We start from the raw sequence: 131,486 nt of genomic DNA, 5'->3' as shown, positions 1-131,486 counted from the left end.
CTGCTGCAATTGTGTCTGTCGGATCGCTCGTGAGAATAGAAGAGAAGACAAAGCTTTCATTTTTCTTTTCTGTGCGATGAAAGGATAAAGGCCGTCTTCTTCTTGAAGTGGACACGTACCCTGCATAACATTTAAATAACCAAAAAGAAAGAAAACATGTGATCTTAAATTAGTAATGCTAGGGAGTTAAAATTGTTAATGTGTCACCAATGGAAATAAGCACCTCAATCAACGCTTAACTAATAAATCAACCATCAACTTTCATGTCTTTTAATTTTCAAAATTTAGTCTCCAAATATAGTCTCCATAGCATTACTCGATCTTAAATATGCCAAAAGCACACACACTCAATTTATTTAGGCAAAATATTGAGAAAGAATTATACTTGACTCATTTAACTCAATAAAAACTAATGAGATCCAATAAAATTACCATCTCATTAATCAAGCTTGAGAATACAAAATCATGTAATTCCTTTCATTTAAATCAAATATATCATAAGAAAATGTAGCTTTCGGAGGAAAATAAATAGTAAAATAGGTGCTCGAACACAACTAAGTGCTGCTGAAAAAAATAGACAAAAAAATTCCATCGCCGGTGATTCCGAACCAAGTCTTTCAAGGAATGAGAGAGCAAGGTTTTAAAAGACGTTAGGCGCTAGTTGCGCGGTAGGCTGGGGTCTAGCACCTAGGCGGCTAGGCGGGGTTTAGGCGGGCGCCTAGGCGGCTTTAATTAAATCTATTATATTTCGTGTAAATAAGTGTCTATTTATACTTAAAATATAGATGATTTCATCATAAACTACAAAATAGAATAACAAATACATTATGAGCTATTGGAGCATAATGAAAACATGGAGAACAAGTATATAATGTGTGTTCTTGTAAGTATTCAACAAGTCTCTTACAATTTATTGAAAAAATAAAATGCAAAATGAGAGTTATCTATTTTCTGTTTAAGTGAGTCGCAACCTAGGCGGATCTGGGCGGGCTAGGCGGGTACCTAAGCGGTCTAGGTGAGCACCTCAGTAGGTCTAAGCTTCCTTTCTTAATTTTCAAACGTCCAGACATTAATCGGGATGGTGGTCAACCGTCTAGTGCCTGGGCGGGGCCTAGACAGGGATTTTTAGAACAGTGGGAGAGAGCAACATTCAGAAGTTGTAAAACCTCAGTGCCATATCTCTCTACTTTTTTTTTTTTTCTTCTTTTCTCCTGGTAAGCATTCACAAAACAACACCACCTCTACCCAATAACCCTCCCTACGTTATCAAACAACAAAAAAGAAAGAACAGTCGCATCAGGACCGTCCGCGCCACCAAGTCACCGACTGGTTCGTCCTCCTCAACGGTCCGGGAAGAACCGCGCACGCGTCCGTTGGACTGCAGCTCCAACACTCTGAAATCAGACCTTCTGTCTCTCTATGGCGGCAAAATAGCTAAAACTCGCAGGGCAGCACCTAACTACGAATTCGATTTCATCGTGACAAATGAAAAATCAAAATGCACTGTTCTAAATGTTAGTCCGACTCCAGACTATATAAAAATAGAATGTGTTCGACTCCAGAACTATACAATTCAAATATCCCTCAAATGTTACAAATCACACAGATCCAATTCCAAATTCTTTATGAATTACGCTGGTTTGATTTCATCAAGGGTACGTAAGCAATGTAAATGCAACCAGGCAAATACAAAATCAATAGACACAGCAATCCTCAAAATACATATTTTTCATGTTAGGATCAAAGAATATTCCCTTCTTAAACGAATGATTGTAATTAATAGACGCATAGCCTATAATGGATCTGGTCCTCAACACCCAAGTATATCTCGTCAATTAGTAAATAATATTTGGTTAGTTGAATTACACAAATAGAGCATAGTTGGATATTACATTATTAGGGAAAATGATCCGGCAGGGATCCTAGGGATCCTGTGATCATGACCGTTTATCGTACATCATGCGGTCAGTTTTCGTTAGGTATTATTTATATTTAATTTTAAATTTTAAATTTTAAAATAATTTCTGAATGCACGATGTACGATGCACGGTCACGATCACAGAATCCCTAGGATTCCTAGGAAAAGAATCCGACAAGGATCATTTTCCCATTATTAGATACTGGAAACTTCTTTAGAATTCTTTTTAGGGTAAATTACATTTTACCCCTTCAGGTTTCGGTACAATTATAACCTTATACAACATCTTTAAAACATTTCAATCTCACACATTTAGTATTTTTTTTTTCAATTTCATACAACCGTTAAAAAATTTGTTAAGTTAATCGTTAAGTGATGACATGGTAAATATAGGGTCCCCATTTGCGCTGACATGGCTGTTATATTTGTGCCACATGGCTAAATACTTAATAAAAATTTTAAAATATTAAAATAATTAACTAAAGAAAAGTTAAAAAATAATAATAAAAAAAAAGAAGATAAAAAACCCAAAATCCCCTTTGTCTTCATCACCCCCTTCTCCCATCCCCCATCACCCATTAATTCTACACCTCCATCTAACCCAAAATTTCAAATTCCCTTACCCAAGCCACCTCTCCATCTACCCCATCCCTTTCTCCCCACCGCCTTCTCCCGACCTGAGCCCACCCCAAAAAATCCCCTTTGTGCTTGAACAACCCGAACCACTCGACCTACCTGAAGAATTGGAGGGCGTGCTCCTAGTTCCGAATGTTGTGCAAGACGTTCCACACTAGGTTGTAGTTGAATTCGGGTTCCAAGTTCCGGATCAAGTTCTGTAACCGAGTCGTCCAAGCCCGATTCACCATCATTATGCAGATTATGTCCTCTGTCTTCTCTGGGTTTCAAGGACGGTGCTACTTAGATTTTGGGACATGGGTTTGAGTTGGAGGTGCGTATAGGCCTGAGGATTGGAGGGTCGAGGGGGTGGATGTGGATCAGCTTGTGATTAGAGAAAGGTGCATAAGTGATAGGGGAACGGGTTGGAGCTGTGAAGGGGATGAAGGGGTGGCTCGGGTAGGGAAGATGAAGGTGTAGATGGAGGGGTGGCTCGAGTAGGGGAATGGGACAAGGGGGTGGGTGATGGGGGGATGGGAGAAGGGGGTGGGGAAGAGGAAGGGGATTTTTGGGCTTATATATATATATATATATTACTTTTCTTTAATTAATTATTTTAATATTTTAATATTTTTATTAAGTGTTTAGCCACGTGGCACAAAGTGGTGGCCACGTCAACACAAATGGGGACCCTAAATTTGCCACGTCATCATTTAACGGTTAACTTAACATATTTTTTAACGGTTGTATGAAATTGAAGAAAAAAATAATACTAAATATATAAGGTTGAAATGTTTTAAAGATATTATATGAGGTTGTAATTGCACCGAAATTTGAGAGGGTAAAATGTAATTTACCCTTCTTTTTACACCTTTCTTCCCTTTTTCTTTTCCTTATTTTCCGCATCTATATTATAGCCTATGTACTGTAGGTGCATGTGTTTGGCCTCATAGACCATTTTCAAGAGGGATGTCAAATTATAATAATCAAATTATAATTGATGGATGATGTGATAATTTGAAGTCTTATGTCAAATTTTGTACTTCTTCAACCGAATTGTCAAATATTATTAATTTTTATTTAAATGGATCTTTAAATGGTTTAAATATTACAAAAAAGCTGAAACAAAATTTTTATTAGTTGAAATGTTAGTGGAATAAGGGATAAACTATTAAAAATAAATTTGACATATTACAAAGCTTTCAAATCCAGTTAGCAAACAACACTTCAATTGAATAAACTTTTGACGTCAAATATAGGGGTGGGTTCGAAAAATCGAAAACCGAAAAAAACCGAACCGAACACCTAAAAAAATCGAGTCTCGAGTCTTGACCCACAAATTTCCTCTTTTGCGAGGTTAGTCTCTCACCCCCCCCCCCCCCCCCCCCAAGATGCGTTTTGCAAATTTTTTATTTTTTCCAATTTCGTTGGTTCTGTTGAATCTAATATGTAGCTTTTCAATTTCATGGTTTTGCAATTTGTTTTGGGTTTGCTGGATTTGGTTGGGTAACTTCATTTCTGAACACTATTAGACTATTAGTTGAGGTTTGATTAATTTGTGAGAGTACATAGGGTTTGATTAATTTGCTTTGGGTATGCTGCTGGATTTGGTTCTGCCGTTTTCACTCTAGGGTTTTCTCGGGATAATGTGAGTCTTTCCGAGTCCATGGAGAGAGTGGGGAGTGTCGATGTGGGTTATTGGAGACATGGGGGGTGTTGTTGGGGAAATTAGGGTTATTGAATTGAGTAAATTGGGCGGCAGAAGGGGGAGGAGAATTAATTAGTTGCAGATTAGGATTAATGCTTTATGACTTATGACTTATAAGTTATGAGTTGCAGATTAGGATTAATTAGTTGCATATTAGGATTAATGCTTTATGACTTATGAGTTGCAGATTACTTTCCAAATGTCAAATGAATTAGTATTTTGAGTAATACTAAATTTCAAGGAGAACCAAAATATGTTTGATTTTGACTTTTAATTATTTGTCACTCAACAGCAGAAAGATTAAAGTTTGTTGTGTCTAAGAATGTAAATAACTAAATCCATCTTATATGTTTTGTATCTTTTGAGGATTATAGTCAGACCTTGCTTTTATATAGAAGGATTATAGTCATGGACCTTGCTTATTATGTGCATCCGTAGCTTTTCCATGTGCATCCTACCTTTACTTATTATATGTTTTGTATCTTAATTAGATGAAGTCAAGTGCATCAAAGGCCTCGAGCTCAAGCTCAAACTCAATGAGATCATCAAATAGCTCCCGTGAAAAAATAAACTAATCTACGTCTACTCCATTTCAAGTGAGTTGTCATCTCTATACTTTCTCCATGGTTCTTATGTCTCAGTTTATTTAATAATTAATTGTAATGATTCTTTCTATTATTTTTGAAGGACATTGTTGGTGAATCAACTCCACCTCAACTCCCCATGGTGGCAACTCAATAAACTCCTCTTACTCATGATGGATCCAAACAATCCTCTGATGCAACTCCAAAAGAAGGTTTCTCAAGTGATCAAGTAAGTAAAGAAGACACTCTCTTGGATTCACTAAAAAGTCATGAAAGGTCTACAATTTGGGAGCACTTTGATAGGGCAATTGAGGGAGGTAGAGTTAAAGGGATGTGCAAGTATTGCAGCAAATTGTATATTGCCGACACGGATAAAAATGGCACAACTAGTATAAGAAATCACTTAGCTAGATGTAGGAGCTACGGTCCTAATAAGGAAATATTTGCTGCAAATAGGCAAAAGATCTTAACCTTTGCCAGCACAAAAGATAACTTGGAAGCTATAAGTTTTTCTCAAGTGGAAGTTACTAAGGCTTGCGTTGAAATGATAATTACAGACAAGTTACCTTTTTCCTTTGTCGAGGGAGTGTTTTCATCATTTTTGCATGCATGCGTGTCCTTTGTGGTGAGTATCTAGTCGTAAGACAATAGCTAAATATGTACTTGGCTTGTTTTACTCCGAAAATGAGAAATTGAAAAGTCAGTTGAAGACATTTAGGGTGTGTCTAACAACAGATACATGGACTTCTATTCAACACACAAATTACATAGTTCTCACCACTCATTTTATTGATGATGATTGGATGTTACATAAAAAGATTTTGAATTTTTGTGTCATTCCAAATCATAAAGGAGAATCCATTGCTCAACTTTTGAAGGAGTGTTTGGTGGAGTGGGGCATAGAGAAGATGTTAACTATTACGGTTGACAATACTTCAGCAAATGATTCCGGCTTAAGGGATTTGGTGCACCGAATAAGTGGGTGGGGGATTCCTAATGCACTTTTGCATGATGTAAAATATTTGTACATGAGGTGTGTTGCTCATATTCTTAATTTGGTGGTGAATGATGGGATAAAGATGTTGAATACCGCCATACAAAGCATTCGTAATGCGGTTAGGTATGTAAGATCTTCCCCTCAAAGGTTGGAGAGCTTTAAAAAGTGTGTTGAGAAAGTGAGAATAGAAAGCAAAGGGCTTGTGATTTTAGATGTCTTTACTAGGTGGAATTCTACATTTTTAATGTTGGAATTGGCTTTGAAGTTCAAGATGGCTTTTGATAGGTTGAAAGTAGATGATGGTCATTACCTTCCTTATTTTACTAAAGAAAATCATGATAATATAAGGGAAGGGCCACCTTTTACTCATGATTGGAGTGAGGCGGGAATATTTGCATCCTTTTTGAGACATTTCTATGAAGTCACTTTAAAGTGTGTTGTTCTAATACTTAAACAATTCATACTACTTTTGGTGATTTGTTTAAGATCAAAAGTCTCCTCCTTGGAAACAAAGATAATGAATTCTTGTCTATGCCCTCCATGTTGATGCAAGAAAAATATGACAAATATTGGGGTTCAATTGAAGATATGAATCAATATGTTTTTGTTGCACTTGTGCTTGATCCTCACCATAAATTGGAGAAAGTTGTTGATTATTATGAGATACTATATGGCGAGGACGAGTAAAAAGTTGAAATTGCAACCAATGTGGTGAAAGATTTGTTGTTTGATCTTTACAAGATTCATGAAGAGTTGTCTTTTGAAACACAACAAAGCACAAGTAGTGGTGGTAGTTCTCAATCGGCAACTACAAGTGGAGATCCTTTATCAAGCATGACAAGGATTGAAAGAAAGTTGAAAGAGAAAAGTGAAATGAGAAAAGCAAAGAGAGCCTGTATTGTGCACAATGATTTGGATAAGTATCTTTTGGATCCTTGAAGGGAAAGAAGAGGCAAACTTTGATATCTTGAATTGGTGGAGGGTGAATGGGTTTTCTAAGTATCCTATTTGGGCACGAGTTGCAAAAGATATTTTAGCTATTCCCGTATCAACCATCGCTTCGGAATCCTCCTTTAGCACAAGTGGACGAATAATTGATCCATATCGTAGTTCTTTGAGTCCAAAAATGTTGGAGGCTTTGATATGTACACAAAATTGGCTTAGGTCAATTCATGTAGCATTACATCATGAGCTAACCATCGAGGAGATTGAGTTTTGTGAAGAAGTTGAGAAAGAAAATTTTACTTATTGCATTTGGTTTTGTTAGACTATTTTAATTAGATGCTATGTTGCATGCTTGCTTTACATCATGTTCTTTCTTTTTTTATTTGTATGTAGAAATGACAAGTGGAAGCTCAAAGAAAGGTGCTATGTTGCCTCCTAGGCCGCCTAACTGTTGAGCTTAAGCTTGAGGACTTGAAAGATTTTATTTGTGCAAGACATGAAGTCATACCTTGAAGGTGTATTAACTTTATTTGACTTGTGTGATGTTTAAATTTGGACTTTTTGAAGACTTAAACTTTGATGTTTATCTTAAGTTTGGGCTTTGGAAGACTTTATATTCTAGTTGGACTTCAAATGTTTATTTTCATTGTCTTTGATTCTACTTGGAATTCTTATGTTATGATTGTTGGAGATGTTAAAATTTCATATTTCACAATTTTTCATTTTTTGAGACTTTTATGAGACTTTATGTTTTTAGATTAATTAGTAACTTCCCCCGTGAGCCCATCCCTGGAGAGAAGGAAACATCACCGGTAACTTCCCTTATGATTGTTGGAATCTTGGAGATGTTAAAACTTTTTCATATTTCAAAATTTTTCATTTTTTGGAGGGAGAGAGATAAAAAAAAAAAAAAAAAACCGAAACCAGACCAAAACCGAACTAAAAAAACCGAAAAAAATTGAACCGAACCGAACCGAACCTAGTCCTAGTCAAATATGCATAGCATTTCACCTAAGATTTAGAAATATCCAAAGCTCTTATTGAGACGTCATAGCTTGCGGAACTCAACTTCTTCTGCCCTTGCGTGCCGAATGAGATATATGTAAGTGCTTTCATTTTCTCAACCTACAAAACTACTTTAAAATTATTTAATGAAAATATCCCGGATTTACACCGTAATTAGACACAATTACTAGAAAATTAAGTCGTATTTTGGCAACGGTGCTGTGCTGATTATGGTTTTTTCAGTTTCTATTTTTGATATTTTTATTCGTAAAAAGTAAATTAAAATAACTTTAAAGAATTATTAGAAAGAAATGAAAATAAAAAAGGGTATTTTGGTTCTGATCATCCTTTTCATGTTCTTGAGTCTTGACCCAAATGTTGTGTTTGTTATTCCGCAGACATATGACCAGCACCAGATAAGCCCTGCATGTCGTTGGCCCCTCGTGCAGAGAAGCTTTTCAAAGTGCGCGGTATTCAAGCAGTCGTTTTGTGTGTTATGGATAACTGAAGGAACATGAAAAAATATATCAATTTTCCATTTATATTATACTATATGAAGGGCTGCTTGAATAGCGTACAAATAGATAGACCGGATCATCCTTTTTATGTTGAACTTAACTTAAAAATATAAGTAGTTGAGCAAACATTTGTACGAATTTATTATGATTGATTTATTATGTGGTTTAGTGCATATCAAAATAAAGTCTTAGTATTTTATTAACAGTATTTGATAATTCAGTCTCTGCGAAAGAATAAGCAAAAGGTTCTCGTTGGGTTCTAACATAAAATTTTGTGACTAAATATTGAATAATTGATATATTTTTATTTTATTTTAAAAAGGACCGAATTCTTTTGAAAACCAAAAAAATTTATCGAGGCATTTAAATCTCATGACCATCATCTTATAATTCATTAGCATTAAGAATCGAACACAAAATGGGCCGTGTAGAATACGGATCGAAATTTTTTCTCAATCGAACCACCACATGTTGGTTAAGTGATATATTTGATTGATCATATTGTATGTTTAAGATTAATAATAATAAAGGGAAATTAAAGAAAATAGTTTGAAAACTTTGAGTTTTAGAGATAATGACAAAATAAAAGATAAAATAAATAGTATTAGAATCGACTTTTTACTATAAAAATATAATTTTCAGTTAAATTAAACAGTACCAAGAGTTTTTATTAAAATTCTCTAATAATAATTCTGATCACGTGTATAATTAAAGCTTATAAAGGGCTTTTGATAAAAACACAAAGTACATGGTTTCTTTCTTTCCAGTTCTATCGCTTTCGTTTTCTCCCGTGTTCTTTTGTGCTCCGTGGCAACGACTTTACTCCCCCATATTTCTAAACACCCACCGCCCCCCAACGCAAAACAAAAAATACACAACTCCATTTCTTCTTCCAATCCCAATTCTGCTATGATCGACGCCTCCTCCGCCGCCCCCTGCACCGCCGTCCCTATGTTCTGGACCAAAAAGAGGACGCAGGTGATTGAGCCCAAGAGCCTCATCAAACACCGAGAATCCTCCTCATCATTCCCCGACCCCTACTCCGCCATTTGCAGCACCACCATCGACAACTCCAGCTACAACTTCTCCAAATCCTCCACCTCCTCCTCCTCCGTCGCCTCCCTCAAATCCTTTAAATCCTCCCTCCCTCAAAACCCCCAAATCTACGACCTCTCCGAGATCCGCTCCGCCACCTCCAACTTCCTCCCACACCGCCGCCTCTCCTCCTCCTCCACCTCCTCCTCCTGGCGCTGCTCCATCCGCTCCGAAGACGCTGTCGTCTTCCAGCGCAAGTCCCGCCTCCCCCTCTCCCTCCCCGACCTCCACCGCCGCCTCTCCCTCATCTCCAAATCCCACCACTCCAGCCTCATCAAGCTCCTCGGCGCCTCCCTCTCCGGCAGCTACGTCTACCTAGTCTACGAATTCGTCGCCGGCGCCAACCTCGCCGACTGCCTCCGCAACCCGAAGAACCCGAGCTACACCGTCCTGTCGTCGTGGCTCTCCAGGATGCAGATCGCCACCGACCTCGCCCACGGCCTCGATTACATCCACCACTGCTCCGGCCTCGACTCTACCTTCGTCCACAACCACATCAAGAGCTCCAGCATCATCGTCTCCGAGCAGGACCACCTCGTGCTCGGCGCCAAAATCTGCCACTTCGGTACGGCAGAGCTCTGCGGCGAGACCCAGGCTAGGTCGAACAAAATGGAGGGCACGCGCGGGTACATGGCGCCAGAATTTCAGCTCACCGGAATCGTGACCCAGAAATGCGACGTCTACGCTTTTGGGGTGGTGCTCTTGGAGCTAATCTCCGGGGCGAAGCCGTTGAAGTACATAATGGACGGAAATGGCGGGAGCGACGGGTATAGGAGGGTGAGTTTGATCGAGTCGGTGAGGGAGGCGTTGAGTGGGGGATGTGGCGGGGTGCGGATGTGGGTGGATGGGAGGCTAAACGATTCGTTTCCGATGGATGTGGCGGAGGAGATGGTATTGGTGGCGTTGGAGTGTGTGGAGGAGGATCCGGATAGGCGGCCCGATATGGGTCGGGTTGCCGGTTTGGTTTCGAAGCTGTTTTTGGAGTCGCATAGTTGGGCGGAGAAGATGAGCGTGCCTATTGACATCTCTGTTTCGTTTGCCCCTCGCTGATTTTTTTTTTTTTCTGGGGTTCGAAATTTATTTCGGAATTTTAATTTATTTATTTATTCAGAGGTTTTATGTTCGATTCGATTAATTAAAATCGTAAATAATTATACGATGATGTGAATAATTTTACATACAAAACGATTCATTGAAACAAAGAATTTACAGAAATTTGATCTCACATCATTTTTGTGTTATGTTGCTCCATTTCTCCCTAATGCCCTCCAATCACTCACTTTCCCTCCACCCTATTTTATTTATATTTTCTCTTGTGTACTTTCCTTCCACCAATACCACAAAAATGAAACTTCGAAAATAAATTCGAAACGTCTATTGAGACGTATTAAGTTCGATTGGATGAAACGAAAGGGTTTTCATTATTTGCTCTTAAATCTATTTCATATGGAACATGTTAAATTCCATATGCATTTTCCATAAAATATCAACTACTCATGATAAAAAAACTGTGTGCGCGCAAAAATAGATGAACATGCAGATGATCGTTTAACTGTGTATGACATAGTCAAGTCTTAGATCTTCCTACTGGATAGAAAGACTTAATGCAGAGCACAACTATATAAAATTGCATTTTTGACTACCACAATTGGATATATTGATTAATAGGCTGCGTTAACAAAAGACTTAATCAAATCATATAATACTAATTAGCATTGTTAATTATTGCTTTTTTGCACACCAAGAATGCATGGTTTCTCTCTTGGCTGTTCACCCAGAATTATCAAATTAATCGGCTAATGGTCTACTCCTTTCAAATTTACAACGCACTAATATGTAATTAAATGACTTGCATGTAACCGTGTATATAGAGTTTTATTCTTGTCTCTATATATATATATATATATATATATATATATATATCTTTCTCGTGAGCGTATATGCATCTCGTTATATGCAAATTTATCTTTTCAACGAGAGGTAAAGATTTTACCTTCCACCGAGAACTTATCTTCATAATGGGAGGAAAGCAAAACGCGTTGCTATTGACATGTTTCTAATCTTGTACTACAAGTTTCGTCAACAATTTAAGTTTCACATGAATTACTCTAATCATACCTAATCTTATGAGAAGCTGTACTATTTTGCTTCCTAGGATGCACAAAATAAAATAGAATATACCCTCAACAATTTTACATGAAAATTGCCAAAGTGAGGTTTAGTAGAAAATCTTAATAAAAATGTTCGAAAGAAACGTCTCTAAATTCCTCTCTAGCGTCTCTCTAGGGTGTGCTAGGAGAGCGGTGGGGTTGATAATTACGGCGTCGGCCGTCTAGTTTCTGGTGGATTCTAGTCATTGAGTGGATGTTTATCAGATTAGCATGAGATCTGGGGGAGAAAATTAGTGGGTTCTTTTGGACAGGTTTGCAAGCAGTACAAAGGCGGATGGAGGATATGGTGATGAATGGCTCTCACTGAGGAGGAGCAAAGAGTTATTGTGATTGACGATAAGGAGGGTGTTTTGCTCCGAGCCAATAGGGTTTTTTTTGGTTGGGAGAGTGCTTTCATGCAAGCCGATTAACAAGGAGAGATTCAAGCACTAAATGGTGAATCTTTGGAGCCCAAAGGCTAGGGTTACGATAGTGGAGATGGACGACGGGTTGTTCTCGTTTGGATTCGAAAACATTCGAGAACATTCCTTAGTGCAAAAGGGAGGGCCATGGTTGTATGATGGTGCCCTCTTGGTGATGGCGGAGGCGGAGGCGGACAACCTAGCGTATCTTGCTAGTATCCCGTTGAAGTTTCAAGAGTTCTGGATTCAAGTGAAGGGACTACCCCTTGCATATATGACTCGTCATATGGGGCAATTATTGGGAACTAGATTGGAGTGCATGTTGTGACTGATCAAAGCCGAAAGGGGACCAGTTTGGAAGCATTCTGCGGGATTTCAAAGCCATTACAGCGTAGTTTGTTGCTCTCATTCCAAGGCACGGAGGTGGGGATTGATAAATGATACGAAAAGCTTCATGTAACTTGTTTTATCTGTGGGATTATTGGGCATATGGAAGAGCAATGTGTCAGTTCCAAGGGAAGAATGAAGATGATCGTTCGAAGCTGTATAGATGATGGTTCTAAGAGGATGTGTTGGGGGATAATTATAGGAGGCCACGAGGTAAAAGGTTTGGGTTAGAGTCATCGCAGGGCTGGTCCATGAAAATGCCATTGCATATGGAGGAAAGAGAGAGCACGAAGAGTTCTGCAATGGAGGTACAGGGAATGCTGGAGGAGGAAGAGGCGACGACTGCGGTAGGACAAGCATTCAGCGAACATAGCGGGGCCGGGTTTGCCGCTATTATTACTAATGATGGTATTAATATGCCTGATTTGAATGCGGAGTTGGAGCCCGAGGAAATTGTAGAAAAAGGTATGTAGGCTAAAAATTATATTTGTTATTGATACATGAATGTGGAAAAATGGAAGAGAATGCAAATGGAAGAGAATGCTTATTTTTTCATTATCTTTCTCTACAAGATTACAAGGATATATATACATGATACAAATGTGTAGGTAGGACAAGGTAGGACGGCTGTAGAGGACAAGGTAGCCGTCCTAGTGTGTAGGTAGGACAAGGTAGGACGGCTGTAGGACGGCTAGTGTGTAGGTAGGACAAGGTAGGACGGTTGTAGGACGGCTTGACGGTTGTAGGACGGCTTATTCTTCCAATAATAATATTATATACAATTACACAAGGACTCCAACCATATTCCTTATTTGTCTAACACTCCCCCTCAAGTTGGAGAGTGGATGTCAAGAACTCCCAACTTGCGTAACATACCCGAAAACTTTTCTTTCCCAAGAGGTTTGGTAAACAAGTCTGCCAACTGTTGTGCCGTACCCACATGCTTGGTCTCTATTGTGCCATCTACAATCTTATCTCGTATAAAGTGACAATCCATCTCAATGTGACGAGTTCGTTCATGAAAAACAGGATTGGCAGCTATATGTAACGCTGCTTGATTATCACAAAATAAAATGGAAGGACCATCCAAAGGAATGTTCAAATCCTTCAACAAAAAACGAAGCCAAACTATCTCGCAACAAGCACCTGCCATGGCCCTATATTCCGCCTCTGCTGAAGAGAGCGAAACGGTTTTCTGTCGTTTCGTCCGCCAAGAAATCAAAGAACCGCCCAAGAATACACAATACCCAGTAGTCGAACGGCGAGTGATAGGGCAACCTGCCCAATCAGAATCACAAAACGCAATTAACTTGGTCTGGTTGTCAGAACGAAATAATAAACTTTGACCTGGAGTAGCCTTCAAATAACGAACAATACGAAGCGCAGCATCCATATGAGATATCCTTGGCTCGTGCATAAAACGGCTTAGAACATGCACAGAATAGGTGATATCCGGCCGAGTGATAGTGAGATATATTAACCGACCTACTAATCGTCGATACTTTTCAGGATCCTTGAGAAGTTCTCCTTTATCAGATAATTTTGTGTCATCCATAGGAAAAGCAATGGGTCGTGCTCCCAAAAAACCATAGTCCTTGAGAATCTCTAATGCATACTTGCGTTGAGAAATATAAATCCCTTGTTTGGAATGAGAAACCTCAATACCCAAAAAATATTTTAAATCACCAAGGTCTTTTATCCGAAAATGATCACGGAGAAAAGACTTCAGAGAATTAATGGCACTAGCATCATTGCCTGTAATCACAATATCATCCACATAAATGAGCAAAGCTGTGAAAGAAATACCAGACTTTTTAGTGAACAATGAATAGTCAGCTTTGGATTGTTGAAAACCAGCAGAAATGATGGCACTAGTGAATTTGGCAAACCATTGGCGAGAAGCCTGCTTAAGACCATAAAGTGACTTGTGAAGGCGACACACAAGATTCTCCCCCTGTCGCCGAAGACCAGGAGGATGAGACATATAGATTTCTTCATGTAAGTCACCATGTAAGAAAGCATTATTAACATCAAGCTGATGAAGAGACCAAGACTGACTAGCAGCAAAAGCAAGAAGACAACGCACCGTAATCATTTTAGCAGTAGGAGAAAAAGTGTCATGATAATCAATACCTTCAGCCTGAGTGAAGCCTTTAGCAACCAAACGAGCTTTGTAGCGGTCAATAGAGCCGTCGGAATTGTGCTTGAGTTTGTACACCCACTTACAACCAATGGGAATTTTGCCAGGGGGCAAAGAAGTTAAAGTCCAAGTACCATTAGCATGTAAAGCTTGAAGCTCCTCAGTCATAGCACGTTGCCAATTGGGGTCAGTGGCAGCCTCGGCAAAGGAGGAAGGCTCCACAGTCCGACTGACAGAGTTAATGTAAGAAAAATGCCTGGGAGAGTAACGGTGATAAGAGAGAAAATTACAAAGTGGATATCGCGTACCTTGTGTAGAACCGGGTTGCGAAGTCGAAGATGGGTGGGATGCCAGAATCACCTACGAGCAAACGTAGTCTTTTAAATAGGATGGAGGTTTATGGGCACGGGAAGAGGTGCGGGGAAGGGGAGGATTGGTAGGTAGTGGGGGGGGGGGTAGGGATGTCCGTGGGTAAAAGGGTGAAAGGTAAGGAAGTAGCGGGGGGGGGGGGGGGGAAGGAAGGGATGCCGAGAGGGCAGGGGCATGGGGAGGAACGGGTAATGGGGCAGCAAAGGAATTTGTGGGAGGCGTGGAAGGGGAGGAAGGTGGAGGAGGGTGAGGTGTCGGGGCAGGAAGGGGTGGGTTATATGTAAAGTCCAGAGGGGGTGGGATAGGTAGGGTAGGCGAAGAGGATGGGATATGAGGGTGAGAAACGGCATAAGGGAAAGTACTTTCGTGAAAGATGACGTCTCGACTAGTGAAAATGCGGTGATTGTCGAGATCGTAAAGGGTATAGGCCTTTTGTCCATGAGGATAACCGAGAAAAATGCAACGATGAGCCCGAGGGGAAAATTTGGTGGTGGGAGTGACAGAGGTGGCATATGCCAGACAACCAAAGACGCGGAAGTGGTCATAAGATGGGGTTTTCGAAAAGAGAACCTCAAATGGGGATTTATGATGGAGAAGACGGGTAGGGAGACGATTGATGAGATAAGTAGCGGTAAGAACACATTCCCCCCAAAACTTGATAGGAAGATGGGATTGAAAACGAAGGGCGCGAGCGGTTTCAAGAAGATGACGATGTTTTCTTTCAACAACGCCATTTTGTTGGGGGGTATAAACACAAGAAGTTTGTAAAAGCACCCCATGATCAGAGAAAAAACTACGAAGAGATAAAAATTCACCACCATTGTCAGTACGAATGCATTGGATGGTAGTGCGGAATTGGGTAGTGACATAAGCAAAAAAATCCTTAATTAATTGTTGAGTGTCGGATTTATGTTTCATGAGGAAGACCCACGTAAAGCGAGAAAAATCATCCACAATGGTTAAGAAATAATTAGCACCAGAAAGAGAAGATTGACGATTCGGGCCCCAAATATCACAATGAATTAAAGCAAAAGGGAAAGTTGATGAAATTGAACTCAAAAGAAAAGGTTGACGAGTTTGTTTTGCCAACGGACAAACATCACAAATATGACTAGAATCAAAAGTGCAATTAAGAGAGCTAGATGCTAAAGCTTGCAAACGAGTGGAGGAGGGGTGACCAAGACGCCTATGCCAGAGGGATGAGGGGATGGTAATGATGTTGCAGAGAGGTTGACGGGTGGGGAGAGAAGAGGTAAGGGCCACAAGGTAATACAGATCGCCACGTCGCTTACCCACACCAATCATCACCTTCGAAACCAAGTCCTGCAAAACACACCAAGAAGGAAAGAAGGTTATGGAACACGATAATCCATCTGTAAGTTTACCAACCGATAAAAGGTCCACTTGGAAATTAGGGACACATAAAACATCCTTCAAAGTAACTGAGGAATTTAAAGGAAGAGTGCCGGTAAAAGTAATGGGAGCGGAAGCACCACTAGGCAAAGAAACAGGCGGCAAATGTGAAGGAGAACGATTAACCAAACATGAAGCGGAAGAAGTAATATGATCCGTAGCACCACTGTCAATAATCCATTGACCATGACGAGAGGTGACATGTAACAAACTTTGGGCAAAATCAGTAGTGAGCACGGCATTGGCCTGAGGATGGGTGGTGGTGTCACGTAGAGCAGCTAGAACACGGGAGTGCTGCTCGGCAGAGAGGTCAGGCATGGCAAGCTGCAAGTCATGCAAAGTGGGCTGGGTCCCGTGCACTTGGTGGGTCGCTGGAGTAGAAGATGAGGCGGGGGCCTGGGTGCCTTGCACGTGATGGGCCTGGGTGAAATTATGGGGCCGGGAAGCAGAAAACCGTGGCTGCCGGGGAGGACTGGAAGGTGCATGGCTGCGGGAAGAACTGGAAGCAGTGGCACGGCGCGGTGGTCGCCACGGTTGGCCATGAAGGGGATGGCCAACGGGATAGCCATGAAGTTTATGGCAAGTGTCTCGGGTATGATAATCAAAATTGCAGTAGGTGCAGTGGAGGAGAGGACGAGCAGAGGAGGGACGGGACGGGCCACGAACAGCCATGGGAACGGCAGAGAAAGCTGCCGAAAAAAAAAAAAATTAGGGCTAGGGTTATAAACCTGCTCTGTATACCATGTAGAAAAAGGTATGTAGGCTAAAAATTATATTTGTTATTGATACATGAATGTGGAAAAATGGAAGAGAATGCAAATGGAAGAGAATGCTTATTTTTTCATTATCTTTCTCTGCAAGATTACAAGGATATATATACATGATACAAATGTGTAGGTAGGACAAGGTAGGACGGCTGTAGGACGGCTAGTGTGTAGGTAGGACAAGGTAGGACGGCTGTAGGACGGCTTGACGGCTGTAGGACGGCTTATTCTTCCAATAATAATATTATATACAATTACACAAGGACTCCAACCATATTCCTTATTTGTCTAACAGAAATGATGGCAGATAACGTGGTAGAGAATTCGGTAGTTATGGCGTGTCAACAAATCCCAGCAATACAGGAAGACGTAGGTTTGACTTTGTTTGGAATTAATTTGAATGCACCACCAGTGGGGCAGGGAGAGCATGGGCATGCCCAAACAATTTCAGAGTTTGGAGAGCAAGTTGATGCACAAATCAAGAACGGGGTGACCGATGTTGGGCCCCGAGTTAGATGAGTTTATTGGTGATACATCAGGTGGGTTCATTGGGACAGTTGGTGGGTGATGAACAGATTGGAGGGGGCCTATTACTATCAAGTGTGAAGGACATATGGTTAGGTTCAGATATGTTCCAACTGATACCTATGATTGAACATTATCAGAGAGTTCGTAAAAGGAGACACCGAAGAGGGAGATGTGTGGGGGGGTACGAGCAATACTCAGTCTAGTGCACGGGCCCAGATGGTTGCATCTCTACCTGTACTAGGGAAACGTTCAGCTCGTGAGGATGAGATTGTGGGGACGCAGCATGAAGGTCGAAGGAAATTGGTTGATAGCTCGGTTTTGTCTAGTTCATCGGCGGAGGTTGACAGGGGTCAACCCCGTTGGCACCAATAAGTTTCCTAAGTTGGAACTGTCGAGGGCTTGGGAACCTCAAGGCAGTTCATGTACTTCAACGTTTAATCTCTAAGCAAGATCCCATTGTAGTGGTCTTATGCAAGACAAAAAGTAATTCTCGTCACATGAACCGTTTACGTTTAAAGCTTAATTTTGATCGTATTTTTACCGTTGATAGTAGGGGTAACTCTGGAGGACTATGTGTTTTATGGAAGGATGAAATAAATTTATGTTTTTGATATTATTCTCTGAACCATATTGATTTTGATGTGGGTATATCGGGGGAGTCGAATTATTGGAGACTTACTGGTTTTTATGGGTTCCCAGCTACGGGTGATCATTTCAAATCATTGAGACTATTAGAGACCCTTGGCGGCAATGAGTCTAAACCCTAGTTATGCATAGGGGATTTTAATGAAATCCTCCAAGCTAATGAGCAGGAAGGGGGTAATATTCGAAATAATACACAAATGGAGGGCTTCCGTAATGCAGTGGACCATTGCCAGCTTCTTGATCTTAGTTTCTCGGGGAATAAATTTATGTGAAGGGGTGGCATTAAGGTAAGGTTGGATCGAGCATTGAGTAATCAAGAATGGGTGGATTTATTCCCACTGTTCAAAGTGCTACATTTGAACAAATCTACTTCTGATCATGTTTCGGTACTGCTTAATTGGTCAGGGTGCACTCCATTGAGAGGTAAGAAACAATTCCGGTATGAGGAAGCTTGGCATTTGTAAGAAGGTTATTCTGAAGCGGTACGAAATAGGTGGGAACATCCGTTTATGGGTTTGCCAATGTACCAAGTTACCGAGAAGATTAAAATGACGTGGATGACGCTAAATAATTGGGCTAGTAGCAATGTGAGGGCCGGTCCAAGAGAGATTCGGGAAGTGGAGGATAAATTGACGACGTTGTTAGGCCAACCGTTTACTGAGGAAACTATCGAACAAAAGAAAGAGCTTGTGGTAAAATTGAATAAATTGCTTGAAGAGGATGAGCAGTTTTGGAGACAAAGATCGAAGGAGAATTGGATTAAGGGCTGGTTTGGTATTGCTGTGCTTTGAAAAAAAGTTGATTCTGCTGTGCTGTGAGAATAAGCGGCTGTGAAATAAAGCAGTAGAGTGTTTGGTAAACTTTTTTGTAAAAGTGCTTTTGAAAAGAAAAAAAACAATATTATAGTGTTTGGTAAACTTTTATGAAAAACAGATGTGAAAAAAAGCCGATTTTTCAAAGCTGGGTTTTGCAGCTTTTTGTTTTTGGTTTTTTTTCACCCAAAACTATGAAAAAAAGCTGAAGCTGAATGTTTACCAAACACAAAAACAGCTCCCAGCTTTTTTTGATACCAGCTTTTTTCAGAATCACCTCAGTACCAAACCAGTCCTAAGTTGGGTGATCGTAATATTAGATATTTTCGTCAGAAGGCAAATAGGAGGCAAAGGCATAATAGCTTGTATGGGTTAATGGACGATGACGGGGTTTAGCGTGAGGATCGAAGTGGAATAGAGGAAGTTATGGTGTCGTATGTCCAAAAGCTCTTCACATCAAATGGGGAAGGAAACTTTGATGAAATTTTATGCCATGTAAACCCTTCGGTCACGGAGGAGATGAACAATTCTCTTGATTGCTCGTTCATAGATGAGGAAATTAAACGTGCAGTCTTCTAAATGCATCCCACGAAAGTGCGAGGTCCAGATGGTATGTCCCCTAGTTTCTATCAAAAACATTGGAGGGTTGTTGGGGTGGATATTTGTAATAGGGGTCAGGAGTATGCTTCTTTCGGGGCAAATATTGCGAAAAATTAACTACACACATGTTACTTTGATTCCCAAGGTTAAGGATGCCACAATGATGACACAACTTCAGCCAATAAGTTTGTATAATGTCTTATACAAAATTATGGCCAAGGTACTTACGAATAGACTAAAGCTTATTCTTCCCCATATTATTTCGCCTACTTAAGAGTGCTTTTATTCTGAGGCGTTTAATTTCTAATAACTATTAAGTTGCTGCTGCTGAGGTTGCTCATTATATGCATAAACGCTCCTCGGGGTTTAATGGTTTAATGGCTTTGAAGTTAGATATTAGCAAGTCATATGACCAAGTGGAATGGAAGTTTCTTGAGGCCATGATGCATCGAATGGGTATTTCAGATCGTTGGATCAGGATGATTATGTTATGTGTCATGACAGTTTCTTATTCTTTCAAATTGAATGGTTATCCCGTTAGTTATGTGCATCCGGAGAGAGGAATACGGCAAGGTGATCCACTATCCCCCTACTTGTTTGTTATGTGTGCTGAGGGGCTATCAGCCTTATTGACTAAGGCAGAGATCGATGGAGTTCTTTAGGGCATCAAAGTCTATCGTGATGCCTCTAGTATTCATCATCTGGTCTTTGCTGATGTCAACTTTTTATTTGCACGAGGGACCCTTAGTGAATGTCAGAAAATTAAACAGGTGTTACGAAAGTATGAAATGGTTTCAGGTCAGGCAATGAATTTGGAGAAGAGTTATGTCTCATTTAGCCCTAATCTTACAGGTCATGATCAACAGTTATTGGCGGATTGTCTTGGTATATGGCGGGTGGATTTTCATGATAAATATTTGGGGTTGCCGGTGTTAGTACGGCAATCAAAGAAGGAAACCTTTGCGTATGTGAAAGATTGGTTGTGGAAAAAGTTGCAAAGTTGGACGGGGTGGCCTATTAAGTAGTGCATGTCGAGAATTATTGGTCAAAACGGTGGCTCAGGCATTGCCTATATACTCTATGCAATGTTTTCTTCTCCCCAAATCGTTTTGTGAAGAGTTGAATATGATGATCGCTAAATTCTGGAGGAGCGGTGACCTAGGAAAACGGAAAATACATTGGTTGAATTGGAGATGGTTGTGTAAGCCTAAGAATGAGGCAGGGCTAGGTTTTCGGGACCTATATGCTTTTAATCTGCGTTATTGGCGAAACAGGCTTGGCGATTTGTCCAGAATTCGGAGTCTCTTGTTTTCCAGGTTTTCAAAGCCCGTTATTTCCCTAGGTTTGAGTTTTTGGATGTAGAGGTTAAGATCAATAGCTCAAATGTTTAGAAAAGTATTGCAACCTCAAGACTAGTGATTCATAAAGGCTATCGATGGCAATTGGGTAGTGGGAGAAGTATTCGTATATGGCAGGATAGTTGGGTGCCTCATGAGTCTTTCCTCCGGATTTTGACCCCACCACCGGAGCGCTAGGATAATGAGGCTTCTGTGGGTAGCCTTTTCTGGATAGAACCGAAACAGTGGAATGTTCCGTTATTGTATGATTTTTTTTCACCGGAGAAGGCGAAACTAATTAGAAGGTTGCCACTTAGCATTCGAGATGTCAAGGATCGTCGGATGTGGAATTACAAACGGAATGGTAAGTTCACAGTGAGAAGTGCATATTATGTTGTTCGGGGATTAATTTTAACCAATGGAAAGGGCGCATTGGGGTAGTCTTCCTCCGCTAATGGTACAGGGGAGAAGTTATGGAAGAAATTATGGAATGCCTGTGTTCCGGGGAAAGTGAAAATTTGTGCTTGGCGTGCGTGTTTGGATTCATTGCCTACTCGTTTAAATCTCAGTAAATGCCGGGTAACGAGTGAGGAGATGTGTGGGGTTTGTGGGGGGCAAGTTGAGTCAACGGAACATGTGTTACAAGAATGCAGCATGGCAAGGGCGTAGTGGTTTCGTAGTTTAGGCATAAGAGTGGATACGGGGAACCGAATGTCATTCATGCAATGGATGGAGAATATTTCCATGCTTTTTCCATTAAATGGGTTTGATCTTTGCTTGATGCTGATTTGGACCATTTGGAAGCATAGAAATGATGTGATATGGAATGGTAGCTCGTTATCACCGTATGAAATTGTGATTAGAACAGAGGGTTGGTTGCACGAGTTCCACAATGGCATAAGACGGGGAGACAGAAGGTTAATTGTGTGGTCCAGAAGTGGCGCAAACCTGGTGAGCGTTGGATTAAATGCAACTTTGATAGGGCGTGGTGTCAGAATGGACATCAAGAGAGGATACGGGGTGGTAATCATAAACCATTTGGGAAACTTTTTGGCAGCTGCTGTAGGTCCAATCGCGAGCCCATCCTCTGCTATACATGCAGAATTTTTTGTTGCTCGTTATGCAGTGATGCTAGTATGAAAACATTGGCCGGAGGATGGTCAAATTTATTTTGAGGGTGATGTGAGCTAGGTGATAACTGCTATGACAGGGTAAGGGGATGATTCTTCAGCCTGTGGCCCTATAATTAATGACTTGAGATGCTTGCTTGCAAAAATGGCACACTCGACAGTCAGCCATGTTCAACGGGAAGGAAATGAAGCGGCGCATAGACTTGCTAAAATGGGTCTTAGTAGTTCTCAGGAGATTGTGTGGTTAGAGGAACCTCCAGATTTGATTCAAGATATTAGTCGAGGAGGGCTTGTAAGTTGTCATTTTGCCTTTCGTTGTTAATTGTTCGTTTGGGGATAGGTTTCCAGTTTGTGCGGGACACTCTTTTCCTTAGACCGAGTTGAAAACCCCGACAAGGTTTTTATCGATGCCCATTAAGCACACTATCCTTAGGATGTACGTATTCTTTGTTTGCTTAATGAATATTGTACCTTGTTTCAAAAAAATAGAAAAAAATGTTCGAAACATTCAGTGGCAGATCTAGAATTTTAACCAAGAAGAAATATAAAAGTTTCAATTCGAAATGCTCTTCTGTCTTGAGCCACAAACTACCATGGTTGGGCCTAATATGGCGTCATCCTCTTTTGCAAACCCAAATCCCAAACCGACAATAAACCGCTATCACGACTTTAATTGATTAAGAAAAAATTCTTTTAAATGAGGCGGAAGAAGAAAGAAGAGGGAGAAAAGGAATAAGAAAATCCGTTTTTTTTTTTTTTTTTTGCAATCCAACAGCCCTCCCACGTATAACTTTTGAAATATTTTTTTGATTTTTTTTCTAAAAAAGGTTAGAAAAATCTGGACCGTTGAGTTCAAATTTAACGGTCCATAAGTTGACACGTCATCCGACGGTAGGATTGAATTTTAAATTTTTGACCGTTGGAAATCCAACGGTCCAAAATTATAACCGTTGGGTATCTAACGGCTAAGAACAAACCATCTACTGCTGAGGGTGCGAGTGCGATGACAAGTAGGCCCAGTGCCTGCTTTTGGTCGGCTCACGGACCCTCTCTGCTTCATTTATCATTTCCGAAGCGTCTCTCCTCCATCTCTCTCTCCCCTCCATGTCTCTGCCTCAGACCAAAACTCTGCCATTCTCAACCGCACAGAGCCAGAACCTCACCTCCATCCTTCATGCCTGTTCCAAAATCACATAGCCGCCATGATCAGAGGTCGCACCTCCATTTCCGCGAACGGCGATCACAGCCATGGGAGTGGGGAAACCAACCACGATCTCCAACAACCCCCAAACTTGGATTAAAAACCCTAATCCAGGAATTTGCGACTCCGATTCACCCATGGCGTGTCTGCAGAGGTAAAGAATTCCACCTTTTTCCTGGATTTCATGACCGAAGGTCAAATGGAAACGATTTGTAACTCATGCATGTGTATTCCATTCTCTGTGTAGGGTTGGATCAGAAGCTATGAACAAAAAGATGAACGGAGATCCTCAGATATACCGGAAAAGAAAGCGGAGGTCCCAAATCCATGGATCCGGAAAAGTAAAGGTAAAACTCACCCTCAACCTTTTGGGTCTGCAATTCTTGGCAAAGATCGTGTCTTTTATATGTATGCAGCCCATTTCCTTTCTGGTGTATGTGTTGCTTTCTTGGCAGGTAACTTTGATCAGAAATGGCTATCCTCTGGTCAAAAGTGCACAGAAGGCCGCTGGCTTTTCCAGAACTGAAGAGACAAAAGGTAAAACTTAAGAATTCTCCTCTTCGAAAATTCAAAATTTCGGTCCAAAAACTGAAAATTTCTCATGTGTTCTTATGTGTAGGATCCCGAGGGCAAACTCATGGGCTTTTTGTATGCTTGGATCAGAAGGTCCCCAAACACACAGATCATCCAAAATAAAGGTATAAAACTTCAACCCTCACTGTAGCTGAATATCTTCGGACCCTGTATCTCTGTTCATCATGCATCTGTCATAAGAATGTGATCTGTCTCTTCATGATTTAGCATATATGAGCATGTAAAAATCTTCAAGCGTTCCATGTAAATCTGTCCTGGCAGTCCTGCAGTCTAGGCTTGGGCGCCATAAGGCCAATCTGTGTACGTGTGATCCGTGCATGTTTCTGTGTCCTTAATCATGCATGTTACTCACTGAAGATGCTGCCGACAAACTGATGTAAATCTATGTTGCAGTGCCATGCTTGCATAAAATTAGACACAACGAATATATACTGGATCTGCAATGTGGACCCTCTGCATTTGGGCTCCCGAATTTGGATAATATATAGGATTCGAAATGAATGTCTATTAATTTATGGGGTGGGAGTGAGATGAGTGGAGCGAATGGCGGTCTAAATGCAAAAGCTTCATCAGATATCCCTGGTACGATTTCTATAACCCCTAGATAAATGCTGCTTGCTTTGAAGGTGCTTACAAACATGCCTAGGCTTTATCGGTTAGATAAGCAAACGTAGGAATGGTCTTAAACCATCTCCAACCCTTAGAGTAAAACCAAAAATTTTTAGCTCAGAAAATTTAGGTTTTAACTCAGAAACAGTTTTTCTGCTCTACTTCTTCTGGCTTAAAATTTTAGAGATTATTAAAGAATGAATTTAGACTATTTTAAAAAAAATTGAACTTTTAAACGAAAAAATTATGTAGAAATATTTAAATTCCGATAAATATTGAAAAATCACTAAATCGCTATGGAAAAATCACTAAATGCAAAAGCTTCATCAGATATCCCCTGGTACGATTTCTATAACCCCTAGATAACTGTTGCTTGCTTTGAAGGTGCTTACAAATATGCCTAGGCTTTATCGGTTAGATAAGCAAACGTAGGAATGGTCTTAAACCATCTCCAACCCTTAGAGTAAAACCAAAAATTTTTAGCTTAGAAAATTTAGGTTTTAACTCAGAAACAGCTTTTCTACGACAATTCTTCTGCTTAAAATTTTAGAGATTATTAAAGAATGAATTTAGGCTATTTAAAAAAAAAAAAAACTTTTAAACGAAAAAATTATGTAGAAATATATAAATTCCGATAAATATTTAAAACTCACTAAATCGATCCATGAAACACTATGCAAAAATCACTAAATGCAAAAGCTTCGTCAGATATCCCCTGGTACGATTTCTATAACCCCTAGATAACTGTTGCTTGCTTTGAAGGTGCTTACAAACATGCCTAGGCTTTATCGGTTAGATAAGCAAACGTAGGAATGGTCTTAAACCATCTCCAACCCTTAGAGTAAAACAAAAAATTTTTAGCTTAGAAAATTTAGGTTTTAACTTAGAAACAGCTTTTCTGCTCCAATTCTTCTGGCTTAAAATTTTAGAGATTATTAAAGAATGAATTTAGACTATTTTGAAAAAAAAAACTTTTAAACGAAAAAATTATGTAGAAATATTTAAATTCCGATAAATATTGAAAAATCACTAAATCGATAAATGAAACACTATGGAAAAATCACTAAATGCAAAACCTTCATCAGATATCCCCTGGTACGATTTCTATAACCCCTAGATAACTGCTGCTTGCTTTGAAGGTGCTTACAAACATGCCTAGGCTTTATCGGTTAGATAAGCAAACGTAGGAATGGTCTTAAACCATCTCCAACCCTTAGAGTAAAACCAAAAATTTTTAGCTTAGAAAATTTAGGTTTTAACTTAGAAACAACTTTTCTACTCCAATTCTTTTGGCTTAAAATTTTAGAGATTATTAAAGAATGAATTTAGGCTATTTAAAAAAAAAAGAACTTTTAAACGAAAAAATTATGTAGAAATATTTAAATTCCGATAAATATTGAAAAATCACTAAATCGATACATGAAACACTATGGAAAAATCACTAAATGCAAAAGCTTCATCAGATATCCCCTGGTACGATTTCTATCACCCCTAGATAACTGCTGCTTGCTTTGAAGGTGCTTACAAACATGCCTAGGCTTTATCGGTTAGATAAGCAAACGTAGGAATGGTCTTAAACCATCTCCAACCCTTAGAGTAAAACAAAAAATTTTTAGCTTAGAAAATTTCGGTTTTAACTTAGAAACAGCTTTTCTGCTCCAATTCTTCTGGCTTAAAATTTTAGAGATTATTAAAGAATAAATTTAGGCTATTTAAAAAAAAAGAACTTTTAAATGAAAAAATTATGTAGAAATATATAGATTCCGATAAATATTGAAAAATCACTAAATCGATACATGAAACACTATGGAAAAATCACTAAATGCAAAAGCTTCATCAGATATCCCCTGGTACGATTTCTATAACCCCTAGATAACTGCTGCTTGCTTTGAAGGTGCTTACAAACATGCCTAGGCTTTATCGGTTAGATAAGCAAACGTAGGAATGGTCTTAAACCATCTCCAACCCTTAAAGTAAAACCAAAAATTTTTAGCTTAGAAAATTTAGGTTTTAACTTAGAAACAGCTTTTCTGCTCCAATTCTTCTGGCTTAAAATTTTAGAGATTATTAAAGAATGAATTTAGGCTATTTAAAAAAAAAAAAAAACCTTTTAAACGAAAAAATTATGTAGAAATATTTAAATTCCGATAAATATTGAAAACTCACTAAATCGATACATGAAACACTATGGAAAAATCACTAAATGCAAAAGCTTCGTCAGATATCCCCTGGTACGATTTCTATAACCCCTAGATAACTGCTGCTTGCTTTGAAGGTGCTTACAAACATGCCTAGGCTTTATCGGTTAGATAAGCAAACGTAGGAATGGTCTTAAACCATCTCCAACCCTTAGAGTAAAACCAAAAATTTTTACCTTAGAAAATTTAGGTTTTAACTCAGAAGCAGCTTTTCTGCTCCAATTCTTCTGGCTTAAAATTTTAGAGATTATTAAAGAATGAATTTAGACTATTTTGAAAAAAAAAACTTTTAAACGAAAAAATTATGTAGAAATATTTAAATTCCGATAAATATTGAAAAATCACTAAATCGATACATGAAACACTATGGAAAAATCACTAAATGCAAAACCTTCATCAGATATCCCCTGGTACGATTTCTATAACCCCTAGATAACTGCTGCTTGCTTTGAAGGTCCTTACAAACATGCCTAGGCTTTATCGGTTAGATAAGCAAACGTAGGAATGGTCTTAAACCATCTCCAACCCTTAGAGTAAAACCAAAAATTTTTAGCTCAGAAAATTTAGGTTTTAACTCAGAAACAGCTTTTCTACTCCAATTCTTCTGGCTTAAAATTTTAGAGATTATTAAAGAATGAATTTAGGCTATTTAAAAAAAAAAAAGAACTTTTAAACGAAAAAATTATGTAGAAATATTTAAATTCCGATAAATATTGAAAAATCACTAAATCGATACATGAAACACTATGGAAAAATCACTAAATGCAAAAGCTTCATCAGATATCCCCTGGTACGATTTCTATCACCCCTAGATAACTGCTGCTTGCTTTGAAGGTGCTTACAAACATGCCTAGGCTTTATCGGTTAGATAAGCAAACGTAGGAATGGTCTTAAACCATCTCCAACCCTTAGAGTAAAACAAAAAATTTTTAGCTTAGAAAATTTCGGTTTTAACTTAGAAACAGCTTTTCTGCTCCAATTCTTCTGGCTTAAAATTTTAGAGATTATTAAAGAATAAATTTAGGCTATTTAAAAAAAAAGAACTTTTAAATGAAACAATTATGTAGAAATATATAGATTCCGATAAATATTGAAAAATCACTAAATCGATACATGAAACACTATGGAAAAATCACTAAATGCAAAAGCTTCATCAGATATCCCCTGGTACGATTTCTATAACCCCTAGATAACTGCTGCTTGCTTTGAAGGTGCTTACAAACATGCCTAGGCTTTATCGGTTAGATAAGCAAACGTAGGAATGGTCTTAAACCATCTCCAACCCTTAAAGTAAAACCAAAAATTTTTAGCTTAGAAAATTTAGGTTTTAACTTAGAAACAGCTTTTCTGCTCCAATTCTTCTGGCTTAAAATTTTAGAGATTATTAAAGAATGAATTTAGACTATTTAAAAAAAAAAAAAAAAAACTTTTAAACGAAAAAATTATGTAGAAATATTTAAATTCCGATAAATATTGAAAAATCACTAAATCGATACATGAAACACTATGGAAAAATCACTAAATGCAAAAGCTTCATCAGATATCCCCTGGAACGATTTCTATAACCCCTAGATAACTGCTGGTTGCTTTGAAGGTGCTTACAAACATGCCTAGGCTTTATCGGTTAGATAAGCAAACGTAGGAATGGTCTTAAACCATCTCCAACCCTTAGAGTAAAACAAAACATTTTTAGCTTAGAAAATTTAGGTTTTAACTTAGAAACAGCTTTTCTGCTCCAATTCTTCTGGCTTAAAATTTTAGAGATTATTAAAGAATGAATTTAGGCTATTTAAAAAAAAAAAAACTTTTAAACGAAAAAAATTATGTAGAAATATATAGATTCCGATAAATATTGAAAACTCACTAAATCGATAGATGAAACACTATGGAAAAATCACTAAATGCAAAAGCTTCATCAGATATCCCCTGGTACGATTTCTATAACCCCTAGATAACTGCTGCTTGCTTTGAAGGTGCTTACAAACATGCCTAGGCTTTATCGGTTAGATAAGCAAACGTAGGAATGGTCTTAAACCATCTCCAACCCTTAAAGTAAAACAAAAAATTTTTAGCTTAGAAAATTTAGGTTTTAACTCAGAAACAACTTTTCTGCTCCAATTCTTCTAGCTTAAAATTTTAGAGATTATTAAAGAATGAATTTAGACTATTTTGAAAAAAATGAACTTTTAAACGAAAAAATTATGTAGAAATATTTAAATTCCGATAAATATTGAAAAATCACTAAATCGATACATGAAACACTATGGAAAAATCACTAAATGAAAAAGCTTCATCAGATATCCCTTGGTACGATTTCTATAACCCCTAGATAACTGCTGCTTGCTTTGAAGGTCCTTACAAACATGCCTAGGCTTTATCGGTTAGATAAGCAAACGTAGGAATGGTCTTAAACCATCTCCAACCCTTAGAGTAAAACCAAAAATTTTTAGCTCAGAAAATTTAGGTTTTAACTCAGAAACAGCTTTTCTGCTCCAATTCTTCTGGCTTAAAATTTTAGAGATTATTAAAGAATGAATTTAGGCTAGTTAAAAAAAAAAAGAAGAACTTTTAAACGAAAAATTATGTAGAAATATTTAAAAATCACTAAATCGATACATGAAACACTATGGAAAAATCACTAAATGCAAAAGCTTCATCAGATATCCCCTGGTACGATTTCTATAACCCCTAGATAACTGCTGCTTGCTTTGAAGGTGCTTACAAACATGCCTAGGCTTTTTCGGTTAGATAAGCAAACATAGGAATGGTCTTAAACCATCTCCAACACTTAGAGTAAAACAAAAAAATTTTAGCTTAGAAAATTTAGGTTTTAACTTAGAAACAGCTTTTCTGCTCCAATTCTTCTGGCTTAAAATTTTAGAGATTATTAAAGAATGAATTTAGGCTATTTAAAAAAAAAGAACTTTTAAACGAAAAAATTATGTAGAAATATATAGATTCCGATAAATATTGAAAAATCACTAAATCGATACATGAAACACTATGGAAAAATCACTAAATGCAAAAGCTTCATCAGATATTCCCTGGTACGATTTCTATAACCCCTAGATAACTGCTGCTTGCTTTGAAGGTGCTTACAAACATGCCTAGGCTTTATCGGTTAGATAAGCAAACGTAGGAATGGTCTTAAACCATCTCCAACCCTTAAAGTAAAACCAAAAATTTTTAGCTTAGAAAATTTAGGTTTTAACTCAGAAACAACTTTTCTGCTCCAATTCTTCTAGCTTAAAATTTTAGAGATTATTAAAGAATGAATTTAGACTATTTTGAAAAAAATGAACTTTTAAACGAAAAAATTATGTAGAAATATTTAAATTCCGATAAATATTGAAAAATCACTAAATCGATACATGAAACACTATGGAAAAATCACTAAATGAAAAAGCTTCGTCAGATATCCCCTGGTACGATTTCTATAACCCCTAGATAACTGCTGCTTGCTTTGAAGGTGCTTACAAGCATGCCTAGGCTTTATCGGTTAGATAAGCAAACGTAGGAATGGTCTTAAACCATCTCCAACCCTTAGAGTAAAACCTAAAATTTTTAGCTTAGAAAATTTAGGTTTTAACTCAGAAGCAGCTTTTCTGCTCCAAGTCTTCTGGCTTAAAATTTTAGAGATTATTAAAGAATGAATTTAGACTATTTTGAAAAAAAAAACTTTTAAACGAAAAAATTATGTAGAAATATTTAAATTCCGATAAATATTGAAAAATCACTAAATCGATACATGAAACACTATGGAAAAATCACTAAATGCAAAAGCTTCATCAGATATCCCCTGGTACGATTTCTATAACCCCTAGATAACTGCTGCTTGCTTTGAAGGTGCTTACAAACATGCCTAGGCTTTATCGGTTAGATAAGCAAACGTAGGAATGGTCTTAAACCATCTCCATCCCTTAGAGTAAAACAAAAAAATTTTAGCTTAGAAAATTTAGGTTTTAACTTAGAAACAACTTTTCTGCTCCAATTCTTCTGGCTTAAAATTTTAGAGATTATTAAAGAATAAATTTAGGCTATTTAAAAAAAAAAGAACTTTTAAACGAAAAAATTATGTAGAAATATATAGATTCCGATAAATATTGAAAAATCACTAAATCGATACATGAAACACTATGGAAAAATCACTAAATGCAAAAGCTTCATCAGATATCCCTTGGTACGATTTCTATAACCCCTAGATAACTGCTGCTTGCTTTGAAGGTGCTTACAAACATGCCTAGGCTTTATCGGTTAGATAAGCAAACGTAGGAATGGTCTTAAACCATCTCCAACCCTTAGAGTAAAACAAAAAAATTTTAGCTTAGAAAATTTCGGTTTTAACTTAGAAACAGCTTTTCTGCTCCAATTCTTCTGGCTTAAAATTTTAGAGATTATTAAAGAATGAATTTAGGCTATTTAAAAAAAAAGAACTTTTAAACGAAAAAATTATGTAGAAATATATAGATTCCGATAAATATTGAAAAATCACTAAATCGATACATGAAACACTATGGAAAAATCACTAAATGCAAAAGCTTCATCAGATATCCCCTGGTACGATTTCTATAACCCCTAGATAACTGCTGCTTGCTTTGAAGGTGCTTACAAACATGCCTAGGCTTTATCGGTTAGATAAGCAAACGTAGGAATGGTCTTAAACCATCTCCAACCCTTAAAGTAAAACCAAAAATTTTTAGCTTAGAAAATTTAGGTTTTAACTTAGAAACAGCTTTTCTGCTCCAATTCTTCTGGCTTAAAATTTTAGAGATTATTAAAGAATGAATTTAGGCTATTTAAAAATAAAAAAAACTTTTAAACGAAAAAATTATGTAGAAATATATAAATTCCGATAAATATTGAAAACTCACTAAATGGATACGTGAAACACTATGGAAAAATCACTAAATGCAAAAGCTTCGTCAGATATCCCCTGGTACGATTTCTATAACCCCTAGATAACTGCTGCTTGCTTTGAAGGTCCTTACAAACATGCCTAGGCTTTATCGGTTAGATAAGCAAACGTAGGAATGGTCTTAAACCATCTCCAACCCTTAGAGTAAAACAAAAAAATTTTAGCTTAGAAAATTTAGGTTTTAACTTAGAAACAGCTTTTCTGCTCCAATTCTTCTGGCTTAAAATTTTAGAGATTATTAAAGAATGAATTTAGGCTATTTAAAAAAAAAAAAACCTTTTAAACGAAAAAATTATGTAGAAATATATAAATTCCGATAAATATTGAAAACTCACTAAATCGATACATGAAACACTATGGAAAAATCACTAAATGCAAAAGCTTCATCAGATATCCCCTGGTACGATTTCTATAACTCCTTGATAACTGCTGCTTGCTTTGAAGGTGCTTACAAACATGCCTAGGCTTTATCGGTTAGATAAGCAAACGTAAGAATGGTCTTAAAACATCTCCAACCCTTAGAGTAAAACCAAAAATTTTTAGCTTATAAAATTTAGGTTTTAACTCAAAAACAGCTTTTCTGCTCCAATTCTTCTGGCTTAAAATTTTAGAGATTATTAAAGAATGAATTTAGACTATTTTGAAAAAAATGAACTTTTAAACGAAAAAATTATGTAGAAATATTTAAATTCCGATAAATATTGAAAAATCACTAAATCGATTCATGAAACACTATGGAAAAATCACTAAATGCAAAAGCTTCAGCAGATATCCCCTGGTACGATTTCTATAACTCCTTGATAACTGCTGCTTGCTTTGAAGGTGCTTACAAACATGCCTAGGCTTTATCGGTTAGATAAGCAAACGTAGGAATGGTCTTAAAACATCTCCAACCCTTAGAGTAAAACCAAAAATTTTTAGCTTATAAAATTTAGGTTTTAACTCAAAAACAGCTTTTCTGCTCCAATTCTTCTGGCTTAAAATTTTAGAGATTATTAAAGAATGAATTTAGATTATTTTGAAAAAAATGAACTTTTAAACGAAAAAATTATGTAGAAATATTTAAATTCCGATAAATATTGAAAAATCACTAAATCGATACATGAAACACTATGGAAAAATCACTAAATGCAAAAGCTTCAGCAGATATCCCCTGGTACGATTTCTATAACCCCTAGATAACTGCTGCTTGCTTTGAAGGTGCTTACAAACATGCCTAGGCTTTATCGGTTAGATAAGCAAACGTAGGAATGGTCTTAAACCATCTCCAACCCTTAGAGTAAAACCAAAAATTTTTAGCTCAGAAAATTTAGGTTTTAACACATAAACAGCTTTTCTGCTCCAATTCTTCTGGCTTAAAATTTTAGAGATTATTAAAGAATGAATTTAGGCTATTTAAAAATAAAAATAAAAGAACTTTTAAACGAAAAAATTATGTAGAAATATATAAATTCCGATAAATATTGAAAAATCACTAAATCGATACATGAAACACTATGGAAAAATCACTAAATGCAAAACCTTCATCAGATATCCCCTGGTACGATTTCTATAACCCCTAGAGAACTGCTGCTTGCTTTGAAGGTGCTTACAAACATGCCTAGGCTTTATCGGTCAGATAAGCAAACGTAGGAATGGTCTTAAACCATCTCCAACCCTTAGAGTAAAACCAAAAATTTTTAGCTTAGAAAATTTAGATTTTAACTCAGAAACAGCTTTTCTGCTCCAATTCTTCTGGCTTAAAATTTTAGAGATTATTAAAGAATGAATTTAGACTATTTTGAAAAAAATGAACTTTTAAACGAAAAAATTATGTAGAAATATTTAAATTCCGATAAATATTGAAAAATCACTAAATCGATACATGAAACACTATGGAAAAATCACTAAATGCAAAAGCTTCATCAAATATCCCCTGGTACGATTTCTATAACCCCTAGATAACTGCTGCTTGCTTTGAAGGTGCTTACAAACATGCCTAGGCTTTATCGGTTAGATAAGCAAACGTAGGAATGGTCTTAAACCATCTCCAAGCCTTAGAGTAAAACAAAAAAATTTTAGCTCAGAAAATTTAGGTCTTAACTCAGAAACAGTTTTTCTGCTCCAATTCTTGTAGCTTAAAATTTTAGAGATTATTAAAGAATGAATTTAGGCTATTTAAAAAAAAAAAAAAAAAGAGCTTTTAAACGAAAAAATTATGTAGAAATATTTAAATTCTGATAAATATTGAAAAATCACTAAATCGATACATGAAACACTATGGAAAAATCACTAAATGCAAAAGCTTCATCAGATATCCCCTGGTACGATTTCTATAACCCCTAGATAACTGCTGCTTGCTTTGAAGGTGCTTACAAACATGCCTAGGCTTTATCGGTTAGATAAGCTAACGTAGGAATGGTCTCAAAACATCTTCAACCCTTAGAGTAAAACCAAAAATTTTTAGCTTAGAAAATTTAGGTTTTAACTCAGAAATAGCTTTTCTGCTCCAATTCTTCTGGCTTAAAATTTTAGAGATTTTTAAAGAATGAATTTAGGCTATTTAAAATATAAAAAAAAAAGAACTTTTAAACGAAAAAATTATGTAGAAATATATAAATTCCGATAAATATTGAAAAATCACTAAATGCAAAAGCTTCATCAGATATCCCCTGGTTAGATAAGCTAACGTAGGAATGGTCTCAAAACATCTCCAACCCTTAGAGTAAAACCAAAAATTTTTAGCTTAGAAAATTTAGGTTTTAACTCAGAAACAGCTTTTCTGCTCCAATTCTTCTAGCTTAAAATTTTAGAGATTGTTAAAGAATGAATTTAGGCTATTTAAAAAAAAAAAAAAGATCTTTTAAACGAAAAAATTATGTAGAAATATATAAATTCCGATAAATATTGAAAAATCACTAAATCGATACATGAAACACTATGTAAAAATCACTAAATGCAAAAGCTTCATCAGATATCCCCTGGTACGATTTCTATAACCGTTAGATAACTGCTGCTTGCTTTGAAGGTGCTTACAAACATGCCTAGGCTTTATCGGTTAGATAAGCAAACGTAGGAATCTTAAACCATCTCCAACCCTTAGAGTAAAACCAAAAATTTTTAGCTTAGAAAATTTAGGTTTTAACTCAGAAACAGCTTTTCTGCTCCAATTATGGCGTAAAATTTTAGAGATTATTAAAGAATGAATTTAGACTATTTTGAAAAAAATGAACTTTTAAACGAAAAAATTATGTAGAAATATTTAAATTCCGATAAATATTGAAAAATCACTAAATCGATACATGAAACACTATGGAAAAATCACTAAATGCAAAAGCTTCATCAAAAATCCCCTGGTACGATTTCTATATCCCCTAGATAACTGCTGCTTGCTTTGAAGGTGCTTACAAACATGCCTAGGCTTTATCGGTTAGATAAGCAAACGTAGGAATCTTAAACCATCTCCAATCCTTAGAGTAAAACCAAAAATTTTTAGCTTAGAAAATTTAGGTTTTAACTCAGAAACAGCTTTTCTGCTCCAATTCTTCTGGCTTAAAATTTTAGAGATTATTAAAGAATGAATTTAGACTATTTTGAAAAAAATGAACTTTTAAACGAAAAAATTATGTAGAAATATTTAAATTCCGATAAATATTGAAAAATCACTAAATCGATACATGAAACACTATGGAAAAATCACTAAAAGCAAAAGCTTCGTCAGATATGCCCTGGTACGATTTCTATAACCCCTAGATAACTGCTGCTTGCTTTGAAGGTGCTTACAAACATGCCTAGGCTTTATCGGTTAGATAAGCAAACGTAGGAATGGTCTTAAACCATCTCCAACCCTTAGAGTAAAACCAAAATTTTTTAGCTCAGAAAATTTAGGTTTTAACTCAGAAACAGCTTTTCTGCTCCAATTCTTCTGGCTTAAAATTTTATAGATTATTAAAGAATGAATTTAGGCTATTTAAAAATAAAAAAAAAACTTTTAAACGAAAAAATTATGCAGAAATATTTAAATTCCGATAAATATTGAAAAATCACTAAATCGATACATGAAACACTATGGAAAAATCACTAAATGCAAAAGCTTCATCAGATATCCCCTGGTACGATTTCTATAACCCCTAGATAACTGCTGCTTGCTTTGAAGGTGCTTACAAACATGCCTAGGCTTTATCGGTTAGATAAGCAAACATAGGAATGGTCTTAAACCATCTCCAACCCTTAGAGTAAAACCAAAAATTTTTAGCTTAGAAAATTTAGGTTTTAACTCAGAAACAGCTTTTCTGCTCCAATTCTTCTGGCTTAAAATTTTAGAGATTATTAAAGAATGAATTTAGGCTATTTAAAAAAAAAGGAACTTTTAAACGAAAAAGTTATGTAGAAATATTTAAATTCCGATAAATATTGAAAAATCACTAAATCGATACATGAAACACTATGGAAAAATATGAAACACACAGAACACATATATGAAGCATATACAAAACACATGATAGAGATGTATAACACACCAAACATGTGAAACACTTGACACACACAACCAAATACATATAAAACACATGAAACGCAAACCTGACTAGGCTTTATCGGTTAGATAAGCAAACGTAGGAATGGTCTTAAACCATCTCCAACCCTTAGAGTAAAACCAAAAATTTTTAGCTCAGAAAATTTAGGTTTTAACTCAGAAACAGCTTTTCTGCTCCAATTCTTCAGGCTTAAAATTTTAGAGATTATTAAAGAATGAATTTAGGCTATTTTAAAAATAAAAAAAAAAAGAACTTTTAAACGAAAAAATTATGTAGAAATATTTAAATTTCGATAAATATTGAAAAATCACTAAATCGATACATGAAACACTATGGAAAAATATGAAACACATGATAGATATAAACACAAAATACATGAAACACACAGAACACATATATGAAGTATATACAAAACACATGATAGAGATGTATAACACACCAAACATGCGAAACACTTGACACACACAACCAAATACATATAAAACACATGAGACACAAACCTACACACATGAAACGCAAACCTTCAATCATCCTCTATATAAACATAGGTTGAATATCTAACCATCACACAACTTATTCACCAATCATCCAACTTTCAAAGTGTTTTTGTTTCCTCAAAATCATCAATATCTCATCAATGAGTGATAGAAGAAGGCGTAGCTTGACAATGCACATGACACAACACCAAGCAAGCCTTGCAACTGAGGATGCAGACAAGGTTCTAAAAAATGCTAGGCGCTAGTCAGGCGGCGGACTGAGGCCCAGCGCCTAGGTAGCTAAACGGGAGCCTAGGCAACCTAGGCGGATTTAAGTAAATTTATTATACAATATATTATTTCTTCAAAAGAAAATTATATATGTATGAAAATATGTAAAAATTTAGACTCTTTTTGTTAGTTTTGTATCACTTTGTAAGGCTATAAATAAAATGCAAGTTGGGCCATGTATTCCTTGGTTTACATTTGAGTAGAAATGTTATCCATTTATAGATGAGCTTAATGGACCCTAACAAAAAACCCAAAGTCATCCAATCCATTTATTATCCTATTAGAATAAAAAAAAAACCAAAACCATTGTCGCCGTACTCTTATCACCATATCTGCAATTGCAGATTCTCTCTCTCTTTCTCGTAGACCATCATCACACCTAGAGGAGACGACGAGACACACATCGCCCATATTTCCCAGTGTCCGCCTACTTCTGGGTAGGCTATCGTATTTTCCCAGGCCACCCAGATCTTCCAGCTTCCGGCTAGCCCACCCAGCGACCGTTTAGCCCACCTAAGCATCCAACTTATGCCACCTAATAGCTTTGTCGATTTAGTAAACGATTTTGGGATAATCGTGGTGCAGCACCGCCGTCTAGAGAACACTGGATGTAGAAATGAACAACAATGAAGCCGAATTTGCAAACTCACTATGTCAAATCTAGCTATCGTGGTTCTGTCACTAGGGTTTGTGCAGCGTGATAGAAAAGAGTGTCATGATCGGATAATGAAAGATTATTTCGTTGAACGTCCAAGATATCCTTCTTATGAGAACCTCAAACGCTTCTGTAAGGTAATTGAAGCCATATATGGAGTCATATACCTCCGCAAGCCAAATCGTGAAGACTTGAAAAGGTTTATATGTAAGGCAGACAAGAGAAGCATTCCTGGCATGATAGGAAGTCTCGATTGTATGTATTGGAGTGGAAGAATTGTCCTACTGCTTGGGTTGGCCAATTCAAGGGCCGTCACAACAAGCCAATCATCATGCTCGAGGTTGTGGCGTCTTACGACACATGGATTTGACATGCATTCTATGGCGCTCCTAGATCAAACAACGAATATAACGTTCTTTGGTCTTCTCCTCTATTCGATGATGTTGCTAATGGATAGGTACCAGAATGAAGGTACAAGGTAATAGGCATGAGCTAGGTTACTACTTAACTGATGATATTTATCCTAGTCGGTCTACCTTTGTGAAAAGTTATTTCCATCCCGATAATGCGAAGGAGAAATTATTTTCGCATAAACAAAAGTCTTACAGGAAAGATGTGGAGAGAGCGTTAAGGATCTTACAAGCTCGATGGGCCATTATTAAAGTAGTTGCATGATTGTGGAATGCGGAAGACCTCCATTCAATCATGATGACGTGCATAATTTTGTACAACATGATTGTAGAAGATGAGTATGTAGAAATTGAAGAAGATTCTGATAAAGAGATGACCAACCAACATATGCGAGAGCTATGACAAAAGATGTTGAATATTTCGCTGCAACCACATGCAAGACCTGACATGATTGGGTCACACTTGAGTGAGATATGAGATGTTTAAATAAACTTCAAGCTCTTCAAGGTCATGACACACTCTGCAAGGATTTGGTTGAGCATATATGGCACCGAGAAGGATAACGTTGATGATGGATAATGTGTTCTTGTATTAAATTTCAGTGTGCGATGTTGTTATTTTCTGGAATAATTTTTAGTGTACTATGTTGGTATTTTCTAGTAATAAATTGAAGTGTCTTCTTGTGACAAGTCTTTTGTCTAGTACGTTGTCAAAAAATTATTGAAGGCCGTTTGAATGATTGAAGGCATTTATTGTACATCAAAGTCTGCAACAATATACGTACAAAAATTATTGAAGGCATCTAGAATAATAAAAGCAATAATTAATAAGCCATAAAATTAATGCACATGATAATTAAGAAGTCATAAACTTAATACAAACGACTTGTCACAAGAAGACACTTCAATTTATTACTAGAAAATACCAACATAGTACACTTAAAATTATTACAGAAAATAACATAGCACACTTAAATATAATACAAGAACACATTATCCATCATCAATGTTTTCATTCTCAACGCCATATACGCTCAACCAAATCCTTGCGGAGTGTGTCATGACCTTTAAGAGCTTGAATTCTATTTAAACATATCATATATTCACTCAGTGTGACTTTATCCTGTCAGGTTTCATATGTGGTTGCAGCGGGATATTCAACATTTCTTGCCATATCTCTCGCATATGTTGGTTGGTCATTCACATCTTCGTCAGAATATTCTTCAAATTCTACAAGTATCTTCCACAATCATATTGTGCAAAATTATGCACGTCATCATGATTGAATAGAGGTCTTCCACAATCGTGTAGCCCCTCTAACAATGGCCCACATCCTTTCTGTAAGACTCTTATTTATGCGAAAATAATTTCTTCTTCACACTATCTATCAGGATGAGAATAACTTTTCACAAAGGTAGGATAAATACCATCAGTTAAGTAGTAACCTAGCTCATACCTGTAACCTTATACCATTTAACTTGTACCTCCATTCTGGTACCCATCCATTGACAACATCATCGAGCAGAGGAGAAGACCAAAGAACGTTGATATCGTTGTTTGATCCAAGAGTGTTGAAGAATGCATGCGTCGTAAGACGCCACAGCCTCGAGCACGATGGTTGGCTTGTTGTGGCGGCCCTTGAATTGGACGGCTCAAGTAGTAGGACAATTCTTCCATTCCCAATGCATACAAGACTTCCTATCATGCTAAGGAAGTCTCTTTTGTCTGCCTTATGTAGAAGCCTCTTCAAGTTTTCACGATTTTGTTTGTGGGAAGGTATGTGGCTTCCTATATGGTTTAGTAACGCTTATATATGGCTTCATTGCCTTTAAGTAACGCTTGAGGTAGGACAATTCTTCCATTCCCAATGCATACAATCAAGACTTCCTATCATGCCAATGAAGCCTCTTTTGTCTGCCTTACCCTCTTCAAGTTTTCACGATTTTGTTTGCGGGAAGCTATGTGGCTTCATATATGGTTTAGTAACGCTTAATGGCTTCATTGCCTTTAAGTAACGCTTGAGGTTCTCAATAGGGTTTTCTCAATAACTCTCTCTTCATCTGATACCGCCTCTGAAAATCATGAGGGCGCACTCCCAGCAAAGCCTCTCAACATGCTCAGTTTTCTTCCTCCCCCAAAGAAGATACCAGATGCCTGGAGTACAGATGAGGCAGGAGAAAACAGTAGATCGAAGCATGTGGAGACAAGCACAACAAATATATGTGCTGATTCATTCGCTGCTTCTTCAAAAGCAAAAGTATCTCATATCATCAAGGGTGAAAGCAAAGGTATCTCATATCATGCTCTTTCCCTGTCTTTTCCTATGTCCTTATTCTTACTCGCATAGCAAAGTGAAAGAGAGCAATCAGCGGGCACTTGGAGTCAGTCTTCCGATCTGGAACCGACTACCTGGAATCTATTCCCTGGTTGCTTACCTAGCGTTGCTCTCGAGTAGTCATCTTCAACGGTTGATACACTTCCAGAGAAGGGACCACATTTGCTTGGACAACAGCTAAGGCAAGTGAAAATGATACATTGAAGCATGTGGAGACAAGCGCAACAACTGCATATGCTGAGTTATCCTCTAACCCACTTCAATACGAATTGGAAAGATTGAACAAAAGAATCCTCCAGCCCAGTTCAAGATTAAGCCTGTGGAATCACCAAGGAGAATATGAAATTTACACTCCATAACCAGATTTGCATCCCTAAACTCTTCTCTTTGTTAGTTACATTCTGCCATGTTTAGTATGTTTAGTTGCTGTTTATGTGTTTACTTGTGTTTTGTGTGAATCTATGCTTAAAACATTGAGGACAATGTTTGATTTAAGTGTGGGGGGGGGGGGTAACTAAGTATATTTGATGCAAATTCGTGGGATTTTATCACCCATAACTTCCAATGTTGTTCTTTGCTGTTTTTAGAGTGTTTTGGAGTGTTTTAATGTCTTTTAATCAAAAAATCCGAAAATTTACAAAAAAAAAAATAATAATAATAATAATAATTGCAAAAGAGTATTGAAAAGCCTAAAAAGAGTGTTTTGAGTTGTTTTTGTGTGTTTGTGTCGTAGGTCACCTTCCAACACAATGATGAGGATTTGGTTTTTAATTGCATGACTGTTAAAAAGAGTTATAAACATGGAGAAAAGTTTGATTTACTCTTGGTATATGCTTGGTTATGGTTATAATGTATGACTTCACATGCAATCATAAAAGAAAAATTAGTTTTTGTAACATGCTTGAAGGAGGGAACTCAAACAAACGCTACAACCGTGTGAGACTTGAGCCTAAACGTTATTTGGAGAGTTAAAATCTGTGCATTATTGTTTTCTAAAGTCGTTGCATGATCTCATTATTCTTTGCTTGATTACTACTTAGAAGGCGTTTCATCATATAGTTCCAAATGCTAGAACTCATGCCCATTTCATTCAAAGCATGTTATTGATTTGCATAACACATATTCAAGAAGAAGTTGTGTAGTCACCACCACCAAAGCCAAATTGCCGTGTATCCTACTTCATTATATGTTTAAGTTAACCCCATTGAGCCTTGTTAAGCTTACATTCTTTGTTAACCCACACTATCCTCACCTAGCCTAAATTAGGACTTTCCATACCCTTATTCTTGAAGCATAGCAAAGCATGATTTGAATTGAACTCCCTTTGATTAATGTTTGGCAGAACCCAAGTGTGGGGGAAGTAGGTTTCATGTGAGTTAGTGTGCCATAGGCACGGGTGGAAAAGAGAAAAGGAAGAAGAAAATAAAAAAAAATATAAAAAAAATATAAAAAAAAAGGTTGTGAAAAGAAAGAAAAAAGAGTATGAAATAAATGAAAATAAGTTCATATGTTTGTGGTAGTAGAGGAAAGGGTCCAAAAATGTTGAATATGGCCCTGAGTGTTGCTTAGTTCTTCCCTTTGTGTTAAAAGTTGATTTCTGTGTTTTAAAGTGAGTTCTAAGTTTCGATTTCATTACTTTACTTGCTATTGCTTTAAGAACATTTGCTTCCCTCTATCTTTCCATTGTTAACCAATACCCTAAGCCCATTAAAACCCTTGACTTCTATCTTGAGTATTGTGCATTTCAATTTGTGGAGTTTGAAGTTGGTATGAGCATATGGTGTCAATGGTTCTCGCATCTAAGTAGTAGCATTCCATTCATGAGATCATATCTAAACATGTTTATTAACTCCAGAAATTGCTTTCTTTGTGATATATATATATATATATATATATATATATATATATATATATATGAGTGTTCTTTTCATGTTTACATCAATCTTCTCACATATAACTAGATTACGGTGTGTAGTTAGAAATTCTGAGTGAAAATTGAGGGCATATCTTGTCAGGAATTGAGCAAATTCTCTCAGGCATGTTACTACATTCAAAACATGGTTTTAAATGCTTAATTGTGAACTAGTATGTGGTGACTATGATTAAGAATGTACGTAAGTGTGAAGATGACTTAAATCTGTGGAGATAATGAATTTTTAACATGTCATGTGCATTGAAATTCCCTGAGACCATTGTTGGAAGGTTTAAGTTTTGTTTTGTTTTTCAGTTTTGCTCGAGGACTAGCAAAAGCTAAGTGTGGGAATTTGATAGGGGCATATTTATGCACCTTTTTAGCTTGTCTTGTGCATTTAAAGTGTTTTTCCTTAGTAAAGTAGTCTTTTAAGCTAGTTTTATGTATTTTCAAGATTTAAGGGCAAAGTATGCAAAAGGATGCATTTTTGATCCTTTTGGAGCAAATTAGAGATTGGAATGGATATCATATGCTTGGAGCCAAAATGATGGACGAAATTGAAGACTTGAAGATGATGATTCCTACTTAAACAAGGTTTCCTACTTGAAGTAGGAAAGTTAAATCCTAAAAGACCTCATGTTTGAGCAACATTGAAGACTCCTATCTATTCTAAGTCACAAAACAAAGTCTCTTACATCATCAAAGTCCTTGCCGTGTATCCCCTTTGTGTTTGCCTTCCTTGCCGTGCAAGGAAGGGCCTTGTTTCCCATTCTATCATTTCAACCACATGCACTCTTCATCATTAAACCATATATATTCTCCTATGGATTAATCACCCAAGCCATATAACAATCCCTTGCCGTGCAAAACCATCCATTCCAGCATGAATCCTTAAGCAGTGCATTTCATATCCATTTTCCAGCTTTCCCACTTCATCATTGCAGCACATTCTCTTCCATATTCCCTCTTTAATCCACATGCATTCATCATCATTCACCTTAGCTGTCACTCACATGCATTTCCTTCATTATTTCAGCCACATGCACCCATAATCATTCACTCCCCTAGCCGTGACATGCATTCATCATTCAGCAACTTTTCCTAGCTGTTTTTCACATGCATTCCCTTCATTATTTCAGCCACATGCACCCATAATCATAGAGCCACATGCAATCTTAATCATTCAGCCACATATTCTCTCATTCTCCCTATAAAACCATGCATTCCCTCACCAACAAAGAGGACTTCCCTTTGTGCCGTGCACTCCCACTCCAGCTTTCCAGCATTCCACACCTCCATTCACCACAGAAATTCATCCATTCTCTCCCATTCCATTCATAGAACCCGTGCATAATTCATACACACTTCACACCATCTCCCAAAGAGAGCCGTGCATCACACATCCATTCCAGCCTTAAACCTATCATTCTACATCATCCATAATCCCTAAAACTCACCATAATCCCTTGTGCCGCAACAAAGAGGAGGAGAAGAGGCCTAAACGTTCATACAATTCAAGTTTGAGTTATTGGAATTTTTAGGTGTTTCCTTTCCTCGATTTCAATGGTTAAATTTACTTATCTTTGTCTTGTACGTATGAGGAACTAAACCCCCCCCTTGGCTAGGGGGGATTCGAAATACATGTTTATGAGTTGTGAATTCAATTTACTTATCTACGTGAATTACATTGATTTGTGTGTGTTGGTTGAGAGTGCACGCTTAATTATCATGCATAAATTAGATGCAAGGATATAAGGAAATTTCACCTAATCGTTATGGAATTATATTCACAAGTAAAGGTTGATGATCTCAATCGCGTGAAGTAAATTCTTGGCATAAGTTTCATGCAATCATAGTAACAAGTGCTTCGTCAATACTTATGGTTTTCATAGAACTTAATGATTCTTGCTTGTATCTCTATTATGCAATCATGTAGGGGACTTGTGGGGAATGTTTTGGGTTGTCGTATGCAATCATCCAATTCAATAACGTTAGGAAAATCTGAGGGTTAATTAGTGCAATTCACGGTTAATCTGGGGCGTTGAGAATTCATGGTTTATTGAAAAACAATTGGAAATCATTTTATATGCAAGTATAACATGTGTGGAGATGAACCCCTTAGCTAGCTTTCCATCCATTCAATTCTATCACAATTTATCTTACAATCTGTTTTCTTTACAATCTGTCCATTTAATTTAATTTCGTCCAAACACAATCCCCCCATATTTTATTGAGTCATAGTCATTCAAATCTGTTTTATTTTGTGTCTTTAAGCATTTGGAGTTATAAACACTTTCAAATTCGTCCAAATCAAGTTCTAGTTTCTGTTTGAGTCAATTTGATTGTTTTAGGCAGTTTGTGACAATTGTAGTAATGATCTAAGTAGGGATCGTTCTAACCGGGGATTAGACTCTTAACAAGACTACTATGACTTAAAACAGATTTGAAACACTCAAACTGCCTAAAACAATCAACTTGACTCAAACAGAAACTAGAACTTGATTTGGACGAATTTGAAAGTGTTTATGACTCCAAATGCTTAAAGACACAAAATAAAACAGATTTGAATGACTAAGACTCAACAAAATATGGGGGGATTGTGTTTGGACGAAATTAAATTAAATGGACAGATTGTAAAGAAAACAGATTGTAAGATAAATTGTGATAGAATTGAATGGATGAGAAGCTAGCTAAGGGGTTTATCTCCACACATGTTATACTTGCATATAAAACGATTTCCAATTGCTTTTCAATAAACCATGAATTCTCAACGCCCCAGATTAACCGTGAATTGCTCTAATTAACCCTCAGATTTTCCTAACGTTATTGAATTGGATGATTGCATACGACAACCTAAAACATTCCCCACAAGTCCCCTACATGATTGCATAATAGAGATACAAGCAAGAATCATTAAGTTCTATGAAAACCATAAGCATTGACGAAGCACTTGTTACTATGATTGCATGAAACTTATGCCAAGAATTTACTTAACGCGGTTGAGATCATCAACCTTTACTACTTGTGAATATAATTCCATAACGATTAGGTGAAATTTCCTTATATCCTAGCATCCAATTTATGCATGATAATTAAGCGTGCACTCTCAACCAACACACACAAATCAATGTAATTCACGTAGATAAGTAAATTGAATTCACAACTTATGAAACACGATTAGATATCAAATCATATCGCAAGCATAAATATGTATTTCGAATCCCCCCTAGCCAAGGGGGGGTTTAGTTCCTCATACGTACAAGACAAAGATAAGTAAATTTAACCATTGAAATCGAGGAAAGGAAACACCTAAAAATTCCAACAACTCAAACTTGAATTGTATGAACGTTTAGGCCTCTTCTCCTCCTCTTTGTTGCGGCACAAGGGATTATGGTGAGTTTTGGGGATTATGGATGATGTAGAATGATAGGTTTAAGGCTGGAATGGATGTGTGATGCACGGCTCTCTTTGGGAGATGGTGTGAAGTGTGTATGAATTATGCACGGGTTCTATGAATGGAATGAGAGAGAATGGATGAATTTCTGTGGTGAATGGAGGTGTGGAATGCTGGAAAGCTGGAGTGAGAGTGCACGACACAAAGGGAAGTCCTCTTTGTTGGTGAGGGAATGCATGGTTTTATAGGGAGAATGGGAGAATATGTGGCTGAATGATTAAGATTGCATGTGGCTCTATGATTATGGGTGCATGTGGCTGAAATAATGAAGGGAATGCATGTGAAAAACAACTAGGAAAAGTTGTTGAATGATGAATGCATGTCACGGCTAGGGGAGTGAATGATTATGGGTGCATGTGGCTGAAATAATGAAGGAAATGCATGTGAGTGACAGCTAGGGTGAATGATGATGAATGCATTTGGATTAAAGAGGGAATATGGAAGAGAATGTGCTGCAATGATGAAGTGGGAAAGCTGGAAAATGGATATGAAATGCACGGCTTAAGGATTCATGCTGGAATGGATGGTTTTGCACGGCAAGGGATTGTTATATGGCTTGGGTGATTAATCCATAGGAGAATATATATGGTTTAATGATGAAGAGTGCATGTGGTTGAAATGATAGAATGGGAAACAAGGCCCTTCCTGCACAGCAAGGAAGGCAAACACAAAGGGGATACACGGCAAGGACTTTGATGATGCAAGAGACTTTGTTTTGTGACTTAGAATAGATATGAGTCTTCAATGTTGCTCAAACATGAGGTCTTTTAGGATTTAACTTTCCTACTTCAAGTAGGAAACCTTGTTTAAGTAGGAATCATCATCTTCAAGTCTTCAATTTCGTCCATCCTCTTGGCTCCAAGCATATGATATCCATTCCAATCTCTAATTTGCTCCAAAAGGCTCAAAAATGCATCATTTTGCATACTTTGCCCTTAAATCTTGAAAATACATAAACTAGCTTAAAAGACTACTTTACTAAGGAAAAACACTTTAAATGCACAAGACAAGCTAAACTAAGGTGCATAAATATGCCCCTATCAAATTCCCCCACACTTAGCTTTTGCTAGTCCTTGAGCAAAACAGAAAAACAAAACAAAACCTAAACCTTCCAACAATGGTCTCAGGGAATTTCAATGCACATGACATGTTAAAAATTCATTATCTCCAAAGATTTAAGTCATCTTCACACTTAAGTACATTCTTAATCATAGTCACCACATACTAGTTCACAATTAAGCATTTAAAACCATGTTTTGAATGTAGTAACATGCCTTAGAGAATTTGCTCAATTTCTGACAAGATATGCCCTCAATTTTCACTCAGAATTTCTAACTACACACCCTAATCTAGTTATATGTGAGAAGATTGATGTAAACATGAAAAGAACACTCACATATATATATCACAAAGAAAGCAATTTCTGGAGTTAATAAACATGTTTAGATATGATCTCATAAATGGAATGCTACTACTTAGATGCGAGAACCATTGACACCATATGCTCATACCAACTTCAAACTCCACAAATTGAAATGCACAATACTCAAGATAGAAGTCAAGGGTTGTAATGGGCTTAGGGTATTGGTTAACAATGGAAAGATAGAGGGAAGCAAAGGTTCTTAAAGTAATAGCAAGCAAAGTAATGAAATCGAAACTTAGAACTCACTTTAAAACACAGAAATCAACTTTTAACACAAAGGGAAGAACTAAGCAACACTCAGGGCCATATTCAACATTTTTGGACCCTTTCCTCTACTACCACAAACATGTGAACTTATTTTCATTTATTTCATACTCTTTTTTCTTTCTTTTCACAACCTTTTTTTTTTTTTTTTTTTTTTTTTTTTTTTTTTTTTTTTTTTTTTTTATTTTAATTTTCTTCTTCCTTTTCTCTTTTCCACCCGTGCCTATGGCACACTAACTCACATGAAACCTACTTCCCCCACACTTGGGTTCTGCCAAACATTAATCAAAGGGAGTTCAATTCAAATCATGCTTTGCTATGCTTCAAGAATAAGGGTATGGAAAGTCCTAATTTAGTCTAGGTGATAGTGTGGGTTAACAAAGAATGTAAGCTTAACAAGGCTCAATGGGGTTAACTTAAACATATAATGAAGTAGGATACACGGCAATTTGGCTTTGGTGGTGGTCACTACACAACTTCTTCTTGAATATGTGTTATGCAAATCAATAACATGCTTTGAATGAAATGGGCATGAGTTCTAGCATTTGGAACTATATGATGAAACGCATTCTAAGTAGTAACCAAGCAAAGAATAATGAGATCATGCAACGAATTTAGAAAACAATAATGCACAGATTTTAACTCTCCAAATAACGTTTAGGCTCAAGTCTCACACGGTTGTAGCGTTTGTTTGAGTTCCCTCCTTCAAGCATGTTACAAAAACTAATTTTTCTTTTATGATTGCATGTGAAGTCATACATTATAACCATAACCAAGCATATACCAAGAGTAAATCAAACTTTTCTCCATGTTTATAACTCTTTTTAACAGTCATGCAATTAAAAACCAAATCCTCATCATTGTGTTGAAAGGTGACATACGACACAAACACACAAAAACAATTCAAAACACTCTTTTTAGGCTTTTCAATACTCTTTTGCAATTATTATTATTATTATTATTATTATTTTTTTTTTTTTTGTAAATTTTCGGATTTTCTGATCAAAAGACATTAAAACACTCCAAAACACTCTAAAAACACTTAAAAACAGCAAAGAACAACATTGGAAGTTATGGGTGATAAAATCCCACGAATTTGCATCAAATATACTTAGTTACCCCCCCCCCCCCACACTTAAATCAAACATTGTCCTCAATGTTTTAAGTATAGATTCACACAAAACATAAGTAAACACATAAACAGCAACTAAACATACTAAACATGGCAGAATGTAACTAACAAAGAGAAGAGTTTAGGGACGCAAATCTGGTTATGGAGTGTAAATTCCATCTTCTCCTTGGTGATTGCATTGAGGCTTGATCTTGGTGATTCCACAGGCTTAATCTTGAACTAGGCTGGAGGATTCTTTTGTCAATCTTTCCAATTCGTATTGAAGAGGGTTAGAGGATAACTCAGCATATGTAGTTGTTGCGCTTGTCTCCACATGCTTCAATGTATCATTTTGCACTTGCCTTAGCTGTTGTCCAAGCAGATGTGGTCCATTCTCTGGAAGTGTATCAACCGTTGAAGATGACTACTCGAGAGCAACGCTAGGTAAGCAACCAGGGAATAGATTCCAGGTAGTCGGTTCCAGATCGGAAGACTGACTCCAAGTGCCCGCTGATTGCTCTCTTTTACTTTGCTATGCGAGTAAGAATAAGGACAAAGGAAAAGACAGGGAAATAACATGATATAAGATACCTTTGCTTTCACCATTGATGATATGAGATACTTTTGCTTTTGAAGAAGCAGCGAATGAATCAGCACATATATTTGTTGTGCTTGTCTCCACATGCTTCGATCTACCGTTTTCTCCTGCCTCATCTGTACTCCAGGCATCTGGTATCTTCTTTGGGGGTACATCAATGGTTGAATAGGTGTTCTCAAGGGAAGAAGAAAACTGAGCATGTTGAAAGGCTTTGCTGGGAGTGCGCCCTCAGAGGTGAGGAAGAGTTGGGCATTTTTTTTTTTTTTTTTTTTTTGCAGGTCTGCCTTGCCATAAAAGATGAAGGTCGACATATATAGGGATTTCCCAATAGCAAGTGGTGGTACTGTTCCTTTACCATTATCGACAAAAGTTTTGATCCAGCAAATCCGGCTTTTTGAAAAAGAGTGATGACTCTTCGATCCTTGAATAAGCGGCCCAGCTTTTGAGGTTTGGAGGGTGTTACCTCTTTGATTTCTGGACAAACGCTTCTTCGATTTTTGAGCAAGCGTCTCTTCGATTTCTGAACAAACGCTTCTTCGATTTTTTAGCAAGCGTCTATTCGATTTCTGAATGAACAACCCTGTTCCTCTTTTTTTTTTTTTTTATAGAGGCAAAAATTGTGTGGTAGTTGGGATAATGACCTCCACGCGTTTTCAACTTTGTCAGTGATCTTTGACAAAGTTGCATGTGTTATCTGAAAAACCGAGATTGTGTCTGAAGAGCTTTGCCGAACTTTACGCAGGAAAATCCGGCTTTTAAGATTTGAAGAATGGTGTCTCTTCAATTTTTTTGAATCGGTGGTCGTGTCGCCTCTCCTTTTTATAGAGGTATCGATCACCTCCAACATGCACACTTTGAAGGTTGCCCATTCGTGAAAATCGTTTCCGGCCCTTTGAGATTTTACTCCATCCAACCCTTCTCTTTTAACATCTTCGAAAATGGCTAACCCATCTAACATTTGCTTAGATTTGAGTCTCAGCAGTGATCCGGGTGCGCCGCGTCAGGCTAAGGTATGGTGCCCGTCTTTCTTATCTTCTAATAGCCCTCTTACAGGTGAAGATTCCGTGATGACGGATGCAACAACAACTACGATAGTAGCTAGGAACCTCCTCACTCCTAAAGATAGTAGGCTGCTTTCAAGATGGTCCGATGAGTTGGCCGTTCAAGAGTCCCTAGCTCTTAGTGTTCAGTGTGCGGGCTCTGTGTTCAACATGGGCCAACGCCTACTTGCTCGATCCCGTCAAGTTGAATCATTGATGGCGGAGGTGGAAAATCTTAAGCAAGAGATCCAACAGCTTAAGCGCGAGAATAAAGGTCTGCACGTGCTTGCAAATAATTATTCGACGAGCATGAAGAGGAAGCTTGATGAGCTACAAGAATTTGAAGGTCAAATTCAAAGTGACCGTCAAAGGTTTGCGGCTTTCTTCCAAAGGCACCTTTTTTCCTACGTCATCTAGCGTTCCACCAAGTATTGAGGCCTCGAATGATCCATCTTCGATGCCTCCCGCTCCTGGAGTTTTGCCAAGCAGTGGGGGTTCACGTAAACAACCCTTGTGAAGGCTCCATCTTTTTTTTTTTTTTTTTTTTTTTACGCACTTGTAATTTATCGGAGATCAATGAACATGCTTTGTTTTATTCAGTGTATTGGGTAGCCTCCCAAGTAGCGCTTTCTTTTACGTCTTGCAGCCGGACGAAACCTTCATTTCTTACTTAGAGCCCACGGCATGAAGGGGTATGTCCTCCACGGTATGCTCCTTGAACACTTTCATAATATGGCTCACTGAATGGGCGGGGATAACGATCCTCCCTGATGGTGGTGTTTTGGTTCCGAACGTCCATGTACATGCTCCCACCACCTTGAAAGTGATTGGGTACCTGCACCAAAGAAGGTAACAACCTATTAGTTGAAATGGGGATCGGAATTGGGATTGGAGACTTACTAGGATGTTGTGGCAATGCCCCTAGGGCAGCCACCATCTCGCCAATTTTAGCACAAGGCACGACCATATTGGATGTTTTTAGGGTAGTGGCGTGCTCTTTTTGCTCTAATCCAATTCCTTCCTCGATGGTGGTTCTAGATGCATCCTTCTTGATTGGTGCTGAACGTTCCGTCCCTAAATTTTTAATTATACCAATGGCAAAACAAGAACGAACATCATTAGTATTCTCAATGGATTCAGAAACTTTAAAGTTAATAGTATCACCACCAAACTCCATAGTTAAGGCTCCCTTGGCCACATCAATCTTAGTGTGGGCTGTTTTCATGAAAGGTCGTCCAAGTAAGAGTGGAGAGTGGGTTGAATCCTCCATGTCAAGCACATAGAAATCTGCAGGAAAAATCAAGTGGTCTACCTGCACCAAAACATCTTCCAAAACTCCTCTCGGGTATGCATTAGATCGATCAGCTAATTGTATAATAACCCCATCATTTTTAAGCTCTCCTAGATTCATAGATGCATAAATAGAGTATGACATGACATTAATTGATGCACCTAAATCTAGCATAGCATGTTCGAACTTTGTATTACCAATTACACAAGGGATAGTGAAACTACCTGGATCTTTGCATTTAGGTGGCAGCTTTCTTTGCAATATGGCAGAGACATTCTCACTTACATGTACCACCTCTTTTTCCCGAATCCGTTTCCTTGTTGTACAAATCTTTTTCAAAAACTTCGCATACTTCGGAATTTGCTTTATTGCATCAAGGAGCAGGATATTGACATGCACCTTCCTAAACGTCTCTAGGATGTCTTTTTCATCCTCCTCTATCTTGGCTTGCATAAACCTGCTAGGAAAGGGCACATTTGGTGGAATCACGTTAGAAACAATTGAGTTTGGACCTACCTTACATTTGTTGGACGGCCTAGGAGCTTGAAGTGGTTGTGGCAAGGGTTGCTTCACCCTTGCCGTTGCTTTGCCCTTCCTCTCTTCCTCTTGCAACAGCTTTTCCTCCTCGTCTTGGCTTGATTTTGGTGGTTGTGAGGTGGTTCCAACTTCCTTGCCACTTCTTAAGGTGATTGCATTGGCGGTTTCAAAGCCACCCATTTGGATTGACCACCGTAGTGCTTGGTAACTTACCATTTTCACGAAATTGTCCCAAAAATTCGGCCATTTGGCCCATTTGCTTCTTTAGCTCATTAACCTCCTTTGCTTGGTTCTGCATTCCCTGCGCCATTGTGGTTAGTAACTGATATGTTTTATCATCATTCATAAACGTACCTGAGTTGGTTTGGGATGATTGTGCTTGAGGAGGTGGTTGTGGTGCCATTGGCCTTGGAAAGAAACCCGGGGGTTGTCGGAATCCACTTTGTTGGGCATATTGTGGTGCATCTCTCCATCTGAAATTGGGGTGGTCACGCCATCCCTGATTGTATGTGTTGGAGAAAGGATCACCCCTTGGTTGGTTCTGATTCCTATAACCCACGGCATTGGCAGATTCCCACCCTCCATTCTCAATCAATTGAGGGCATTGATCAGATTGGTGTCTTTGAATGGAGCATACACCACAAATTATAGCTCATTGCGCTTTGGGGCCTTCAACAAACTGCGACAACATAGACGTAAGGTTAGCCATTTGGGATTGTAACTCAGAAATAGAACTTATCTCATTTACATGATGTGGCCGTGGGGTGTCTCTTTGCCCAACACCTTCATATTGTTGTGCATTGAGTGCTCGATTAGCAATGAGAGTTTTGGCATCCCTGGGTGTCTTGTCCACTAGAGCTCCTCCCGCAGATGCATCCAACATTTGCCGTTCAAGTGGTAAAAGACCTTCGTAAAAATATTGAAGAAGTAGCTCCTCCTTCATCTGGTGTTGTGGACATGAAGCAACAATAGTTTTAAAACGTTCATAATAAGTTGGAAAAGATTCACCTTGGCTTTGCTGAATTCCACTAATCTTCTTGCGAAGAAGAATGACTCGTGATGTCGGAAATAACTTCTCTAAGAAGGCTCACTTCATACTCTCCCATGATGTGACAGTTCCGGGAGCCAACTCATACAACCAATCCTTAGCCTTTTCCAACAAAGAAAAAGGAAAAGCCTTCATCTTCAATATGTTGATGTCCACGTTCACCGGTGTCATACTTGAGCATACGACTTCGAACTCCTTTAAATGCTTATTGGGGTCCTCCATTGCTAACCCATGGAACTTGGGTATATGATGTAGCAAACTGGACTTCAACTCAAATTCATCGGTCTTCTCAGGGGCTGCCCTAGGGTATTGGATGCAAAGAGGGGCTGCATTGGCCAAACCCGAGGCAGAAAGCTCTTTGATGGTTCGATTGTCCACTGCCATGGTTGGTACTTCCTCTTCAACCTCAATTTCAACTTCTTGCTCCTTTAATTCAGGTTCGGGACTAGGAGGATTAGACTCTTGGAATTTCTTGTTCCTTCTCAAAGTCCTCTCGAAATCGCCGTCAAAGTCGGAGATATTCTCACGAACAGGTTGTGAGCTACGGGTCATAAATTAGTACCTACACACAAGAAATTGCAAGAGTCTAATCCTCCTAGTCCCGAACCTGAATTAAAGGAGCAAGAAGTTGAAATTGAGGTTGAAGAGGAAGTACCAACCATGGCAGTGGACAATCGAACCATCAAAGAGCTTTCTGCCTCGGGTTTGGCCAGTGCAGCCCCTCTTTGCATCCAATACCCTAGGGCAGCCCCTGAGAAGACCGATGAATTTGAGTTGAAGTCCAGTTTGCTACATCATATACCCAAGTTCCATGGGTTAGCAATGGAGGACCCCAATAAGCATTTAAAGGAGTTCGAAGTCGTATGCTCAAGTATGACACCGGTGAACGTGGACAGCAACATATTGAAGATGAAGGCTTTTCCTTTTTCTTTGTTGGAAAAGGCCAAGGATTGGTTGTATGAGTTGGCTCCCGGAACTGTCACATCATGGGAGAGTATGAAGCGAGCCTTCTTAGAGAAGTTCTTTCCGACATCACGAGTCATTCTTCTTCGCAAGAAGATTAGTGGAATTCGGCAAAGCCAAGGTGAATCTTTTCCAACTTATTATGAACGTTTTAAAACTCTTGTTGCTTCATGTCCACAACACCAGATGAAGGAGGAGCTACTTCTTCAATATTTTTACGAAGGTCTTTTACCACTTGAACGGCAAATGTTGGATGCATCTGCGGGAGGAGCTCTAGTAGACAAGACACCCAGGGATGCCAAAACTCTCATTGCTAATCGAGCACTCAATGCACAACAATATGAAGGTGTTGGGCAGAGAGACACCCCACGGCCACATCATGTAAATGAGGTAAGTTCTATTTCTGAGTTACAATCCCAAATGGCTAACCTTACGTCTATGTTGTCGCAGTTTGTTGAAGGCCCCAAAGCGCAAGGAGCTACAATTTGTGGTGTATGCTCCACTCAAGGACACCAATCTGATCAATGCCCTCAATTGATTGAGAATGGAGGGTGGGAATCTGCCAATGCCGTGGGTTCTGGGAATCAGAACCAACCAAGGGGTGATCCTTTCTCCAACACATACAATCAGGGATGGCGTGACCACCCCAATTTCAGATGGAGAGATGCACCACAATATGCCCAACAAAGTGGAGTCCGACAACCCCCGGGTTTCTTTTATAATTGATGCTAGTAGTTTCTAATTCATGCTCTGCAACTTGGAATGCCCTACACCTTGCATATTTTTCATGTTCTGTTTGATATTCATGTGGATTTTATTATTGTTGCTGTCATAGCTGATGATTTCAGAAGACTTGACTCTTTTGTCTCTCAATAGATTGCAAAAAGGGTTTATTTAGTTTGAATTTTGACTATGATAAAAACAATCAGGCATGCCAGTGTTCAATTAAATGGTAGTGTGAATGAAATGAAATTCCTAGTTCATGAATGTGATCTTGAATTATATATTTGAAGAACAATTCATAATTTCATATTTCAATTTGGGATTCCCTATTTGTCCCAAAATCCCGAAAATATTTTGGGATTCCCGAAAATTTGGTTTGGGATTGGTCTTCAAATTCCCGTCCCGAAAAATTTCGGTTTGGGATTCGGGATACTAGTTTCGGTATGGTATCCCATACCTAACCACCCCTATATATACCAAACGCTGAAAAATTAAGAAATTTTAGGATAGTAAACTAAAATTAACCCTAAAAAATATATTTGCATAAATGTAGCACTACACTAACGGAATTTAGGAATTTTTATCTGAAACATTTCATCAAATACACGAAACCATGTCTCCAAAGAAAAACATTATTAGGGAGGTTGATCAAGTTATATATATCTCAAGAATTAAAACTAAAAAAACAAAAGTTATTAGTTCAAGTGACAACATTCAAGTATATATAACAGAAAGTGACCCTCTATTACAATGGTGAAGATGAGTGTTGTCCTTACACCACAACATGAGTTTGAACCCGGTCGGTTTCCTAATCTAATATTTAATCTAATAAATCTACCGTTTGACAAAAAAAATGTTTATATATAACATATATTTCATTGAACTATATAAGAAATATGTTTTCGTAACACTCCTCAACATTTAACTAGAATACTACAACACTAGAACACACATTACAAATTAGTTGAAAATAAAGGGTTTAGGATAAAGTTAGAATTCTCTACAATCTCACAATTCTCAAATACAACTTCAATTACTTTATTCTTTTCCATAAGGAGGTATTTACAAGATTACAAAAGAGCAATACTAGGAAATAAATCAATATACAATCCTTTGTCTACAAGACAAGGAAACCCTGATCAAATCAAATCATATCAAAACCCTAATTAAATCATATAAAATCACTAAATAAATCATATCCCCAAAATACTTTCCTTGTTTTTTTAGTACAAGATATATTTTACAAGGGAGGGGGATTTCGGCTAAGTCACACAGTGAGCAACCTAATTTGGTATCGAATTTGTCATCCACGAGATTCAAACATAAAATCTCTCACTTACAAGTGAAGAGGAATATCACTAGACTAGTAGACTATAGTACTAAGTGGCTATACTTTTCTTTTTATTTTCCAACAAAATTAATAGGTATTTTCTTATGTTTAGCTACCGTTTCTTTAGCGTGGTGCTATCCACATACGCATTTTTACTTTTCAAACACACTTCCTCAACCGTTGCCTTCAGCTATATACTGGTTCTTTCGTCTCTTCCACTTTCTCGTGATTCGTTTGTTTTTCCCTTCATCGATTGTAAGATCTTGGATTGATGAAGGGAGGATGCTTCAGTCATGCAGTAAACCCCACCGTTTCCATGAACGTGAGATTTGATCCTAGGTTTTCTTGCTATAAGCTAGATCATTTGAAAGAGTCAAATAAAATAACTGCACTTGCACTCTCCATCTCATGGAAATAAAACGAAAAACCACCCGCAAGCAGTTTCATCAAAAGTTCGTTTCTAAATTTCCAGATCATTTTTTTTTTTTTTTTGGTGCTTTCATCCCCATTTAAATAAGTAAAAGATTTGTAGCTGAAGAAGTTAAATGCAATTAATCATGCACACAAGATTGTAGTTCGATTTTCCTCTCTCCTATTAATATTATTCTAGTTTCTACAAAAATTTCATACTACAAAAAGATCACATGATCTTATTACTTGTAAGATCATGCGGCATGTTGATGTAATTTCAAAAATTCACTTATTTATGACTATGTGATTTTGTAGTTAGTGTTAAAGTCCCACAGAGTAATATATATACTACTCTAATTTCTGTTTTTTTTTTCTTGTTAAAAAGAAAATTTAACACAAACAACTTTGGTTAGGTTAAGAAGATATGGTACCTTGGAGAAACCGAACAAAAAAACGAAAAGCACAGATGATGTCTCGGTCTGGTGCGGTCCAAATGGTCCCCCAACACACACATTGATCCATGATTCCATAACACATCTCGACTTCACTCATGAGTCATGATGCAGCCTTCTCACTCCTTCTCGATCTGGGTCCATTCACAAAAGAGAGTTCGAAGATGGTATCTGGACCCTTTCGCAAAAGACAGTTCCATTGCTGGCAAGGTTACTTTTTTTTTTTTTTTTTTTTTTTTTTTTTTGTTTAAATCTTCTTTTTACAGTTTCATTTGTCGGGTGTCGTTTTTGGAATTTTATTTAAAGGACCTGTTTAATATTTTAGGCATCAAAGTTTAAGAAGACAACCGAAATATAGCTATACCTCAGGTATATACATAACCCAACGAACTTACATGCCTGCCTGAAAGTCCGGCGTTTCCAACCCTGACTTTAAACCCACAAAACTTTGAATTAACAAACCATGAGATCTACAGAGATTAGGTTAACATAAGCATGATTAGAGGAGATGTGCATTTTAGCAATGTTTCTGGTGTAGTTGTCGTTTCTATCCAACTGTACATGTTTATAGGCTAAATGTGGTAAAGCTTTGCTTACCTGGCCACACGGTGAAATGAGTGGACCTCAGTTGAAACCCAACTTTATAACAGAAGCCCTAACTTATTCCCCCTCGCAAGAAAAACATATATACAGTACCCTAAAACTCGAACAAGTTGAACCATTGTAATTTTAATTACTAATTATTGAAAAACTGAGGAAGAAGATGGGTAAAACTTCAAAGTCAATCTGCCCATCTGTGCTTTTTGTTATGTTCGTCGTCTTTGCAGTTGCAGGTAAGAAAGAACGAAGACATAGGCCTCGTTTGGCAGCTCGGACTGTATTGACTATTTCTGTCGGATAGGACAAATAACCACCAGATAGTATTGGCTAAATTAGTCGAGTGTTTGGTGCAATATCGAACGAATGACCGTATTATTTATACTGTGTTTAGTATTATACCGGATATGAGAATCAAACTTAAAATAAAATTAAAAAAAAAAAATGAAATCATTTCTTTTGTTCCCCAGATCTCTCCACGGCACCACCCCCCCCCCCCCCCCCCCCCCCAAATCCCTCCCTCTCTCTCCCTTCTTCTTCTTCATCTGCTCCCCTAAACCAAACCCCACCACAAAGGCAGCAACAAGAAACCCAGCAAAATGACGACACTGAAGCATAAATTCCATGCTTTAGAGGGGTATCAGTGCAGCCAAAACCCCGTATGAAATAAAAACCCCAATTTTGAGTTTCTAATCCTTTGAAATCAAAGACCCAAATGAAATCTCACCCAGTTTTGAGCTTACCCACCACACATCAACAAAATCAGGGAACAATTAAGCTAAAAACTTAGAAAATGTCTCCAGAATAGGACCGACGGGACTTGAGTTTGATCTGCCACCTCTGGATTCCATTCGAAATCTTCTTGATGTTGATCGGAGGTGGGGATGGAGAAAGAGGGAGAGAAATGAGTTCGCGATCTACAGAGCAGATGGTGAATGGGTTGGAGAAGAGTTATCATGCTTTCGTTTTAGGCGTGAATGGTGAACTCAACTAAATAATGCCAAGGTTTTGCTTGGGATAAATAAGCAGGTGTATGGGCTATTAAATAGGCGGGCCAGACTAATAATCCGATGCTTATTTAGTACGAGATTCATCAAACACCTGTTTCGTATTATATAGTAATATCCGATGTCTTATAAGATGTGCCAAACGAGGCCATAGTTGAAATATATGTCTTACTTCCATAGTGCATTAACAAGAAAACAAATACAAGTGTTATAATTTGAGTAAAATAGTAATATCACGTGATAATGTTTCAAGTACACAGAAAAATCTCTAGTAAACTGCATTGACACTTTTTCTCCTTTTTTTCCTTTTTCTTTTATTTCGATCTTCAAACATGACTATATATGTTTCTTGCACAATGCAGATAGCGGGTTTTTAGGATGCCGTGATTGGTCGTATAGTAGCACATGGCAGGGTTCATGCTTATGGAGTCCAAACTGCAACAACGCATGCACAAAAGAAGGTGCGACTACTGGAGCTTGCGTACTTTTCAAATGTGTTTGCTATGATGGTAAAGGTTGTCCGCAGGGCCGCCTCTCTTCACACTAGCTACACCTACATGCACTAGAAATACTCCAAAACTGCATTCAACTTTCAATGTATATGTACGTACTTGGCACGTATTTCATTCAACTAACTACGTACCCATAGCTCCATATGTTTGTAATGATCGATGTAGTTTCTATACTATGTATATTACTTACGAAGGTTTTGTACGTAATGTTTGTTTACTCATATGTATAGTAAGCTGAGTGATGTAATACGATGACTTTTACACATAATGATGTTGTTTATCTGTAGAAACTGTGTAAGACTGTAATTGTCCGTACATCATATTTTCCTCTGCTTGTGGTGCAAAAATAGGGGGAGGAGGATTCTCTCCCCTCCTAATCTCTTTCCCTTTCCCACTCCTCCTACTTGAATGGTTACGGTTAAGCCACGTTAACATCTTATATTGATTTTTTTATATAGACAATAAGACAAAAAGCAAAGTTTGAGAGGAGGGGAAGGAAAATGTTGGAAATAGGAGGGGAGGGAAAATATTGGAAATAGGAGGGGAGAAAATTCTACTCCAAAATAGGATGCACATAGGGAGGGGAAGGGTAAGAGAGCTATAATTGGAAGGTTAATTGACATATACTTAATTGCACTCTTTACTATTTTAATGAAGAATCCATCTGTTGACGAACAAACCTAAGGGGCTTAATTAACCTAATTAAGCTAAAGAACAAACAAATCAATCTCAGTTTACCCACCCCCTTAAACCCACAACATACTAACCTAGAACATCTTCTCTACTTATCCCACACATATAGATGGCTAGGGTAGTGTAGTGTAAGGTAGGGTAGGGCAGTGCTTGGTAGCCGTATAGAGATTTGCTGTAGTTTATTTTATTGCGCAAATTTACTCTAAATCAATTTCTTAGTCACTAGAACTTATGTACCTAATTGATAACTTTTATAATTGTTTATGAAGTTCAATAAAAATATCATTCTATCGCTTCTTGTAAGAAACGGCAGTTTTCTATATACCAAAGAAAAAAGTTCAAATTCAACAATTAAAAAGTAATTGCATGTCGTATATTATGGCATGATCAATTTTCTTAAGATAAGTCATCAGTTCAGATATTTCGAGTTGGACTTTTCTGACGTACCAAGTATCCAGTTTATTGGATGTCCACAAAAGTTGGATGCAACTACAAGTTTTGAAAACTTATTTTGTATTACATTATGAATGGTGAGAATATTTTCCTCCTATTGAAAACTTTAGGGCGTATAAAACAAATTATCAACTTTACCATTTTATAAATGTACTTTTTGTTTACTAAGGTAAAAACTCAAGAAAAAGCTTGGGGAGGGAGACCTTTTGTGAGTCAGACATAGGGAAGGTTTGTAGCTGAAATTGTTTTCAAAATGGCTGAAAGCGTTTTTGATAAAATATTTTTAGTATCTTTAGTAAAAATGCAAGCGAATTTTAGAAGAAACACTTGAAGTGCCTTTCTGCAATACATAATTAGTGCTTCATGTAAGAAGCACATCAAGTGATTTTGAAAGTCAAATTTTTTTTGTAAAAGCTTTCAATAATTTTGAAAGCACTTCTAAATGTGCTCATAATGTCTACGATGGGACTTCTGAGTTATAACACATGGATGCATTTTTCTTCCAACGCCTTCATGCTGTTGAATATGTTGACCCACAAATATAAACAAGTTCAATGAAATCAGTGGGATAGTTTCCAAATCTTTAGCAAAGTCGTTGGTGATCATATATATATATATATATATATATATATATGTGTGTGTGTGTGTGTGTATATATATATATTGCAACACAGATCGTTGATGAACATATATGTATACAGTAAATGTATACAGTAAATCATTAATGAAATCGGTGGGATGGTTTCCAAATCTTTAGCAAAGTCGTTGGTGATCATATATAAATATATATATATATATGTATATATATATTGCAACACAGGTCGTTGGTGAACATATATGTATACAGTAAATCATTTTGTTTTCTGGGTCAATTTGCTGTTATTTATTTTGTTTCCAAATGTATGAGATACCAGTTGGCTGTCGTTTATTTGTGAAATTGCTAGTGAGGCTCTACAGTAACACGGATGAAGATCATGATTAAATACAATAAAAAACAACCAATTGTGGCATAGGTGAATCATGAAAAGAGAAAAGCCTAACCTAACGGGAAAAGAATTGCTGCAATTTTGAATTAGATTGATGTTTAAGGGAGAGCTTAGTTGATTAAGAGTATTTGTTACGCAAAAAGTTCTCTAAGTTCAAATCTCATTATTATAATAAATAAATAAACAAATAACTTTTATTAACTGTGCTCCAAGTATTTTTATTAATAAGCTCACTTGTATCAACTCTACCGTTTTATCCTTTCTAAACAACATACACATATGTTAGGATTGGAAGGAAAAGTCAATATATATTTTATCATTTAATGTGCATGTAAATTAACGCTTGTATAAACACCATTAAATCAATTTTAACAAGCTATATGATAAAATAATAAAAATAAAAAGGTTAATCTCAATTTATTACTCTGAACATTCTTGGTTTTCAAAATAGAATTTTGATTATAATATATATATATATATATATTTAATCCAACGATATTTGTATTCATAACTAAATGAACAAGATGGTACACACATAAGACTTGCTCCAACCTTTGGGCCAAATATGAGTTTTAACCTAAAATTTATTTTTGGGACAAATTTAGGCTAGAATTCTTCTCTGAAATAGTGGGCTAGCCCACCATATATGTGTATTTTTTTTTTAATTTTATAATTATAAAGTCATTGAATCCAATGACAAAGATCTAATATGATCAAATTCAACGATAAAAAAAAAGATCTGACAGTCCAAATTTAAATCTAATGGCTAAAATAATTATGAAAAAAAAAAATTCTTTCATATGTTTCATATTCTTTTATAGTGTTCCACGAGTTTCATGATGTCGATTTAGTGATTTTTCAATATTTATTAAAATCTACATATTTTAAGGACCAATGTAAGAGTTATGTCAATCTCAAAGACCAATGTGGCTAAATTATTATTTTTTTAATTTGATCACCAAATAAAAAGTATAAAAATAAATAAATTTATACCAAATAAAAGGACTTTTATGCCTTTTTCCTTTTGGCCAGTTAATAGAATTATAATCCAAAGACATTTAAAACTTGGAGGGCACACTGTCTCTGCGGCGTCGCCTACATAATACCGTTTACAGAAACCGACCTCGAACCGACAAGCTTAAGCAATCCAAGCAAGAACTCAACCATGGCGGCTACGATGTTGCAGAGGCGCTTAGGCTCACTCCTTCTCCGCAATCAGCAGCCTAACTCCCATCTCTTCAAAGGTTAGGCCCGCCCTCTCAAAAACCCAACAAATCTTGATCATCGATTCTTCGCTTTTCGTAGTCGATTTTGTGTTTATGCTTTTTTTCGTCAGAAAAATATGAAATTTTACTGCTATTGTAAGAAATTTTAAAAATTTATGGTGTATTTTGGTGTGTATGAAGGAAATTGATCATATCACAACTTGGGTTCCTGATGGATTAGGAGACTAAGTTGAAGGGATTAATTCATGAACATCTTCTCTAATTTGTGTTGATGGGTATTTGTTTAGTAGTTTTGAATGCCTGATTAGGAGGATGATTTTATTAGGTAAATACGTATTAGTATCTCTAACATGGAACACTTGGAAAGCTGGTGGAACAATTTTTGAAATAGAGTTCTAAGAACTGTCTAAAGCAAATCCTTTGAAACAAATTAGTCGGACTTAATTGAATATCGGAGCTCAAACTCGTTCGTGGAAGCGTTATACGTCTAATTAATAAAAAACCATTTACAGAAAAGAGATGCGACTGGAATACATGGTGGCTCTCTTTACTTGAGGCTCCAAGAGAATCTGTATCTGTACAGAAACGAAGGCTCTCAAGCTTCGCAAGAATGAAATTCCCACAACACCTACACTGTTTCTGTATGTCTGTAACTTGGAGTCTACTGACTCTTGTGTAGAAAACCCGAACCTTGAACTTGAGGTTCAACTCATACATTCATTGCACTATTGCAGAATGCAAGACATACCTAGCAGTTTATACATTTATAACAGGGTTGTGCGTGTGCAATGGAGACTTGTGATATTTACAAGACTTGAAGTTGTTGTTAGAAATATGATTTCAGTGATTTCAGAATCTAAGTTTAGAAATTGTCGTTGTGGATCTGGAAGTTCTGTTCTCGTAACATTAGAAATACTTTGGATATTGATTTTAACACTAGTTCTTGTTTTTTGACCTCTTAGCTTTACATTCATGCTAACGGTCCATTTCTTTTGTGGAAGATTGCTAATCGAGAAAAGAAAAAGAAATGTGATGGTGGAAAATATATGGGAAACTCAGAAATTTTTCTTCAAGTAAATGGCTATTGTTTACTCTTTTATTGATGGTGTTAGGACAGATCGGCGTTACTTGTTTGTTCGCACTCAAAACACAGAAATGGACACCCATAGTATCTGATAATGCTATCCATCAATTAGACACAGAAAACTATTCTTGTTACTGGATACTAAGTTGAATTTGTTGATCTATTTCCATCAAAGTCCTCCGTTTGTTTCTCCCTTTATGCTGAAGAACTTGTTGGTTCAGCCCGTCATTTATAGGTTCTCCATGGATTTCTTTTAAAGATAAATATTTTCATGCTTAAACTGTATACTATTCCGTTTAACTTTTCTTGTTTTTGTTCATACAAATTGTTGGCGGCAGATCAATTTGTTCCTTCTGCAAGTTCTATACTCAGAAGATATGGATTTGACAAAAGAGATCTTCAGACGCAAACAAATCCAACCAATCTGGTTAATGAGGATCTGGCAAATCTTGAAGATGGCAGTTCGAAACCCAATAATGATGCGAACGCTATAAACAGTTCCGATACCAAATTTTCTGCTTCTTCCGGGCAGAAAATATCCCCAAGGCATGACCTGGCCATGCTTTTTACCTGCACTGTCTGTGAAACAAGATCCATGAAGACGTGCAGTAGAGAATCATACGAGAAAGGTGTGGTGGTAGTTCGCTGTGGCGGGTGTAACAATCTCCACCTGATTGCTGATCATCTCGGGTATTTTGGAAAACCATCCAACGTTGAGCAATTTCTGGCTGCCCGTGGGGAAGAGGTGAAGAAAGGTTCTGCTGATACGTTGAATCTGACTCTCGAAGACATAGCCGGAATGAAACCTCAGGGTTGAACTTGAGCAATTTGAATAGTCTCAGAAGCTTCATGGCAGGTAGATTAGAGTTTTCTTTAAGACAAATATGCTTCTGCGTTAGGCGTTAACCCATATGTAGTATTATTTTAATTTTAGTATAATTTGGTGGTTGTGTATTTGATCAAATACAAGAAAAGCAACCCACATATGTATAATTCGATTTTGATTGGTGCTGTTATATGATATCTGCAAGCCTTTTTCCGTAATTCTGAATTTAAGGAAAAGGCAAAGGGTTGATTTGATCTAAATTAAAACAATGTAAATATTTTTTGAAGGGAATTGTTATTGACAATCCAAAAATCTCATTCTACACTCCAAATTTTCTATATTTGGAAAGAAAAATACACTTATGAGGAGTGAAGAATGAGATTTTTGGAGTAACACTTCCCTTTTTTAATACTATTTACATTATCGGGAAGGGGAATGGGCTAAATTTTACAATGGATCAACCATAATAAGTTGATTTGAATTTGCTATTGGCGAGAATCAAACTTAACACCTCTTATTTATAAGTGAAGAGGAATACCACTAGATCACTTAAATTATTCTGATCCAACATAAGGTTGGAAGTGGATTTAAACCCAATTACGTTAGTCGAGCATGTTGTTTTGATCACTAAGCTAATCCACATTTGTGATATTCACTTGTTCCATTAAAATTTCAAGAATACAAGACAATAGAAAAAAGGTAGCCATTTAGTATTACGGTTTAGTGGTATTCCTCTTCATTTGTAAATGAGAGATTTTAGGTTTGATTCTCGGCAAAAGTGAATTTGAAACAAATTATTGCTAGCCCAAGTTTATCCCCCTCCCCTTTAGTATGGATAATATAGTTGTTAAAATATATATATCGCTTTTGTAATAGAGAAAAACAAAAAAGACAAGTGATTTCGCCTTTTCCATCCTTTTCCTCATCTCTCATCTCTTATGCCCCATCCCCCTCCTAGCATCCACCTCCTCTTCCTCTTCTCTTTCCAGTCTCCTTCCTTCGTTTTTATTCCCAATTTTCCCCTAAGTTTATCTCAATTTCCGTTGAGCCAGGTCTCAACTATTCCCTGAGCTTGTCTCAAATTTGGGCTTCACGCCCCTTATTCGACTGTTTTCGCCTACTTTTACTGCTTTCTGTCTTTTAATTCTTTCCTCCTTCCTCTTTAACAGTGATACTCCATCTCTATCCCAACATGCACTCGGATCGGCAGGCTCCAATCAAAAATTGGATTCTAGATCCACTACCCTCCTTCACTTTCCCTCCCCAACCGGCATGTCGAATCCCCATCGAGGCCAAGTACCCCTTTTCTATCTTTTTTGTCTGAAACTCGGCTCAATGGATTTTTTTTCAGTCCCTACTTTCGAAAATGGGGTTCTTAGCCTCACTATCTATCTATATGATATTTTGTTTGTATATATTTGCAGGTGTTTGTGAAGGGGACTTGCATCTGGTGTTTATTCTCTCGGTCAAAAGTTAGGCTTCCGAGGATATGGCAGCGGCAATGGTCTGTTTATGCTGCTTGAAACTAGGATTTTGTTGTTGTTTGTTATCGTAGCCTACATGCCTAAATTTGTAAGGGCCTCTTGTTGTATATTAGGTTGCTTCTCTCACTTTGCTTGAGCCTTTTACTTTATCTATTGTTGTTTATATTGGGTTCTTTTGAACCTTGTACTAGTTATTATTACGAAAGTTCTATTGATCAAAAAATAAATAAAATAATAAAATAATAATAATAATAATAGACAAGTGGTTATGGTTTACGGGTCAAGTACTCGAGCTCCATCCGGCTACAATCCGAGCTTATATAAATACCAACCGACCAATGGAAATTACTCTGAAACTCCACTCTCCTGCCAGAAGAACCATGGCGAGTAGTACATGTATTCCCTCCACTTTCACACCAATTCTTCACAACTTAACCGCCAGAAACTCCATGACAATGGTGGGTTTGCTATCTTATGCTCCCAAAACCCTCAGACCTCTCTCTCTCCCCAAAAGCTTCGGTTTCAGCTTACTTTCCACCGCCACAAAACCCCCCAGAAAATTCTTCCAATTGCAAGGTAGTTTCTTTCTTGAATCTTCAAATACCAACTGTTATTTGTCATGTGGGTCTATTTTTTTTTATGTGTTTGACTATCTGGTTTGGAAAAAGATCGAAACTTTTCGGTTTTGTTAGTTTGTTGGTTTGAATGTTTGGATTGGTTTTGTTTGAATTGGTGGTTTTGATGGGTTGAATACTGGTGTGGTTCAGAGCGGTATCGAGTTGGTTGATGCTTTGTTGATTATTGTTTTTATGCAACTGGTTTTGCTTGGTGGAGAAGAAAATGGATTGGATTACATATGGTAGGAATTGAAATGGAAATTGGTGTTGAATGGGAAATGGACGAATAAGGAGACACGGGATACATACTTTGGAGGTTTTCGTTTGATTATTCGAATGAGGAAATGGTTCTTTTTGTTGTAATATTTGTTGGAGTAAAAGTAGCTCATTGCAATAACCAATTGGAATGGTTCGAGTTTGGGGATAAGTGTTTCTGTTCAAAGAACTTCAACTTTGGTATGTATGTATGCCGGAGTCTGTTAATATGTTTGGCTCTAAATCGATGGGAACCGTGAAGATCGTGTCTGAGAACTTGATTTTTGAAAACCAATAAGTTGGAATGATCCACTATCCAGTGTATAAGAAATGGGAATGATGCAAAGAAGATGAGTACTCTTGCAAAATATGTATTAGGAAGCAGCCCGTGAATCAGATTTTTCCCCTTTTGTGAATTTTTTTCTCTTTCTTTGAAACCATCCACTTCCTATGTGGGTGAAAATAATTGTGAGTCTAATATATAAAAAAATGAGACTTATTTCTCCCTCCCTCTCGTGTTTAGACAAGCAAACTACATATTTAATTGTTTGTATGGAAAATCAACTCCATACACTGACTGTTATTTCTGTCATGGAATCCTGTTCCCTTGGTAGAATTGTTTGTCCCTGATTAAAGGCATCAGCACTTGTTTTGTTCTGTGATGTTATCATGGGTTTTTCATTTCAAACTTGAGTTTGTCAGAATAAGTCTTTTTCACTTATACTATGCCTTAATTTTTGTCAGTGAGATCAGTGGCCACTCCAGCAGAAGCTGTTGCTGGGTTTGATGACATGGTTGCTGGGACTCAGAGAAAGTATTACATGTTAGGTGGGAAGGGCGGTGTAGGGAAGACAAGTTGTGCTGCTTCACTTGCCGTAAAATTCGCTAACAATGGGCATCCCACTCTTGTGGTTTCCACTGATCCAGCACATTCCTTGAGTGATTCTTTTGCCCAGGTTTAAAACGCTCTTACTTATTAATGTTTTGAAGTAGTTGCATTTCCTGTAAAGCAGAATTTAACTGGTTATAATGTCTATGCGTGTGTGTGCACAAGATTATAATGATACATGTTATCTTGTCGTAGGATTTGGCTGGGGGGACACTTGTACCAGTTGATGGGCCTGAAGCTCCACTTTTTGCTCTTGAGGTATGTGGAGTTAGCTTCCCATAAAAGCTTTTGCTAATTTCTTCACGTACTTCTGTTTGTGCTATTATTTGATGGGGTGATCATTATAATGATAAAGTTGTTGTTTTGTTTCTTAAGATGGTTTTTGTGATCTTATATGTGGTGTATGTAGCTAAACTAATAGCTATGCCACAGATAAACCCGGAGAAGGCAAGGGAAGAATTCCGTAATGTAAGTCAGAAAAATGGTGGAACAGGAGTCAAAGATTTCATGGATGGTATGGGCCTTGGGATGCTTGCGGAACAGGTAAAGCTCTATTTGAGATATTGGTATTGCAACTTTAGATCGTGTTTATCATCTTTTGATCTCATTTGATGTTGTGTAGATGTTCTTGAGCATTAAGGCCTAACTGATAGGTTGTACACATGTGCATGCACACGTATGCTCACATTAGTATTTAACTAATATTTGATTTTCACATAGCAGCTGTAAAAGGAGCATCTATACCAATAGGGATTGGCTTATGCTTTATGATAATCCTTGCTTCTTTTTCATCATGTGTGTTTCTTTTTCTGGTCGAAGTTAGGAGATTTAAAACTGGGAGAATTACTAGACACGCCTCCTCCTGGTTTGGATGAAGCTCTAGCAATTTCCAAAGTATGTATTTTCTGGCTCACCAACAAACACAAAATCTTTTTAGCTCTTTTATTAATGTTTAATCCTCTTTCCAGGTGATGCAATTTCTTGAATCCCCAGAATATAGCATGTTTACCCGCATAGTTTTTGATACTGCACCCACGGTGAGAGAATATAATTGCTGTTTTTATCTTCAATGACTTTTTAAATAAAAAATAGCTCACTATAGATGTGATATTGTTAACAGGGTCACACATTGCGGCTTTTATCATTGCCAGACTTTTTGGATCAATCAATTGGCAAGATATTGCAGGTAATGATGTCTACTTAGAATGAATAACGATGCATATGCATGTGTGCACGGGCATCTTTCTTGTTCTGGAGTTAAATGCACCATATACTTGATTCTATTTACAAACACTATAATATTGACGGCGTTGCTTGATGATCTTCTTGAGAAGTATTGTTGGTGAGGAAATGTACGTGCATGTCTTTTGTTGTTTTTGACTTTTTAAATGTTTTCTTAGAAGTTTTACTCTGAGTAGAGCCAGGTGTTGATGCTCAGAGTTTCTTGGCGCTTCTCTAAAATCTTTTTTAGCTTAAGTGCTTGCCACTCTTATGGTACCATCAATATCTTGGTGTCCACAAGTTTTCCTTTAGTAGCATTAGTCAATACAATTTAATAGGTCCGTTATTTTATTTTTGCTTTGTTATAATTTATAAGGTTTGGTCCTTCCCTGATAAGTAAGCTACATCTTTTGAACATTTTTAGAAGAAAAATCCTTAGATCACTTGATTTTTACCGTCTTGTATTTCCTTGTAAGCATATGGCTAGTCTGTTAGCATTCTTATATACGTAAAAGTTATGTCTAGACATGTTTGCTACTAATTGGTTATTGTCTTGATTTGCAAATATTTTACATTTTATGTTAATCATTACGTTCTCTGTTATACAGCTTAAACAAAAGATATCTTCAGCCACCTCAGCTATCAAATCTGTTTTTGGGCAAGAGCAACCCCAAATGGGCGCGGTAAACCTGATGTCGTTACTTGCCTTTATACTTTATCTATACAAATACAAGTATACTTATATTTTATCATAAAACTTCAATCCAGGCTGACAAATTAGAGAAACTGAGGGAAAGGATGATTAAAGTGCGTGAACTTTTTCGTGACACTGATTCAACAGAGTTTGTCATAGTAACAATACCTACAGTAAGATCTTTGTCATATGACGTACTTCTCTTTCTGCTGTAATTTGGTCCTTCTCGAGTATAGGTTGATAGAAATCTCTTTACATGATTCATTCTACAATGTAGAATCTAATCTTGTATGAAAGATGGATCTCTGCATAATATTATTCTCGTTTTTCATCCCTAACTAGCATTTTTCGCTTCCCATTGATTGTTTGCAATTTTTTTCTTGTTCTCTAGGTGATGGCCGTTAGTGAGTCATCTAGGTTGCATGCCTCTCTGAAGAAGGAAAGCGTACCTGTGACTCGACTTATTGTTAATCAGATTCTTCCCCCATCTGCCTCAGATTGCAAATTTTGTTCAATTAAAAGAAAGGTATGTAAATGAGACTCCTTTTACTTGTTTGGGTAGCAAATATATCAACTCTCGTTTTAGCAAACGCGTCAAGACGCATGCTTATTGACCAAGTAAAATGGTGAAGTTTTGTCCAAACCATGCAAAAAATAGTGTTTTAGGAAAATGCACTTTCATCTCATGTGCGTGCGTGCGTACAAATTTTACGTTAGATTTTAATGCAGATCCACGATTTTGTTCAATTTATTCTGTTTCTTTCGAATAACCTCAGGATTCTAATTAATTTTTCTTCCGAGTAACCTCAGGATCAGATGCGTGCTCTTGATATGATCCAGAAGGATACAGAGCTCTCTGGCTTGACAGTTATCCAGGCTCCACTAGTTGATGTGGAGATCAGAGGCGTTCCTGCCCTTAGATTTCTAGGAGACATAATTTGGAATTGAACATCTTTTTTGCACAGAATAGATGATGATAAAAGAAATAACCTTTTTTGTTTATCCATTCATTCGATTCAATAGCATTCGGTATCTCCGAAATTTGGTTGATTCGTTTGAATGTTTCGTTTAGTGGCATTCCACTCCGCTGGGCCAAAAAAAATTAAAAATTTCTTTTGACACAGTATTGCATCATTTTGTAATAGTTTCAAGCTTTTTCCCTCTCCTTAATAGTTCTGGGGATTCGAGCATTATATGTAGGTTTGGCGGTAGATTATTTTGATTCAGATCTCATATAATTATTAGCAATTTGGAAGTTGCCCAACTATTTATAAGCTTACGAAAAATTTATTTTTTTTCCGAGGGTTTAATTCTCTTAAGATACAATCATTTTATGATTTTATGTCCTCTCCTTTTTAATGTAAAGCCATTTTTTTTTTTTTTTCTGAATTATAAACAGGAACAGAATTCGAACGTAAAACCCATGGACGTTAAATAAAAATTCAAGACTGGAAAACTATTCAAGGCTAATGATTACTTCAGAAAACAGGGCTGCAAGAGAGCTAATTAAATAATAAAAATATAAACAAAAACCCTGCCAAGTTGATTAGGAATCTTTCTTCAGGGTATCGGGTGAGGAACTTTCGAATTTTAAGGAATTTAGACAACAAAGTGATAAAGAAATTGTTTACGAAAATTTAGATATGAGTGATTAAAAATGCATTTACATGAACGTTGTAAAAGTATGTGTAAAGAATTTGCAAATAACTGGTTTACAAATTTTTTTAGAGCATTTTTAATGAAGAAATTAAATTTAGATTGTCAAATTTTAAATGAGAGCTGACAAGATATTTAAAAGTTTGTTTATAAAGGATGAGTCAATTTTTTTCTTTATTATATATTGTGGATCCCTATTGTTAAAAAAATTGTAAAAAATTGTGTAAATTGGGGCTCTCTGGATCTTTTATATCAAATTCATCAATCGAAACTCTTGAAATTTGATCAAACAGATAAAAATATAGATCTTTTTTAAAAATTATAATAACTTTAACATTTAAATTAAATTTTAAAAATTCGAATTAATGAATTTGATGGAAATGATCCGAAAATAAGCCTTTCCATGTCATCGGTGGATTGTGAGAAGCATTCATTAATCAATTCAAATAGAAGGGATTTGACGTTTGGGCTATGCTGTCAAAACAAACGCCTAGAATGGCGTCAAATGCATATCAGATAAAACTTATGGGTTGGTAAAAATTTGTTGTCTTTTTATTTTAGGGAATTGTTATTGATACTTTAAAATTTTTATTTTACATTCTAAATTTTCTATATTTAAAAAGAAAAATATACTTGTGAGAGGAGTAAAATGAAATTTTTGGAGTGCTAATAACACTTCCTTTATTCTATTGACACTTCTCTTTTGAAGACGAGTTTAGGTTTCTTTGTAATGCTCATGTAGTGCATTTGCAACATTAATTTATAATTCCTTCTATTTAATTCTTTGTGATCTATTTCCTCCTCGTTATGCCTAAATCCCCTAGAATTTGCAAATGTTTCTATACGAAACACTACAAAAAAAATGAGCACTGCACACAAAAAATTATATGTGCCTTTTGAGGCCAAAAAACACCAACATTTGTGCTCATAGACCAATAGCAACAGTGCAGCAACTAAGTTTGTATCTGTGCCCTCTATGGGCGTCACCATTACTTATAGCACACAATATGATGTTTTGTGCCCAAAGCTAAGCACAAATACAACCTTATTGTGTCTTACCTCTAATAAAGGCTACTGAATGTATGGTGTAAGATGGGCACAAATGCTATTTTAAAGGCTTAGATTGCTGTATAAATGTTAAAGCAAGGGCACAACTTTAAAATTGTGCCACTATTATATTTTAATAAATACAATAAAACTCCAGCACAATTAAAAATTTGTGGCATAATTGGATATTTTTATTTAAACATGGAAATCATCAGGTTGCTCATAGAACCTAATTTCCACCTAAATTTAGAAACTTACAAATCATCCATTACAAACTAAACATAAATCAACATTAGCACTAAAGTAGTGAAGTTAATATATTACATAACCCATGTTCTCGGCTAAGACCGATTCATGCAACCTAACAATACAACCCATCCAAATGTTAAACCAAAAAATACATGTTATCCTATGCTGGACATACCCGGGATTCTCTATATACAACAAAATATAACATATCCAAGCTTGTATCCCCAAGTCAAACGTACTAATGGTTAAACTAGCAATATATAAACAAAATACACATCTACAAGGGCTGCTTGATGACAACTAACCAGTATTCTCACTTTGGCAGTCCTCATGCATCATAGCACTAGAAATTGGAGGTCCGCACTGCACATTCTTGTCATTTCCACCTTCGAAACGCGTTGAAATCTGAGCGTGTGAGCTTCCACACCCTTGCTGCTGAGTTGAAGTACTTTGTGGAGCACCCACTCCAAATGAACCAATGTTGATGCCTACATGTGCCAACATGGCTTTCAATTGCTCAGCCATTTGCACCTTTGCTAACCTCAAATTCTCCTCTTGTTCGGCCCTAAGCCTTTGTATGCTTTCTTCTTGCTCTCTTTTCATCTTTTCCGCTTTCTCATTTGCCTCATGCATCATACGAGTCATTTTTTCTTCCGCAGCAGCAGTGGCTTGTTTCTGAGCTTCATAAGCTTCTCGAAGATACTTCACTTCCCTAGAAATACCTCGATGTTCAGTAACAATTCCTGGTACATCTGCCCAACCAACTCCAAGGCCAAAGCCTCGCACTTGATTTCGCTTCTCCGGGCCCAGCACTTTTGCATAAATCTTATTACGAACCTCTGTTGTTACCTCATCACCACACTCACGAACCTCCACTTCCAGATTTTCAAACGCCAACTGTTTGAAAAAGCCTTAATCATTCGTAAATGCATAAAATTTCATTAAAGGTTGCTGGAAATAAATTTGGTCAAGTGAAAATGTACAAATTACCATCATTCTAGCAGATTCATCATCAACTGGGAGTTGCTTAGGTCCTCTTGTGTGTGTCATTTTGAAAAAAAGTCACACGATCAGGTTCATTTCCATCATGTTCTTCAGCCTAAGACACAAAAAAAATCCCAAAAACAACCACAATCATTAAACAATCACAGTTACAATGACTAAAACTATAGTGCACTATATATAAACACAAACATCAATAAGGGTAATAAACCGTTGTTCCTGAAAAATTGGAAGAAAGAAAATACTTTAGTTTATGTCAAATGTATACTCATTTGAACTAAAATTAAATGTGAGATATAGTTTTTGAGACATTTGGATGTTTGTATTGATCTCGTACATTAAATATGCATGCATATCAATCCAGTTATCATTGATAGGATTGGGACATGATGACTACTTAATGCTTTCGTTTTCTATTTCATTTTGTTCAAGCATTAACCTGAATAACTGCAGTTTTCTTTTTGACAACGTCTTCTTTTTGCTGAACGTCTTCTTTTTGACAAAACTACTCCATTACTCGGACATTATTACTTTTTGGTTAATGCATTATCAATTTGAGGCAGGTGCAAGCACAATTAAGAAATATCCCATTACGATCCCTAAACTAACCTATGATACAAAATGAGGAACAAATCACAAAAACTAAGTCAAGTTTTAACCATGTACTTATAACAGGAATGAAAACAAGACTAAGATTATGAGTTAATCATGAGTTATGTTCACTATCTGTAGCATTATTCCTGTAACTTTATGTTCATCTTTATCAATCATAAGATATAGTGACTATCTTCAGTACTATGTAAAACAAGTATTCATGGCAACATCAAATTATAATATATGGTACAAGAATCCACTCACATAATCATTCCGTATTTGAGCAAAAGTTGTTGTCCCAGTTGTGTGACTCGTCTTTAACATCTTTCGATTCTTGACATTTGTTGCACATCTCCGCTGGATCACAACAAATAAAGAACACCACAAAGGAAAATACTCATGTTATCGAACCTTATATTTCGTTTCAACTACGGTTTAATGAAGTATAGTAACTATAGTGTTGAAAAGTTTTACAAACCTTATTTTCAATTTTATCCCAAAAAGCTACCAAGGTTTGCCATTGTGTCTGGATTACCCTAGAATCATTGCAATGCTTCCTCTGCTCGGAGTTCTCAAAGGGCACATAATACAACTTACGGAGTTTTGCCCTCCATGTCCTGAAACGATCATGCAATTTCGTTTCCACAATAGCCCTGACTTTCTCCTCTTTGCCAGCAGCTCTTGGATTTGTCCAGTCTATAGTGGCCTACATAAACAATAATGAAGTTGTGACACAAGATTGTAAGCATCCAACAAGTCAAATTTTACAAATTAGCATCAATACCTGGACCAATGACCACACTCGATCAAGTTTCGAAGATTCTATTTGGCGCCAATCAGGTGAATCAATTGGGATCATTCCACCATCACGAGCCAACATGGCTATGTAGCGCCCAAATCTGGCCACATTGTCACGAGGAGAAATAGCTTGACCAAATCTGTTAAAATTCAGTTTTTCGCACCTCCCTCTGCCCCACCGTATTTTGTTAACTCCCCTATTCCTCTTTCGAGTTGTGGGTGACAAAGAAGTAGAGCCACTTGATTGCGTATGTCGACTACATGTCTCATGGGGTTGGTTGGTTGCAAATGATTCATTTTCGGTGACTACACCAAATTGGAAGTGTGGTTGAGTTCCCATAGATGCCAAAAATGCATCATCATCAAGCATCATATTAGCCATCTACATTGCAAATTGCAAAAGAAGTGTAATCAACAAGAACTATTCATTTACACCAACAAGAACTATTTTTTTACACCAATGAACATATAGGTAACATCAACAAGTTCTATAACGATTCAAATTATCTACATTTTATCATCATGCATAAATTATCCTTAAATAAAAGTGACAAAATCTTTTCATTAAGACATACAATTATTGATAGAAGAAAAAAGATGAACACACTATATGATGCCACCATGTACTGTAACGATCATGTGACTTTTGAGTTGAGTGATCTTTGTCGAGGTGATCATCAAAGAAAGACCAAAGATTGACAGCTGGATCACAATGTGTAGTGTGTTAGAAGAGTTATAGTTTATATTGTGCATTCATTCAATGAACCACAACATCAAATACGAAAAGAGGCATGAATATGAGTACCGTGGAATCTGAACACTTAATAGTCACATAGAGCAGATCCAGTTTTATTGTAGTGGTGTAAAGCAATCATGCTTATGCACCATGGTGAAGCTTTGACCCCATCGATTTCTCTATCCCTTAGTAAATAGTTATTTAACATGCCGACGTTATGGATGGTAAAAAAAAAAAAAAAACAAAAAAAAAAAAAACAGGGTCACGTAGTAATAGGAGTATGATCGATCCAGGGATGATGGATGTACTCGCACACTCTATTCTATATGTTCCCTATGAGGGATACTTATCTGAAAGACAACTAGGATGGTACTGGTAGGGAAATCCCTCATAATTTCAATGAGACCTGCAATCCCAAAAATCTGCACCCATCCTAGATTCTTAATCCCAAACCCACTGTCCTCTGAAACCCACTGTCCTCAAACCATAAACCATATTCGACAAAATAAACAGCCTACTTGACCTTAAATCCTAAAGAATAGAAACCCATTGAAAAATTGAAATTCAGAAACCTTACCTGTATCTTGGGCCTCTTGTGTGTCGGTGTGTGTCACCAGAGGACAGAGGAGCGCCTTTGAACTGGACAAAGGAGTAGCCTTGAGGTGGATAGACTCCACGGAGGAGTGGGTTCGAAGTGGGGAGGAGCTGGAATGAGCGTCTTATAATTTTGGGAGAGTAAAGGTGAGACGGAATGAGAAATGGTGGACTGGAAGCTTTCCAGTTTCTAACCCTTTAATATAGCTACTAATTTTTTTAATTAATATTTTAAGAGTGAGTGGGCACAATTTTGGGATGAGGTGGGTTTAAATTAGATTGTGGCAAACCAAGTTTTTGAATTTGGTGGTGGGAACATAATATAATAGAGGGAGAAGTCCAATTTTAAAAAATAGAGGGAGAATCCAATTTGGAGAAGGAGAAACTTAATATAAGTTCAATTTTATAAGTCATTATTAGTTATAGTCCAACTTAATTTGTTTTATTTTTCGGGTGAGGTCCAGTGATTAATTATCCGCATAAGCTTATTTGTATTAGATTGCCAAATTTACCCTTAAATCGATTAATTAAGTAATTGCTGTTTATTTTTTCATTTGTGATTAATGTTAATCTTATCCTGAATTATAGGATTAGAGATTTAAATCTCCGTTTTTCTTCTCGTTACCCAAACCGTTCATTTCTCTTTTCTTGTTTCAGTTCTGTTATCTTGTTTCTCCCTGTCAATATCTTTATCTTGATGTGTTATTTTGCATTACTCAATCTTGTATTTTGGGTTCTTCCTCTTTTTTATTTTTTATTTTTTGGGTTTCTTTGTCCTTTCCATTGTTATTTTTTTTATTTTTGAAGTTGTATCGAATATTAATTGTGTTTATCTACCTATAAAGCATTACTGATGAATTACTGATGAATGCACGCCTGATGAATGCACGCCTGCCAATCAAAAGCATTACTGATGAATGCACGCCTGATGAATGCACGCCTGCCAATCAAGTATTCATTGGAAGGCAGCAACATCTAAAGCATTACTGATGAATGCGCGCCTGCCAATCAAGTATTCATTGGTTGTCCTATTCAGATGCACCCATTCTTTGTTCATCTTTACCTACAAGCATGTATGAAATTATAAGACATTTGATTACACAATAAGATTAGTGAATTGAGACAATGAAACAAAAACTTTCATAAAGATCCAACTTAATATCCCAAATATCACAAACCAACTAAAAGCAGATGTGGTCTACATTAAAGTGCCTTATTCATTAACGGCTACTTTGAATAGAATTTTGTTTCATTTGAATGAACTCCATTTGAAGTTTGCTATGATAAGCGTAAAATTATTCTACCTATTTTACCTCGACAACGACGTTTTCTTGTGATATGTTTGATTTAAATGAAAGGAATTGCATGTTCTTTGTGTTTTGTTTTCTTTGTGTTTTGTGGCTAGATTAATGAGATGGAAAAAATCGTATTAAAATTCTATAATTGCTAGTCAAGTGAATTTGGAGAATGTTTTGATTGTCATTGATCTCTTGCTCTAATTATTAAATCATTTGTTTGGTGGCATATTGAGAGTTGTTACATGTGCAACTGGATTATGTAGTGCATTTCTATCATTTGAATTTTATGCAACATGATAAAAGAGAGAGGAATTGCATTCATAAGAGCTTTGCCCTTATCCTCCCATTAGTCATGTGACTATTTATAAGAAAATGAGAAGGACAACCCTATTCTTTCCAGTGCAGCTAATACAAATATTAGTCATGCCTTTGTCTCCCAAAAACCAGGAAAGAAGCCATTGACATACCGTAGTGAGTAAAATGAAGAGGCCCAAGACCGAGAATAAGTTGGTGCTAAGCTTTCATCGGTTACAGCAAAGGAAGAGAAAGAGGAACAGCTGGAGTGCTTGGAATTAATTGATCATGCTATTGAAATCCTACAAACATATGATGCCAAAGACTTATACTTGTTCTTTTATTCATAATATATATATCAGACTACAAAGTATTCATTGCACCAAACAAATTGATTTAGAGTATACATAAATTACAAAAGAAATCTAGTAGGAAACGCAACTAAAAACTCCATGTTTCTCTGTTACAATCTCAGATTTCCTAATTACACAGTTCTGTAAAAAAAAAGAGCACATATTGGTGACTAATTTACTTTTCTCATGCTGGCTCCATTATAGTTGATACAACATTGGAACGATGATAAGCTGACATTCATGACTTACACTTATGCATTACACCCCTCTTAACATGCAAGTCTGTTAGCTTCAAAACAATTTCTATTGTGAACTTCCAATCAATAAGCAGCCTAAGGGAAGGGTCACAGGCCTAAACCTTGTCCCTGATGTTACCTCAAGACCATAAATAAAATTTCACCAAACAAATTGAGTACCAGCCAAATCGTAGAAACAAAACGGTTCAATCTTTCTCCCATATTTTTCGATTACTTCTTGTTTTATTCCTATTATATATCAGACCCCACAGAAAATTCCACCAAACAATTAAGTACCAGCAAATCGTCGAAACAATTAAGAACACAAAAAACAATTGAGTACCAGAAAACGATTCAATTTGTCTCGCATGGTTTTCGATTATCCAAGCGAGCCACCAAATAAGAACACAAAAAAAAACATATATAAAAATCAAATACCTGAAGAAAGCCACACCAGCTGGGCAAATTGGAGGAAAACGAGGACTTGAGTACGATTTAGGCACCGGCCGTTCAGAAATAACCTGAAGAACACCCACACCAGATGTGCGATTTGGAGGAAAACGAGGAGTTCAGTGCGATTCCGGCACCGGCCGTTCAGAAATTACCTGAAGAAAGGCACACCAGATGTGCGATTTGGAGGAAAACGAGGATTTGGATAAAGATATTTTTGTGTTTATAGTTATGATTCATTTGGCCAGGTGTGCGATTTGGTGAAGCAGAAGTATGAAGCCTTATGTTGGGGAAGTATGAAAGCAAGTTTTTTTTTTTTTTTTCCCTTTTTTATTTTGGTTTCTCGTTTGTTTTTTCTTTTAGTTTACTGGTAATGGGCGTTGGGGAAGTATGAAAGCAAGCATTTTTTTTTCCTTTTTTATTTTCTTTTTTCATTTCTTCTATCTTTTAGTTTACTGGTAATGTCTCATAACCTTTGCGTTACCACGCTGTGAATTCACTGAATTCTGCGGTATGAAGCGGACGAGAAACATAATTATAACCTAAAAAAATATATACTAGGAGTAAATCTACAAGGGCTAATTAGAAAGAAAACATTATTATATTGGAATACGACATAAGTTGATAAAAGGACCGAAGTGGAGTCCAGCATAGCATAACTTATTGGTTCCTTCCCTTTGGCCTGAATGGCCTCTTTCCCACAAGGTGGGAGTTTATATTCATTTAAATCCATAGTTTAGTGAAACGACTTCAAATGTTTGTAACTATGCCGTTATAATCCGGATTCGCAAATGGTTTTCATCTGTGCGTTCGTGGTCTCGAGATCTATTTGAAAACATCAATTGTGAACTTGAAAGGTCAACGAATTTTAAAGATTGATTACGAAAATTCAAATCCGATAGTTATTCGATTTAATTCCAAAAATGAATGGAATTAAAATTAACTAATGAAAATAATGTAAACGTGAAATACGAATTTAAATAACGAGATATGTAATTAATAGTGAAATTCCGAGGATGGGATTTCACAAAGCCATTATTAGTTATAGTCCAATTTTGTTTTAATTGTGAAGCTCTATCGAAGGTTAATTGTGTTTAGCATGATAAAAGGCTTGCGTTGTTCTTTTATTAATTTTTTCTTTTTTTCTTTTCGTTTTTCTTTTGTTTTTTCTTTTTTGTATAAACCGGGAAACATAATTATAAACCAAAAAATATATAATGTTGGGAGTATCTATATCATGGGCCAATTAGAAAGAAAATATTATTATATTGTAATACTACATAAGTTGATAAAAGGACCCAAGAGGAGTCCATCATAGCATAAGATAGTTATATTTTCATAGTACACCAGTGAAATATAACATAATACAAAATATATTAATTGTCCTCGTCATCGCTGCTTAAAATCTCAACGGTAACATTCTGCATATTTCGTGAGCTCAACTGTGGGAGAGACAGACCTCTAGGACGAATTTGTGCTTGATAAGTGCGTGGTTCTTCAATAATAACGACAGAACTGGTAGACTGTTCAGTTGTTGTTTCAGCAGAAACCAAATTGACAGGATATTGTTCTGTCCTACCTGGGTTTGCCCATGCTGGCAATACGTCCTTGAGGTGCGCGTACGCATCCGTTATTGAAGGGTAATGTGTAGCCAAGGCGACCATCAGCAAAAGTAGTAAGAATGTACTGATTATTAAAAGAACGAGGTATGCGCCCGGCATTAACAGGTTGTCGTGGACGTTGAACTGGAGGATTCGTTGTGGAATTTTCTGTTGTAATGTTGGAAGCAATATACGAATGTGATGCTGGAGATTCAGTTCCAATTCTAACTCCACGACGTCGCCTGTCCGCCATTCTCAATGACGTAGAACTTGCTCAAATTCAAAAGAAACATAAGTGTATGAAGCAACCTTCTTAATTTCCATATACAAATTAGTAAGGGAGTGTGTGGACGTTTTATAGTAGAATAAAGGCACAAATCCATAATTGTGCCAACATATTCTTTTGCTATAGAGTATTTATTATTTATTAATATTTACTGGACACAATTTCTAACATTTGTGTCAGAAAAGAGGAATTTATAATTATTAAAATATATTCTCTATTTGAAGACCCAATGAGAAGTAGAGTGATTTATTATTTATTAATATTTAGTGGACACAATTTCTATCATTAGTGTCATAAAAAGGAATCTACAATTATTAACTCATTTGTCTATCTGAAGACCAACTAACTTTTGCACAAAGACCAACCCTAAGGGCACAATTGTTGGTTATGTGTCACTGCAGGTAGGACTTTAAAACCAAAAACCATATCATCAAGTATAAAAAACAAACCTGCAACAAGATAACAATCCAAAAAGCAATTCAAAAAGATACGAATCTAACAAACATTCATTGCACCTGGAAATGATCCTTTGTAAATCTAAAACATACCACTTAGTACTATGGTGTAGTGGTATTCTTCTTTACTTGTAAGTGAGACATCTGAGGTTCAGCTTTCGGGAAAAACAAATTTGAACAACATTATTGCTAACTTATTTTGAGGCTAAAATATTGCACGGTAATAAACAGCTTCATACCATTATTTACCACAATTTTATAAATTTTAATTATTGGTGTGCTGGTGGAGGTAAAGACAAACGAGAGAGAACATATAGTGCCTTTGACAAATAATTTTTATAGACACAAAATATTTTTTGTGCCCATTTTCAGTAAAAAAGTTGTCATGTGATCCCACTCGACACGATTTCCGTGCCCATTAGTGTTTTGTGTCTGCTTTTTTTAACATTGGGCACAATAGATGGTGCCCTCTATGGAATGGGAATTGTTTAAGCTTTTTGGTGGTCAAACTGACACAAAATTCTCAATTGTGCCCTTTATTTTGTACCCAAAGCTCATTTTTCTTGTAGTGAAAATATATATATTGTCATTTTCCATTTTCCATTTTACTACTTTATGTTAAAAAGAACAATTGAGCCAAAAAAAAAGGGAGAAAAATTTGAGCCACAATTTCTACAGAGGGATTTCACTTGGCAACCAGTGTCTCATCAATTATTCGATTAACATTCTGACTCTCAACTTGTGAAATAGTATTGCCATATGGAGAAAAACTTTCACTTGACCTTGGCATTTAGTTTAATATTGTTGCTGTCATCGGATAATATCAAGAAGGTCATCAATTAACTTGGTCACTTGGTAGATCCTCTTTGCAACATTTGAGTCGATACCATGTTCAAATTGATACGCGCACATACTTGGGGAAGAATGACTTAACCATGATTTCATTTCAGAAAAGATATTATCTGCACCATTGACACAATGTGCATATTAGGAAGCTAATTAAAAGAGAGAATTATTAAACTAAAGTTGGAGGTTATGGACAAGAACATTTAAGATCAGGAAGCGTAGAAAGTAACCAATCAAGACTCCAGCAGCTGAATTAAGCATTTCCTCACAAACCACGATGATCCGGTTGGTCGACTTTCGATCATCTGCACTAACATGCATATGTGACAAGGTCGATGCCACACTTTGCGCAGCTAGCTTCGTCTTCTCCAATTGCTTTTTGAATACGGGCAAAGGAACTTTGATAAAGTGATTGGTGTTTTCAGCAAGTGTGTCAATGGATGGACAAGTAAAATAAAAGATGAAAACGTGAGATAGTTGGACAACGACGATCTCATGAGTGGACTCATTGCTTTAGGGTTTACCAGAATATGTAGAGGATGAGTGAGATAAAGCTACGGTTGCACTATGAAGAAAAAAAAAATATATATATATATATATATATGTGTGTGTGTGTGTGTGTGTGTGTGTGTGTGTGTAATACTATATGCAAATAAAAAGAGGTGGCAATCTTTTATAACCATTTTCTTTCTTATGGACTTATTTCCTGTTGAACATGAAACGTTTAAGAAATGAAACCATAATTCTTTTCCTATTGAACTTGAAACGTTTCCATTGAAATAAAGAAAAACCATAAAAGCAAATCTTAAACGGATATCTTTCCTATTGGTTACAAGCTCTACCAGAAACAAATGGGGTTTGATTACTGCATTAGGTGGGATTCTGTAAGAAAGGTTTTTGTAATTTTGGAAGGATTGTTGTTAATTTGGCATTAAAAGATTACCACAACTTAGGTTTGTAGTGTTTACATTTGCTCTTAATTGGGTTTTTTAGATATAGACCCTTGCAACTCTTATTTCCTGAATAAAAATCCACCTAAATCTAAACATCAAAATAAAATCCAAATTTGAAAAAGACTGCCAAATAGAAAAGTAATTGACCTATTATTACAAAATATTTACAACTTGTGCCACAATATTTCAAATCAAATCAATAAATATTATTACTTACCTTAATTATAATGAACAAATAATTATTGCACATACTATTACCCCTAACATATATATATATATATATATATATATATATATATATATATATACACACACAAAAATACGTTCAAAGGTATATCATACTACTAAAAGTTCAATATACATATAATTTACCTATATGCATATAGTACTACTATACGTTCAAATATATATATGTGCAGTACTAACATATATGTTAAAAAATTATTATATGTAATTAGTTTACCTATTTGTAAATTTATAATTAGCAAATAATATATTTTGTAGGTAAATTAATAATATTTTGTAAGTAAATTTATTTTGCATGAAGTTTTACTTATATTAGTCATTTTTTTATATTTACCTATTTGTAAATTTATAATTAGCAAATAATATATTTTGTAGGTAAATTAATAATATTTTGTAAGTAAATTTATTTTGCATGAAGTTTTACTTATATTAGTCATTTTTTTATATATGTGTGTGAAATAATTTACCTACATTAATATGTAAAATATAATTTTAGTGACTTAATTAAGCATGTCAATATATTAGACATTTTTATTGTTATTATATATTAGGCAATGAATTTATGACAAAAGTTTTATTAGTAAAATTATTAATTCTCCCTTATAATTCTCATGGCATTAATTGTGTACATCAAACATTCAAATAGGGGTATTTTAGGCATTCAGAAAATTTTTAATGTGTTAAGTCAAATATAATTAATAATTTGTTGATGTGGAATCTAGTAAATGGGTTTTATTCGAGTAAAAAACTTATGTCGGGTTTTATATGGAGAAAATTAAGTTTTAGGGGCTAAAATTATATTTTCAGGAATTTTTTTATGGGTGGATCACTAGCTAAAAAAAACCCCTAAAATCAAATGATATTTTTTTTTTTGGTTACATACGTATTGTATGAAAAAATTTAAGTTTAACTTTGGTATTTGTATACTTTAAAATTCGCTTGGCATGAACTCAATAAGCTTCACAATTACAAACTGCAAAAATTACATTAAATCATCTAGTTTCACCTATATTTAGATGCAAACACAAGAAGAAGATAGAAGACTTGATACATGGACTATCTCAATTACAACAAAACAACTAGCACAAAACAAAAAAAATGAAAGTAGAACTAAAGTATCTTTAAAACATTGATTGAAAACAATATAAAACCCACCAAATCAAAGTACAATAATCTTGAAAAGAATGATATCACAATTTCTATGGTAATTTTTATATTTTTAGTTGTGCTGAATACTCACCGAGCTAGTTTCATTAAACATAATTGTTCTTGCACTTTTTTTTGTCTATTATATTAGGCAATACACTAAACTACATACATATTGCTAAAAATCCTCCCTAGGCTACAACCCACTGTAGCCTTTGGTGTGGCTCCGCAACATGTAATGGAGCTGCACACTTTGTCTTCATTTGCTTCTTGACACAACGGTAACCATAGATGGAATTATATAAAGTCAATTTGACTTTTTAATACTTTAGTGGCTAATACAAATATTTCAATTCGAATTTAATAATATATCTATGGTTTGTCCCAAAAAAAAAAAAATTATTGAAAAAAGAGGGTAGGAATCTATTATTTTGTTCCTAGGATTGAAAATTGAGGTTCAAAAGAGCTAAATAGAATTTATATTCAATGAGGCCAGTTGAATTCAGGAAACTCTGCAAGGCTTGCATTAATATGAAACTTTTGGTTGGGTTAAACTTGTTCGCTCACAAACTGTGATCAAACTTGCTCCAATCCTGGTGCGTAAGGGACACCGGTGGATGGCAGCCATGAGTCACCATCAATAAACTTGGTCACAGTAAAAAATTCGGCATCGGATGCCTCGGTAATTACATGATAGCCGGGCCACTTGACCCGACCTACAGTCGATGCACCCGTCCCATTGTTCATGTACTCAGCATAATACAGAGTGTCAAGCTCACCAACCCCATTCCAATCCAGCCAACCCTCGGGTCTTATTACATCACTCATATATGACTGCATGAATATAGTACGTGAATATTTTCCCCATGGTCGACCTAAGTACGTGGGTGAAGAAGTAACATTACCCACTAGATCGGAGTCTGCATCAACGTTGCAAAATTGAAATGAGAAGCCTGAAGAATCTGCCGCATATCGACCGTGCGCAGTGAGAGTGTTTTGTGCACCTTCAAGGTTTTTCCTGGCAAGAATGTTACAGTTTTGGAAAACGGCAGTGCCGAAGCCGAAGATGAAGTCGATGGTGCCACTGATCGTGCATTCTCGGTAGAACTGGCGACCGGACTGCACCAGCAATGTGTCTTGATATCCACTCATCTTGCACCTGTAGAAAACTGATTGGTCGCCGCAGGATGAAAGTGCAACTGCTTGCATGTTATTTGGCCCGGCAGTGTTCTCAAACCCTATGTCCATTGCTACGAACCCTTCGGCATCTACAGCTATATATAAGGGAATTGATTCACAACAAAAGTCAATAAGTGGATACATGATAACTCATTAATGTATAAGGACACTTTGGAACATATAAAAGAAATAAAAAGAAAAGATTGAATTTGCCAACAAAGTTATCTTATAAATACTAGAAAATATACGATTAATTGAATGAATATTATCTAAATCCCTAGGTTTGCAATCCAAATGGGCCTTAAATTCCTACAATAAGCATCAAAGCATGGATCATTCAGTGCTACGGCCTTATAGTATTCATTTTCACTTGAAAGTGAGAGGTCTTAGATTCGAATTTCGTAGATGGCGAATTCGATACCAAATTAAACTGCCCATTATGGATTTCTATGCATGGACATTCGACGATGATAATCTAGTGATCGAATGCATAACTTTCTTATACATGCAATGATCTGTTTCTCACAAAATAAGGAATAGGTGAAGTATGATAAATTCATCATTAAAAAAAAAAAAAAAAAAAAAAATTGTTATGGGGTTTATTAGCGACCGGTGTGACAACCAAAATTAATCACGCATAATATTAATTACATGACAGATTTTTAACGGAAATGATAATCATACATTCTTTTTTAAATCACACTCTGTTTAATTCAGTTTGCTGATAAATATCTTACCAAATGTTGCTGAATCAAGTGTTTGCCAACCACTACCATTGCATCTGTCGCCAGATATGGTAGTAACGTCCATGCCCTCTCCCATCAAAACCAGATTAGTCTTTGTGGCATCAATTTTCACATATTCTTTGTAAATTCCTTTCTTGATAAATATCACAAACCGCTGTTGGCCATGACTTGGTGCAGCCGCAATGGCATCCATTATTCGATTAAAATTCCCACTCCCATCCTGAGAAACTGTTGCATTTGGCGTGCTGGACAATTCTGCGCCTTCGAATTTCGTCCCGCCGGGTAGTAGTAAAGGCTGAGCACCATTTTGGTGATGGTGATGCTGCACTTGGATCATGCCGATGACCTCATCGATTAGTCTGGTCACTTGTCTGAGGCTTTCTGAAATCTTTGAGTCAATACCATTCTTAAAAGCTTCCATGCATGTCATTTCTCTGGTTTGACAAGTATTCAGCCATGTTCTCATATGGAAAACCACATCACCTGCGCCATATATACAATACTATATGAAGCTAGCTAGGTTAATTAGTCTAAACGTGTGTAAATGTAACCAAATAAATCAATGAAAAAAAAAAATCAAAGTAGTATCTATGTCTATTAAATCCAATGCTGAAAAATATCCTTAGTTCGAGTTTTGTTCTCTTATTGGAAAAATGAAAGTGTAAGTACGTAGTCTATAAATTTTATGTAGGGAGCGGTTGTCCCATTTTCTCTGTCCTCCCAATCCAATTTCTTTGATTTAATTCTTGACCAACTAGCTATTGTTAGGTATTCTCTATACTATTGGGAAGAAGTCTAAAGTTCGAATGCATAGAGTTATATAAAATAGAAAATTAAAACAGACAAATGAAACGTGACACATTATGTATATGAACCTTTTAAATTATCAATTGTCGAAAAGGACCAATTCAAGACTCCAGCAGTTTCAACAAGCAAATCCTCACAATATGAAATGACCACATCAGTAGAACTTTTAGCATCTTCACCAATATGCATATTTGACATGGCTAAGGCTACATTTTGCACAGCTTCCATGGTCTGCTCCAATGAATATTTGAATACAGGCAAAGGAACATTTATCAAGTGGGGATCGACATTATTAGCGCTCGGGTTAATGGATAGGGAACAGAAAAAAATCATGGAAACGATGATAAAATGGAAGGACGACTTCATGACCAATGGACTCATATATGGCAGAATGTACCAGAAAATGCAAATCATGAGAAAATAAGGTTGAAGCAAAGAAATTATATACACACACACACACACACTGTGAAGAATGCTCCCTTTTTGTAAAAATATTAAAGAGTTTACAAATTTGTTTTATTAAAGGAGTTGCCAAATCTGATTTATTTATGTATTGTAGATTATGATTTATGGTTAAAACCTGAAACATTTACTATCGCTTTCAAATAAACATTAATTAATATCTTAATTATGCAAAAATAACAAAAAATAGCCTTTATAATTTGAGGGTGCCTTGATATGGCCACTACCACATGCATACATAAGTTTAGTCAAATTGGCTAGAGCGATGACTTTTCAATTACAAGTGAGGAAGAATAATACTAAATCGTAATACTAATGATTTAGGTAGTAAAAGTTAACCACATGGACTATTGGATTGGGATAGATTTTCACATGAGGAATCCATTCATATATTGCATGTGATGGATTTACCTAATGGTTAGAATCCTCCTTTTAAACTCCTTGGATCCTGAATTCAAACCCTCCCATTAGTATAAATTAAAGTGGTAATATAAATTGTATTTAAAAAGTTTCAAATAGTAGTGTGCTACGTTTATGATTTATTTATTTATAATTAGCAACTGGCATGATAAATTCTTGTGGTTTAATTTGTAGTTGGTATCATGTATTTCTGGAAATTGACAAGGAACAAGAAGTAGAATTTCAGAGGAATGTGCAGTGCTCTCTCTGTCGAGCAAGCACAGATATTTTCATTAAATATCAACACATTGGACTTTTCTCTTACAAGCTAGTCTAGAGCAATATCAGCCCTTGATTCACAAACAGTAATCTAAAGCATACACTTGTCCTATGAGACTAAACATTCACTTAACTGTTGGTTTCTTCCTTCTCAACCATTAGATCAAAACCAAATTCTATTTAATTCTAACATGGCACACGCACAATATGTGGGCAATTAAATTTACTTTTAATTTTCTACGTTTTGTCGCATTCACAAAACTACAACACAGTTTATAAAGTAAGAAAAAGATGCATTTTTTTAGGGATATTTGTGAATATGATGCTGAACATGGTCACCAAATCAGCAAAAACAATCCTTTTCATATAGGGCTTGCGACAAAAAGCTAAACCATAATTTTCAGTCTTAGTCATCCATCGGTGAACTACCTCCATTGGGTGGCTTTAAGAAAGTGGATCAGTTGAGCGTGAGGAGACGTTGGAGGAGCTATTGAGGGTTTTTCTGGCGAGAGATGCAGAGAGAGGAAGAAGAGAGAAGTTGGATTTTTTATTTAATTTTATTTTAATTAGAGCTGCTATGTTTACATGGCTGTGAGGTTAAAATTTGTGTTCTTGTAATTACTAGATTGTTCATAATTTTTATTTCAATTCAGTTTTAATTTGAGGTTAGAATGGTAATTTTGTAGAGTTTTGGTTGACAACCAGAATCTTATTAATCTCTATTAATTAATGAAATCTTCTTTGTCAACAAAAAAATAGTGAAAATACTATTTAGTCTTCTATCACAAAAAAAAATGATGGGCAATAATGTAATTTCACGGGTCCAAATTTTATTGTTTTTTATTGAAACGTTACCTACTAGTGATGTTAAAATACCTCCAATATTAAAAAAAATAAAAAATAAAAACCAAAAACAAAAATTTCCCACTCCCCCCACGTTCTCTCTCCCTCTCCCTCTCCCTCTCCCTCTCTCCTTCTCATTTAAAAAAAAAAATGAGTTTATACACACAAAATGTGTAGGCAAATGCTAGTTTGTAGTTTAAAATAACGGTGTCGACTTGGTTCAATATAAGTGGTATTCCTGCTACCTCTAAATAATAGTAGAAGTTCGGGTGTAATCCTTGTTCTGTGCATTTCTCTTGAATATTGAATGAACTAGAGTTTTCTTATGCACAAAGTCATATCTCTAACTGAAAACTGCACTCCTTGTTCTTGATATTTCAAAATCAAGGGATTCAGGGTTTGATTTTGTGTTATTAATGTTCCTTGTTTTCTAGGATACATACTTCCTTTACATTGTTAAGGGATGTTTGAAGTTCGAATTCCACCTCCCCAAAATGATCAAAAATAAAATAAAAAACAGATATTATGAAAAGTCAAAGCAAATACTCTTGAAGGGTAAATTACATTAAAAAAAAATTGTGATCCAATGGGCATATAGAAAAAAGAAATTGTGATCCAATGCAAGTTGATTTGGTTCACCCTCCCAACCTCAACCAAACCTCCCAACGTGCATCTCCTTCCAGTTAATTTATTCTTTGGTTCAACTTATCGATCCTTCAATAACCCTGGTGCATAAGGGATGCCTGTGGATGGCAGCCATGAATTGCCACCAATAAACTTGGCAACTGTAAACTCATCAGCCACAGATGGGTCAGTAATCACATGGTAACCCGGCCATTTGACCCGGCGCGTAAGGTTCGAACCCGGCCCCTCATTCATGTACTCACCATAATACAGAGTCTTCAGCCCAAAATCTCCACTCCATTCTTGCCAACCCTCTGGCCTTATAACTGCATCTAATTGTGACTGCATGAAAACGGTACGTGAGCAATTTCCCCAAGGTCGACCCAAGTACGTGGGAGTTTGATTCTCAACAGATACAGTACCATGTGAATTATCACATACAATGTTACAAAACTGGAAAGAGAAGCCCGTGGGATCGTTTTGATTAAAACGACCATGAGCACTGATCTCGTTTTGGCCACCTTTACGGTTTTGCTTGGAAATAATTGTACATTTTTGGAAAACGGCAGTGCCGTAGCCAAAGATGAAGTCAACTGTGCCACTTATTTTGCACATGCGGAAGAACTGGCGGCCGTCATGCACTAGCAATGTGTCTTGGTACCCACTTATACTGCACCGGAAGAAAGCTGATCGATCTCCTTGGGACCGGAGTGCAACTGCCTGCATGTTGTATGGTCCTGCTGTGTTCACAAAACCAATGTTGACGGCAATGAAACCGTCGGCTTTTACAGCTACATAAAGAGAGAGAAGGAATTAATTCACACAAAAATTATGGAGAAATATTAGAATAGCTCATGTGAAGTTTCAATAATTAGGTTTTGAATTTTAGTAAGTAATGATAAGCACTGTATTTGGCAATCTTGAAACAATGGTAAAAGAGAAACATTTTCTCCAAAAATTCAGAGAATAACTCATTTTAATGAGTTGAAATTATAAGGATGAAAATACCCGTAACTCAAACAATTGTTACTACTGCAAGGGCTTGTAACTCGGTTAACAGGACCACTTGTTCTTGAGGTTCTAAGTTCGATTTCTTAACAAGTTGAGCTGCAAATTAGCAATCCATTAGCCTATTGATGTTCATTGTCTTAGACTCTTAAAAGTGATCTTCAAATTGATAATCCAATAGCCTATTAATAGAAAACTTATGATGGGTACCAAAACATAACATGCAAGTAAAAGCATGACTCCAAGCCAACAAGGTTTCCCATTTTGTAAGGGTCGGAGGAAACAACCATCGTACACAACTTTACCCTTACCCTTGCTATGCAAAGAGGCTGTTTCCACAACCCGTGACCTTAGAACATGCCAAGTGTTCTACTAATCTTGTGTTCATTGGCGAAAGTTTTTATTTGTTTTGTAAAAGCAATTTGATAAAGTTTTGGCCCCTTACTGAATGTTGCTGAATCAGATGTGACCCAACCAGTCCCATTGCTTCTGTTGCCAGATATGATAGTATTGTCCATGCCCTCTCCAACCAAAACCAGATTAGACTTTTGGGCATCAATATTCACGTACTCATAGTAAACTCCTCTCTTAACAAAAATTACAAAGTACTGCCGGCTATGATCGGGTGCAGCCGCGATGGCGTCGGATATTAGCTTGAAATCTCCACTCCCGTCGTGAGAAACGATTAAGTTTGGTCTCTGCAGCCAAGGTCTAATGTGTTTAGACGTCCGAATAGAGCCAACAAAATCAGCTGTTTGGTGCGCGTGCAACATGCCAAAGAGGCCATGTATTGATGTGGTCACTTGTTTGAGGCTTCCTGCAAGAATGGAGTTGGTTCCTTCGAAGGCTTCCATGCATGTCTTGTGCCTTGAAAGAGAGGTGTTCGACCATGCTCCCATATGTGAAATCACATCATCTGTATAAATTTTTCATTAGATAGGTTAATAAGAACAGCCTTTTGTTAATTAATTAATGGAATATATTCTCATACATTAGTAATCGATTATTATACTTAACTAATGATGTTGTAGAGGATGAATTCAATTTATAGGATTTACGATAAGAAAGTTGCAACATAAATTATCAACTTCTTGTTGTGAATTGTGCATTGTTGTTGGAGAGATTTTTCAATGCGCCTGAAATACGGGGCAGTTCACTATATATTATCATACGAGTGGAAGATTTTTTTTTTTTTTTTTTTTTTTCAAGTTCCTACACTTGTATAATGATATATGGCGTATGTGTCTGTGTTGCTACAGTGCAATAATTAAATTCCATCCCTAAGTATAACAGTTTTTTACTTGTTTTAATCCAAATCAAATATTGATTAAAAAAAATATCTGTATCAAATGGAAAAAAAAACTAAGAGATAAATTGAGCTAGAGGTATATGATAATAAATTGAAAAATAAAAGACACCTTTTAGATCATGAATTGTTGAAAGGGACCAATTCAAGACTTGAGCCGTTGAACCAAGCAAATCCGCACAATATGGAATAGCATCGTTAGCATTTCGACCATCATCATGTTTTTCAACATGCATATGTGACATGGTGGATGCAACATTTAGTACAACATCCATGGTTTTCTCCAATGAATTTTTGAACACCGGCAAAGGAACTTTGATCAATGTTGATGAGTTAATGGATAGAGGACATAAACAAACGATGAATACAATGAAAGATTGATAGGGCGACTTCATGAATGGACTCATGAGTGTACCCAAAAAAATGAAAAAATGATGAGAAATAGGGCTAATTAAGATATGGAAGCATATATAGATCTATGTCTATAGAAGGAGTGTAAATCAAAATCTCTAAATAATTCTCTTGATCCAAAGAAATTGCCAAAGTTTGGCAGTGGTTTTTCTTGAGCAGTTGAATTCACAATTTGACAATTCAATCTATGTTATAATTTATCATTCATGTTACTCGATCACTTTGTTAATGGATCTGAGTATGGTAGAGAGACTCGAGTGCACATCCTTTTATACTCTTGTTTTCGATAAAACCCAAGTACTTAATTAATTTGTTGGTTACAAACAAAAACCTTACATTACGAACATTTTTTAACCCATGAAGGTAACTGGTTTGACATTTTAATTATTTCAGGTGCTAGTTCTCTCTTTAATGCCAAGTAAATATTAGAAACCACTTTTTTTTTCATAGGAGTAAATAAGAAAAATAAATAACAACCACTGTGTAAAGATGTAGTCCTTTAGTTATGTAACCGTTTTGACAATTTGTAGTTTTCTTTATTATTTTTGTCTACAAAATCTACAAAATAATATTTTTGAGTATTCAATTTGTTTTTCTTCTTTTCTCGTGCTTTGATCGAGACTTAGATGCGATTTATACTAGATTTTAGTGTTGTGAGTTGTTTGTGCGAATTTTGTCGGCTTTAATTTAGGTCTTCGTGTTGCTGAGGTTGTGTTGGGAAATAGCTACGAAAACCTAGTTAAAAAAAGATTAACCTATAAAAAATATACAGCTTCAGATTCAGATTCAATTTCCAGAGCAATCTCATGGGAGATGTATACACCTTACTAGTAACAAAACCTGAACCCACACAAAGCATCGAGGCGTAGTGCTCAACAGCTCCTAACATACATTTTACCTATCTGCTTTGGACAATGCTGTCCCTATCAACGCTGACTGTTGATCTATGATTTCACTCACTTCTTCTGAAAGGTCACCATACAAAAGAACGCTATCGCCCGACTAACTACGCCGATGAATGTTAGGATGATTATACAAAGATTCCAGTTATGAAGATTATAGCCGGTTTTTAGAAGTGACCCGCAGCGAGTTATCAGCCATACTCCGGCATACCTGTAGCAAAAAGGAAACAAAAGCATACAGATCAAAATGACAGTTTTAACCAATCGATTAGAAGTTCCAAGTACATACATCTGTATACTAGTTCACAAACAAGGCTCGTAACATTTCCCATGTTCCATTTAGATTAATTTTGTGGGGTACCTTTCAGCATTTGCAGTCACTAATGCCTCCAACGCCCACCGCGGGTAGCACAACTTAGCTAAAATCTTCATAAATTCACTATCTTGCTGTCGTGTTGCTATAAGAGTCAAAACAACTGGAAGAAGTACCGATAACTGCAAGCAAACCGTTTGTCAGTAAAATATCAATGGAGTGCCAAAACTGAATGCGAAACTGAGAATATGTTAAATGAGATACTTACTAGTTGGGCTGCACCTTGTTCGAAAGAGATTGCTAACGCGTAGGCTATACCAGTTACACAATACACGAGGCAGACCAGAACAACGTAGTTATCTGCAAACCTAGATCTTGGGTTGGTAAAGAAGTAGAACATAGACAAATACACTACAGGTTTGATCACTGTATTAAAATGATCAATAGTATCCTTAGCCAGGAAATAAGCCAAGCTGCTCATCCCCGAAGCACTCTCTCTCCAATAGTGTAATCTGTCTAGAGAAAACGACCTCAAAGCCGCAATTTTGCACAGTAGAGCTGAAATCAAATCAAGACTCAAGACGTTAGGAAGAAAAAAAAGCTTTGTGCATTTGTGTCTACAAAAAAGAAACCTATAATTGGTTGTACTCACAAACTGCAATAACAGTATAAGTGTAACCGCCTGCACCAAAGGTCTGATCTCTGACGTTTGAAAGTGATCCTAAGCAGGCTCCAGCAAGAAATAAAATCAAATAATCCACTGCTTGCATGCGAGCTTCCCGTAGTCTCTGCTTACCAACTCTGTCATGACGTCAAATAAAGAGGATCAACCATTAGCATTACAATAAGAATGCAGAAAACACCATGTTTTCAATTTTGAAGATTTCAATAATGAAGCAATTTCTGTGGAATAAAAAATTTTAACTTGGCACAATCTTGATTCCTTACCTGCCCAGGAAGTATCTGTACTGTAGACATAAACCTGGAATTCTCCGGTTCGATAAATCCTTGGATTTCAAGAAATTAAGCTGTATCTTATCACGATGCAGATCCACAGTACTTTTCACATCTTGCCATACCTCTCCGACAAAAGACCGTTCCATCATATCATCACCAGAAGAATTTGTTTCACGATTTGAATTTTCATCCATTGATGACATTGCGAGTCCGGTGGCACTCTGCCTCATCTCAGGAGGTACTGAGTACCCATTATGAAGCATCCATCTAATGGGAAGCTCATCATAACCCACTCCCGAGCTTCTTTCCGTTGCGACTATACCCTCTAAAATGTCAATGAAGTGGTCTGGAGGATTGACTCGGTCTGGGACATTGATCCCAAGGCCTGCAAAGTATTCTTCTACTTTCTTTGCTGGTCCATGATAAACAGTTAGACCACCTTTTGCCAGGAGTACCAGATCATCAAACATCTTGAACAAGGCATAGCTGATGCAAAAAGGTTTTGCATTGATCAAAGTATATGAGAATTATATGCACATCGAAAGAGAAGAGAGAAATGGTGGACTTTCAAAGTATAAAGAGTAAAGAACCTTGTTTTGAATGATTACCTAGGCTGGTGAACCACCATGCAGATATTTACCCCTTCAAGAGCTTCCCGTCTAAGTGCTCTAAGAAGTAGCTGAGACGAGGCGCTGTCTAGACCGGATGTGGGCTCATCCAAAATCAAAAGTGAAGGTTCCATAACCATTTCCAAGCCAACATTTACACGTTTCCTCTGGCCTCCAGAAACTCCTCGCTTCTCTACCGTTCCAACTAAGGAACCACGTACTGTTTGAAGCCCCAAGGACTCGATAACTCTTTCAACCACTAAAACTTTGTCCGCTTTTGGTACATCCACGGATAATCTTCGAAAAAATAAATATATAAATGAGTTCATCATCAAGATGTAGCAGCAGTCAAAATTATAGGATGTAGCAGCGTTTTGCAGAAAAACCGCACAATACTATAATGGTTGCTTGGGGTTCATGAATTGTGCACCATCACTTCATTGTAAACTTTTTAGTTGCAGGTTGACAATAAACTATCACACAACCAAAAAAATAGTAGCAAAGATGGCGAACATGTGAATAGTCTATATTCTGTTAGAGTGGAATCGGTAAAGAGATGAATGTTACCTGCACTTAGCACTGAACCATAGATTCTCTTCCACAGTCAAGTTTCCATGCACGATATCATCTTGCGGCACAAACCCTACGATTTTTTTATACGAATGGATTGATGTATTCTTTCCATTTATGAGAATTAAACCAGTCGTATTGCATCCAATTGCTTTTCCAGCTAGGGCAGAAAGAAACGTTGTTTTTCCAGCCCCTGATGGGCCCATAACAGCAGTGATGCGGCCAGGCCTAATTTTACCAGTTACACACCTCAGTAGATGCTTGTTTATTGCTTTCAAAGTAAGCGTTAGGTCTTTGAAAGAAATCTCAATGAGAGGCCGTTTCCTTATTTCGTTATTAGTAGCCATTTTAACCACCCCTGAGAAGGTTAGGTCCTTGTACTCTTGCAGCTGAGCCTTCTCTTTCTCAAGTTGACCATAAGCATACTTGAAAATTTGGCTATGAGTATTGATCGTCTTTCCTTTTGGCACATTTCCTACATTCGTATCCTCAGCTCCAATACTGAAACCTTCATAACCCTCAGGGTCTTCTTCAATTTTATGCATAATCTGCATGAGCTCAGTAGGTTCCTTTTTCTTTCCTTCTGATGGCACAGGTGAGGACCGAGAAACACCGGATCTACTTGGATGTGGTGATATCGAAAGGTCATCATCTGTGTCAGATCTAGATTGAGTCAACATCTTAAGTTTCTCAAGTTCTGAGCTGTCATTTTTTCGAGAAAAGGTACGTGATAAGTGAGCTTGTAATCCACTTGCATGCTTCTTAGCAGCTTCTTTTGCAGATTTCCATCTTTGGCGTGCTTTTGCTGTTTCCCTTGCACTTCTGGCTGCTGCTTCTCGGTATTTAGCCCGTCTCCTCCCCCTAGTGGTGAGAACTTGATCTGAACAATTGTATATAATAAGTAGCAGAGTACTCAAAGCTGCCTGCATAAGTAATTAAAAATCATAAATTTCAATTCATTTTTTCATTGCTTCATTTCAGATACGCACTTTGATTCAAATGAGCAGTGTGCGCCTCACATGAACAATCAATAACGTGCAGCTATGAAAATGAAAAATAAAGTTTTTGTTTAGGAAGTAAAATGGCCAACTTACAATTAGCATTATTCCATATGCATGCATATTTTGATTTGCAGTGTTTGGATTGCAGGAAGTCAAAGCGAAGCAGCCTGAAACATAAAATAAAATAGCAAAAGGTTAGCTTCTTTATGCTTGCAGATTGTATTAAAGTGCAAATCCCGGGTTAGAAGGAAAAGGGACGTGGCCACTTAAAAAAAGGGCTGCAATCAGAAACATATCAAAATTTTGTTCGAGAAATAGAATGAAATAAAACTAACGTTTCTCAGATGTAGAACCCATCCTGCAGTAGTGTCTGCACTTGAATGAAAAAAAAAAGATTAATAGGAAGAACATAGAATATGAAGGTAGCATAGACCAATTTTAACTTATCATCCAAAGTGTATATCTCAGATCCTAGTTCAGACTTGTAAAAAATAACTGAAAAACATAACCAGAACACAATCAACTAAACATCGAACAAGTTCCATAAATGACGTAGGAATGAAATTCAATACCCGCTACTACAAGGAATGCTTTTCACGGTGGTTGGGCAATATGATCCAGCTGAACAAAATACTTCACTACTACTACCAACATCAGCCCATAAATTTGCTCCTCCACAAGTATGATTTGGTTGCCCCGGAGGTAATTGGTAATTGTATCTGCAAAAACATATCAATATAACTTTTACACATAATAAGCTATTGAACACCATAAGTCAAGAGATCATTAAAGCAAGAATCTGAACTTACGGTTCACACACACCGGTGGATTTGTTCAGCGTTGCTTGGGGACAATAAGAACCTGATGGGCAAGCTTCAAGAACATGATGGCAATTGGAAGAAAACAACGAAATAATCAGAAGCATCCTTTAATTAGGTAAAGTACATTGCACGGAAACAAAGTACAAGTTGATTACTCGGATATATTAAGATAGAAGGCCTTACGTATCATGCATGTAAGACCATGGGGGCAAAAGAAACCCTCACAACAAGGTTGGCAGCTCTGAGTCCTGGCAGGGATGTCCTGTGAATTTTCGAGGTCAACCTGCTCATTTGGGGCAACACGACAAGCCCATCCTGGCTCACACCCAGAAATCCATGAGGTCAAATTGCAGTTCTTGTTCGGTCTTAAGTAATTTGTAGTCTCAGATTTTTCAAAGAAACTATTGAAGTAGAACTTCATTTCAGCTGCTGTACACAACCGCCGCGTAACATCTCCTGTTGAACATCATAAATTATCAAACTGAACAAATCAAATACCTACATTCGATTGCCAAGATACAAAACGAATGAAAAAAATTTTCAATTTTTCGATTCCCTGCATTACTTAAGAAACAACCAGACAGTCAAATTTATTCTTCATTCTAATTACAAAAGTACTTACATACCCTTAGTTTTTTGAATGCAGGAAGTTAAGAAATCCACATTGGATGAAAAATTAAATGCCTCGTTCCAATCGGCTTCCCTGAAACACAAATTTGATCATCCAAACTAATCTCTGTCACACAACTAAATTGAAACTAGTCCAACAATATATCTACATATAAACTACCAGCTAACCAATGTTTCCATTAATCAACTTGAATTGACTTTTCACACCCCAATTACACAATTCAATTTCCGACATCCCCATTTTTCTCTTCATGTATGTTCATTTTCTCAGCAACCAAACAGAAAATAGTAAAGTTGAAAACAAAGCAGCTTACGGGTCCTTCACGCAGAAGCTGGAACGATTGCTGATTTGTCGGCTGAGGACTGCAGTGACATTGGAGATACGGCCGTAGACAATCTGAGTGATGAGAGGAATAACTGCTGGGTTGTCTATTTGGTCATAGTCCCCCACATCCTGGCACTCCACAAAGTGCACCCAGCACAGAACCAAAACCCCAACCGAAACAAATGTGCCAAAGTTGGCGCCTTTGGAGATCATTTTTGGAATTCTAACACCAAATTACAAAAGCGTTTTGCAAATTTAGTCCAAAAAAGTGGAAGAAAAAAAATTGGGTTCTGGGTTTTGGAAATTAACTCATGCATTTATCAGTAGAAAAAAAATGGAGCTGGGTTTAAGGATCTGGGGAGGATTGAATGCTGGGTTTGGAGATTGAATGCCGGGTTTGGAGGTTGAATGCTGGGTGTGGAGATTGGAGGAGCTACAGAGAGCAGAGAACATGGGAGAGAGATTGAAGGAAGAAAAAGCAGTGGGGTGGGGCCTGTGAGTTGAAGTAAACGAAAGCACGTCTGAACTCACGGATTTTGCCTCGTGACGGCTTTCGGACATGTCTGGTCTTATTGTCCGTATCTAAAATTTTTTGGCAGGATAAGAGAGTTTTGGAGTTTTCATCAAGCTAATATTAAGGAGAATGTTTTATTATACTTTGTAAATTATATGACATGATTATTAATGATTAGATTATTATTCAAATGTTGATTAATGTACTTATTTTCTATTAGTGAACATTTACTTTTTTCATCATTAAGTAGCGAGGCCACATAAAGTCATCGTGGTAAAGCAAGGACACATCAAGTCAGTGTTGACAGACGAGACTACATAACACATCGCACAAAGGCAAAGACCAATCTATCCAAAACAAATAGCGCCACCACAGTGCACACAAGGCAAGTGAAAAACAACTACACTACTCCGAGAAGGGATCCGCAGATCAACTCCCAGTGGGGGACAAGGCACTCAGGCCAAGACCACTTACAAAATTCGCCGGACAATGAGGTACCAGCATCCACACATCGAACACTAAAAGGGCTAGCCGCAACCGGCTCTGGAGCCAACATGTCCAAGATGCATAAGCTGAGCTGCTAGATCAATTAGGTGTATCTTTGATGTATCCAGTGTTTTCCTTCGCTCACAATTAGTACTACAATCTACTGGTATTCCTTTCATTTGTAATTGAGATGTCTTAGGTTCAGCGTATCAATTAAGGATTAGAAAATATCATTATTTTTTTTAGTCCCATCAAGTTTAATTAGTGTTCATTCATTGCTTATACATATCAACTAAAAATTAGAAAATATGATTAATTTTTTTATTCCCATAGTGTGACATCCCACATCGCCCAGGGGAGTGATCCTTAAATGTATATTCTCATCTCTACCTAGCACGAGGCATTTTGGGAGCTCACTAGCTTCGAGTTCCGTAGGAACTCCGAAGTTAAGCGAGAAGGGGGCTAGAGCAATCCCATGATGGGTGACCCACTGGGAAGTTGCTCGTGAGTTCCCAAAAACAAAACCGTGAGGGTGTGCTGGGGGCCCAAAGCGGACAATATCGTGCTATGATGGAGTCGAGCCCGGGAAGTGGTCCTGCCCGGGCCGGGATGTGACACATAGTGACAAGGGTAATAAATAAGAAAAACAAATCACGATTAATATGAAAACACTTTAAAAGTTCATATAGAAGGAAAACAAAACTCATAATCTATCTACCTGTAAGCGCGGAGTTTTTTAGTTCCCTTTTCTCAATACAAAATAAATTAGTTTTTCCGTATTTCTAAATTATTGAGTTTGAAGTGCTTTTCTAAGTATAATTTTATCAAAATCTTACGTATGAAAACAAATAGGTTTTTTTTATATGAAGGTAGAGTACATTTTTGCGTCTCCCCGGGCCTCAAAATTCTCAGGACCGGTCCTCTTGCTTTTGAGCTAGCTAAGATGTGGGTCTTTCCAAGCATGATGGCCGGAGTTGGCGGTAAAAAGCAAAAAAAAAAGGGACAATGACTTTAGAGACGAATTCTTAGTATGAGCTTGTAAAGAGAACAAAGATGAAAAGAACACTAATTAATTTGGTATTCGGACAGAATTTGAATTCAATGACCATGTTTTTCAATGTGAATAGAATGGAGAGGGGCGGGGGAGTAGGCCCAAGACTGTGCCCTTGCTGCAATTATTTTCATTTAATTATTATTTTTTAAATAAACTATTTTAAAGGTCAGTTTTTGGTATATTCTTAATCGTATCAGGGTGTCCAGAGAAACTTGAAAATTAATTTGGGGTGGGCAAAGTAATTAGTGTCCAGAGAAAGAGTTGTGGATGTACAAAAAATTAAAAAACCACTGAAAAAAATGTGTAACTGTATTTTCTAAGGCCCGTTTAGTGAGCCTCAACTACTTTGTTGGGCCTTTGTTCCGAAGTCCAAAATTAGATATTGGAGCCCAGTCTATCAATGTATTGCTTTATCAGGTTAACTATACAAACACCTCCTAAAGTTTATCGAATTTTTACAAAACTCTTTCACGTTTTGAGACATTATACAAACACTTCTTGGGCGACTTTTGCTGAATTACTTTTAGTGATAAGTCAGTTTTGTCTCGGATCGGCTCTACTGAGAACCCAAATTATTTTATGCGCATGAATTTGCATGATTTATTTATTTTGATCGAATAATTGGATAAATATATAATTTTTAAATTTTGGGTCAAAAGGATCCCAGTCCTCTGGCTGGCGACCTGCCTCAGTTTAAATGGTCCGGGGACAATAAGGCTTTGTAAAATCCCTAGACTTTCCTTGCAGAGTTAAGAGGGCCTACTCGCACAGTTGTACCGTACAACCTTATCTAATGTATTTGTCAAGCAAAATTGATCATACAAATTCGGGATGAATGTCCCGTAACACTAAGATACTTTGGATTGCAGTACATTTTTAAGTTTGGAATAATTATGTATATCTAAATTTCGTTTTTACTAGTTCTTACAATTTCAAGAGAGAGGATTTTCGCCGGATTCTTTTTGTAAGGCTTTGTAAAATCCCTAGACTTTCCTGCAGAGTTAAGAGGGCCTAATTGCACAATTGCACAATTGTACCGTACAACCTTATCTAATGAATTTGTCAAGCAAAACTGATCATACAAATTCGTGATGAATGTCCCATAACACTACGATACTCTGGCTCGCAGTACATTTTTAAGTTTGGAATAACTACGTATATCTAAACTTCGTTTTTACTGGTTCCTACAAGTTCAGGAGAGAGGATTCTCGCCGAATTCTTTTTGTGAGGATCTTCATGATCCTTCAATTACATTCATTCATCGTATATTGTGCAATCATTTTTCGTCAGGTACTGTTTATATTCAATTTTAAATAAAAAATTTGCAATGATTTCTGACCGTACGATATACGTGGAACAGATGTGATTTGAGGATCCTCGGGATCCTCACAAAGAGGATCCGGTGAGGATCCTCACTCCAATTTCAGCTACCTAAAACACGTTCATGGTGGATTGATAAAAACAGAAGCTGAAATGTGTCCACATTATTTGATAACCTTGTTGAATTGGTTTTGCCGTGTTATCAGATCAAGAGAAAAACTTACATGTGGTGAGAGTTTATTCTATGGATTATATTAGTTTCACTCATAATGCTCATTCCATGAGAAAAAGTTTGATGAGATATATTCTTGTTTCTATTTCACTCGTGTAATTTGATCACTCGCTATATGATAAGTGAGATAAAGACAAATGATACATAAATACTGCATATTCCCTCTTAAATGAGAAACTTAATATGTTTAGTGTTGGTAACATTTGGGCATGTTATGCAACTTGCATCTGTTTTAGGGACACATTACTTCTCTAATTTGAGAATTGCCAATGGTACTCTCGCAAAAGTGAAATTCTCCATAAACTGTCCATTTTTTCACATGTTTTATAATATAGATACAGAAATTAATGTTAAACTATAATGTAGCAAAGAATCTATTATGAGTCTCGCTTTTAAGAAATATTGAATATATTTGTACCATACTTGACTAATCCCGAAACTATTAAGCACCGGTCAACAACATACCGTCAATGACCCACAAGACTTTTCCTCCAACCAGGAGGCCAATCACAACACGACACATGTCAGTATCAGAGGCCAGTCATAGCGCGACACATGTCGATATCAGAGGCCAATCACAACACGACACGTGCCAATGTCAGAACAAAGCTAGAAACTCTCTTCTATAAAAGGGGATCATTCTTCCACAATAATCCCTAATGTCATTTGTACTAAACTATTCACTAGAACTCACAAAAAAAGAGATTGAACCTATTTATTTGTGTAAACCCTTCACAACTAATGAGAACTCCTCTACTCCGTAGACGTAGCCAATCTGGGTGAACCACGTACATCTTGTGTTGTTTGCTTCCCTGTCTCTATTCATTTACATACTTATCCACACTAATGACCAGAGCAACCTAGCGAAGGTTACAAACTTGACACTTTCTATTGTACCAAAATCCTCGCCGATTTTGTACATCAACATAATCCATTATGAGTTTCACTTTTAAGAAATATCCCTTGTCATATCAGTTCTAATTTATATATAAACTATCGGTAACTTTGGATTATTTATGGTGTAAGCTACCCCACAAAATCAGCTAATGTTGGGGGTGTGGTTTCCAACTTGCAACAACCTCTCTGTAAAATACAGCACAAATGCGTGTGTGTGTATATATATTATAAATATATAAAGTCATATAATATATATATATATATATATATATATGTATATGCAGATAAAACACTGTGCAGAATTTGACTGGTTCTTCTTTTATTTGCTTTGGCAGCATATCATGACTCGTTCTTTGGCAGAAAACCACCTTAAAGTATAAACCTTTATCTTTAAAACAAAGATATCCATCCATCACTCACTCGGTCTTCGCTTCGCTTTCACACGCTCAAAATATTTAAAGTTTTCACCTTCCCCCTCCTCCGAATACAAAAACAAAACAACATCCTATTTTTATAAATTATTATTTGGGATCTCTCCCTCTCTCTCCCTCTCTCTCTTCTTTCTCTCTATTTCTCTCTCTTAATTTTTATTTATTTTTGTTGGTGTGCGTCCGGGGGTTCTGATTTGTTGAGCTGTTGAGCTGAGCTATACCCCAGCTGCCTTGTATTGACTTGCCTTAGATCATGGGGAGCTCGTTGTTTCCTTGGATGCTCCTAAATTTTTCTGCAGGATCTCTGGTCTCCCTTTAGCAACACCAGAAAGCTACAAGGATCTGTTTGCATAGGTTGCCAGACTTTTCCTGCAGTGATATATGAGAGGTAGGTTTTTTTCTTTTTTTTCCAAGTGAATTGAATTTTCTAGCTTTTTTTTTATTTTTTTTATATTTTTTTTATTTTCTTGTGCATGCCAATGAATTTAACTGTTGGCCATAATTCAAGTGGCTGGAATTGGGATTCTGGGGTTTCAAGATTTTGGTGGTTTCTTCAAGAATTTGAATCCTTGGATTTTTATGTTAATTGATTTGACTTTTGTATTCTTGTGTCTTAATGTTTTGCCTGAGTGAATTGGTTTCTGCAAATTTGACCAGAGTTGGAACATGAATGCTTAAAAGTCAAAGGTTCGAGGGCAAGTGGTGGATTGTATTAGAGCCTTCCTCTTCATCCCACCATAACCTGTGTTCGAACCCTCCGCCTCTAGTTTAGAGTAGAAATATCGCTTGTAATAAAAATAAAAGGATCAAGGTTTGAGGAAGTTTCTGGTACATCAGATGAAAATTTAGGTTGTGTTTGTATCAATTTAAATAGATTTTTGGTCTCCTTGAGACTTGAGAGATGGAATTTTTCGGAATATATCGAAAAAGAGAAAAGTTCTGTGAGCAATCTCAAAAGTTCTTTGAGATTTGATAGATTTTTGGTTTAAGATATCACTGGTTGCTAATTGAATGTGTGAAGAGGGATTTTCGGAATAAATCACTTGAGTTTTGATTAAAGTGCAAGATTTTTGTTTTATATCCGAAATTAGACCTGATGAAAATTTTGTTTAACTATTGCAGTGAGGTCATCGCTTTCTGCCGGCAATGAAGTGTTTTTATAAATTCTCCAACAGAGATAAGGATGATGAACCAAAGACTACTAAGTCTATCTCTACTCGTTCAGCTTCCTCATTCTTTTCACGAGATCGTGACCCAAGAAAATCAAGTTCTGAGTTCAATTCCCAGAATACCACTGCAGAACTTAGCACACCATCGTCCACTAAGTCATTTGCAGCATTGTCTCAGAGACAGAGTAATAATCTCAGAGAATTCACATGCTCGGAGCTAAAAGCAGCAACAAAGAACTTTAGTCTCTCCCTCATGCTTGGAGAGGGTGGGTTCGGTGGCGTGTATAGGGGTAATATCCGGAGTGCAGAAGATCAACATAAAAGAATAGATGTCGCTGTTAAACAACTGAGTAAACGGGGTTTTCAGGCAAGTTTTCTTCCTCTATGCTGGTGTATATGCATAAGATATACACTAATCTGATGATAATAGTATGGTAATAATTGCTGGAGTTATTGGAACCAAATTAATAGCAGCATTGCGGTGAAACTTAGGTGGATTATGTATGTTAAGAATGCGACGCATTATTAAACTTTTGACAACTACTGCACAATTTCAGACAAGACTGAGTATGTTCTCATAAAAACCTAGCATACGATACTCAAATAACAAACTATGAAATGATAATAACTTGTAAATTATCTTGCTCAAATGATAATAACTTGCAAAGTTAGGTTGCTCAAAGCTCGGAAAAATGTTATTTATTGTGTTCAGAAGTCTACAAACAAAACAATGTGAGCGTATACAAAAAGTGGGTGCCTATGCAACCCATTTCTTCAAGTTGTTTGATAATTTCAATTTTGTTACCCTCTTTCATATAACAGGGCCATAAAGAGTGGGTGACTGAAGTCAATGTTTTAGGGGTTGTTGTACATCCAAATCTTGTCAAGCTGTTAGGCTACTGTGCTGAGGATGACGAAAGAGGGATTCAACGGCTCCTGGTTTACGAATATATGCCCAACAGAAGTGTGCAAGACCACTTATCAAGCCGATTTCAGATAGCTCTTCCATGGGGCACAAGAATGAAAATAGCCCAGGATGCTGCCCGTGGCTTAGCATACCTCCATGAGGGGATGGAATTTCAGGTAATTTCTAGTTCCCCCAGCCCCTATGTGCTACAGATCTCAATAGGATGCTCATGGTTATTCTCCCGAATGAGTGTCCATTCTGCTTTAACTTATTCTTTACTGTCATTTCTAAATTGTTATCTCTGTAGCAGATTATCTTTAGGGATTTCAAGTCTTCAAACATACTTTTGGATGAACAATGGAATGCCAAGTTATCGGACTTTGGATTGGCCAGACTTGGGCCTTCAGACGGATTGAGTCACGTCTCTACCGCGGTATGCATAATTAATTCATATACTTTAGACTCTATTCTCAAATTGGTACTAATTAGACACGTCAATAGGCAAAACAGATGTCTGACTTAAGCATGCAGAGTTGATTGAGCAATCAAAAACCATGTAACAGTTTCCAATAAGTTCTATGTATTCACTTTCCGATTGATCATTCTACAGGTTGTTGGAACAGTTGGATATGCAGCTCCTGAATACATTCAAACTGGGCATCTCACAACAAAAAGTGATGTGTGGAGTTATGGAGTTTTCCTTTTAGAACTTATCACAGGCAGACGACCTCTGGATAGAAACCGACCCAAGAACGAGCAAAAACTCTTGGAATGGGTGAGGCCACACCTCTCTTCAGACCTAAAAAAGTTCCAGGTGATTTTGGATGCAAGGCTCGAAGGAAAGTATTCCCTCAAGGCAGCCCAAAAACTAGCAGCTGTAGCCAGCCGGTGCTTGGTGCGACACCCTAGATCGCGCCCCAAAATGAGTGAAGTCTTGGAGATGTTGAACCGAATCATGGAGACAACGGACATGGGAAGCCCGGAACTCCCTCTGCAGGGTGTGGACTCCAAAGAAGACTATTTTGCGGAATCCAAAAGAGAGTATTTGATGAGGAGGTTTGTGGATCCATTCATCGGAGAGAACGGTTGCTTAAATTGGCCAATATGGAGACCAAAGATTGTAAATCCATGTTGAAAGAAGTTGAGGAGCATACTGGGAATTGGCAGAATTGCTAATTTTGATCAGGTGATGACCTCATTAGGTGACAATGTTTGCTTCTTTTTTGTTTTGCTCATGTGATGGAAAATCTGCTCTATGGTATACTTATTGGGAAATGGAAGTGTAAAGTTGTATTGATCTCATATATATATATATACATATAGATGGGTACTTGAACTATTCTGATTGGCCTCCCAGAGGCTCTTGGCGCCATCGGAAGAATAACGCTTCAGTGAAACTATCATCTTAATCAATTTCGAATACATACTAACTGAGAACACATGTACTCAGTTAACAATTTGGTACCGCTAAGGCTTACGTTATGAAAGTGTGACAATCAAGCCCTTCTGTTGTTGCACTGTTTGGAAAATTTGTGAAGTGATCTTGTAATGGCAATCTGCTCTATTGTCGTTGCTGAAATCACACTCCCCGCAGAGAAAATGTCCAGATCGACAACAGTTTATATGGTGAAGTTCCAACAAATACAGCATGCTTATAGAATGGTACAATCTGTTGTGTGTGTACATAAGAGCATCTCTAATAGAGATCCTAAAAGAGTCTCTACCATCGTATAAACGTAATATTTAGGAACAAAAGGTTTCCAATTGGCTGGCGAAAAAGTCCCTACAAAGGTATAGGGACTCGTCGAAGTTCCTATAAAAATCCTCAAATATAAGGTTGTGAACGGGGGATAATACTTATGCGGCATCCCACATCGTCCAGGGGAGTGATCCTTAAATGTATATTCTCATCCTCACCTAGCACGAGGCTTTTTGGGAGCTCACTGGCTTCGGGTTCCGTAGGAACTCCAAAGTTAAGCGAGAAGGGGGCTAGAGCAATCCTATGATGGGTGACCCACTGGGAAGTTGCTCGTGAGTTCCCAAAAACAAAACTGTGAGGGAATGGTAAGCCCAAAACGGACAATATCGTGTTACGGTGGTGGAGCGGGCTCGGGAAGTGATCCGCCCCGGGCAGGGATGTGACAATTTGGTATCAGAGCCTAACCCTAGTCGTGGTGTGCCGACGAGGACGTCTGGCCCCTAAGGGGGGTGGATTGTGACATCCCACATCGTTCAGGGGAGTGATCCTTAAATGTATATTCTCATCCCCACCTAGCACGAGGCCTTTTGGGAGCTCACTGGCTTCGGGTTCGGTAGGAACTCTGAAGTTAAGCGAGAAGGGGGCTAGAGCAATCCCATGATGGCTGACCCACTGGGAAGTTGCTCGTGAGTTCCCAAAAACAAAACCGCGAGGGAATGGTAAGCCCAAAGCGGACAATATCGTGTTACGGTGGTGGAGCGGGCTCGGGAAGTGATCCGCCACGGACCGGGATGTGACAACTTAGGTACTTACATTTTAGATTTGACCCAATATTTTTTTAACACATGTTTTATTGTTTTAAAAAATAGTGCACATGTTATTTAAATTTTCTTGAATTTTTGAAAGCAATAAACACGTGTCATCTTTTAATTGGCCAAATAAAAAAATAAGTATATATGAGACTCACTAATGATTGTCTAAGTATTATCCGGATATAGAGACTCTAACCGGTGGGACCTAGTTTGAAAAATTGGAAAAAATTGGGCTTGAACCCACGTGAATGCTGAAGTAGCAAAGCACAACATCAATGCGGGCCCCACAAGGTACATGCTATCGACCCTTCTTTTTTTGCTGTCAAAATCAACATATTGGATTGTTTCTTATGGTTTTTTGTATTTATCGTTGGAGATCAACCAACTACTTTTCAAACTCTCAATTTGTTTCTTTTCCTTATATTTATTTATTTAGGGTTTCTACAATAGGGACTTCTCCTTTGGAGAAAATATTCTTTTAGGGACCCGAATATTCTTGTTGAGTCCTTAAAAAGGTCCTTAACACGGGTGGTGGAGACTGTTGTAAACTAAAATAGAAAGGAACGAAGTTACCCGAAAAATGTAGAAGCCTTGACAGTTTCACAAACACCACATCGTCCCCAGGATAAAACAACCTAGAACCTTCTTCTTCTGATAAGATTCTTCCTTGCACACCGGAAGAACCTTCGAACTCACACCCTTTCAATATGTTGCTATTAACTCAATATATGTAAAACTTGTATTTTTTCTTATTTCTTTCTCTGCGATACTTGGGACTAATATATATATATATGTATTATGTAAAGAAAGAGATGTTGGAATGGAAAAATTGTAAGAAAGACAAATGAGTTATTTGGGGTGCAAAACTGTAGGAAATCAAAACAAAATTGTAGGGTATCAAATGCAGAAGAAAACAAAACGGACAAAATCAAAACATTCAAATCAATTATGTAAATAGACTTGATCTTCTTCTCTATTTAGAGAAGGAATCCGATCTTTTCAAACTTAAAGGGAGATAACTCCTTATCCGATTGAAAAGTCAATGACATGTTTCAAAAAAGCTGTAACTCCTTATCTCATTGAAAAGCCAAAATCAATTGGCTGTTATGCATAGAATAATGATAATAAAACAAACGTTATCTATATAATATGGGCAATAAAACAAAACATAAAAATATAAACATATATATTATTAAATAAAAACATAACTGCTCCAACAATCCCCCACTTGTTTTTATTTAAAAAAAAATATATATAAAGCAACATATCAAAAAGCTATGCATAAGTAAAGGTGTTTCTCAACTTGAACCTGTACATAGTGTTAGTGATCCAGATTATATTAGAGTAACTTATAGTTTTGAACTCTATCTCTGACAACACCACACACATAACTTTATTAAGGTGAAGTTCAAAAAGGCAGCACATTACGGCCTTGTGCTTATATCCCAGTATAGTGAACGCTCTAGAAACTTGCCCAAGATTTCATAGGAAGCGGCCTCATTTCCACATTCACATAGGTAAGACCATCAAGGATATTCTTGTAGCTAGATATCCTACTCAACATAGAGTATAGACCTTACTAAGCGAAAAATTCTCAACCTAAAAACGCTTCAGGATGTCATGCTTCTTAAGGATGAACATGGAATAATATTCCAAATTAAAATTAGCAAGACTTCACTCATATCACTTTTGACTTGTTATTACCCTTTGAACCTATTTCTTGGGATCTCCAGTTTATAGGTTGGGTTGCTATCACAAATGACTCAGTTTTCTACGGGCTTTAGTCCCATCCCTTTCGAGGTTTTCCAAACCTTTTCTCATGCTAGTCCTTTCGTCAAAGGATCATCCAAGTTTTCTTCAGACCATATATGATCCACTCTTACAGCTCTATAAGAGATTACGTTGTGCTATCACAATGGATCAAAACTGCTGGAATCGATTTCTTCGCATAAAGGGCTATCTATCAATAGGTTCATAAATTTTAGAAGAATTAGAACCCCCACTATTTTGAAGATTAAAGGAACTTTATTCTTATAAAAATCAGCATCAAGTGACTCAATTATTACATTTTAATAGCATCAACATTCAATTTAAACATTCCATCAGTAGCATATCCCTTTCCCACAAAAACCCCATTTTTAGTAAGAGTATACATATCTGCTCTAATGGTTTGAGTAAATACAACCTTGTTGAGAAGAAAGTCAGAGACCAAATTCTTCCTTATCGTTGGAGCATGCATCACATCTTTCAATATCATGGTTTTTCCAGAGGTGAACCTCAGCTCCACCTCTCCAGTACTAGCAACATCAGTTGAGTGTGAATCACCCAACAACACCTTCCTTCCCTCAGCCACAAAATAGGTCTTGAAAAGGGAACGATCATAGCAAACATGGCGAGAAGTGCCAGTGTCCACCCACCACCCCTCGGATCCATCAACAAAGTTGATTTCTGATATCATTGCAATCAGATGTTCTTCAACAAGATTTTCCTGTGGAGCAGGGCTTTTCTTATTTCTGCAATTCCGGGCAAGATGGCCCAGCTTGTGACAGTTATAGCATTCAAACTGTCTTGAATCAAAAGCAGCACATGAGAGGGGTTGGTACGTATTCTGAGGATGAGAAGGATTTTGATCCTGAACCTTGTTTGTGTTGTTGTTGAGGCGTTTGTTGTGATTCTTGTTCTAAATCTTCATGTTCTTCCCAATTGGCTTCAGCACAGCTAGAGTCTGGTTCTGGTTGAAGTTGGTAGCCTTCTGGTTGCTTGACACGACCATAATTTCCTCCTTCAATTCTTGTTTCCTGGCCTCTTCCTCAATGCGAAGTCGAGTGATCAAGCTTTCCAGGGAGAACTCTTTTGTCTTGTAGCGGAGTGAGTTCTTGAAAATTTTCCAGGTTAGTGGCAATTTATCAATGATGACAGCAACTTGAAATTGATCATCTAAAACCATGCCTTCAGAAATAATTTCATGAGCAATTTTTTGTAATTCATGAGATTGTGCTTCAATAGATTTATTATCAACCATCTGATATTTCAAATAGCAACTAACAACAAATTTCTTAGCCCCAGCTTCCTCAGTGTGATGTTTTTTCTGAAGTGCCTCCCATAAATCTTTAGCAGTGCCATAATCAGAGTAGTAATCATAAAGGTCATCAGACAATCCATTAAGAATATAATTCTTAGCAAGAAAATCATTTTCAATCCAAGTTTGTGAAGCTTTGGTTTGTGCAATAGTGGGCTCTTCAGGGAGAGTTGGTTTGACAGTGGTGCAAAATGAAGCCAATTTTTTTGTGGTGAGAAAAAATAACATCTTCTGCCTCTAACGCTTAAAGTGGAGACCCTCAAACTTGGAAGGCTTGTTAAGGTCCAGTGTGGTGTTGTTTTCAGATTCCATGGCAGATTGTTACCGTCTTAAAATTGTTGTAAACTGAAATAGAAAGGAACGAAGTTACCCGAAAATTGTAGAAGCCTTGAGTGGTGAATGATTCTTGGGATGAGTCACGGACTAAGTCGCTCTCTTTAAGACGTTTCGCGGCTCTGTCCAAAGTGTGCAAGCCGTTTCAGAAACACCACGTCGTCCCCAGAATAAAACGGCCCAAAACCTTCTTCTTCTGATAAGATTCTTCCTTGCACACCGGAAGAACCTTCGAACTCACACCCTTTCAATATGTTGCTATTAACTCAATATATGTAAAACTTGTATTTTTTCTTATTTCTTTCTCTGCGATACTTGGGACTAATATATATATATATATATATATATGTATTATGTAAAGAAAGAGATGTTGGAATGGAAAAACCGTAAAAAAGACAAAGGAGTTATTTGGGGTGCAAAACTGTAGGGTATCAAATGCAGAAGAAAACAAAACGGGCAAAATCAAAACGTCCAAATCAATTATGTAAATAGACTTGATCTTCTTCTCTATTTAGAGAAGGAATCCCATCTTTTCAAACTTAAAAGGAGATCACTCCTTATCTGATTGAAAAGTCAATAACATGTTTCAAAAAAGCTGTAACTCCTTATCTCATTGAAAAGCCAAAATCAAATGGCTGTTATGCATAGAATAATGATAATAAAACAAATGTTATGTATATAATATGGGTAATAAAACAAAACATAAATATATAAACATATATATTATTAAATAAAAACATAACTGCTCCAACAGAGACTCTAAAGTATCCTTCTCCCCACTTAGAGCAATTGGAAGGGGTCGGGCCATGGAAGAAACCCCCATGCTTGTCCCCTATGAACACGAGTCAAGATAATCCAATCAGGTGTTAACAAGGTTACAATCCTCAAATAAAGCATCTTAACGAAAACCTAGAGTTTCCTCAAACCAAAACGTTTCACGTTTAGTGATATCTTGTAATCAGTTAGACGGTAAGAAATTTTATTAACTTGCCATTTAATGTAGTGAAACGTGGTAAAATAATATTACAATTTGAAAAAACTAAGGTGCACATGAACATATAACTCTATCTTTGACCTTAAAATCTTTGAAATTGCTATTTAATGTAGTGAAACGTGGTAAAATGATATTACAATTTGAAAAAAACTAATGTACACATGAACAGATAACTCTATCTTTGACCTTAAAATCCTCGAACACCCTCCCCCCTCCTCCTCTCTCTCTCTCATGCCACTCGATTTGATATTAAGTGTTAATAATTACACACATCTTATAATATACATAACTCATCAAGCACAAAAAAGATTTATCAAAATAATGATGTAATCATTTCTCCAACATGCTTTGCAGTCATCATTACAAAATTCTCATGCTTTGCAGTCACCATTATAGAATTTTCAACACATGTATTATTATTTTATACGAAATTTTAACGAAAAATCACATTTTTACACTAAAAAGTCAAACCTGGTACTATTCATTTTATCCTTTATTTTGTTCTTATCGTTAAAACTAAAAGTTTTCAAGTATTTTTTATTAATTTTCCTTATTTTATATTTTATAACATTAATACGAAAATTAACGCTAAATTGTAAGTTGAAAGAAATTTCTCCTTACCATCAATCCGTGTCACTACGATACGTGACTGTTTTTGTTTTTGTTGGAATGTCATTTGATACCCTAAATTATTCGATTTTCAGGACGATTGTTAGAAGGGTCAAAGATTTTGGCTACATTTGTTCCTCCCTTGTCTCGGTTATATTCTCATCTCCTACTACTAGGCCCAAGGACGAACTCCCCATACCAACCTTGACAACCAAAACGTGGCATAGTACGGGGACCGGGAGATCCCGTTGACTAATGTTCGCGTGTCAGATCATCATGGGGCCCAGTTCGTTTCCCTGTGCTTCAGGTTCCCATTACAAAAAGCGAGCCGTACATAAACCTCAACGGGAATTTTCCATTTTCTACAAAACACGCAAACCCAACGGCGGTTTCTAATTTCAACAAACACCTTCTTATCTTCCTCCCCCCAGGTGGCGTGTGCATTCACGACCCCTTCCCGTTTGGCTCCCTGGATTCTTCCGACCCCAATACCGTAATTTGGATTCAAAGGTGGTTTTTTTTTTTTTTTTTTAGTTTGCTGGGTACGTTGTAAATTCAAAGTTTGAAGCTTTTCTGGATTCTATTTGAACAATTTGGATTCTTTGGGATTAGGGTTTTGTGATTCATGTTCTGCTCTGTGGAATTTTTCTGGACTTGATGCGCAATTTATTTGTTTCTACTTTTGGATTTTGCTGTTGGGTTGGTATAAAGTTCCGATTTTTTATTGAAATTGTGGATAGATTTTGAGGAAATCGATTATATGATTGCGAACTTAGTTTAATAGATTGCAAATGATGTTGTTTCCAGTGTTATGTTTATACCCTTTTCGAGTTTTTTTCGGTTATTGAAATTTAATGGGGTTGCTAGGTACTTGAGGAGCAGAGGTAGTGTTGCTATATAGATGTTTCACAAGCAGATGACAACATATAATCTTGATCCCGACGTGGTTCGATGGGGTCTCCATCTCTTGGATGTTTGCACGATGTCGAATGATAATTCTCGTAGTACTGTTACGCAATACGACCAGGATTTTAGTCAAGTAGAGTATGTTAGAGAAGGTTATGCTGAGCCTTGTAATGTGGAGAATGATGAGATTATAGCTCAAGCTTATCAAGAAGAGTTGTCAAGGCTCACTTCTGTAGAAAAGTCAGGAGCTTCTGGTTATGGAGATGGGCAGTTGGAAGCGTCAATTCTTGCACAGGATTGGCTTGGCGCTTCAAATAGGCACAATGGTACTGGTATGGGATACTGCAAGTTGACATTCTCGTTTAGTTCTCTGATTTGAGTTTCTGTATTTGTTCTCCTTATTGTGATGAAATGTTGGAAATTTGTAGGGCTTGAAAATGTTCAGGATGCAGTAAATTACTATGGCAGAAATATGGATACCGATGATTATAGAAATAAGCAACATGAGGCGCATGATCCAAGGAGTATTGGAAACGAGGTAGCAAATGATCATTGCGAAGGAGAATACTCAATTAATGGGGAAGACTTTTTGCACTTGCTGGACATAACAGATGAATCTTCTCTTGATGGTGAAGTAGGGAGAAGATTGAATCAGATGGCTTCTGTACCTGTAAGTATAACTTTTATGGCGTCTTGCGGCTGCCATTTAATTATCGAAAGATTATTCATGTCATCTGCTAGCGATCTATCGGAATATATAAATCAGTGCTTTTGGTTATTAGGTCCTGCCATATTGTTTCTGTTTTGAATTGGGTAAATCGCTATCTTTATCTCTCTCTGAGAAAAACAAAACAGAACAGAAGGATAAAACAATTGCATGCATTCACACCAAGTTGTGAGCTAGGGTTATACAAACTAAACGAAAATCTGTTTTCATCTTGCCAAAAAGAATAACTTTGTGTATAATATGTACTTGTACTTAGGACACATGTCCTGTGAGCAGACTGCTTAGTGTTTGGAACTTTCTTCAGCAGTCATGATAAACTGAGCACGGGCAATTTTAAATTGGTAGAAATTAGTTTCTTGTATTTTTATTTGGGGGATGGTGTGAAAATAGATCAGATATCCATTGTCATTCATAACAATCTTATAAGAACTGAGGAAATGAAATCTTGAATAACTGATGAAACGAAATATTGCGGAAGAAGAAAATGAATTTCTGTATTTTTCTGTAAGTTTTTGCAGTTACAATATTCGTTAATAGGAAAATAATAAGAATAGGTATTTATACTTTCTATATTGCTTACAACTGAAGCTACTTTACAAAACTAACTGCTGACAGGGTACTGCGAATTGGGGTAACTCAGTTTAAGTTTAAGTTTGAAAATGTCGAAGGAAATCAGAACCATGAAGTGATTTTGTCAAGACATCTGTAACCTGCTCTTGTGTAGGAACTAGGAACATATTGAACTTCCAAATATCCCTTCTGTACTCGCTCTCGGACAAAATGGAAATAAGTTTCCAAATGTTTTATCCTGGAATGTTGAACAGGATTCAGACATAGAATTGGTGGTGTAGGCAACACAGCATGCACATCTATTTTTGTTTTTTTGTTTGCAAACTTGATTGCAGCCTGCCATTACAAAATTTTAATATTTCTTTTTCTTGCAAAATGGGATTCACACTATGATCATTCTTTTGGCAGCATATTCCTAAAACGAACGAGAAATTACCTTCAGAGGATGAAGAGATATCAGATCATCAGAGGCTTTTAGAAAGGTATTTTATGTTATTTCCCCTATATTATATACTTAAGTTGTATGAGTAATCAATTGTCGCCAGGGATGAGTTGTCAAAGTGTATTTCGGTCTCTGATTTTTTCATAGACTTGACTTGTCAATTTCTTATATTATAAAAGGGATACAATTCAAGTATATAGCTGTAGCATGATATTGAACTAGATCCTGTATATTGCTGCTGATTCTCATGATGGTCAACCCTTACCACTTAAAATTACCAATAAAAAGCGCTTGTCAAAACTGTGGAAGGGTTCCTGTACTGGCCGTTAGATTATTGTGATTGGCGTGCAATCAGAGTCAACTTGAAAAGTTAAAAACATATTGATATCACTCCAAGCACATAATGTTTGTGTGTCCTGGGAGCTATAGTGTCATTGCTTCCAATTACATTTTTCCAGATTATATTCTGTCATTTTTTATGTTCAGTCTTTGTGTGTGCGCTTGTTTTTTTTAACCCTGTTGGTGTAATTTTATTAAATATGAAATTGGTACTGAATGTTTCACTTGGGGTGTCTGATCTTTTCCTCTTTTTTTAACAGACTGCAGTTGTATGATTTGGTGGAGTGTAAGGTCCAGGGAGATGGTAACTGTCAGGTTGGTGTTATTTTACCTTTAATTTCTTATACTTGAAAATCTTGAAGTATATTGCATGGTTACACATTTTGCCTCTTTGCTGTTAGACATAAACGATCGGTCTATCATTTTTCCTTTAATTTTGAATGATAAACAAGAATTTACCGAGCTTCCAATTTTTGTTGAAGTACATCAATGTTCAAAATGAATAATCTGATGCAATCTAGAGTGAGACAACTTTCCCATTTCTACACTCGTTCGATACTTCTTTCTTTCTAGATTGTAAATGCACTGCACAAATGTATATATGTTTTTACATGTAGTTTGACATATATAACTGTATGCTATCTTTGTTATGACTTGCAATATTGCAGAGTCCTCTTCTCAGTTAAGTTGATAGTGTCGCTATTGTCTTATTTTCCCAGTTTCGTGCTTTATCTGATCAACTATATCGTTCTCCTGAATACCATGGCGTTGTAAGAGACCAAATTATTCAACAGGTTGGTTGGCATTTCAGTAAGTTGATCTTTAGTAGTTAAATTTAAGTTATTCGGTGTTGCAGATGATATCTAGTATTTTAACTCTTTTTACTCATCTTTTTAATGTCTCAGCTGAAGAGTCACCCCGAAATGTATGAGGGTTATGTTCCTATGGGTTATGCTGATTATCTAAAGAAGATGAGCAAGTATTTTGCTAATCTCTTTTTCCATGATTTTCTATCCTAAAGCTTACGTCTTTTTCTTGCTTATTTACTAATGCTTATCGACATGGATGAAATAGGAATGGTGAATGGGGTGATCATGTCACATTGCAGGCGGCCTCAGATTCAGTATAAGACTTGATCTATTGCTTTTACGTGGGTGTTTGTCAGGTCGCAGAGAAACTTATTCATTTGTCAACTGACATATCCACTCTTTTATTGCAGTATGGTGTAAAGATATTTGTAATAACTTCCTTCCGGGATACATGTTACATTGAGATCCTTCCACACGTTGAAAAATCCAACAGAGGTAACGGTTTTAGAAGTTTATATGTTTCCTTCCTTCATCCCCCCTTTAATCGTCACTACATTTGGTCATGTTTGCTTATATTTCACTTGTGCAGTTATCTGCTTGAGCTTTTGGGCTGAGGTGCATTACAATTCAATTTATCCCGAAGGCGGTAAATGAAAATAATCGGTTTTGACATACATATACTGGGATTAAAAAGGACAAATGAAATGATAATACTGGTGTTAACATTTGTTATCTTTCCATTGTATTTTGTTATCGTGTTCAGAACTTCCTCCCCCGAGCTTAAAGAAAAAGAAGAAATGGTGGAAACTTTGAGACCAGGAATCGACATTTGCAACGAGTTTTAGTTTTCGGTTGAGGAAGCTTCAGTTTCGTGTTGACGTTGTCTATATTGGCTCCTTGGAGCGGGGGCAGAATGGCGTTCCCTTGCTTGTTTCTGCTCTTCTGCATTTGCACCGAAAGATGATTCTTCACCGAGTTCTTGTACATGTTACATATTCTTTGATTTAGATTGGTTTTTTTAACATACCTTTGATATAGAGGATTTGTCATTCCTTAATGTAAATAAATTCATCGTTTTTATTCTCAAATATAGTAAATCTTTCTTTCCAATCAATTTTGTACCTTCGCCTAATGTTCAGAAATGTTATAAGAAATTGGAGAAAATTAGAACAAGACTTGATGCAAAACTAAGAGTAGTGGTGTTCTAATATTTATATAGCCGAACCTACTTAGTTAAATAAGGTTTTGTTGTTGTTGTTTTGGACAAAATCAGAATACTTCAAAACCTTTTAAAACGAGGGGAATATATTTCCGCTTGTATGCTAGAATCTCCCATAGCACCATGGGAATGGACATGTGATCATTTGGTTATGGTGGTTTGTTATTTAGAAATTTATAGGGAAAAAAAAAAATTGGATCCTTTGTGGTTAGTATTGATTTTTCTTCTGGAATTTGAAGAAATGAAAATTTGTGGTGCTAAAAAATCCAGGAGGATCCGGAGATTGTATCCGTTTATTGTACATCGTACCGTCAGTTTTCGTCAAGTACTATTCATATTTAATTTAAAATAATTTCTGATCGCACGATGTACGATGAATGGACACAATTTGAGAATCTTCAGAATCCCCACAAAGAGGATTCGGAGAGGATCCTCATTCCTAAAAAATGTTATGATGGAAACCAATTTTGATTAAAATATTATTAATCAAAGGGTCCATAGCTCAGTGGTAGAGCATTTGACTGCAGATCAAGAGGTCACCGGTTCGAACCTGGTTGGGCCCTTTTTAAACTCATTTTCAAACTGTTTTTCTAATTATAAGAAAATAAGGTAAATTACATAAACCTATTTCAACTATTGAGTCAGTCACAGTTTCATACCCCATCTTTAAAAAATGTCAATATCATACCTCATTTACGGATTTGTTACCATTTCATTTGTTTGTCAAGTCATCCGTTAAATTCTGATGTGGCTTGAGGTGGAACCCACTTTCTATTAAATATTAACTAAAAATTAAAAAAAAAATGTCAATATCATATCTCATTTACGGATTTGTTACAATTTCATTTGTCTGTCAAGTCATCCGTTAAATACTGATGTGGCTTGAGGTGGAACCCACTTTCTATTAAATATTGAATTGATTTATTTTAATATTCAATTAATTTTTTAATAGAAATTGGGTCCCACCTCAATCCACGTCTGCGTTTAATGGAGGAATTGACAAATAACTGACGGAATATATGAAATTGTAAAATGAGATATGACATTGACATTTGTAATTTACCCAAGAAACTAAGTAGAGAGATCCATCTCAATTTTCTATTTATAACATATACCTTTTTTTATTTTTATTTTTATTTTTTGAAAGGCTTAACCTTTTGTTCATTGAAAAAAAAATTACAACTTTAAAATTCAAATGGCTTTTTAGCCAAAATAGTTCCTGAGATTTTACATAATTCCTTACTTTGATTCTTGAGATTTGAAATCAATAGAAGTGGTCCTTGACATAATCCATCATCAATTATTTTGGTCATTCCATGAAAAATCTCCATTAAATAAAAATAAAATGACGAAAATATTCTAAAATTTTGTCAAATTATTTTGGCCTATTGTTCTGAATTGAGGGTACATTTTGATCTTATTTAACATATTTTTTCAATAAAATGAGGAGTTATGCAAATCTCAGAGACAATTTTAGGTAAAAAGCCAATTCAGATTTTATATTTACTTTTCTAACTAATCAAATTCCTACCAAAAAAGGTGTTTGAGAGGCATCCCCATATGTTTTATTTGTCTTTGAAGAACAAGACTTGCACTACAATCCTCAAAGAGGCTTACTGTGATGAGTCTGCCATTGGTACTCGGTAGGCATCCGCTTTCAGGGGTGTGAGGATGAAGCACATTGCTTTGATGAGGGAGTGGGCCATGATCTTGAAGAATCGGAGAGTGAAAATCCGATTTATTTAGCGTTTCGGAAAATGAAGATGGAAAGGAGATTGCAGAGTGTTCTTAGTCAATGATTTTCCCTTCATATCCCCATGGAAATGAATTCCACTTAAATGTTCGACAGGAGTTCAAAATTATCAAAATTAGAAAAGAAGTTGGAAATATTTGTTTATTCTATTCTGGAGACGTTGTAAACTGCAAAAAATAGAATTCAAACTTCGTTGCAGAGGGAGGAACTATCATGAATCGGAGAACGAATTGTTATGGAATCAACTAACCTTCGATAAATCTAATTTCTTGTTACTGAATTATGGATTGTAGTTGTCTCTCTTTGAATGAAATAACAGACAAACATCTAAGAAAAAACTTAGGGAAAAGACAAGTGCAAAAAGACTAGTAACATGTATATCCTCGAGAAAATTGCAGTATATTTACACCAAGTAATTCTCAAAGTCGAAAGCCCCAACATATATAAACACTCCCTATTTACCCTCTCTTTCAAAATGCAGTTAACCATTTACACTTGAGAACGTAATACAGACACTGAACCTTGTACCGGTAAATTCTCGAGCCCAAGGGTGACTGTCTTCCATGCCGAGTTTTTTCATGGCCAGATTAGAACCGGCGAGCCAAAATATATACTAGGAGGCGGATAGACAAAAACATCATATCGCAGGGGCCTCCAGATTCCATGCTTATTTACAACTATAGCTTCTCTGTATCGATCGAACTTGCTAAGATCACTGTCCATGTTAGCTGTACAACAGGTGCATACTTATTCATGGTGGCAACAGGAAAAATGCCTTTTGCTCGCTCCAGATTGGGCTCCTCAAGAAGAATACGAGGCTGACAACCCTATGCGCCTTTCTGCATATGATAGATCAAAATCTGTTAGAGGTCTTGTACTTTGCAAATCTGTACAAGGCATACGTAGGAAAAGGCTCACCTCCAGTTGTGATGAGTTTCTCGACACGAGAAACGATATGTTTGCCATAGGTGTACTTCTTCAGGGCAGTCAAATGAACCTTAATGCGAGAAAGAATCAACTCAAGACTCTCATCATCACACGTCTCAAGAACCTTTTGCACAACGTAGTTTCCAAACGGATCCTTCATCATGGCCTGCACAATTGCATTTGAAATTTCTGGTTATGCATCAAAAAATTTGATCAACACGCTAATTTCATGTTAAAATTTCCATAGCTAGTATAGACCATCTTGAAAGCATATACCATCTTTGGTATGGAAAACGTTAATTTTAGACCTGTAAGGGCTCATTTTCATCAGTCGAACCCAGCATCTCATTCACTAAAAACTGACGCTCCTCAGCATTCCCAAAAGTTAAGCACTTCTCCACAACATTAGAAGCAAACTTCTGCTGACTCATCTTCACAATTTGTCCAGCAAGCTTGTGGATTATTGCAGTCCGTTCGTGCGGTTTACCATGTTCAAGGATGTGCTACCAAACAAGAGTATTTATATCAGATACGCACAGTTGAAGATATGTACACGAGTATTTCCATCAGGTATATATAGTTGATGATGTTACATATCAAAAATAGCATAGGGTCTTAAAGCAAAGACATGACATGACTACTATCGGTTGTGAAAACAAAAGTGAGAACACACCATAAACCACATCGGCTTTCAATCAAAGAAAAAGACAATCAAATGCCTTGGAATCCAGTTTTGTCTTAATGCTCAGAAGAATCTCAAAAAAGACATCACAGGAGCCATATCATGAATAGTATAAACTACAAGGCGTACGATCTATTCAATGAAAACAAAAATATAAAGTGCCTCGGAATCCAGTTTTGTACACGTGCCCAGAATAATCTTAAACAAGAAGAATTCTGGTTATTAGGTTCATAATATTTGCTAAGCAATTAAGTTACTGCTAGGCCAATATGACCTCTCATGCACAAAAATCCAATGTTCTTTTTCCCTTTTTTTGGAAAACATGTCATCCAAAACAATGCACATTTTCTGGAACATAACTCATTTAACAAAAACAAAATAAAACAAATCCATGGCTATCTATGGAAAAACTAAACAAATAAATATAACCCAGCAGCTCAACCATATATATACTGAGTATTGAATACCTGAATGACGTAATTTCCATATTGATCTTGTGCCAAAATGCATACAGATTGCATGATTTCATCCATGATTTTTTGTTGCATGTTTGAATCATTGCAATGTTCCAGAACCCTCTGTAGGCACCAAAAGGGATCACACAAGTAATATATAAAGAATCCCTACACAGGGGAAGAAGATGCAAACACAACTAACCTGTATAACCCGGCAACCATAAGGATGAGTGGATAGTGCGACAACTTGCCCATAGAAGGATGAAATTATAAATTGGATTTTATCTTGAGGGATGCATTCTATACACTTCTGAATGACATGATTCCCATTCTGATCACGAACACATTTCATGATTGAACCATCAAGCTCCGACACCATCTGTGCCTGCTGATTCACATCAACTGCTTCCAAAGCCTGGTGTAAAACTTAGAGCATTTATACTTATTTTCCAAGTGCAATTCATCTCATACCAGAGTTAAACAATGCTTAAATAATATGATGATTGGGTCATTGTTTTTCTCCATGCACCAACGTTTTGTAATAGAGGAGGGAAGCAGAGTAACATATACAGTCATCTGTCACAACGAAGGTTATACAAGACACTAGCATTGTGTTTATACGTAACATGTGGAAGGCATCTTTCTTGGATTTTTCTAAGACTCCAATTTCATTTACAACTGTCTTTTTTCCTCACCCAATACAAACATCACATGAAGCTACTGCTAGGAAAATACAATATAATACATTATTTGCTCGTAGCAATGAAGTATGTACGTGGCATGAGTAACAACATACACTATGATAGAAAGAGTTCTGCAAAAGTAAAAACTGGACAAAAGGAATTCATATACATGCTATGCAAATTTTGAGGCAGATCAAAAGTGTGAAGCTAACACGTGGAAGGGCATTGCTAAAAAGATAGAAACAAGTAGATCAAGATTTTGAGAATCAGGAAGTCACCTTCTGGATCACTCTACAACCATACATTTGAAGACTGAGAGGCAAAATATGGCCAGTAAGTTGGCTGGTTAATTCTTTTTTTTGGCTTTCTGTACCATGCTCAAAAAACTGCAATTTTCAAGAACAATAGAATTAATAATTTTAAATAGAAGGAAGGAAATTTCAAGTATTTGAAATAAAGAGATCAATCATACTTTCTGTACGACATAATTTCCGAATACATCAGTGATCAAGGTGCGAACATGAGGAATAATCTCTGGAAATATCTTCATTTTTTCTTCCACAGTGGCAGTTTCTAGTTTCTGCTGAATAAAGCGACTTCCATACTGGTCGGTACTACAATTTAGAGCAGAAGAAATTGAAGTCAGAATTGCTGCCAAAGCAACCTAAGAAGAATATACACTAAAGAAAACATTATATATACCTGAATTCCACTACATGATCAACAATGTCTGCAAGTTCAAAAGACTTGTTCTTGTTGTTCTTGAATTCATCTAATAATGATGATGCATGTCGTCGTTCTAGGTCCTTTCCAATGTCTGAGTTCCAGGAGCTAACTGACCCTCCCATTGAACTTCTCAACATAGAATTAAAGCGTGCAATCTTCTCACTCTCAAACATTGGACTACCAGGCCCAATAGAAGGATGCAGATAATTTTCCATTGGATTTCCAGGATACATACCAAGCCCATATGGTGGGTTCCCATAATAACCATGATTAAAACCACCAGATTTACCTAAAAGTGACAACTCATACTGTTGCTTCCTTTGAACAAGCAATGCCTCAAGATATGCCTTCTGAAGCCCCTCCAAGTCTCCATGCAAAGTACCAAAGTGGCTTTTACTCAGAGGATAACCACTTGGACTAGTTACATTACGTGTTGCATAATCAGTTCTTTGCAAAAACTGAATATAAGATGGGTCCATAACAGAAGAATGGAGACCAGGCCCTACTTTGTTTCCCAGTCTGTTCAGACCTTGTTCATCACCTCTAGCTACTGCACCCGAAAAAGAAAAGGAGGTAGGGAGAGAGAGAGAGAGATTGTCAATGCTAAGTGCTACCTGACTATTCAACCAAGGTACTCTGCTGGTTTTAAAAATAAAAAAAATTGTTGCAGTTGAAATTTAAGAAACTACGTAATTACCTGCATCAAGATGATCATTAATTTTCATATTCAACTTCGGATTTACAGGATAGGCCCCAGCAACATGGCCATCAAAGTCCAAACCTGGCGTATTTGCTTCTTGGTAAGGAACATTAGATCCCTCCAAAGCTCCAAAGCCTGAAGCACTCCCGTTTGAGTAAAGACTGGGAGAAGAAGTTCTTCTTGAAAAATTAGCTTGCCCAGTGGATGTAGTACGGTTTGTTATGATTCCATTTTTCTTTGCTAGATGAGCATAATTAGTAGGAAGAGAAAAAATTTCAGCATTTGCCTTCTCTAACAGTTCCTGCTGCAGCCCCTGGTTATGCCCATTTGGCATCTTAAACAGAAAATCATGCTGATTATCAAGATCCACATGAAGCTGCGACTGAATACGTCTATCATCATCTACAGGTCTAATTTTTGACAGACTTAAGCCAGAAAAATTGACTGAAATATCCGCCAGATCATTCATGCTGGAAGAATGATCATTTTGAATATCTAGACTAGCAACATTCTTCCTCTCGGTTGGGAAAACTCTACTCCCTACAGGGGGGAGGCCAAAACTGTTAGACCTCCCAAGTAGTTGTTGTTCAGGGGTTCTGCTTCTTGGCAAAGAAGGCCCGACAGCAGATGCAAAGGAATTAGAAGTTGTTGAGCCATGGCTCTGAACTCCCACCAGGCCACGTGAAGCTCTTCCATTATGCATACCTTCTGCAGACTCCACTCCATTAGATAACGCAACAGGATGGGGATCAGCCATGCCTGTGGAATCCATGATATCACCAAATGCGTTACGACTTGATGGCCTTGACAGGGGACCTGACAAGGAGGCAGTTTGATCAAGTCCTTCCTGCAGCATATGTCAGTTATTAATTTACATGACACAAAAAAAAAAGAAACAAGAAATAGCAGCAAAGCACTTCTTTCCAAACCAAATTGTTTGGATTTACTTGGAAAAGTGCAGGTATAAGCATATCAATTAAAGAATATGAATAATGAAAACTTTCTGCAACTAATATTCATCTGCACCTTTTCTGGATATTTGAAAAGGAAAAGGAAAAAAAAATGACAAAAGAAATGAGAACCTAGACAGTGGTAAATAAAAGTACAGCATGATGCATTCAACATATAATACAGCAGCTAGCAAGATGGAAAGGTTCCATTAGACGCCACCACAGATAGTTGCAAGAGTAATTCTACGAGCAGGATCAGGCTTTTAGGATCTTAGCTACATCCTTGCTCTGCATCCCTGTGTGAAGGTGAACCAGCCCTTATGGAAAATGTGTGATCTCGTGTATTATGCAATAAATATCAAATGTAAACTAAAAGCTATCTGTAATGCAAGCTTCAAACTGACATCTAACTGAAATACTAATCAAAACGGGCAGGTATCACCAGCATCAAAATACTCAAGCATACAAAATTTGAGAAAGAAACAAATGTCAAGATTAGCAGTTAAAGGGAATCCAAAAAAAAAAAATGCAGTACAAAACCATGCAATCAAAGTCTAACCTAGAAACTACATAAATAATACAGAAGAAAGTCTTCCCAATAGATTACCTGAAAAATGTCAGCAAAACTCTTTCTCCTTCCACCAAGCCCAGTTGTCGACAAACCAATCAAACCATCTGAGCTTCTATCAAGCCACTCAGATGAAGTCTGTTTAGGGAGATTGCTCCCATTAGCATTCCTCAGTTCCATCATATCGTTCTCTGCCTTTTGTAGCCCCAACTGCGTGGCAAACAGCGACAAACTATCACGATCATCAGCCAACTTCTTCCTCCTCCAGTCTCCAATGCCCTCAAAAGAAGACCCGCCACCCTGAAACCTTTGTGCAACACGCCAATCCTCTCTTGACAACAACGGTGGAGGCAATCTTGGGTTAATGTTATCATGTGAATAGTAGTATGAAAGATATGCAGGATGAGATCGAATCTCATCTTCGGACAAAACCCCATTGTTATTACTAATCCTACTAGTCACATCCCTAAAGTCTGAGTTCCTAAAGAGACTACCGACAGCAGTTAGCGATCCCTCAACTGTTGGCGGGGCACTGCCGCTCCTATACATATTCATGTCCCTCTCCCGATGAATGGCATGCTGATTGCGCTGCTCTCTCAGAATCAATTCAAGCTCACTCTGTAAAGCATCTTCTAAATTCCCATTGGGTCCTTGCAGATTACTGTCTCGGGTTGATAGCATATGTATGTTACTCCCAGTAGTCATTTCCACAACTCTAAATTATCACAAATAAACAAAAAAAACACAGAAATTAACAGAAATTCTCAAAATTCAGCTAGTTTTCGCACGAAAAATCGTAATCATTAAGAAAAGTAACAATTGGCTAACTTTTGGTGCACCCAAATGATCAAAAAACATTATAATTACACACTTCAAAAAGTATAAAATACTAGAAAACGAACAATATTCGAAATGAAAATTTCGTACCTTTACCTTCACATCGATCAAAACAATACGATCAAATCCCCAACAAATCCTGGGACAAATCAAGGAAAACATCAAAATCAGCAAACCCAATTATATATGATCACACCAAAAAACAACCTCAAAACATACAAAGTCATTGTAAATTTCATGAATTGTATCGAAATTGGTACTGAAACCGGAGAAATGATCAAACGGCAAGGACTTACGTCACAGAACTGATCACGAGGAGCTACACCAATAATCCAATTGCTATATGTACAGAAAAAATATAACAAATGTATATGTATATATGTATACACGATCAAATGTACGAGAAGGTGAAGCTTTTCTGATCGAAAATATAGGACAATTACAAGGGTTAGAGAGAAAACTTTACAGAGAGGGGAAGAGAGAGAGGGAAGAGAGATGAGATCGTGTGGGCCTGATATCCTTTCGAAACGGCCGCTTTAATTTTTGGAGAGAGAAAGAGTCTGGAGAGAGAGTTTTGGTGGGTACGAGGCGGGAAGAGAGGAGAGGGTGGACCGTATGATGTGAGGAATGGAGGGGGAACGGGAACTTGCATGGACGAGTTGTGACAAATTTTATTTATTAGCCTTCACTTGTAGTTGGGTTTTCAATTCATAATCGACAAATTTACATGAAATGGATTCAGTGTCACGTGACGATAAATCCTTCATGTAAGTCTTTCTCTATGCTAACGGTTGTTTGGTTTGTCATAAATGTTGTCCCATTTTTTATGCTTTTTGATTTTTTATATTAATAACATGTCTAATATATGGGTAAGTAAATTATTTCACTTCTTAACATTTTATGTGTTTATTCACACGTTAGAAAGAAAAAAAAAGTGCAATATCCTTAAAATTTATAATCAAATACCAATAAATAAGGAACCAGATCGACTACAAGAACTATTTTGATTCCCTTTCCTTCTCTTATTTTTAAGCTTTCCAATTTATTTATTTTTTTCGTTTCTATTAAGGGGGTGAGAAATAAATTGGTTGTGAACTTGTCATTCCAGAGATTTGAATCTAAGATTCTCACTTACGAGTGAAGAAATACTACTAGACCGTAATACATGTCATCTCCAATAGTTGTTTCTAGATTTAGTCCTCATTCATACGAGCATTTTGGCTCACCACCATAACTATGGTGTATGTTCATCATACACCTAGTCATCTGCAATGTACCATTTTACCTAACTCTAGTTAACTTTCACACTAAATGTTACTTTTTCAATTTTGAAAAAAAAAAAAACCAAGGTTAAATAAAATAACACGTCACATATGATTAGATGTATGTGAGCATACACCATAGTTTAGGGTAGTAAGCAAAAATCCTCCCCTCATTCCTGGTTATGCACATCAAAGTTCTTAAATGAATAGTGTAGCGCTATAATTATCTATTTCCAATGGTGCATGGACTATGTTTTATTCCTCTTAATATTTTGGATAAATCTCTGTTTACTACTCTCATGTTTCGTGGTTTTCAATATTTAGTACATCAAGTTTTTTTCATCCCAGAGTCATACCTAAATTGTAAATTTTGGGACAATCTCATACATCCGTTAGTCAAACTGTTAAGTCTGCCGTTTACTGATGACTTGGCTCCTATGTGGACAATGATTGGGCGCCACGTGTCATTAAAGTGTCCACGTGGATTTTTTTTTCTTCGAAGAAGGGGTTTAAAAAAAAATTCAAAAAAAAAAAAAAAAAAAACCTGTCTTCTACCTCCCCCACCAACCCCTTGCCTCTTCTCCCTCCCTCATCCTTCCGCACCCTTTCCCTCCCTTCTCTCTTCTGTAACCCACACCCATTCCCTCCATTCTCTCTTCTAAAACTGCATCATCCCAAACCCCAAACCCCTCTTCCTAAACCCATCTCAATCTTCATCTCCAAAATCCAGAAAAATCAACAACCCTACAAAAATCGAGCTAAAACTTTCAAAACCCATATCAAATCTCAGCCCCAAATACCCCCTAAACCATGAATCCCAACTTTTTTTTTTTACTAAAACCAAAAGTTTATACATTCCTCCTAAACCCATACCTCTCCGTCCCCTACCTCAACCCCGACCCCCTCCCTCATTTTTCTCCTCTCTTTCTTTGCCGACGCCATTGTTCCTCCCCTCTCATGTTTCTTTGCTCTAGATCCTTGACAATCTCATAGGTCTAGCCCTAATCTCACACCATTGAAGGCCCATAACCACACGAATCCAAGAGAGAGAAAGCGAAAAAAAAAAAATGTTTGGAGAGAGAAAGTTAGGGTTTCTTTTTAGAGAGAGAAAGTGAGTGAGATAGATGTTGGAGCCTTGAATCCTGAATCCCATTTCTTGGACTTCTTGAGTGACGTTGGAGCCGGTAATGGAGACATAAACATAGTTAATGAGCTCTTCCCACAGTTGGTCGGAGCTGCTGAAGATTCAAGAAGCAATAATGGTGACGATTTAGATCAGAATTTGAGACATGGGTTGTCTGGTCTTGGGTTGAAAACTGGACAAGAGCGGGGATTTGAGGCCGTTGAGGGTCATGAGGGAGATTTGGGGAATGGTGGAGTCGGTGAGTAGATTATGGAAGAGTTTCAATGATTTGCTGGAGCGAGGGGACGGCGGCGGTGCTAATTGAGGCGTGGGGGGAGAGATACTTGGAGTTGAGCGAGGAGAGAAAGGAGGAAGGGGGTCATCGGGTAAGCAGCAAGGGCGGAGCAGAGAGGGAGAACATAAAATAGGGGTTGGTCGCTGGATTGGGTGGGGAAGAAGAAATAGAGAGATGAACCCAGGTTGGTTTTTTAGGTTTAGGTTTGGTTTTTTAATTTTTAAAATTTTAAATTATAATTTTTTTAAATTTTTAATATTCCACGTGGACTCCTTAATGACACATGACGCCCAGTCATTGTCTCCATAGGTGCCACATCATCAGTTAACGGCAGACTTAACAATTTGACTAACAGATGTATGAAACTGTCCCAAAATTTACACTTTAGGTATGACTCTGGGACGAAAAAAACTTGATGTACTAAATGTTGAAAACCATGAAACATGAGGATAGTAAACAAAGATTTACCCTAATATTTTATTACTTTTCAGTACATAGAGAAATATTATGATACATCACACATACATCAGCTACTATATATTGTTTATATTATTTAAACTACTATTTTTGTGTGCTAATATGGTGTGAAATTAGATTGAAGAAGCAGGTATTTGATTTCTAAGAATTTTTACATTTTTTTAAGGGGTTTTTGAACATTAGTCCTTGAAAAAGATTAAAATTAAAAAAAATATATGGTGCTAGATTAAATATTCAATTTAATCCCTTGAAGAGTGCTTTTATCAAAATTTACATTCAATTTTTTTATTTAATGTGTAATTGTCACATCCCGGCCCGGGGCGGATCACTTCCCGGGCCCGAGTAGGTATTTGTAGAGATTTCTAAGAATTTTTACATTTTTTTAAGGGGTTTTTGAACATTAGTCCTTGAAAAAGATTAAAATTAAAAAAAAAAATGGTGCTAGATTAAATATTCAATTTAATCCCTTGAAGAGTGCTTTTATCAAAATTTACATTCAATTTTTTTATTTAATGTGTAATTGTCACATCCCGGCCCTGGGCGGATCACTTCCCGGGCCCGCTCCACCACCGTAGCACGATATTGTCCGCTTTGGGCTTACCATTCCCTCACGGTTTTGTTTTTGGGAACTCACGAGCAACTTCCCAGTGGTCCCATCATGGGATTGCTCTAGCCCCCTTCTCGCTTAACTTCGGAGTTCCTACGAAACCCGAAGCCAGTGAGCTCCCAAAAGGCCTCGTGCTAGGTAGGGATGAGAATATACATTTAAGGATCACTCCCCTGGGCGATGTGGGATGTCACAATCCACCCCCCTTAGGGGCCCGATGTCCTCGTCGGCACACACGCGACCAGGGTTATGCTCTGATACCAAATTGTCACATTCCGGCCCATTGGGAACTCACGAGTAACTTCCCAGTGGGTCACCCATCATGGGATTGCTCTAGCCCCCTTCTCGCTTAACTTCGGAGTTCCTACAGAACCCGAAGCCAGTGAGCTCCCAAAAGGCCTCGTGCTAGGTAGGGATGAGAATATACATTTAAGGATCACTCCCCTGGGCGATGTGGGATGTCACAGTATTTTTATTTAATCTCTTCATAATAAATTTTAATTTTGTTAATATGCACATATTTAGTTTTTTAATTATAAATGAATGAAAATGAGAAAATATTAAAAGACATTTGTGATACAAAAATATATAAATACATAAGTGTACAGAAATGATTGTACCGAAATATATTATAATGAACCTAAATGTATGTACCGAAATGTATTATATTGAATTAATGTACCTAGATGTCAATACAGAAATGTATGTACCAAAATGTACGTACCTAAATGTCAATACCGAAATGTATGTACCTAAATATCAATACCGAAATGTATGTACCAAAATGTACGTACCTAAATGTATTTACCGAAATATAATATATTGAATTAATGTACCTAAAAGTCAATACTCAAATGTGTATACCAAAATGTATGTAATGAAATGCATTATATTGAATCAATGTAATTATATGTTTGTACCGATGGATATACCGAAATATTCAAATATATTAATGTACCTAAATAAAGAACATACAAAATTGTTATCGGAATATAAATTATAAAAGAATTAGTTACCTAAATGTAGACATTAAAATATATTACGATGAATGAAATAAAAATTAAATTTAAATGTAATCGATACATTAAAATAAAAATAAAAAGATAAATAAAACATCAAAATATAACTAATAAATGATACGATTAAATGTGTGACAATCCGTCCCAAATTTATTATTTTATGAATTTTATAATGTGAATTTACAAAAATGCCCTAGAGGCGAAGGTTTTGACTTTCATGGACCACCGTGTTGTGAGACGTACTAAATATTCTTTTAGTATATTCCTGAAGTACTCGACGATATGAATGAGTAAGTGCAAGCAGAAGTGAATTTGGAATTAAGAACCGAAAGTATTTTGAAGAAATAACTATTCTATTTTTATTATTTTATTATATGCTAAAAGGAGGACTTAGGGTGTGCGGGTGAGTGTGTGCGTGTGTTTGTGACGGAAATGGGGGAGAAAAAGAAAATGAATTGGGGG

The 131,486-nt window shown here is 36.7% G+C and overlaps 9 protein-coding genes and 1 non-coding gene across 13 annotated transcripts; 6 read left to right on the top strand and 4 right to left on the bottom strand.

The window, feature by feature from the left end:
* The first annotated feature begins 9,067 nt into the window (after positions 1 to 9,067).
* LOC137735724 (PTI1-like tyrosine-protein kinase 1) lies at positions 9,068 to 10,461 on the top strand. Its single transcript, XM_068475166.1, has one exon. The coding sequence runs from the start codon at positions 9,200 to 9,202 to the stop codon at positions 10,433 to 10,435; it is 1,236 nt and encodes a 411-aa protein (XP_068331267.1). The 5' UTR covers positions 9,068 to 9,199; the 3' UTR covers positions 10,436 to 10,461.
* A 51,668-nt stretch (positions 10,462 to 62,129) lies between these two features.
* Positions 62,130 to 64,437, top strand: LOC137735474 (mitochondrial protein import protein ZIM17-like). Its single transcript, XM_068474905.1, has 2 exons — positions 62,130 to 62,329; positions 63,734 to 64,437. Exons 1-2 carry the CDS (start codon positions 62,251 to 62,253, stop codon positions 64,210 to 64,212), a joined length of 558 nt encoding a protein of 185 aa, XP_068331006.1. The 5' UTR covers positions 62,130 to 62,250; the 3' UTR covers positions 64,213 to 64,437.
* A 1,630-nt stretch (positions 64,438 to 66,067) lies between these two features.
* LOC137734889 (ATPase GET3B-like) lies at positions 66,068 to 70,700 on the top strand. The gene is made up of 11 exons (XM_068474205.1): positions 66,068 to 66,281; positions 67,322 to 67,533; positions 67,662 to 67,724; positions 67,899 to 68,009; positions 68,286 to 68,360; positions 68,435 to 68,503; positions 68,587 to 68,652; positions 69,296 to 69,370; positions 69,456 to 69,554; positions 69,773 to 69,907; positions 70,192 to 70,700. The coding sequence occupies exons 1-11, from the start codon at positions 66,086 to 66,088 to the stop codon at positions 70,327 to 70,329; spliced, it is 1,239 nt and encodes a 412-aa protein (XP_068330306.1). The 5' UTR covers positions 66,068 to 66,085; the 3' UTR covers positions 70,330 to 70,700.
* Positions 70,701 to 84,797: 14,097 nt separating this feature from the next.
* LOC137734396 (probable pectinesterase/pectinesterase inhibitor 44) lies at positions 84,798 to 86,387 on the bottom strand. The gene is made up of 2 exons (XM_068473672.1): positions 86,138 to 86,387; positions 84,798 to 85,495 (listed from the first exon to the last, which is right to left on the bottom strand). The coding sequence occupies exons 1-2, from the start codon at positions 86,337 to 86,339 to the stop codon at positions 84,798 to 84,800; spliced, it is 900 nt and encodes a 299-aa protein (XP_068329773.1). The 5' UTR covers positions 86,340 to 86,387.
* A 3,254-nt stretch (positions 86,388 to 89,641) lies between these two features.
* LOC137734395 (pectinesterase-like) lies at positions 89,642 to 92,149 on the bottom strand. Its single transcript, XM_068473670.1, has 3 exons — positions 91,987 to 92,149; positions 91,014 to 91,484; positions 89,642 to 90,351 (listed from the first exon to the last, which is right to left on the bottom strand). Exons 1-3 carry the CDS (start codon positions 92,147 to 92,149, stop codon positions 89,642 to 89,644), a joined length of 1,344 nt encoding a protein of 447 aa, XP_068329771.1.
* An 878-nt stretch (positions 92,150 to 93,027) lies between these two features.
* LOC137735178 (ABC transporter G family member 24-like) lies at positions 93,028 to 98,961 on the bottom strand. Its single transcript, XM_068474574.1, has 14 exons — positions 98,402 to 98,961; positions 98,084 to 98,160; positions 97,641 to 97,913; positions 97,446 to 97,509; positions 97,209 to 97,355; positions 96,972 to 97,006; positions 96,730 to 96,803; positions 95,633 to 96,558; positions 95,066 to 95,362; positions 94,449 to 94,943; positions 94,153 to 94,301; positions 93,769 to 94,058; positions 93,549 to 93,682; positions 93,028 to 93,398 (listed from the first exon to the last, which is right to left on the bottom strand). Exons 1-14 carry the CDS (start codon positions 98,623 to 98,625, stop codon positions 93,242 to 93,244), a joined length of 3,342 nt encoding a protein of 1,113 aa, XP_068330675.1. The 5' UTR covers positions 98,626 to 98,961; the 3' UTR covers positions 93,028 to 93,241.
* A 4,336-nt stretch (positions 98,962 to 103,297) lies between these two features.
* LOC137734737 (serine/threonine-protein kinase PCRK1-like) lies at positions 103,298 to 106,767 on the top strand. The gene is made up of 5 exons (XM_068474010.1): positions 103,298 to 103,734; positions 104,469 to 104,882; positions 105,338 to 105,598; positions 105,733 to 105,855; positions 106,033 to 106,767. Exons 2-5 carry the CDS (start codon positions 104,493 to 104,495, stop codon positions 106,555 to 106,557), a joined length of 1,299 nt encoding a protein of 432 aa, XP_068330111.1. The 5' UTR covers positions 103,298 to 103,734; positions 104,469 to 104,492; the 3' UTR covers positions 106,558 to 106,767.
* A 6,526-nt stretch (positions 106,768 to 113,293) lies between these two features.
* On the top strand, positions 113,294 to 118,085 carry LOC137735396 (OVARIAN TUMOR DOMAIN-containing deubiquitinating enzyme 9-like). 3 transcript variants are annotated; one of them, XM_068474823.1, is made up of 11 exons: positions 113,295 to 113,458; positions 113,816 to 114,180; positions 114,283 to 114,524; positions 115,560 to 115,633; positions 116,193 to 116,247; positions 116,652 to 116,726; positions 116,838 to 116,911; positions 117,007 to 117,055; positions 117,152 to 117,236; positions 117,331 to 117,387; positions 117,505 to 118,085. In XM_068474823.1, exons 2-11 carry the CDS (start codon positions 113,850 to 113,852, stop codon positions 117,552 to 117,554), a joined length of 1,092 nt encoding a protein of 363 aa, XP_068330924.1. In that variant the 5' UTR covers positions 113,295 to 113,458; positions 113,816 to 113,849; the 3' UTR covers positions 117,555 to 118,085. The 3 variants fall into 3 exon arrangements, with proteins under 3 accessions (XP_068330923.1, XP_068330924.1, XP_068330922.1); XM_068474821.1 differs by having other exon boundaries at positions 113,296 to 113,458; positions 113,816 to 114,186; positions 117,505 to 118,083; XM_068474822.1 differs by having other exon boundaries at positions 113,294 to 114,186; positions 117,505 to 118,084.
* A 366-nt stretch (positions 118,086 to 118,451) lies between these two features.
* TRNAC-GCA (transfer RNA cysteine (anticodon GCA)) lies at positions 118,452 to 118,523 on the top strand. Its single transcript has one exon. It is a non-coding gene; the product is annotated as a tRNA-Cys (tRNA).
* Positions 118,524 to 120,068: 1,545 nt separating this feature from the next.
* On the bottom strand, positions 120,069 to 126,670 carry LOC137734078 (pumilio homolog 4-like). 2 transcript variants are annotated; one of them, XM_068473347.1, is made up of 12 exons: positions 126,538 to 126,670; positions 126,332 to 126,380; positions 125,444 to 126,119; positions 123,884 to 124,733; positions 123,163 to 123,736; positions 122,933 to 123,074; positions 122,739 to 122,846; positions 121,980 to 122,192; positions 121,790 to 121,900; positions 120,949 to 121,143; positions 120,632 to 120,806; positions 120,069 to 120,552 (listed from the first exon to the last, which is right to left on the bottom strand). In XM_068473347.1, exons 3-12 carry the CDS (start codon positions 126,107 to 126,109, stop codon positions 120,515 to 120,517), a joined length of 3,072 nt encoding a protein of 1,023 aa, XP_068329448.1. In that variant the 5' UTR covers positions 126,110 to 126,119; positions 126,332 to 126,380; positions 126,538 to 126,670; the 3' UTR covers positions 120,069 to 120,514. The 2 variants fall into 2 exon arrangements, with proteins under 2 accessions (XP_068329448.1, XP_068329450.1); XM_068473349.1 differs by having other exon boundaries at positions 126,338 to 126,380.
* Positions 126,671 to 131,486: the final 4,816 nt, after the last annotated feature.

This window comes from Pyrus communis, chromosome 5 (assembly GCF_963583255.1).
Source record: "Pyrus communis chromosome 5, drPyrComm1.1, whole genome shotgun sequence".
Classification (NCBI taxonomy): Eukaryota; Viridiplantae; Streptophyta; class Magnoliopsida; order Rosales; family Rosaceae; genus Pyrus; species Pyrus communis.
The sequence above is the reverse complement of the archived record's forward strand: the minus strand, read 5'-3'. Positions and strand labels throughout refer to the sequence as shown.

Excerpts from the sequence above, each read along its gene's own strand:
- LOC137735396 (XM_068474822.1), top strand. The coding sequence starts at position 113,850 with ATGTTTCACAAGCAGATGACAACATATAATCTTGATCCCGACGTGGTT. Across the intron at positions 115,634-116,192 it reads CATCAGAGGCTTTTAGAAAG|ACTGCAGTTGTATGATTTGG; the intron begins GTATTTTATGTT and ends TTTTTTTAACAG. Across the intron at positions 117,388-117,504 it reads TTCAATTTATCCCGAAGGCG|AACTTCCTCCCCCGAGCTTA; the intron begins GTAAATGAAAAT and ends TATCGTGTTCAG.
- LOC137734078 (XM_068473347.1), bottom strand. The coding sequence starts at position 126,109 with ATGACTACTGGGAGTAACATACATATGCTATCAACCCGAGACAGTAAT. Across the intron at positions 122,847-122,932 it reads GAAATTATGTCGTACAGAAA|TTTTTTGAGCATGGTACAGA; the intron begins GTATGATTGATC and ends TGAAAATTGCAG. Across the intron at positions 120,807-120,948 it reads ATGAAAATGAGCCCTTACAG|GCCATGATGAAGGATCCGTT; the intron begins GTCTAAAATTAA and ends GCAATTGTGCAG.
- LOC137735724 (XM_068475166.1), top strand. The coding sequence starts at position 9,200 with ATGATCGACGCCTCCTCCGCCGCCCCCTGCACCGCCGTCCCTATGTTC.
- LOC137735178 (XM_068474574.1), bottom strand. The coding sequence starts at position 98,625 with ATGATCTCCAAAGGCGCCAACTTTGGCACATTTGTTTCGGTTGGGGTT. Across the intron at positions 94,944-95,065 it reads ATGGTGGTTCACCAGCCTAG|CTATGCCTTGTTCAAGATGT; the intron begins GTAATCATTCAA and ends TTTTTGCATCAG. Across the intron at positions 94,302-94,448 it reads TACAGATACTTCCTGGGCAG|AGTTGGTAAGCAGAGACTAC; the intron begins GTAAGGAATCAA and ends ACGTCATGACAG.
- LOC137734737 (XM_068474010.1), top strand. The coding sequence starts at position 104,493 with ATGAAGTGTTTTTATAAATTCTCCAACAGAGATAAGGATGATGAACCA. Across the intron at positions 105,599-105,732 it reads ATGAGGGGATGGAATTTCAG|ATTATCTTTAGGGATTTCAA; the intron begins GTAATTTCTAGT and ends TCTCTGTAGCAG. Across the intron at positions 105,856-106,032 it reads TGAGTCACGTCTCTACCGCG|GTTGTTGGAACAGTTGGATA; the intron begins GTATGCATAATT and ends ATCATTCTACAG.
- LOC137734889 (XM_068474205.1), top strand. The coding sequence starts at position 66,086 with ATGGCGAGTAGTACATGTATTCCCTCCACTTTCACACCAATTCTTCAC. Across the intron at positions 68,010-68,285 it reads TTGGGATGCTTGCGGAACAG|TTAGGAGATTTAAAACTGGG; the intron begins GTAAAGCTCTAT and ends TTCTGGTCGAAG. Across the intron at positions 68,361-68,434 it reads AAGCTCTAGCAATTTCCAAA|GTGATGCAATTTCTTGAATC; the intron begins GTATGTATTTTC and ends TCCTCTTTCCAG.
- LOC137735474 (XM_068474905.1), top strand. The coding sequence starts at position 62,251 with ATGGCGGCTACGATGTTGCAGAGGCGCTTAGGCTCACTCCTTCTCCGC. Across the intron at positions 62,330-63,733 it reads TAACTCCCATCTCTTCAAAG|ATCAATTTGTTCCTTCTGCA; the intron begins GTTAGGCCCGCC and ends TGTTGGCGGCAG.
- LOC137734395 (XM_068473670.1), bottom strand. The coding sequence starts at position 92,149 with ATGGATGTTGTACTAAATGTTGCATCCACCATGTCACATATGCATGTT. Across the intron at positions 91,485-91,986 it reads AACAATTCATGATCTAAAAG|ATGATGTGATTTCACATATG; the intron begins GTGTCTTTTATT and ends AAATTTATACAG. Across the intron at positions 90,352-91,013 it reads ATCTGATTCAGCAACATTCA|CTGTAAAAGCCGACGGTTTC; the intron begins GTAAGGGGCCAA and ends CTCTTTATGTAG.
- LOC137734396 (XM_068473672.1), bottom strand. The coding sequence starts at position 86,339 with ATGGATGCCATTGCGGCTGCACCAAGTCATGGCCAACAGCGGTTTGTG. Across the intron at positions 85,496-86,137 it reads ACTTGATTCAGCAACATTTG|CTGTAGATGCCGAAGGGTTC; the intron begins GTAAGATATTTA and ends CCTTATATATAG.